General features: G+C 35.0%; 2 protein-coding genes across 4 annotated transcripts; one reads left to right on the top strand and one right to left on the bottom strand.

Moving 5' to 3' along the window:
* The first annotated feature begins 23,100 nt into the window (after window positions 1-23,100).
* LOC149797169 (bile acid-CoA:amino acid N-acyltransferase-like) lies at window positions 23,101-76,720 on the top strand. Of its 3 annotated transcripts, none has more exons than XM_089961854.1 (9): window positions 23,101-23,207; window positions 33,353-33,665; window positions 36,551-36,790; window positions 45,551-45,720; window positions 49,770-49,883; window positions 50,748-50,833; window positions 56,485-56,569; window positions 58,374-58,596; window positions 65,768-76,720. In XM_089961854.1, the coding sequence occupies exons 1-9, from the start codon at window positions 23,178-23,180 to the stop codon at window positions 65,869-65,871; spliced, it is 1,365 nt and encodes a 454-aa protein (XP_089817980.1). In that variant the 5' UTR covers window positions 23,101-23,177; the 3' UTR covers window positions 65,872-76,720. The 3 variants fall into 3 exon arrangements, with proteins under 3 accessions (XP_089817980.1, XP_089817981.1, XP_089817979.1); XM_089961855.1 differs by lacking the exon at window positions 23,101-23,207 and adding an exon at window positions 23,457-23,577; XM_089961853.1 differs by lacking the exon at window positions 23,101-23,207 and adding an exon at window positions 25,642-25,688.
* Window positions 76,721-76,848: 128 nt separating this feature from the next.
* Window positions 76,849-142,711, bottom strand: LOC149797168 (nucleolar protein 10-like). Its single transcript, XM_089961852.1, has 19 exons — window positions 142,547-142,711; window positions 138,650-138,695; window positions 133,463-133,561; window positions 131,761-131,876; window positions 130,005-130,141; window positions 124,265-124,330; window positions 123,642-123,702; window positions 112,886-112,971; window positions 112,092-112,170; window positions 111,128-111,277; window positions 101,729-101,848; window positions 100,274-100,352; window positions 97,615-97,742; window positions 96,777-96,875; window positions 94,202-94,294; window positions 92,127-92,306; window positions 85,624-85,847; window positions 81,965-82,067; window positions 76,849-77,800 (listed from the first exon to the last, which is right to left on the bottom strand). The coding sequence occupies exons 1-19, from the start codon at window positions 142,610-142,612 to the stop codon at window positions 77,663-77,665; spliced, it is 2,070 nt and encodes a 689-aa protein (XP_089817978.1). The 5' UTR covers window positions 142,613-142,711; the 3' UTR covers window positions 76,849-77,662.
* Window positions 142,712-144,179: the final 1,468 nt, after the last annotated feature.

Here is a 144,179-nt window from a genome sequence, read left to right as displayed (position 1 = left end):
TCATCTCTTTTCGACTAAACTACCTATGAATGTAAATAAATTCCATCTTCTTCCCATCCCCCTCTCAGTCTCCGTTGCCTCCTCAATGCGGCATTTTCCTTCTTTCTTTTGTTTACTTCTTCATTTACATTATCAAAAATATAAAACAATTCTTTACTTTGCTCCCAAATTTTGTCCTAGGTATAATTTATTATTTTATTTTCCTATTACAGAGTGATCCATCAACAGTCTATTCTCAAAAGTCTCTAATATATTTTGTATACCTAGGAAAATGCACACTTTGCATAGATTCCATAAACAATTGTTTTAAAAAAAATGGATACAGCTTCAAAAATGTCAAAATATGCATACATTTAATTAAATGAAACAAAGTAATCGTGCATAAATTGCGATTTGGATTTGAGTTAAATATGAAAAAAACAACTGAGTCTGAACCTATTATATTGATATTCACCGACTTATAATAGAGAAAGGAGCTAATGCACGCGCGCGCGCGCACACACACACACACACACACACACACACACACGAGCATATTTGTTTTCGGAAGGTGATTGTTTGTTTCTCCATTTGGCTACATCTGTCTTAGTCCATATTTATATTTTCTTATCACATATAGCATTTCTGTTTACCGCACATGCCAACACGTATTCACACAGACATTTAATCATTTTACTTCCTTTCGAGTTCGTAATTTAGAAGATGAGCTCTTTGTAAATCGAAATTTGTTGTACAAACATGAAGCAAACGAAATCAAACATATCATTTTTTATTTATTTACCTCTTAAATACAATTTATTGCTTTACTTTTATTTTGTTTTATTATCATCTTTTAAAGCTACTTATTACAGTCTCTGTCAGTTTTATTTTGCCTCATTAAATATTTACTACCTCTTTCCGTCTCTTTTCACCTCAGTGGGACATCATTTGACTTTTGCATGTATCTTTTAGGTTTAGTTTCTGCTACCTCTATGTCGTCGTTTTTTGATCTCATTCGTTTCTTTTTCGTCTCTTTTCGCGTTGTTTGATAGCTTTTAGCCTTTAAATGTATATAACACTATTTTTAACGTACATATCGCTTTTATTTTTCATATCATTTGGCCTCGTTCTGTTCTTTTGGTATCATTGGATCCCCCGTTGCCTTTATCTATTATGTCTTATGTGGCATTTTTCATTACTCCTGTGCTATCAAACGTTCCTTTAATTGTCTATAATTCCACTTTTCGGCTAAGTTCTTTGCGACTTTTTATATCCCTTTTCGCTTAAATGCATGTCTCTCTTATCCCTTTTTGACTCATATAATTATCGTAGTTCATTATCTTTAAGTCGCTTTTCGCCCATTTGCACCACTTTTAGATGTAAAGGTTCCAGAGAGGGCAAATGAAAACCATTTTAAACCTAGTTCACGCAGTTTCTCAGCGTGTTTCGTGTTATCACGATGTAGATACGCTGTTAGTCGAAAACTGCAGTGAGGATGTAATCGATAGGCCTATCGTTTATTCGTTTATTAGAGCAATACAATAAAAGATGGGCCTTCGGTTCTGATTACTTGGTCTTATCCATTACCATTTAGTTAGGCAGTACTTGCCCTCGTCGCACCCTGCTCTGATGTTCTGGCATAATTGTTGTTTGTGAAAAAGATGACTGTTCCGCACATGTCCACGTGAGGCGCAGGAATGGACCATGTCTTATTGACAATTCTCCGCTCTTTGGTGTAGAAGGATGTATTCACATTGAACAGATAAAGTTTTTCAAAATGAAAATAGTGAACGCTTTGCAATAGTGGATGGGTAAGTATTGCATAATTCAAATTAGTTTACCCCACCAAGGGGTTTCAAGGGTTGCCATCGCCGGAGGCGGTTGTGGGAGATAAGCACCCACTTCCCTTGGAAATCTCCCAATGGCTTGCGTCATTTAGAGCCTCTGACAACCAAATCCAGCTCCAGGCCTTCACGAGTAGCGGAACCTGTTTAAACTGACTGGAGAAGGGATGACAGGCGAGCTTCTGGCGCCTCAAAACCAGATGCTTCGGGCAGATGGGGCTCGTTAACCTTGGGTGGTCGCCCATCTAGAAGGTAAACTCCGATTTCAAACCTTCGCTGCCTTGCGACTATACCCTCTCATGGGAAAGGCTAAGGGAGTACCCCCAACAGAAAATCCGGAGACGGAGTCCCTAAGGCGACTTGGCATTGATTTCAGTGTCATCTCGGCAACTCCTGCGACGCAGCTGGTGCCATGACGTATCGGCTTGTCCTTTCCCTTGGATCCATCAACTGCGTGGAGAGGGGGGATCATCTGTATGGGCAACAGTTGATTCTGAATATCACCCTGCCCAGGCTTGCGCCCTGGAGAGGACACTCCAGCTACGCTCCATAGCGTCGACACAACACGGGAAACAGCAGTTTACCGGTTATAAGTCACCGCTCGATTGGCGTAGAGCCAGACGCCAGGGGTTGCTTCTGACGGTGGGAGAGACCAACATGTTTCACTGGACAGCTACCGCCCGCCTCAAACTGGGCAGCCCCCAGCCAGAAAGGTGCCGTCCCGCCTCAGTTCGCCTGCCTTGCTGGGTGCTTAAGGCTTAAGGTACGCGAGTACCTGACAAGCGGACTGCAACTACTGCACCAAGAAATAACAAAATAAAAATAAAAAAGAAGACTTCAATCCTCAAGCTAAGTACCTGGAATGTCCGGACCATGCTGACTGGGCTTTCACATGATCTCCAGACAATCAGTGATGTTCGTAAGACTTCAGTCATCAACGACGAACTTGCTAGGCTCCAGGTTGACATCGCCTCATTACAGGAGACACGACTACCAGATTATGGGTCCCTCAGAGAAAAGAACTACACATTCTTCTGGCAAGGAAAAAGTGCAGATGAAGCCAAAGAGTTTGGTGTTGGATTCGCTGTCAGGAACACTCTGCTGGGAATGTAGAACCCTGCCAACAAGGAAATGAAAGACTGCTATCTCTCCGCTTCCACACCACAAACGGGCCTGTCAACCTGATCAGTGTTTACACTCCCACACTAAGATCCGCCACAGATACCAAGGATGAGTTTTATGATGAGCTAAACTCGCTCATCGACAAAATTCCCAAGGAAGAGAACTTGATTTTGCTGGGCGACTTCAATGCTAGGGTGGGTGCCGATCATGACTCTTGGCCCTCCTGTCTTGGCAAGTTCGGCGTTGGGAAGATGAATGAGAATGGACAGCGCCATCTAGAGATGTGCTTGTACCACGAACTCAGCATCACCAATTCATTCTTTCAGACAAAGCCACAGCACAAAGTGTCTTGGAGGCATCCCCGGTCTAAACACTGGCACCAGCTGTACTTGATCATCACAAGACGGTCAGCCATGAAGGGTGTACTTCTTACCCGTACCTTCCACAGTGCTGACTGCGACACCGACCACTCGCTGGTGTGCTGCAGAATGAAGCTTCAGCCAAAGAAGATCCACCGCTCTAGGCAAGAGGGTCAACCACGCATTGATGTGAGCAAGACATCATATCCAGACAAGGTTGAGGAATTCACATATGCTCTTTCCAAGACGTTTGACTCAGAACCCCCCAACGGCAGTGCCAAAGAAAGATGGGATTACATCAGAGAGACTGTATACAGCACGGCCACACGGATCTTTGGTAAGAAGCAATCAAAGAACAATGACTGGTTTGAGGCTAACTCTGCCACACTCATGCCAGCCATAGAAGAGCGTCGCAGTGCTCACCTGCAATACAAGCGATCCCCCTGTCAGAAGACACTACAGGCATAGAGGTCTACCAGAAGCAAAGTGCAGAGATTAGCACGGCAGTGTGCAAATGAATACTGGCTTCAGCTCTCTCAGAGTATCCAGTCAGCAGCAGATATAGGAAACATCAGAGGCATCTACGATGGCATAAAGAAAGCAATGGGTCCTACGAAGAAACTGACAGCACCACTGAAGTCTGCCACAGATGATACCATCCACAACAAGGGCAAGCAGATGGAGCGTTGGGTGGAATACTACTCTGAACTGTACTCCAAAGAGAACCACGTGACCAATGAGGCCCTCAACGCCATTGAAAACCTCCCTCTCATGGCCGAACTGGATGAGAAACCTACTGTAGATGAACTAAAGAAGGCCTTAGAGAAACTGCCGCCAGGTAAAGCCCCAGGGAAGGATGGCATCACAGCAGAACTCATCAAGTGTGGATGTAGCGTGCTGCTCACACACCTGCACGACCTCCTCTGCTAGTGCTGGGACGAGGGTGCAGTGCCTTAGGACATGAGAGATACTAACATCATAACCCTGTACAAGAACAAGGGCGACAGAAGCGACTGCAACAACTACAGGGGCATATCACTTCTCAGCATCGTGGGCAAAGTTTTCGCACGCGTCATCCTGAACAGACTGCAGACGTATGCTAACAGAGTTTACCCAGAGTCGCAGTGCGGGTTCCGCACAGAGAGGTCCACAATTGACATGATCTTCTATGTCAGGCAACTGCAGGAAAAATGCAGAGAACAACACAGACCCCTCTTCCTGGCCTTTATAGACCTCACCAAGGCATTCGATCTGGTCAGCAGAGATGGACTCTTCACAATTCTGGCGAAAATTGGTTGCCCTCCAAAGCTGCTAAGCATGATCCAGTCCTTCCACGGTGACATGAAAGGCACAGTGCAGTACGATGGCTCAACATCCGCCCCCTTTGACATCCGCATTGGAGTTAAACAGGGCTGTGTCCTTGCCCCCACGCTCTTCGGCATCTTCTTCGCAGTCCTGCTCAAGCACGCCTTTGGGACGTCCACAGAAGGGATTTACCTGCACACACGATCAGACGGCAGACTGTTCAACCTGGCACGACTGAAGGCAAAGAGCAAAGTGCGTGAAGTAACCATCAGGGACATGCTCTTCGCAGACGATGCTGCTCTAGCCACCCACACAGAAGCTGGACTTCAGCGCCTGATGGCCCGCTTTGCTAAAGCATGTGATGAGTTTGGATTAACCATAAGCCTAAAGAAAACAAACGTGATGGTTCAGGACGCGGACCCCCCAAGCATCATCATCAATAACTACGAACTTGAGGTGGTGAGTCAGTTCATGTATCTTGGCTCTACCATCACCAACAACCTCTCGCTCGATGCTGAGCTCAACAAGCGGATCGGAAAGGCATCAACAACTCTCTCCAGGTTGTCGCAGAGAGTGTGGAACAACAGCATGCTGACCATGAACACTAAGATCACCGTGTACCGTGCATGCGTGCTAAGCACTCTCATGTATGCCAGTGAAACCCGGACTCTGTACGCCTCACAAGAGAAAAGACTGAGCGCCTTTCACATGCGATGCCTCCGACGCATACTCGGGATCACCTGGAGCGATCGAGTAACAAACAACGAGGTGCTTGAGCGTGCCAAGATTCCCAGCATGATTACACTCCTGCGCCAACGCTGCATCAGATGGCTGGGCCATGTACGTCGGATGGTTGACGGACGGATCCCCAATGTCATTCTTTATTCGGAACTCGCCTCTGGCAAAAGGTCGATCGGACGGCCTCATCTCAACTTCAAGGATGTCTGTAAGCATGACATGAAAGCCCTTGATATTGATGTCAACACCTGGGAAAAGCTCGCTCTAGACAGATCAGGCTGGCGACATGCTCTGATCACTGGTCTGAAAGCCGGAGAGGACAAGCAACGCTTGCTAGCTGATGAAAGACGATCGCAGAGGAAGAAGAAGCAGCTTCAACCAACACCTGACACAACCTTCAAGTGCGGCAAGTGCAGCAGGGACTGCCACTCCCGCATTGGACTACTTAGCCACAGCAGACGCTGCACAACCACTAACCGGGACATCTCTCATGGGCGCAGTTCCATCGTCTCTCGAGACTAACGGATGCCAACAACAACCCATTATGATAGTATTTTTCCAGCATAGTGTTGTGATGAGTTCAAACGCAAGACACATCAGGCATTTTCTATACTGGTGGATATATTTAGATATCGATATTTCAATTGATTAGATCTTAATCACCCCATTTAGAGATGAATCTTGTGTGAGGGAGTACTTTGCGTGTACATTGTGGAGACCGTAAACATGAAAACCATGCTAGTTTTATTTCATCAACAGTTAAATAATGTCCATGTGATCTTTATATAGTTCCGTAAATAATACGTTTTGATTGGATTGTTCTTTGATGAAACTTGTACTCTATATTCAAATAATGGTGAAACTACTGTACCAAAAATTGCAACCATGTTTCTTAGTTTCTTTAGTTTTATTCATCTTATATATATTTGTGACATGAAATTTACGTTTTTGCCTTTGCCTTTCCACAATGATATATTAAAACCATGATTAAATAGATACCGTTAATAACCTTGTTAATAAAATCACCATGACAACCACCAGCATTCTCCTTACTGACTGATTTACTGAATGACTTTCTAGCTCCTATTACAACTACTATTTCTAGCATTTATTATTCTGCAGCAGAAGTTAAAAAGTCATTCAGTAATTCAGTAAAGAACCTACGAGTGGTGGACCAGTCAACAAGACTAAAACAGACAGTTAATATCAAAAATTTTATTCACGTATTCCGTACGATCACTTATATGCTTTTAAACATAATATACACTCGGGTCACTCATTTATTGGTACTGCTTACACAGTTGTATACAGAAGCTGGACTATTCATATTTGCATGTATTATAAGGTTATCCGTTAACACAGAAGTTTTAGGAGCTTTTTAAATATAACGTTTTTGGGACCATTTTGGAGTGGTGATTGAGATACTGTCTTGTAGAACCTACCAGTCGTCACATTGCGTTGTGTTCAGGGTCGGTGCTACCATATAGGCAAACTAGGCAGCCGCCTAGAGCGCTGATTTCAGGGGGCGTATTTTTTAAAAAACTTTTTTTTTTGTTTTATAAATTTTGAGATTGATATTCCCCGGGGGGGGGGGGCAGAATCTAACCTTGCCTAGGGCGCCAGATAGTCTAGCCAAGTCTGGCGCCGGCCCTGGTTGCATTCATTATCCAACCTCATGCACAACTATTCATCACAGATGCAGTGTAATCTCCCCAACATAAATTGGCGTAACGACGTTAACTAAGAACACGTTGTCAGTTCGGCTGGAACCCACATTACTCTGATCGTCAACGGAATGATACAACATCTGCACGTATTTTTCACATGGGAAGTCCATTACTAAATCACTTTCAGCTGTAATGATATGCATTGTATCCCCATTTAGTGCTTGCAAAAGAGCATCTCAGATGTCAGCATATACATATTTAAATACAGACACTTGAATAAGTAGTCTTCTTTAGGATGTGCTTTGAATTTGAAATGTATTGCAAAAGAGATGGATTTATGATAACCAGTACACTGTGACGCTTTGACAGGATCTAAAATTTCAACAGGGCTTACAAACTTGAAAGCTTGAAATAGTCTGTTTCAAACACGTATAACCGAATAACGTTCTGCAAAATGGCTTGTTCGAATGTATGTGGAGTGATAGGTGGATAAATTGGATTATGTTTTCTGATTGAATTGAATTGAAAGTGATACTGTTTTGCTTTATTCCAATCTCACTACAGTTTTGGTACATACATCTGTACCAATAAAGATGTATGCTCTGGTGACATTTGGAATTCCCGGTTTACGTATTTTTAACGACCTATATGATAGGGTATTGGATGCATTGTTCGGAAGAGTTATCGTTACACATGTTATGATCTGAACGCCATTTTTCACTTTATATGTGAAAGCTGTAATCCGATTGGTCATTCAAAAGATCAATAGAACATAACCTCGCACCAGCCTCTGTCTGATTTCCTTTCTGTCGGAAATATTGATTTTTTCAATGAGATTAATCAGTTCTTCTAGATCTGCAGGTAATAGTGCTAAAGTTATCCTTGCACATGATGGGAGGCAGTCATAGATGCGCAAATAGAGACTCTACAGTCGTAAACAAAACCTCTAATCTGAGGCAAGTTCACCTGATATGTACGCCTAGGTCTCGCTTGCAATACAATTCATCTAACATATTGATGATATTAGCCAACCTAATAAGTTTGATTAAAATCAAGTCAGAAATACCTGATTTCAAACGTCTGTATAGATCTTGCTCATAATGATACTCATTTATCTTGATCATTTAAGCCTCTGACTTGAATTCGATAAAATCAAATCTTTTTCGAAATATATTCGCTAAAGTTTTTAACACGCTTTGACAACCAGATATACTGTCATTTCAATAACAAAACTGAGATATTATTTATAATTGTATTCACACAAGACCTTGATACTTTAGGCTTGATAGCTAAATTTGATCGAACTCGGATTAGAAATTGTCTCTAGAATAGTCAAATACCGTACAGAAATGTGGTCTTCAGAGTGGTAAAAAAATCTCAGATAAATAGATGGATGATCTCCTAATTAATATGTGCAGATATCGTTTGCTAATGAACTCGTCCAGAATATTGCTGATATAAACCCATATTCGAATGAAACATTAAATCGAATGAAACATATGGTCTCTAGAGAGGTACAAGTAATTGTTGACAGACTGACTGACGGATGGATAGACATAAAGTCATAATGTAATCTCACCTGGTCCTGCATCCAGGTGAGTTAAAAATGAAGACTATGAATTATTTTTTTATTTACATATATGTTTATCAAACATATTTGTTCATTCCATATCCGACGTGTTACTCTCCATACTAATAAACTGTTTCTTTGCTTTTTTTCTCTGTCCATTTTAACATTCCCCATCTTGGATGCATATTCAGTTGATAATATTATTTAATGATATTATTTATGACATAATGTTCAAAACGCCGACCCATCCAACGTTCTCTAAAAAAAAACCCCACGGAAAACAATCACAAAATCATAGGACATTATGACAGTTCAGAAGCAAAAGCTTCTCTAACGAAGCAGCATATAAAGAATATTTTGCGCCATTATTTGGTGGAAAAGGGTATTGTTGATAGAAGAGTTTTTGGTTTGATTAGTAAATCTGTATCTGGTTCAGATAGGAAACTAATACAAGTACAGTTCGAAAACCAGATCCAGATGGAATTAGAGTTAAGAAAGCTTCGGCTTCGGAATGAAATGACGCAAATGTGGACGGAATTGCTAGAAATCCAAAACCAGAAAGTAGAGAGGCAAATGCAAACAAGAAGAAAGAGAAATGCAACTTAAATTAAACCAATTGCAAATAACAGGGATAAGCCCCTCTTTCCCCTTTCAAACCGATTCTTAGGCGTCTTCTAAGTTCAGCTCTACACGGATCTTTTGCTCATTGTAACGTTCCTTTTTCAGATTTACTTTCTCTATGTTGCAAGTTGTAAGAAAAACATTTATGACGGAAGGTTAAGAGTCATTCAGGAATGGCGTTAGAAAAACAAAGTGTATTGTAGTTAAGTCTGGAGGAATAGTCGTGTTATAGCTAGAAAATAATTATTTAATGTTTAACGAAATAAATCGCGAACATTTAATATGATAGTTACTGAGTAAAGCACTTGGTTGCACGGTCGTAGAGGTTTAGCGTAAACCTGCCTATCTTACGTTGAAGCCTACTTACGTTAAAACCAAAGTGTCAGCTCAGTCTAGGAATGTTATTATATTTCATGATGAGATATTAGAATGTTTACGCGAGAGAAAATTGATAACGCCATGGGAGCATCACTACTTTTATCATTAACCTTATGTATGTTATTCAAACTTCTACTTCCATATTTATTCCTGCTTCATCTTTCTTTTTTCTTCTCCCTCTGTTTCTCTCTCTGTTTCTGTGTTACGTCTGTATTTCTCTCTCTCTCTTTCTCTTTCCATAAGGAAGAACAGATCCTAAATATGTAGAATGCATTTATTAAATCAACGAATAGTTGCCATAAAATATATAAAGACGAACTACAAACAACAAAAAGTAGTCTAGCATTATTAACTTCCTAAAAATTATTTTCCCGCATAAATTGTGCTTATTGTCAGTGACTCAGCTTACTTGACCCGTTGGTATTCGATATATAGTGTCATCCGAGCATTACATGTCACACCCTACGATAAATAATAAAATTATTTGTTGAAAATATCAGGCCCTACCCACCCAAACAACTAATCCCTATTAAAACCTCTTATTAAATATAGTAATGATTTTTATTAAGCAGGCATCTTAACTCTTATCGCAAACTTATACTTGCTTGAAAACGATGGAGAAATTAAGGTTAACTTAGTGCTGAATGCGAATAGGAATTTAAAAACTCTCGAGGTTTGGATTTAGCGTTTTGTTCAAAACTACACTACTAGAGATGTTACGCTCGTAAGTATGTATATACATCACTCTATGACTGTTCCACAGTACTTTCACCCCAACATGTTTACTATATCAACCCGTGTAACATGTTTGGGAAAAAAAATCTCTTCATTTTCGTATGAAAGCAAATATTAATTTTATAAAATGCACAATTCTCAGCACCTAAATATGTCGAAAGTCGCCGCACGAACATTATTAGTAGCAGGATTGGCAGAGTCTGGGAAGAGAAAAATTATGCAAATTGCCAGTTTGTGCCAGAATATAATATATAGTAGACAGAAAATCTACCTTTTGTATGTACATGTCAGGAAATATTCGTATTGTCATTAGTGGTTTGAAATATCTCCTTATATCAACTCATTCAATGTAAATATTCTGTACTGTCTAAATATGTTCTACTATTTAAAATCAAATTCATATCTGAGAAGGTAAATCTTCATTCCTTTTAATAGCACGAAACAGGATGGATTGGATCTAACGAAAAAGTCTAATGCAATCGGGCGGTTGAAATGTCTGTTTATAATGTAAAGGAATAATGATTGAATCTCACGCACTATTCATGCAAACAAAATTGAAGAAGGAATAAAATCCAATAAATATTAATTATCTAAATCACAATCATATATTTCCTAAATGGTCCGCTTCTTCCAGTCTGCAGACGGGTTCATCAAAACCCCCTTGGCCCCTTGTTCTGGGAACAACAGTCTTGTCCTTAGAATCAACGTTACTAATGACCCCAATAGCCTATTTACACCACACACAAAAAAAACCTAGAGTTCGATTGATCAGCGTAAGATCTCCATATTTGAAGATTTCTTGGATAGAGTGGACAGCTTTCTGACAAAATTCATCTGTAATGTGCAGATACGGATCTAAGTTAATTGGTACAGCTACTGCCCACTGCCGGCGCTTTCTGAACATGAATCAATATTTCTAAATCCCAAAGTCAAAAGCGATGTACAAACTGGTAACCGTGTCAGCATTTTCGTACAAACAATTCCCTGACGTCCCCCGTAAAAAAAATTAAACACTTTTAGAAAATCACGTAATATGGGCGAAAAATACAAACTAGAAACGAGTGTTTACATCACTAGGACACGATGGTAACCAGTAAATCTGCAAATTACTTTCTGCTCAAATAATCGACCCTTATATTTTCTGATCGGAGAGAGATGTCTCTGTAAATGTCATTGCTCAAGACACCAATCCTGCGTTGGCGGCTATCGCGTCATTTATATACGAAAGGAAAAGATCGTCGTTCCAGGGAAAAATTCTCTGAAGAAAATATTAGTGCGAAATGTTCCTATTCCCCACACTACTTCCAAGAACTCATTTTCGATTGATCACCGATACAGCTATTTCTTACTTGCATAAACATTATCATCATCATCTTCTTCTTCTTCTTCTTCTTCTTAGCCTAGTGATCAGAGCGTTCGCCTCGGGTGCGGGAGGTCGCGGGTTCGAGCCAAAGTCATACTGAAGACTAAACATTATGGAAGGCTTGCAATTAGGTTAGTTCAGCAACCAACAGATTCTGGGGCATAAATGTCAGAGTCCAGGATCATGGTCAACAAGCAATTGATCATTTAAGCACAACAACTTTAGTGCAAGTCCTCAGACCTTGACCAAAGGTCCGAAATGTTATCGTCCATCCAGTAAGTCAACTCATTACACATTGTTCACATCTCTCCTAATGACCTTGCCAACGATAATAAGATGTTCCTGGGAGATATAGAGGATATTGCTATACCCCATGTGTCATTGAGTAATCATGATGTTGACAGACTTCTTTACTCCCATTATTTGTGTTACAGTTATTGCCAATTGGTCTTCTAGTATTGAATGACACAGTCTCGTAACTGCAACGTGTCATGCAGTTGTTTTTTCATGGATTGCAATGGTCAGTAGTATTAGCATTGCCCGATGGTGCACGTACTGGCAAATATTTATGCTCCTTTGATGTTTGAAGAATTGTTGTCCTTTTTGACTTAGAGTTAGATACGGTGTATAGCAGAATTGTAACCTTATAGTTTTCAGTCGGCTCCTGTGAAACATTTTGCATGTATGAATACAATAACAAATCATTATACTAGCACTATTTTCCGAACGTTATATACTTTGTTTTTACAAAAAATATAAATTTCCACAATTCGATAATAGTGGGCTGTAGGAGAATCAGGAGTATATTTATCTGATTAAATTATTTACCACTGCTATACTTTAAAATCAAAATGTCTTCTTAAATAAATCAACTGTGAAGTTTGTTGCTCTTATCTCCAAAACCAATGCAACATATTTTGATCAGACGTTTCATGAATGTTTCTTTGGGTATGTTCTCATGTGACCTGTATTTGGTAACCTTGCTAGCAACCTTATAAACTGACTGGCTATAACGCATATTTAGCAATTTATTCAATACAATTGCTGGTATATGTTTGAAAATTCATAGATTTATATATTTATCAGCCAACTCTGCATGGTCTGCAAGTTTGTATGAGCACATGTATAGTGTACACACCGGAACTTCAGTCTGCTCATGCTTTATTAGTAATAAATGTTGCATTGGGCCAGGATGTTATTTTCTATATTCATTTTAGCGTTCATTCTATATAATTACACCAGCTGTTTTAAAGCATTTCATTTAGACAATGCAGACGACACATAACAAAATGAAAGTGTAATTGAAATTTTAAACATTTAAGAAGTGGCCATTTTAAACCACAATTTGCTGTAAATAAATGTTGACATATTTTGCAGGGTTCTGAGATGTGCATATATATATATATATATATATATATATATATATATATATATATATATATATATATATATATATATATATATATATATATATATATATATATATATATGGGTGGTTGGGTGTGGTGTGGGTGTATATTTTCTAATGTATAATATGCAATAACGGTAAAGTATAAATAGTCAGTTGATTTGAAAAATATTCGTTAAAAATCAATCTAAAGATCAATACGTTTAAAAAGCATATCACCACTGAATAGGGTAGTTTCTACATTGAACAAATTCAAGAACAACTTTACAATGTTGTAAGTCGTTGTCTGTTAGGATTAAATATACATTATTATATAAAGGTTTTGTGTTTCCTAATAATGACCTATCAGGAAGTGTTCTTGGTGAATATTACGTTAAAATGTTTTACATATTATTGACAGCACAATTGATTTAGTGTTCTTACTACATTCTTTGATAACTCCGCTCGTATTATGGTACTTTTCTTTTTTTAGTGAATGCATTATCTGTTTCATATCATCTTCGGTCATCTTCTTAATTATTAATGCATTCAAAGGATGTATTTGATTCATCATCGTTTCCTTGCTAAAGAGTAAACCGTTTTGATAAGGGAAATCTTTTTCTAAAACTTCTACACCATTTAGCAAGCCAAAACAATGTATGTACATTTATTGTTGCAAAATAAACGTGTACGTAAAGGATAAACCTGTAGTTGTAAGGACGATTTAGCTGATTTAACCAATGATATTATGTATACATTCATTTATACTTTGATTTGCAAATGAAATCAAAATTTTCACTCATTCATGTACTCTGTGAAAAAGGCATTATCAACATAACTATGAACATTTGACTTTTAACTGGGATCCACGTTCTAGATTATTTTGTTATTTTATTGTACCTAGACATTGATACATATTTACAATCAGTTGAAAACTACAATGCAATATGAGCATCTCACAGACAGAGACAAAAACATAATATGTTAAAACCATTCATCAAACAGAAACTAATAACTGGTGATAAGAGATAATATATAACACTTGTAGTACATTTATCAATGTCTTTGTTATAACCAAGATTTCCGTTACGTATATAAATATTGCTCTTCTGCACATTTGCAATAGTTCACTTGCATAATTATTTTTCGATTAGTCAGACACTAGCTTGTTAATTGGTACCCGTAAGCATTGCATACATTCAATATCGCTTACATATGAATAAATAGTACAATTGATCCCGGCATTATCAAGCAAGAGAGAATCAACATTAACAACAGAGAATCAACATTAACAACAAAGTTATCAAAACAACTCCTCCGAGTATAACCTTCACCATCCAAATATACACATTTGTTTCAATCAGTTTTGCATTTAGTGCAAAGAAGAACTCCTACTCAGAGAGACTATTTTTATGTGTACAATTTGAAGATACATGGGTATATACCTTGCAACAAATACTACAATGACATTTACCTCAGACATTTATTTCGTGATCCGAAAGCAAAATACATGGTCTGTGTCACTTTGTAATGTTTAATGATTTTTGATAATCTTTATCTTGTTAGTAGATCTACACCTTCAGATCGTTTGAGAAACTTAGACTTGATTCTGACTATAAGTCAATAGGCTGAGATTTTAAAACTATCCAAGCCAGTTTTATTGCAACAAGACAAATGATAGTATATACACTGACAAAAATATTTAAAGAATAAGCAAATAATATCAAAGCTGTTCTGGAATTTAGTATTTGTTATAATTTTGGTTACATTTGACGACTTGATAGATTTTAGCCCTGTCTGACCTACCTACTAACAAACATCCAATAATATCGTCTGAACTGAATATAGTATGTTAGTTCATAAAGCCTAAAATCCTCTACACCTTCCTTGATAAAATCAATCACGCAAATCACTCCCATGGTTGATATTCATAGTGTCAAAAATGTCTGTCATGGTGATGAAATTTCCTGTAAATAGTCCATACAAACAATTACAAACAGGTACCATAACAAGATTAAACACGTCCATGAAACAGGAATACAAAGTTATTTTCATGGCAAGCGTGTTGATTAGTTAGGTCTTCCACCTACAGCAAATTGGAAAAAATATCCATAGAGTTTGGATGTTCAAGACCAATTAAAATAGAGATTCCCTACTCTATTCAATCTTCTACAACTGTTTGAAGAAGACCCAGTGACAATAATCAACAACACTAGCATCATTCTAATCAATAACAGATGCAGTAATATCAATGTTAGGGAGTAATATGGGGGAAATAGAGAAGTCTTTCTAAAATTACTAATGTTTCTAATGCCAACTGAATCAGTCGCAAAAAAAAGAATTAAATCATGAGAAAGAAAAAAAAGATCAATACTAGAAACCGGCAGTTCGATACCTACGATGCTACTTGGAAAAAAGTGGAAGATAAATAAGATAACTCACCGATAGAATTTCACAATTATAAAATCAGAACGCTTTCACGGAGGCCTCTAGAAAAACAGAGAGCGGCACGATCAAGATCAATGTGAAAGAAATTATATGAACATGGACAGTAGACGTGTTTTTAATTATTGATATCAACGAGAAGATCAACACTGTTAAAAACCAAACCTAAGCAACTCATCGAGGATTCGATACATATGTAACCGCTGTGTATTAAGTGACTGTTTGCAAGTGAACGTGGATATATTCGAGTGTTGTTGTTTATTCACAACAAAACTCAAGATTTCCTTTCTTCAAAAACTAGGTACATCTAATTCTTGGGGGTAAAAACTGTTAACTATGAATATCGTTTGGTTGTAAAATATTGTTTGACTAGTAAAATACTCACGCCGCAATTTCATTGCAAGTAATAGTGAAATTTCTGCTTATCCTGGAGGAAACTTTTATGTGCCAATTCAGGATGTTTAAGTTCACTACAGCCTCTGGAACTCATTTCTCCATAATGAACTGTATCTGTGAAATAAACTATTCCTACACCAAGTATTCTTTTGCTCGTTTCTGCTATCATTGATAAAAATTGCGAATTAGTTGGATAAAATACCGATTAATGTTAAATACTTTAACTGTGTTATCTACATAATAACAGTTTCAGTAGTGTTCAACTGGTCAATTGGAATGTGTTGACCTGACACTATCCTCACTGCTAGCTGTTGCATGGATAGGAATGGCATGCCTTGTAACCTTAGTTTTAAATATTCCACTCCCTTTATTTGATTTGATACAAAAGACATTGACTGTAGCACTACATCAAATACGTTTGCAAATCAGAGACCAAAACATAGATGGCACTTAATTATGTTCTCAGAAATGCTAGCAGTCGTTGCTCTCATGGTAAAATTACACTTTTTACATTGAAATACAAGAGGGTACAAAAAATGTATAATGATTACACAAAGACTGAATTAAAGGAAAGAGCATAATAACTTCACTTTACAAAACTGATCCAGGGCAACCAGTGGCCGAGTGGTCTAAAGTGCTCACCGTTACAGATCACTGCCATCTCACCTCTGTCTGCATGGGTTCGAGTCTCGGGTTCGGCCAATGTGGGTATGTGAGAAAGCTTGCCAGTAGCTTCTCGTGGGTCGGTGGTTCTTTCCGGGGTTTTCCCTCCAACATTAATACTGGCCGCCATATATATTGCCTATCTTGTACTGAACAAAGGCATTAAACCCAATAACAACAACAAAACTGATTTAATCGTATTTGTTTCTTACCACCATTAGGAATAACTGACCTTTTCATTGATCAAGATTTCGTAGAATATAGTAATTTACAGTGTGCTGAGAATGTTTTAGTATACAAATTTTAACAAAGCATATTACTCCTTAATAAACGTTGTGTGAATTTCATGTTGTTTGATCAGATGTCAAGGCGATAAGATGTCGTTTTTTTACAACAAATTGTGCTATATATCAAAGGTTCAGCTACTAGTTTTGATTATGAATTATTTCACGTTAAACAAATTGGGGTCAGTTCTTTTATATATTATAGAGAAAAGAAATGGGACAGATGTCTGACCCATCTTATAAGCAGGTTCATGAGCTATCAAGTTGCGAGTTATCGAGAGAGCGGTGTCATCTTACCATATAACTGCATCTCAGCACAGGTACCCTGATACTTTAAAACTATCTTACAAGTATTTACTATTCTGAAACTTAATTGCATCACATAAAAACTATTGTGTATCGTGTTCTTAACATTTGTCCATATCTATGGTGTATGCTAAGCTTTTGTCCAGGATTGTAGATTATAAATAGGATAATGAAAACATGTTGATATGACCTTTGGACCTTATAAGGTTCTAGAAGGCGCACGTGCTTTCTGTCCTGTTTGTACGTTTGCAAGTTATAAATAAGTTCTTTATTGATATTTGAGTTGAAGTTCTAGCCTTAGAATGTTCTGGAAGAGATCTTATTCATGAATTTGATGAGACAATGACCCACATCCTGGTCGTCTTATTGTTTCTTAAATTGTTACATAAGGTTCTGATAAACTGAACTGATTCATTCCTAATTTAAGTTCATTTGTAATTTGAGAGGAATCATTTATTTAAGAATTATTCATTGAAATTGCAAAGTGCTCATTGACATTTTGGTCTAAACCACTATTTTGGGATTATTGTGAATTCACTGAACTGGAATTCGTGCGTTCAAATTTAAAACTGACTTAAGAACGAGTATATTATCGTAACACACACACACACACACACACACACACACACACATATATATATATATATATATATATATATATATATATATATATATATATATATATATATATATATATATATATATATATATATATATATATATATCAGACGCAATGAAGGTAGGTTCAATATTCCACAGATAATCTTTTCGATACTCTGAAAGTTTTAACATATTCGTTTATCTGTGGCAAAGTCGACTCGTTTAGGCTCTGGTGGTCCCTCATATACCTGCGGAGCTTCTGGCCATCCTAACACAGTTTTGATCGATGAAGAATATATATCTACGGCATAATCTTGAAAGTTTATTTCTATCGCGGCTGATAATATTGGTTCGTGAACACTGAGAGCTATTTTAGATTCTTTTTCCATCATATATTTAATTCTGCGCTGGAATTCATCATTGATCTGTTCGAGCTGATAACTGCCCGTGGGTATACTCACAACATTCCAATCGGGAGTTCCATCTTGTTTATTTTTATACGCAAATACCAGTGAATTACTGCTTGCAACCCACCGAATGAATTTGATCTAATATTTGGCCAACTATGATATACTCATAATTGTGCTATTTCCTTTGTTAAAATTGCAGTTGGAAAGTTGATGTTGAACTCAGGATTTGTTGAGCTTGCTGATATCATCGTATTTTTTGATGGAGTTGTATTAGCGACGATCTGTTGCAGTAATACATTTGATGTTGACATTATTATTATTATTATTATTATTATTATTTAAATCAGGCGTAGATTCTGATAGAGTCATGACCTCATTGTAAATCTTAATAATTTCTGTAAACTCAGTATCTGATATTATTCCATAACTAAGACCTGATGATATCAACGAATACAATTTGGGGTACGCTAGCGTCGCTGTATGCAACTTTATTGTATACTCAAGCAATTTTGTATTTGTACATGTAGATTTTTTTTGCGATAATATTAAAAACAGCAGCAATTGTTGTTGCAGCAGAAACACAAATTGGTATAATTACTGGTGATGTCATTGTCATTGTTGATAGCAATACACCGGTTTCAGCGATAACAGCGAACGCCGAATACACAATTATGTCAACGACATCTACACGTCTGCGATACTATGTTTGAGTTGACGTTCAGTCAGTGATAGTTTATTTTGACCACCTCTGATATTATCTTCTTTTAGTGTTATTTTTGTTCCAGAATTCCTTTTTGATACTGATTGTAGTCTTTTTTTAATCTGACCAGGAGTCAGACTGACACTAACATGATATGATATTATAATATCATGAACGATTTAATTACGCATTTTCTCATGCTGCATAAATGACTCCTATTCGTCTTCCAAAACCTTCAAGCAACCTTGTTTTCTCTGACAGTATAACAGCGACAGCTCTGTAACATCGCTTTATTTTAAAGCGTGACAGCGATTGCTCTATAATCAGCAATACCAGCTGGTAGTGCACTTATTCGAGCTCGAAAATGTACGTCAACGACTGACTATCTAGACAAATCTAGATGTTCCAGCGAGAAGTAGTGCATCGGATACAATATCGAGAAATCCCGCTGAGATATTTGCAAACCAGAATTCATATTCTGATCACGCCCCTTGAATGTCATCAAACGATGATAAGCACGTGCAACGTGATTATGTTCAAAATCCAGGAACACTTCTTCAGACGATTCTTGATGTCCATTTATTCTTAAAGAAACTTTACTAACTCCAAGTTTTTCAAACACCATATGATTTCGTATTTGAGAATTCTGTCGTCGGATATCTTGAAAAGCTATAAATGCATGTCGCGGTGCTGAAACTCCCTGTTGTGATGCGATCTGTCATGCAAATGCGCAAACACTTTTACTCGTGATCGAGTATGTAGTCATCGTCAACCATGATCGATATGATTTACCGCCGCTGTCATTAAAAGAGAGAAGGCGTTATTCTATAGCGAGTGATGGTGATATTACTGGCATCCACAACGATAGTTTTGTCAGTGTCACATTTCCATGTAGTGCCACGGTTCCAGCTGGATCAACTCCTACAGCGTACCAGATAGCATCATCGTCCATGGATTTTTGAACGAGAACAACTGTATGTTTTGCCCAGAAGATAACCTTTCTAACATTTCTGCAGAACCCAAAGATATGTGACAGTGGTATTGCACAACTAAATCTTCCCTGAGCATTAATTTGATTTTTACGTGCTGTGAATCCCATCAGCGCCATCAACTGTATCTTTTGCAAACATCATTGCCGGACCAGCAGATCGTGAATAATATTCGCTGTATCGGGATAACCCCAATATCGTCGTAGCAATGTAAACATCATTGTGACAAACCTCAATTTCCCGACCATCAATAATATATCGTGCACTGTTAAATAATGCCATAATTCCGTTCTTAACAAACTCACCCTGCGCATCACCAAAGGATTACTATCTGTTTGTACAAGTCTACCCTGAACTTCAATAATGCAGCGGGTAAGATATATCTGCTTGTATCCTGAACTTGTAGTTCGATTCATCAACGCTGATTTGGTTCTCGTACGTCATAAGAATAATATTGAAAATCGCGCACACATTCATCCTTGAAAACTTGCGCATCCATGACAATTGCTCGATAGATATACGTTTAAACATTTTATTATAATCGTTATCGTCTAACACGAAGACCACTTCCTGCTATTAGACTAGGAGTTATATTTTTTTTCTTTTTCTGACAGGGGTACACCAGCCAACTCTACTATTTTTTTTAATTTGCAGCTTGATTGATTATTTTACTAACGTTTGCATGTATCACTTCAGTGCCCGGTAATTTTACTACCTGTGATTTTCGTTGTATTAATCGTACTAGTCTATCCTTGATTGCTGAGAATGCCTTGCTGGCAACATCACCAACAGCACCAATACCTTTATCATGAACAATATCAATAGCTTTGATTGATAATTGTTTTGCAATCGGTATTGCTTTTGGGGCTATCCTTCTAAATAAACTCTGAACAACATCACCCAGTTCATCACCGTAGATCGCTTTGTATGTTGGTAATCGCGAATTTATCACCCTGACCATGATCGGTCCACGTTGAAAATTATGTATGATCAACTTATTTTAGTCATTTTATCTAATTCTATACCCTCAATTAATGTGATAATCATCAACGATTTCATCGATGAGAGACCGATAAATATTAAAGTCCACGATACCGCCTGTAAATAATCTTTGACAAATATCAGCTGCCTCGTTAATGCTTTCAGGGGAATTATTACCGGCTCGTTTTCCTCCAGTGAGGATTTCTAGTCGTTTAAAAATCGGCAAGGACATTATTGGGACATGAAGTATTAAGGCTGCTTCCTCGAGAAACAAGTCCACTTCAGTTTGTTTTTTCTGCTTCTTTCATACTTGGTGAAGCACGAAATTCCCTTCATAGTCTAATTTCTTCAAATTCCAAATCTTCTTCTTTTTGTTTCCTTGCTCGTTAAACCTCTTTAAGTTTCGACTTGATTTCTTTTTCTTTTCGTTTCCTTGATTGTTTAGCTTCTCCAAGCTGCAACTTCATTTCTTCTTTTTGTCTCCTTTGCAGCATTAATCGTCTAATATGCTTATCTACTGTCTGGTTAAAAATGTTAAAATTATTAATATCTTCCTCAGATCTGATTGGCGGAGTGTCAGTAGCGATACGATATACATCCCTAATCTGTTCGGGAGATCTCATCGTTTTAATATATTCGGGTTTTACATAGTTATCTCTATTATGATGGCCAGATACGGCAATATCAAGTATTTTGTCTGGGTCTTTGATAGCGGCAATACCTTCAGGCATGAATTTGTCCATGGTGTTAATTTTGGCTCTTGGCACAGGTGGTGGTTTAACTTCAGGTTGTGGTTGAGGAGGTTGCTGGGGTTGTAGAAGACGGCCAGCAGTATCAACAGGCAATGTCTCAGGGTTTTTTTGTGCTGCCTCAGTTGCTGTAATAATTTTCCTGGTTGGTTCGACTATTGGTTAAAATAAATGTTCTTCACCTTCTGTAAATTCCATCTGAGACTCCTGATGCGTTTATAAAAAAAATTCTAACAGAATCACGGACGGGAATATATTTTTTAATTGCCTCTAGTCGATCTCGAGCTAATCTAGCTTTGCGAGATTCCATTCTTGATATAATGGTGATTTAATTACTCACACACTACAGCAGCAGGGAGAGTGCAACCAAAAATGAGTGTCCGAAAGGTAAACAAAACACACATACAAATTTGAAAACACAAGTGATAAAGATAAAGCAACAAAATGAGTTAACCCAGTTGGAGAAACACTCGGTCGGTTAGAGTCTTAAGTTTGGAGTTATTGACCTTATATTTTCATTTTTTTATGAAGTTTTATTTTCACAAAAGACTTGCTCAAAAATTAGTCTGTTCACCCTCCCTAGTCCTACTGCTGCTTCCTGCTGCTTACACGCTGTAAATATTAAATTTATTTACTTTCAAAACTATCAGCTTTTGAAAATAGTAGTAATATAATACTGTAAATAACATTTTCATGATGCATTCATTATTCTGAGCAAATTCAACTAATCGATTGATTCCGCATCATTAAATTTCCCTAGTATTAAAAGAAAACAGATTCTGTGCCGTGTTCTGTACGATTATTAGACGCTAGCGCATATTTACTGCAGGGTAGAAATTAGTAGAATGGTTATTTCCGTCTGATGAATTCTTCTGGCGCTCTATAGTCTCGTATTTTGCATAGTTAGGATTTTAAAGAAAAAGAATTTCCCCAGCTTTCCTCACTGGTTATACTGGCTATTCAAAAAGGACCTTGTATATCTTAGGTATAATTAAAAGAACCTTTAATTCCCTTTATTTTGATATATGATTGATGGGGGTCCTGTGGGTTATAGAGTATCCAGCTTGGCCTTACTTCAAATGTGAATCTTTCAAAAAAGTGCTAGCTCTACTTGGTCGTTTTCACTTCCTGAACTTCAGAGGTAAATTGTATAAAAAAAGAGTCGATAACTTTTTTTTACATTTTACATATTTGGTAATTCATTCATTGCACTTTCAGAAACTGGTATTGTCTAGTCTGGCAAAATTCATTTTTCCTATTTTAATAGCTGCTATGTATAGTGTACTTTAGACTAATTTGACTGATTTTTTTAAGACAAGGGAGCAGTCATTTTAGATAGCAGTGTGCTTAAATCATGTAAAATTTCCAAAAGTACAATATCCAAAAGAAATATCATCCACATTACGTTAATGTTGCATAGAGGTATGCCAATATTCTCTCCATTGTGCATGTTTTAAATGCGAACTACTTCACCTTACATACATCACTCTCTCACAAGTACATATTATCTGGTGAGCGCCATCTCTGCAAGAAAGTGGTTGTGACCGTAATAATGAAAATAAAGGTTAATTCGCCGGATTGGATTCATGCGATTGTCGTCCAAGGGTTATGCGTTGGTTAGTTAATGTCTTTTGAATGGATATGTGTAGACTTTCAGTTTTCTTGCGGTTTTGAAGCAATAAAAGACTTGTGAGAAAAGTCGAATCAAGCGGATGGTTGGGGTCACGCTTGCACTCCTTGTTTCTGCTCACAGGCACTTGATTCCGGGGTAAACTAATCATGTGTACACTCAGCAATTAACACATGATTAGTTTACCCCGGAATCAAGTGCCTGTGATAGTACCGATACGGTGATTTCATGTTGTCAGATTTCGCCGTACTTTATCGATAAAACGTCAGACTCGTGACCAGACTGAAACAGATGTCAGATTTTCATCGTGTTGTAGTATAATTTTGTGCTGCAGCTGACGAACGTAGTCCTACAATGTAAGACACATTTCATGTTGTTTTTGTTTATACCGGATGATGTTTCTTACGTTGTAGGACTAATGATGAATGTAAACTATAGGTTCAAATTATAGTAGTCTGATAAATCAACCCCCCAAATCTGTGTTGATACTGATGGATATGAAAATCAACATCATCATGTGAGGAGCTGATTTGTCGGCCTAAAATTCTAGTAGCACCTGTGTAACGTCGAAGACTGAGGTACAGATTTTAAGAGACCAGTAGCTGATGTTTAAAAGCTTCCCAGGTTGTTATTGAATATGATAATAACCCAAGTATCTGTCAGATATCACTTATGATAGATTCATGGAGGAGATGGATCTTCTAAAAATAAGCCCCACCTATAACTGTCAGTACTCTATTGGTTTGGGAGGAAAGGGGTTCATATCATTACTTACAATTTACATATAAATTGCAGATGTACTGTGTATAAAATAATATTTATTATTATTGTCATTATGTATAAATTGAAATATAATTATTGTGTTGTTGTCAAGCTTAATGGATTAAACTTTGTAAAGGAAGAAAATTGCAGATAGGTCAGGAAGGTTAAAAGGTCGTTGGAGAAGGTACATTTATTCCTTGATATTAGCTTGTTCGTAATCTTGAGAGCTCTTTACAGTTGGGACTTTCCTGTATATGTATAAAGCAATGATAAACATTTACCTGATTTATATTAGTAATTATAACTGTTTTCAGGAACATAAGAGAAGGTACAAATTTGATTTTCAGCTTGTAAATTTACATTAGATAGTTAGACGTATTAGCAAACCACATGCTGAACAAAATTGATGTGCTATGGCATTTAAAATCTTTTAAGCAGGATAACTTTCCATGTTTAAAGTAAAGAAAATTTAAAATTATTTGAAATAATTTATTTGAAAAAACAATTTAAAACTTTCCATAAATCAGAGTAACAGGCCAGAATTTCCAGCTTTCAACACTATCAAGCAGTAATGTATTTAAACTTATCCATGTATTTTTATTGATTTCTTATGCAAATTGTGCTTTTTTCACAATGTATTTGCCCACAGATGTTTTCTGTAAAGAGTTATTGATGAGTAACAGAATAGTATAACATACTTTACTGTTATCATTGAATATTTATCTTTGGGTAAAATCTTAAACCAGTAAACCAACTTTGAAAAATGAAATGCATTAAATATTGATTTTTGAAATGATATTATATTGATCCATATACAATATAGTAGAGTATAATATAACGTAGGATAATGTAATAACACTTTCATGTAAGCAAAGATCACAGAGTTATTTCAAGTCAGCGTTGTAGTTTGTGTTCTAGAATGGTATTAACACATTCAAATGGCAAATGACATCAAACATGATTTAATTATAATGGCGTTGATCAAAGGGGTTTTGCCAATTCATATTCAAATGATCCCATTAATATTGTTTGCAGTTGATGATCATTTCTTTATTATTATCCCCGACACATAAGGTAGAGATGCCAGGGTTGGGGCCCAGGATTCACCTCTTTACAAAGTGTGGATACAAATATTACTATATATAAATACCTAAGAGACAACCATTGCAAAGATTTTGCTGCTTTGATTAAGAGAGAAGAAACTCAAATGATTTAGTATACATTATTTTCTGGAGCATGGTTATAGCAATCTGTCTTGGTCTTACTGATCATTACATTCTCAAGAGACAAATTGCTTTTCTGTTGTTCATTTATATAAGTCATCCCATTCTTCAGAAATGTTTTAACATCGCAATGCTAAAAGGCATTGTATTTTGGTACTACACCTCTCCCTCAATAACTTGCACACAACGTACACAATGTTGTCCGCAAACATAGACTGCACTATAAGAGTGGCGAGTTACCTAGGGATCCCAATTTTTTTTTCAAAATCGCTTTGACATCAAGAAAATTGTTGGTGGGGGGGTAGCATTAGGGAGCTGGGCTGTTTATTTTCTAAATCCTCATTTTACAATCATGGTGATAATAATTTTTAATAATGCGCTTTTGCAAATAAAATTGTTCATTATTCTGTTTAAATAACATTTATTTTCAGAATGTCCAACATATGAAAGATAGTTCCAACTGGTTTCAACAGCCATCTCATGTATGTAAAAAAATCTGTGTTTTACGTCACACTGCTTTTTGTTTTCTTGATGAGTCTGGTTCCCATAGTGGTGTTTAATATTATCCTGCCAAATTGTGAGTCCTGAGAACAGGGAACTAGACTAACTGTTGATATACCACAAAACAAGATTCCTTTTTTTAAAAACACGCGACATTTATTGAAACTCAATTTTTGTATTGCTCAGTTAGTACAATATTGATGACATGAATTAATTAATTGGAATTAATAATGAAACTTCTTATCATCCTTGGAAGAGTATCTGTGAAATCAAGCTCTTTATTTTCCGAAGTATTCATTTCGCTTGGCTGCCTTGTTACCTTTGATCAGTTATGAAAAAGTCTGTTAACTGAAGGTAGTTCATGTTGCATACACAGTAAGACCTATAAGTGTCCGATTGATCAAATGAAGTGAGTTCACCCGACATATGACGGGAGCCGCTAGATTTTAAGTTTATACGATTTTTATGCCTTTTAACTTTTTTTTTTATTCCACCTCCTTTATTTGATTCAAGAGACATAATTAACGTGATAATACAAAGGAAGCCAGCTATTAATTCAATGCAACAATACAACAAATACTTCCAGAAGTCAGTTATCAAAACATGGTCAGCACTTTATTATGTTCTTGGAGAAACGCTCGTGGACATAGCTGTTACGGTAGATTGATGCATTTTACGTTTAATTACAAGAGCACACATTGCAGTTATGATGATTACACTTAAAAGGAACTAAAAGATAGAACTAGAACATAGATTTCAATTGATATAAAAAAATGATTTTTTTTGTATTTTATAAAGTACTGCCTCCACTCTGAGTGACATTTTCATTGATCGAAAATTCTTTACATATTGTTAATTACAGTGTACTAAGAATGTCGTTTGGAAAGAAAATGTAAAAAATTGTTTGACCTATTTTTAAATTTGATATTTCATAGTGTTGATTAAAATTTCCAGGTCCTATCTACTATTTTCGACGATAAAACGAGCGATACATCAAAGTTTCCGTTACCAATTTTGATCACGATTTTCTTCAAGTTCAAGAAATAGGGATAAATTTTTGGGGTATTTTCTGGTTAAAAAAATGGGATCCAAGCCTGACACCGCGTTATAAGCAGGTTCGCGAGTTATCGAGGGAGTGGTGTAAATAAAAGTTTTTAAAGCTTGTTTCAAATGTGATATTTGGGGATGGGTATTACAATATTTGCAATTATAAATATAATTCTTTGCCTGTAATAGGATACAGTTGTAAATACATTCTGCCTCTTGCTCTTTCTATATACCAAAAATACCTTTTCTTTGAAAAAATTATAATTTTGTGCATCAGTACATTAGAAGTAGTCAGTGAAACAAAGTCTGCCCAAAACTTTTGTACTATATTACATTCCCAAAACAGATGGTGTATGGATTCATGAAGCTGCCATCTAAAAAAGCACAAATTACTATCTGTTATACCAATTTTAAATAAAAATATATTTACAGCAGTAATTCTATGTAGAATCTTTATCTGAAACCACCTTATCTGTAGACACTTTGTTAATCTGGATGTAAAATAGAAAATTTGCTGTTAATCATCATCTTCTATTTGACCAAATCTTCTATACCACTTGCCTCTTGAGGTAAGAATTTTTACCCAGTTTCTAGTAAATACTTTTTTGCATCCATTTTGTATGCTAAAACATACAGTAGTTTAGAGAAGATGAACAGAACTGTGAGTTTTTCAGTTTATCTAATTTTACCTTTTGTCTGATATTCAGCTATTTCTCTTATTAAGTCTTGGTATATTAGACTGTTGTTTGAATTGATGTGATGCGATGTGATTTTGATTTTTAACGTAGCTTTAACAATTTTTCAGTCATATCGCTACGACGTCTGCAATGTGGCAGTTTATAGTGATGTCAAGCACTGGGGCATCATGCCGCAGACATGTAGCATGATGTCCCACCCAGTCACATTATCCTGACAGCAGGCCGACCTGTCCTAACACTAACCTCTTAATGCTGAACGCCAAGCGAGGCAGCTGTTAGTACCATTTTTTAAGTCTCTGATATGACTCGGCTGGGGATCGAACCCACGACCTCCTGTTTGAATTCAAGAAAAAAAGCTGAAACTGATTCATGCTAAGCCACTGTCTACTACCATCCACTAATTCATAATTCTTCTAATTCCATCTTTAATCCAATTCTTCTTAAAAAATCAAATCAGATTCACCACATACTATAATACTGTGATTGTGCCATTTGGGGCTATCCAAAAAATCAACTGACAAAGCTCAGGGGCAGACTTCAAGGAATTACTATTCCCATCCAGAGTAAAATAAAGTATCATCTGCATATTGAGAGATCAAATATTCTCCGTTATTAATTTTGTATTCCTTTATATTTGGTGGATTTCCTCCTACCATTTGTGCCAGTATCTCTGCATCTCTGGATAAATATATTAGGAGATAAGGTATCTCCTTCCCTACATCCTCTTTGTATGTAAAACCCAGAAGAGATATAAGTTACATGTATTTACTGTAACATATGATTTAATATTATGAAAAGTTGATATCCAATTTATAATAGAATCTCCAAAGTTAAAGATAGGTAGGATGTTATTTATGTAGGACAAGGCAACCAAATCAGATACTTTCTTGAAGTATATTTTATAGTAATATACCCAAAGTTTTGTGGGTTTTTTTTCCTTCAGTTTAGGACATTAAATCTTACATGGTTCTGATGTTTTATGCAATATATCTGCCTTTAATAAAACCAATTTGATCCTAATGTATTAGGTCATGTAACATGAGTTTCACTGACTCGATTAACTATACATTCAAGCAATCTTATTGGAAAAATTCAGCAATGTTACTGGTCACCATTCTTAAACTGCTTTGGTTTTTTGTCTTTTGGTATACAAGTAATTATTCCCTTTTTCAGTGCTGATGAAATTTCCCCAGAACTTCAACCATAGTTTATGGGTCTGACAAGGAAATGTCTCCCAATAAACTTTAAGAAACTCAGTGGCAGAGCCATTAGAACCTGGACTTTTATTGTCAGTTTCAAACAACTTAATGCATCCTCACATGACATACAGTAATGTCCATCCAATGATAGTTTCTCCAAGTTATCTAGTTTTGGAATATCCACATTCCTAGTATTAAAATGTTCATTCAAATTTATGGAGTATGGTTTCCTGTATTTGTACAAATGCTCATCATAGTCATTAGTTTCTTCATGTTGAGTTATTGGTGATAATAGATGTATGTTTAATTATACTATTTATAGCAGCATTAATCAGATAGGTTTTGCACAATAATGTTCAGATGCTGTCATTATTATTGTTTGCAATTAACAAATATTTAATTAATAATATGCTGTTTTATCTTTGCTCTTATACAGTGTACATGTACACATAAATGATACATAAATTCTGCTAATGAAAATAACTAGCGATGCCCATTGTGTTAGTATATAATGTTTATTTAGTATAATTATATCAAAATGTATTTTAATAAAGGCACTAACATACTCAGACCAGTATATACATGAACAAAATTTACATTAAACATTAGCATACTGAGACTAATATATATATATATATATAGATACTGATGAAAACAAATTAACTGCATGAACGCTGTTTTGTTTTAAAATTTGTGTTGCTAATTTACTGAACATTAAGTGATACATTTTGAATTTAGAAAAAAAATGAATATATGTTGTTTTAAACAAAAGTTACTACAAGATATTTCATCTTACAATGTCCACAGACTTAGGAGAATGTAGATTTATGATATTGGCATATCATATTGCATGGAACTTTATCATAAATTATACACGGTACTGTATAAAAACAAATTCTACATAAATGTATCGAAGGCATTTACATACCCAGACCAATATGTGTAGACAAAAAACAATGTAACAAAACAGCCTTAACATACTCAGACCAGTTTATATAATTTGCATAATTGATTATCAGTTCACACAAAAAACACAAATAACATTGTTTTTTAGACAAAGATTTGTAAAATATATTTCATAGCTCAGCAGAGATAACACCACCATTTTCATTATATGATCATTTTCTGTTTTAATTATTATAAAGTCCTCAAGATTATGAGAATATATATGTATAATATTGATGTCTGATATTTTATCGATTTCAAACAGAAATTCAACAAGACTTAAGTTTATTATGTTAGTGTATATGTATTATTTAGCAATAATAGTATATAGTTCAATGTACAGGATAAAGATGAATTCTAAATAAATCTAACAGAACTAATAACCTATGTAGATCACTATTATATAATACCCGTTATAACATAATGCTCAGGGTCCAAAGAATAACATCGCGATATAAGCAGAATCACTTTAACAAATTTTTTGAAAAACTTCCCCATAGAAAATGTGCATTGAAATTTCATTGTCATCAGTTTTAACTAACCACTTGATCACATATCATTTGTTTCTTTGCCGGGTTTCATCAGAGATCAAATATACTTCAGTTTTGAATTGTAGGACAGAAACGATGTATGGTGAAGTTAAAGCAACATTAAATGCAGTGCTGGGATTAAATATCTCCTAGGGGTATGAATAATTGGCTTTTCTGAGAGCATGTATTTAGGATGTTAAAAAGAGAGGTCACCTTAAATGATAAATTGGGAGCCATGCTGCTATCACATTATAAGCAGGATCACGTTACAACAAATCACATTATAATGGGTTTTACCTGTGTATGTGTGTATATATATGAATATATATATATATATATATATATATATATATATATATATATATACCAGTATGTATAAATAGAGAGAAATTACTGCTTCAGCCATGTTTTCATGATTTCTTTTTCAGTGTAACTTGTTTTATTATTTCTCAATAAAATAAACTAAACTATCAATATTTTGCACAAAGGTGAAGGGGCTACTTGGAAAATCTTTAACTACTGAATTGCCATTATAAATAGTATTAATTTATTTTATTTATTTGGATATAAGAACTACATTTTCTTGCAGAAATTTGGGGTTTTGTTTCCATAAATGCAGATTTAATGAAACATTTTTTAAACAAATGCAATTGTCACATTTATATCCAATTCAAGATTTAATAATATTTCACATGGTCCATATCAACCTGGTATTTTTGGTCCAGTCCATAATCGTGGTCGAATCAGCCCATAATTTGGGGCAAATGGGCTTTATCCAAATCACCCTTTTACCTGGCCCCTTTGTTTGGAGGCAGATTTGTTGGACTAGATCTGAATCTCTCAACAAATTTAAGTGTATTTTTTTTTATCTGTGTGATTTGGATTTTTAATGTAGCTTTAAAGAAATTTTAGTCATATTGCTACAATGTCTACAGTGATAGTTTAAGGTGATGTCTAGCACTGGGGCATCATGTCGCAGACATGTAGCATCAAGTCCCACCCAGACACATTATCCTGACAGCAGCCAACCGGTCCTAACACTAACCTCTAAATGCTGAGTGCCAAGCAAGGCAGGTGCTAGTACCATTTTTATAAATCTTTAAACCTGCTGCATCCAAGGCAGATGCTCTAACCACTAGGCCACTGAAGTGATCAACAAATTTAAGCAAAAGGTGTTTCTTATTTTGCCCCAATTTACCATACTTCCTCTTAATGGGTGAAGGCAGATCTGGCCAGGCTTATTCAGACCAAATTATGGACCGATTCTGGCGATGTTAAATATTATTGAGTTGTGTCATAGATGTAAATGTGACATTTATGTTTGTTTCAAATATGATACTTCTCATTATTACCATGTAAGCTAAGCAGTTCAGAACTGCAATTTTATATGTGATAATGGTGTAGTTTAGTATACAGATGAAATGTAAGAACATATCAGTCAAGTCTCATGCATTAGGCGTGAGACACATTATGTACAGAAATCATGAACATCCTACATTTTCTCAGATACTCTTCAGCTTTCTCTGTCCAGTATTTTAGCCTAATGCTTTTTATGGTTTCCTGACTTTCTAAATTTTCACATTTACAAAGTGATTACTAAATATCGACCACCCATGATGTGACTGTCTCTATCTCCACCACGGGGCCCCGAGTGGCCGAGTGGTCTAAAGCGCTCTCTGTTACGGATCACTGCCTTCTCACCTCTGTCTGCGTAGGTTTGAGTCTCGGATTCAGCCAATGTGGGTATGTGAGAAAGCTTGCCAGTAGCTTCTCGAGGGTCGGTGGTTCTTTCTGGTGTTTTCCCGGGTTCTTCTTCCACCATTAATACTGGCCGCCATGTATAGCCTATCGAGTGCTGAAAAATGGCGTTAAACCCTACAACAACAACAACTATCTCCACCACCACCTGATCTCCAACCAGGGATCTGCTTCCCCCCCCGGAGATAATTTCTCTTCTGTCACACTTAAGGTCATTTGAAAGCTTTGTAAGACCTTATCTTCCATTGTCAGTTTAATTAAGAACTAATTGTCTTAGCTTTTTAATGATTCATCCCAGATATTTAGAAAATGATAAAGGGTTTTCATCTTTTAGCAAATATAAGCAACAACAACAAACATTTGAACTTTAACACACACAAAAATGTATGTGACTTTGACCTTAATTCCATGGTAAGCGTGTCGTTGAATGATTGAGGGATCATAGCCAGTTAAAGTCTCAATATGTGGAGCCACAGATAACCCCATTCCCAATATTTGGTTCCTACTTGTATTCTATCGTTTGCCAGAACAAATTCTAGGTCTTGTATTAACCCTAAGAATGCATGATTCATAATACATATATCAATGAAAACAAATATTGTCTTATTTTGTGTGTGTGTGTGATTTTAATTTTTAACATAGTTTTAAATATTTTTCCATCATATTGCTACAGTGTCTGCAGTGTGGCAGTTTATAGTGATGTCTAGCACTGGGGCATCATGATGCAAACATGTAGCATGATGTCCTACTGTCACCTTATTCTGACACGAGGCCAACCAGTCCTAACACTAACCTCTTAATGCATAGCACCAAGCGAGGCATTTGTTAGTACCATTTTTGGTATGACTCTGCCAGGGTTCGAACCTGCAACCTCTCGCATCTAAGGCGGATGCCCTAACCACTAAGCCACATGAGCGGTAGTCTTATTTTATTGAGATGAATCAAAACATACACTAAATTTGAACTAGAAGGCAATTGCCATTTAGTTAATATAAAAAGCATCTCTTACTAATTGTTTAATCTCCTCTGTAGCCTGAGTGTTGAAAATAGAACTTCGAAAGTGACAAAGATTTTAGCACAAGTGGGAAATATTTGGGGGATTTTATGCTCTTTGAGTAAGACTGATTGACATGTAAGGACCCATCTCAAATATATAGCTTAGCTACAATTTGGTATTAATTTGCTGTTTATCTATAACCGTAGCATAAGTGATTGATTTGTACATTTAGTCATCTTTCATTCTTTTGTAGTTCAGGTGTACTGTATTTAATCTTAACTTCACTAAATGTTGGAAACATTTAATGATTAAATAAAATTCATTAGAGTGGTGATCGGGATTATCATTTTTCATCTTTGTAACAATTTTTTACCTATATATATATATATATATATATATATATTATTTGGTGTCTCTGTATTTGACTAATTATGGTTCAGTGTCATTTGTGAATTTTCTTTCTTTTTATAGTGTGTCTATCACTTACATCCTTATGAAGTGACACCTTTCTTGAGTGCAATGACAGACCAAGCCATTGACAGGTTACAGGTCATTAATGGCCACCTGAAGAAACTACCTGAACTCTTTGTAGCCCCAGAGGTAGGGCTTATAGATGAAATTATCCAGATCCAAGTGACAGGACTTCAGCCCTACCAGACTGTCACCATTGAAGCCTCAGTGGAGGAGAACAGTGCCAGATTTGAGTCCTGGGCAACATATAATGCAGACAAGAAAGGAGAAGTTGATTTGAGCAGGGACCAAGCATTATCAGGAACTTACAGTGGTAAGAAGATCTCATGCTGTGAATATGCCTCTTTTGAATCTTATAATCAGTCTTGGAATAAAAATGTCTCAGCCTGATGAAATTTGCAATCTAAGGCAGTTAGTTTTAAGCTGATGTTGTTCAACTGTTATTGTGAAATCCTGGTACACATACACACACACACTCACAAATATATATATATATATATATATATATATATATATATATATATATATATATATATATATATATATATATATATAGAATGCTTAAAAATTAAAGTTCATTTTGGTTGCAAAAGATTTTGTGTGCAATTTTTATGTCAAAAAATAATCTGAATGATCTAACGATGGTTTCATAATTTTCAGCTTTGATATAGTATGCCTGTTTATTTTTCTGTTATAGGTTAATGTCAACTGTCATGTGCACTAATTATGAATCATTTTATGACATGCCTTCCAATATGAGAATGTTCATAAAAAGTTTTCCATACTGAAGAGTTGATGTAGTAACATTAGCATATCACTAGTCTTGATAGTAATTATTGCAGGACCCCAAATTGAAATGCAAGATCCTGTATGTCTGTCTTTCTCTCTGTCTGTCTACTTTTCACCACAGTTGTTTAGATACCAATTAACAATACGTTTCTCTGTCTCCATGTAAAATGAAGTAAGTTTTGATTGGAAAACTGAACTCCCTTACAGTGTCACAATTGAGGGAAGCAATAAAAGTGTACTGCATTATCAGTGAGGTTACTTTATATTGAAGTACCATATATACTCACTTCTAAGTCAAGTCCAAGTGCAAACTGTACCGACTTGGATCTGCCATTTCACAGTGCATTGACTTTTCTGAACCTGTGCAGATTGTTAGTAGTAATCAGTAGAACAGGCAGTGGCAGATCAGAGCAGAAGTTTCTGATGTGACTTCAAAAAAACAAGGCTGATAAGGTGAATAATAAGGTGAATGATAATCAGAAGTAAAAGAAAAGACAGTGGCAGTCAGATTGAGAAAAAAAATTCCCTTGGTTAAGGAAGAAAGGGAACTATGTTGGAGATATACGTGACGTTTGTTCCTGCTAATGTAGACTGCAGAAAGACAAACTCTTTCATTCTTGGAAGTATTAATTTGCACTTTTATGCATTTACCTGACATTTGACTATATGAATCCAGATGATGTGCTTATTGCGGCAGGTCGAGGAAAAGGCAACATTGCCAATTATGATTGATACAAAAGTTAATGAAGAGGCAGACATGTTGACGAGAGGGCTGTGTAACTCCAAAATGTCTTTGAAGGCTTCCTGCATGGATGATGCATAAAACAACAGTGATACATTTCCTGTCTTCACTTGCCTTGCAATACTAACTTTACTTAAGTAACATCTGTAGATTGCAAGAAAGGCTTTTCCTCATAGAAGTGTGTAAAGTTCAAACTCATGCCTGGCTTGGACATTAGACTGTCACCAAATTAAATTTTACTAATCAAGGAGCAACCAAAATTGGATCAATTTGACCAAAACTAGCAGTTTCAAAGTTCGTGAAATGAAACAACAGAAAATGTTTGATAGAACAATACTTTTACAGGTACTGGTGTGATAGAGAGAAAAATAACCTTAGATTATTTCATGTTATTAATAAATGCAATGAAATGTGTGTGTGATTTAGATTTTTAACGTAGCTTTAACAATTTTTCGGTCATATTGCTACGATGTCTGCAGTATGACAGTTTATAGTGATGTCTAGCACTGGGGCATCATGCTGCAGACATGTAGCATGATGTCCCACCAAGTCACATTATCCTGACACGAGGCCAACCAGTCCTAACACTAACCTTTTAATGCTGAGCACCTAGGCAGCTGTTAGTACCATTTTTTAAAGTCTTTAGTATGACTTGGCTGGGTTCAAATGCACGACCTGCCACATCCAAGACAGACACTTGCAATGAAGTTAAATAAATCAAAATTTAATGCATGTTGTCTTCAGAAAATGAAGAGATGATTTCAGATGTAACCAATATTTTTGCTACATGACAGTCTGTTTTGATCTAATAAATAGAATAAATTGTCATTTATGCATATAACAATTCTCCCATTTACACAACTAAAGTGCCCAGACAGTCTTGATTATTTCTGTGGAAAGCATACATTTCACATTTAATCAAGACTTCAATCTTTTCCATCAAAATGGTTATGTTCATAAACATCACAAATACAGATTCAGTTTTCTTTGATCCTTTCATAATCTGTCCAATGCAGATACAGAAAATCTCTCTCAGCAAGACGACATTAAAAAAATATATTTTTATTTTATACTGACAATGTAAAAAATTGTTTTAAATTGTTGTATTATGTAAAGTATAGCTCAGAATATATCTGATTCTTATACTAGTGCTTGGACTTCTTGACTTGCTTGAGGACTATCAGTTTTTTTTCTTGAAATTCCCCATTTTTCAAGCCAGAAGACATTGACTCTCTATTTTCAGAATCAAAGGAAATCACAGGGTAATAAATAGTCGATTACAATAAACTGAGAAAATTGGCTTTCCGGAAAAATGTGACTATGAAATATGATTCTCAGTAGTAATTTGTGTTATAACTTTAAGGATTATATGTGATTTAATTCTCAATTCTATAAGTTTCTTTTAAATTTTCACTTTTTATATTCTTTCAAAGTAAATTGTTTGTTGGATTTACAAAACATGTTGGCTTTGCTTCTTTTAGTTTAAGACCAAAGAGTTGTAACAAATGTGAAAAAAATTTTCTCACTTATATCCTGTTATATAAAATCTGATATCTGAGGCAGAATTATAAGAAAAAAAAATTTATTTTGAATTTTAAAAATAAGAAAACCTTTATGAATTCTAGCTAGGGACATTCATTTTATTATAAATTCTCATCCTTTGTCAGGTATAGAACCAATGGGGCTCTTTTGGAGCATGAAGAGTCAAACAGAAGGGAAAAGGATGATAAAGAAAAGGGCAGACACTGCTAGAATAGTGAAAATAAGAGCAAAACCTAATTCAGAGACTTCAGGAATAGAATGCCCTTGTTTAGAAAAAACTATAGAAAGATGGTATAAAAGTAAAAATGTTCAAAGGATACCAGTTAAAGAAGGAAAGCTGAGAGGAACAGTTTTTATTCCAGAAGGTAAAGAGAAAACAGTTTATTTAGAAAATGATCTCATGTCATGGAGAAATATTTTAATTCTTCCTTGGTTATATGCACCATGCACCCAACAGCCAATGTTTGTTGGCATTTCTCCATGATTATATGTTATTTATATCTGTATTTTGTAATTGGCCTAGGCCCAAAATCAAGTTAATGGCCTACCTGACCAGTTACATTTATTTTGTAAACTGCATAATACATAGCTAATATTTCTCTGTGATCATATATTAAGCATTCAGATCATGTTTAATGGAGGTAAACATGTTTACTTCTATCTGAATGTAAGAAGATATTAGTTTTCCCCTTTGAAATTCCTTAACTTGTTGACATCTTCGGATATTTTAGAGATGAGGCTGACCTACACCCAGGCTCTGTTACTGTGTCTTGGCTTTTTATATTAATGTTCTTTATTTGGAAAATTACAAATTCCTACCTAACATTAAAAGTTGAATCAGTCTTATTGTTGTGTTCAGTTTTAAATTTGGGTATATTTATCTATTTAAACTATTCACTGGAATTACAAACTGCTCATTAATACTTTTTGGACTAAATCGTTAATGTGGAATTATAGTGAATTCAGATGATGATATATTTGATTATATTATTGATACATCAAAAGTCTGTTAGTACATTGCCACATTTCAGGCCATTGTCACATTAGTACATTCAAGACTACAGGCACATAAGCACATTCAACATTGGTACCTGTTTGGAACTCCACTGGAATTCAGTTGGAAATCTTTATATTTGGACTTGTAGGACTTTTAGGACTGTTTCAAATTTAATTCACATTACTGTAAGTTCTTTTTTAATTTTCACTTTGTATTCTCAGGAAATAAATCATTTGTTGAATTTTACAAAATGTTTCAGGTTTTGCTCTTTCCTGTTACTTAGTTTAAGACCATGGAGTCAAAACTGGGGATAGAGTAAAAACTTGGATGTGTTTGGTTGAAATTACAAACAGAGGCTTGTGTAAGGGGTTGAAATTACAAGCACAGACATGTGTGGTAGGTCATAATTACAAACACATGTATGCATGGTAGGTTTAAATTACAAATGCAGGCATGTATGGTAAGTTGAAATTGCAAATGCAGTCCTGTGTGGTAGACTGAAATTACAAACACAGTCTTGTGTGGTAGGTTAAATTACCAACACATGCATGTGTGGTAGGTTAAAATATTGCAGTCATTTTCTTAAAATATGTGCATTTTGACTGATAAAGCTGAAAAATTTATTTAGACTGTTGCTGTTGTAGATTGTTTATATAAAGATAATTCCATCTACAGTCAGTTTAAAAAAAGATATGTTTAACTGAAGTTTTAATTGTAACTTTTTACCATTTTTGGTCAATTATGAAAATGGATTTCTCTTTTTTCCTTTTGTAGAACATTATTTGTATCTTGTTTCTCCAATGAAATACACTCCAATCAGATTCTCCAGATTTACTGCTAAAACTGATAAAAGTAATATTGTTGAAAAATTAACTCCCTTTATGAATGAGCCGGCAAACCCTAAATGTTAAAGTGTATGGCATGAACAGCAATTTCAGGAAAATTCACAGATTTGGTGCAGTATGTAGACACAAATTGTAATCAATAATAGATAAAGCTCCATCGATTTCATTTTTTAATTTAAAAAGAGAAAGCAGGGATGAGAATTTTCTGCATTCTTTTTCTTGTTTAATAGGTCATTTATTGTCTTAAATTTGAAAAGAAAATGGGATGCAGGAAACTTTTATATGAGAATCAAGAATCAATGCAATACACAATGCATCATGCAATAACATTTGAAAATACTTTAGCACAGGATAAATGGACATAAATTTACATGTACCGGAGCTCTTTACACTAGCTTTGTGCAGGTCAGTGCCAAATATAGTATATGATATTTTACTTCATTGAAATATGTGGCCTATATTTAGCATGAAACCAATTCATATGATTGGCCATATAATAGATTTTTAATTCTTGAGGCATGATAAGTTATTCCACAGTATCTCCATCATTATTAGCAAACATGTCAATAATATATGCCTGCCTATGGTAGATCTTTTAGACACATCAGTTTTGTGCAGAAACTCTTTGTGACCATTGGATTAAAGGTTCAGTTTGAGGTCACAAGTGTACTAGATAATTATCTAGGCAGGAACAAAAACACACATCAGTTTCAAGCGCCTGCTAATTTTGCTGAAAAATGATCTGTTTGTGGTCCATTTTATCTGTTGATGTTTTCACGTTTGGGTTTTGCTCAGTATGCCTTCACAGCGGTCATTTCCATTATTCCTTTTGTTTTGATTCTTAATGTTTGAAAACTGGAGTTTTATTAATTTTAACTCACTGTTGGAGGGTGGGTGGGTGTAAAAATAAAGTGTGCAAAATAATCTCAGGAAATGTTCATTATGCAAATATTTTTTTACACAGTTTCTCCATCCTTTCACAAGCATGAAAATATATTACATGTTGATAATTGCATTGTAATATATTGTAGGATGGTGGATTTTCATTTTGATATGGTGCATGCAGGAATGGGGACCTTGTATGATACTTAATAGTGCTACCCTTAGCTAGTCTAGCTATTACAGCTGCTGCATAATTGAAATTATTGTTTCCGAAATTTTTGATATTGTCATTAAAACACAATGCTACGTATTTAACAGGTGATGTAGTGGACTGTCACTTAAGACATGACATTGCCTTTTCTTTCTCAGATAGATGATAATATTATTTGCAATGTACACAGTGCTATCAAAACAAAGTTTATGTGGACATGGTTAGGACAAAAATGGGGAGATTGTGCTCATTGGTAAAATGAGAACATTTGCTATGCAGTTTTTTTTCCAAAAGTGGGCATTGCAGGGAAATAAAATGTTGCATATTGCACCTCAGTGGTACTTCATTTGTGGCATGATGTCTTCATTTAGAAACAATGAAAATCAAATATTTTCTATGGAACATTCTCATTTTTCTTCATACAAATATTTGTAGATTAACAGTCTTCTAAAACTCTATATTAAGCACTATAGCAGGCATGTGTGATTCCTCCATATTAAGCACTAGTCCAGGGGTGTCAAACTCAATCGGTCAGCGGGCCAAAACTCAAATCACACGTAAGGTTGCGGGCCGAACAGGATAAACATTCAATAAGCGGAAAATTAAACCTTTTTTAAACATTAATATAAATTAAAACAGAAAAAAGTTTTAATAATAAAAAATCATTGGCATACCCATTTTCGCTCTTATGCCAATTTGTCAGAGCTGGATGTTTGGCATCTTTTCTTGGCTACAAGTTCGTTTATGTTGGGAGTAATGTTCTGTGTCATTGAGATTCTCTTGATGGACTGCAAGTGTTCATCAGTGAGACGACTCCTGTGTGATGTTTTGTTAATCTTCATCACAGAAAACAGCTGCTCACACAGATATGTTCTACCAAACATGCTCAAGGTGCAAGCCACATGTAGACAAAGCTGGGGCATCTCTTCAGGAATGAAATGAGTGAACTGTGCAGGCCCCACAGTGTCGTACTTTGCCTTTAGTGTCCCATTACACTGCAGCTCTATTAGCTCCATCTGCAAATTTACAGGTGCAGTTTCCACGTCTATGGCAAATGGGTTACGAAACAGCTCGAAATTACTTTTCTGTGCTTCAAAGTCACTAAAGCGCTGTGAGAACTCGGCGCGAAGTAAGCTAAGTTTTTCAGCAAAGTGTGCATTGGGAAACACCATAGCGTTGACTTGGTTCAACATTGCTTGGCAACAAGAAAAGTGAGACAAGTTGCATTGGTGCATTTGTGTCTCCCATAAGCGCAGCTTCACTTGAAATGCCTTCACTGCATCATGCATATCAGTGATCAAGTGGTCCCGTCCCTGGAGCTGCAGGTTCAAGTCGTTGAGATGAGTGGTTATGTCAGACAGAAACGTCAACTCACATTTCCACTTTTTATCCCAAAAAACTGTGGAGTCTTTTCCTTTGCTGTCCATGAATTGACAGATTTCCTCAATCAGCTGGAAAAATCTACTAAGAACTTTTCCACGACTTAGCCACCGCACCTCTGTATGATAAGGCATGTCGCCGAACTCTGAGTCTATTTCCTGCAAAAAAGACTGAAATTGGCAGTGATTTAAACCTTTGGCTCTGATAAAGTTGACGGTTTGTGTTACAGTGCTCATTACACCTTCCATGTTGAGGACTTTACCACACAGCGATCCTTGGTGTATGATGTAGTGATATGCTATCAATTCACCAGTACAGTTCTCCTGCATCTTTAACCGCATCCTTCCAACTAGTCCACTTTTTTCGCCGCACATCGCCGGTGCTCCATCTGTTGTAAGTCCAACAAGTTTGTCCCAAGGCAGGTTCATGTTGGTTAAACTTTGACATACGTTGTCAAAAATGTCTTTTCCTGTCGTTGTCCCATGCATGGATTTCATGTCCAATATTTCTTCTGTAACATTCAAACTGGAGTCCACTCCACGGATGAAGATGGCGAGCTGTGCAGTGTCAGTCGTGTCATTACTTTCATGAACAGCAAAGGAGAATGCAACAAAGTCTTTGCCTTTTTTGATCAGCTGTGTTTTCACATCAGTGGCCATCTCACAAACCCGATCAGCAACCGTATTTCTGCTAAGGCTTACATTTGCAAACATCTGTTTTTTGTCTGAACACAAGACGTCGCATACTTTCATGATGCAGCGCTTCAGAAACTCTCCTTCTGTAAATGGTCGGCCTGATTTTGCAATCTCCTCTGCCACAATAAAACTTGCTTTCACAACAGCTTCAGTTTGTGATTTTGCTTTGGTGAAAAACGTCTGCTGTGATGTTAGATTCCTCTTCAATTCTTCTACCTTCTGTAGCTTCTGCTCTGCATTCAGGCTTTTTAACTTGTCTTGATGTTTAGTCTCGTAGTGCCGTCTCAGATTATATTCCTTGATCATAGCCACATTATCTCCACAAATTAGACACACAGGTTTACCGCCAATATCAGTAAACATATATTCAGCCTCCCAGCGGCTTTGAAAGGCTCTGTTTTCAGAATCAACTTTTCTCTTGGCCATTTTAAGGCTAGCTTTGATTTTAAAAAAAAATTGTGCATCTACCGACAGACGCTTGATTGATATCACGGGAAAAGGTGATGTAATATCCGGGCACTACACTACTTTCATTTCTTATGCGCCAATCCAAAACGAGCAACTGAACGTTGTTAGGTTACTGTAACGACGAACATCCACTCACTACACAACTTTTATTTTTGCTTATTCTGATCAAAGCGAGAACGCTCTCAGGTAGCCTATTGTTCGGCAAGGCTGCTAATTGGGGAATTTGATTTGCACTTTATATCGCAGGGCCATTAAAAAATATGTTTGCCTAAAATTCTCTCTCGGGCCAGATATAATTGTACGCCGGGCCTGATGTGGCCTGCAGGCCTTGAGTTTGACACATATGCACTAGACAGACGTGTGATTCCTCCATGTTAAGCACTAGACAGGCATGTGTGATTCCTCCATGTTAAGCACTAGACAGACATGTGTAATTCCTCCATGTTAAGCACTAGACAGATAGTGTAATTCCTCCATGTTAAGCACTAGACAGGCATGTGTGATTCCTCCATGTTAAGCACTAGACAGACATGTGTGATTCCTCCATGTTAAGCACTACACAGGCATGTGTGATTCCTCCATGTTAAGCACTAGACAGACATGTGTGATTCCTCCATGTTAAACCCTAGACAGACGTGTGATTCCTCCATATTAAGCACTAGACAGACATGTGTGATTCCTCCATGTTTAGCACTAGACAGACGTGTGATTCCTCCATAGTGGAGGCCAGATAAGTGATCTTTAATGCCACACCCTATGATGTAAATAAGTGGATAAAACAAGTCACAGGACAGATCCTGTTGGCTGACTGTAGGTTGCATATGCCTGCACTATAAATAAAATAAGTTGCAGAACTTTATTTAGATCACCAGAATCATTGTCATCAACTAGAAAAGGGTTAATTTAACTCTTCTGGGTTTCAGCTTGTCCAGCCAGGATTCCAAGTGAACTTAATGGTATTACCCTATATCCATATTCCATCCATCAGGATTTAGTTGTTACCATTCTAGAAATCCTGTTTTTGATACAATTTAGATAATTTCAGGTCTGATTGGCAGTGTTGGTTCCCACTCTGGAGACCATATTTCTGAGATGATTATGATAATGAGCCATGTCCACATACATTTTAATGAGCTGACCATTGCTTCTGATTGCCTGAGCTTGTTACCTCACAAAGCCATATATCTGGTCCAGTTTTGATTAAACTTGGAATATATGCTTAAAACATCAAGATCTAACATGATTTTACTAATAAGCAAGATACTCTAATACAATTAGTGAGATGATCTTGCATCTGACTGGCTGAGCTGGTTACAACCATGCAAGGCATATCTCTGATCTGATTTTTTGATTCAACATGGAATATGGGCTTATATCATCAAGCTCTCAGAAGAACTTGATAATCAACAAGATCTGTGCATATTAATACAGTGGTCTTGCAGCCAATTGACATAGCTTGTTTCCACTCTTGATCATATTTCTGATCTGTTTTGATCAAACTTAAAACTTATATCATTGAGTTCTTGGAGAAATTTGATAATGAGAAAGATTCATGCATATTAATCAAGTTATCTTGCACCTGATTCGATGAACTTGCTACCATTCTGGAGGCTATAATTCTGATCAAATGGTCAAACTTATAATTAGGCGAATATGATAAAAAAAATTATGTGAATTCAATGATGAGTGAACTCCTCATATGTTAATTAGGTGATTTTGAATCTGATAGGCTGAGCCTGTTACCGATCTTCAGAATGTAATTTTGAGTAAACTTGCTAACAGGACCTATATCAAGCTCTTCGATTGATACAGTTGTGAGCAAAATCTGTGCATATTAATTTATGTAATACTGCTTTTGATTGACTTTTTTCAACACTCAAAAACTGTATTTCTGATAAGATTTATGTCAGATTTGGTAAACAGACTCATAAAATCATGATATCCAGTACATTTTATAATAGGACCGCTCACATGGCTGAGTCGTACCAAAGACTTATAAAAATGGTACTAGCAGCTGCTTTGCTTGGTACTTAGCATACATGGTTAGTGTTAGCACTGGTTGAACTAGTGTCAGGATAATGTGACTGGGTTGGACTTGATGCTACACATCTGTGGCGTGATACCCCAGTGCTAGACATCACTATAAACTGCCACACTGCAGGCATCATAGCCAAAGAACTGAAAAATATTTAGAGCTATGTTAAAAATTCAAATCACACACATGATTTGAATGAAGCTGATGCATATTATTGAAATGGTCTTGCATTGGATTGGCAGGGCTTGTTAACACTATAGCAAAATGAGAATATAATAAAAAGATTACTACATTTGGATTGAAAAATATGAACTCATTTTTTAAAAAGTAATACTGCATTTTCATGCATGGAAACTGCTACTCTCACCTTGGACCTTGTAAAAATAATAGATGCTGCCATCTGGCGCAGATACATGATCCTGTGAGACTGACAGATGCCTACTCTACTCACTACATTCCTGAGGTCATGCAGTATAGCTCAGAAATACTCATTCATATTTTCCATACAAATGTAGTAACCTATATTTATTCTACATGGTGTTTAGTCATTTAGCCTAGACTCACTACCAAAGTTAATCAGTTTGAATCCTGTCCAAACTAACCTGTGTTGGCTGTTTAATTATGTCATATCTCAATGTAAGGCATTTAAATCCCATTGCCTGATCATGAATGCTCGATGCCAGTATTTATAGCCATGGCTATGTAAAATATGCTCAAGTTGGCAAGAAAATTTTGTTTATTATATATATATATATATATATATATATATATATATATATATATATATATATATATATATATATATATATATATATATATATATATATGTATGTTTAACTTTTGTCCATGATTGTAGATTGTATGGTTCATTTGTAAGCAACATATTACATAGGTAACTTTTGTCCATGAATGTAGATTATACTGTAAGATAATGAACATTTGTAAACACCATGTTTACTTGGATTTTAGTTCAGGACCTTGGTTTTTTCCTCGGACAATCATTGTCTACCTTATTTTTGACACATTTATAAATGATAAACAAGTTGTTTACTGATATTTGAGTTCAGGGTCTTGCCTTAGAATGTTCTAGAAGTGAATTTGTTTGCAAAATGATGAGGAGGGGGACCACATCCTCATCTTCTTGTTTCTTTTGTATTTTGCTAAAAATTAAGATATATTTATCCTTGGTCCTGTTACGGTATATATTTACCTAAAGATGATTTGGCATCATGATTAAGAGAGTCAACAAAAAAGATGAAGAAATTTACAGAGGGCAGTGTATTTTCTGTCAAACCTTGGCATATATGAGACTTCTGTATAAATTTCATTATGTTTAAGCATTTTTAAAAATATTTTGTTTAATGGAATCAAAACTGACAGACAAATCAGACCATTCTAAATCATTGTGACATAATAGAAAGTTTTGATGTTTTTATTGTAGATGCAGTGCAGGGAAATTGGATTTCTGTTCAGTGTAGAACACTGTTGGTTCTCAGTTGAAAGCATTTAGATTAATAAAAAATGAACATCATCTGCAAATATGTTCATATTTGGTGTTTAGTAGCTACATGTACCTGTATTACAATATCCCTCATTATCTTGGACTCTTTAGGAGAAGGCCCTTTTCCAGCAGTGATAGACATGTTTGGAGGACTTGTGGACCTGGTTGAGTCTCGTGCAGCTCTTTTGGCATCACGAGGTTTTGCTTCTTATGCACTGAGCTATCTGTTGATGGATGGCCTTCCAAAAGTGGATTCTGAAGTCAATCTGCAATACTTTCTGGTAAGTTTAATAAGATATATATTTTTGTCAGTATATAATTTCTTCTTCAAATACATTACCCAGTTGTAATACCATTAGGAGAACTACTATTACCTGGCAAATGCATCCCTCCAAGGCCAAAACATTTTAGCTAAAAAGCTACCTAGGTGGCAGTTAGATAGAGTCATATCTCCTTGATGCATGAATCAATGCCAAATTCCATGAATACTTCAGTTACTCATTCTACTCATGCTGAGTTAATTGTTGTTGTAGGGTTTAATGCCATTTTTCAGCACAAGATAGGCTATAAATGGCAGCCAGTATAAATGGTGGAGGAAGAACCTGAGAAAATCCGGGAAAGAACCACTGACCCACGAGAAACTACTGGCAAGCTTTCTCACATACCCACATTGGTTGAACCCACGCAGACTGAGGCAAGATGGCAGTGATCCAGAGCAGTAAGCGCTTTGGACCACTCAGCCACTCGGGGCCCCCTCATGCTGAGTAGAACACTCTTTACAAGACTGAGAGGACTCACAATCCACATAAAAGTATTTTGGAAGTTTCTAGCTTAGAGCAAGTTGGGCTAGTGTTATCTTTGAAAAGAAATATACTTTATAAATTTCCAATTTTTCTTTTCTGTCTTCAAAGGCAAAGTGTATGGCTTTTCAGTATTATCACTTTGCCATCTTCACACACTTAGATGTGCTTGGTACATACCTGTATGGGTCTCCAATCACATTGTTATAGCTGTATTTAAATAGGTGCAGGTCTTGTGATATTGAAAACTCATATGATACTGCTGTATAATTGCCAATACAATTGGATACATACAGGTAAGCTTTACATGTTAATCTAGTTTTAGCATCCACTTCATTGTTATATACATGATGCTTTACTAATTTTACCTGACTATAGTCCATCATTTCGCCTTCCTACAGTTTGCACACTTCATGGTTGTCTTGTAATTGATGTTATAGCTTTGTAAGTTGTTGTTGTTGTTGTTGTAGGGTTTAATGCCATTTTTCAGCACAAGATAGGCTATACATGGTGGCTAGTATAAATGGTGGAGGAAGAACCCAGGAAAACCCCAGAAAGAACCACCAATCCATGAGAAGCTACTGGCAGGCTTTCTCACATACCCACATTGGCTGAACCCAAGACTCAAACCCACACAGAAAATAGTGAGATGGCAATGATCCATAATGGTGAAGGTTTTAGAACACCCGGCCACTCGGGGACCCAGCTTTGTAAGTATTAACAGTGATGCTTCAGAACATTTTAATGAGAAACAGTTGGCACCAATCACAATAAAAAGATCCCACGTTTTACATGCCCTAGAGATAGCAGGCTGAATTAGTGAGACACATGCTTTATAGGTTGACCTGAAATAATTGCACTTCCGACAGGATGGGACATTATAACTCATGACAGACCATAGTTTCATTGCCAAGAACAGGCTTCCATTCATGGACAGTCACACTTTTGTAGTGAGGTACTTCTCTACTCTGGACACTTTATCTCAAGGTCATCTACAAGAACCTGTATGTGCTGTGACATAGCTAAAAAGGACAGAGACAGTGTGTAGAGAGAGATCATGCCTCATCTTACCCCTCAATGAGGGAAAGGACAACATATCAGCAAAGACACTTTTGTCCTAGATAAAATCATTTATTTATTCCATACATCAGGAAGTAATCCCAAATAAATTTGCCACACATTTTTTATTGTATGTGAACGAAACACTTACCTAACTGACATTATCTAAACTGTGCGATGGAGATTGAGTCCACTATCTCCAGCTTTTATCTCAGAGATCTTTTATCCCAAAAGTCTCAGCTCAACCTGGTGGGATCAATAGCTGTGGTGCGACAGGCTGCCTTCCCATGTCATTCAACAAATTCATAAAGGACGTGGCGTCATGACTTCCACTGGATGTGTGCAAAGGAAAAATTTTCCCGTTGAAGTCAGTCCCAGACTAGTCTGTATAGCAGTTGGGTTATCTAGATGCTGTCTCACATACTTTAGAAACTCTTGATGAACTCTCTAGGGTAAGAGGATTTAACTCCCTCCACTTCTTACATATTCTTCTAAAGTATTATGATTGGGCAATATGTTTGAAGAAGAAACCAACTTTTTCTAGTACCAGGTAAAATGTTCCTAAAGTAATACTTGCCTGATCATAATACACATACAGCCTCCTTATAGTTACACCCATATGGAGAGTGTGCCTCCTGCTGTAGTAGTAACTGAAGTATTCACAGGATTTGTTGCAAAACCCCGTATCAAAGGGAAATCACTCTAATTGCCACTTAGGTGGACAGATAACTTTCAGATTTTTTGTTAAAATCTTTTATCCTGGGATGGATGGATATGCAAGGTAGTAGTAGTTCTCCTAAAGTATTACAATTTGTTAAGTATTATTGAACAAACATATTTTACTAGATAAAATGTTTCCTTTTCCTCCACTACTCACATAAATATATATTTTGTACAGTCAGTGTTAGTTCCAGCAGAAATAATTTTGTTGTACATGAAACAGTTTGATACAGTCAGGAATAATAGTTGCAACCATTTGGATCAAATCAGTCAATATTAGCTGTAAAAGAGGAAGCAGAAAAACAATTACAAGAATTTTACAAATATTATAAATAAAATAAAATATTTTATCAAAAAGCAAGAGTTGCTGGGGTTATAATTGAATGGTTTTTAAGAGGTGGAAAAAACTGCAATATTTCTTATTCTCTAATATTAAAAAAACCTTTATTCTAAGAATAGTCACACAGATCTAATCCTCCTTGTGGTCCTCTGATCTATTGATATTTGTGTGCAGCGTATATAGTTGCACATTCAAAATCATTGAGAATAAGCCTCATTTATAGTGGGTTAATAGGGACAATTTTAAATAAGATATATTTCACTTAATGGCATTATTTGCCTGATGCAGTGGGAGTATAATTGAGCTAAGGGGAACAGTTTTGGATGACATATTTCACTTAATACTATTATTTGTGTGAGGCAAATCCTTCTGCCACCCACCTGTATGCTGTATTTATTCTCGTAAATATAAAAACAAGCGGTAATTTGATTGCAACCTACTTTTAGCAGTGATGTACTATCTGTACTCAAAATGAATTTAGCATTAGGTTTCCTGATCATTGTGCAGAAAAAAGCATAATGCAGAAAGTCATCATAATCACATTAGAATGAAAATTGGCTCACTATGACCTGCTTATGGCTGTGGTGGGTAATAGTCCACAAGATGAATACACATATAGAGTATTATGACTGGATATGTGCAGATATGACTGGATATGAAACTGACACCACAGGAATACATGCTATCAATTTTATCCCATCACTAGAGCATGAGCAGTATGTGGCTAATTTGGTAGCAGTGAGTAGTGTCTTTTGAGATTAATGCATGCATTTATTTTCATTACTTTGTATGTAATAACCTTCATGAAATGGACCAAGTTGCAAAGGAACATAAACATTGGAATATGAAAAACATGTCACTGGGATTTACTCATAGTGTTATTGAGCAGTACTCCGCAAGAAGGGCCGAAGCTGTGAAATAGTTTCCAAGTGCTGCAAACAAAGCACAAGGATGATATTGCTTCACAACTAAGATTTTTTTTACAAAGAACTTAATATTAATTGACATAGAACATTATTAAGTTTTAGAACTACTTAATGTGGTTCATGCAGTGCAATATGTTTGAATTTGAGGATCAAGTAAGAGATAGAAAATTAACACAATATTAGCAGACAATTGAGTTTCTTTATGTACTTGCCTATAAGTCGCATGCAACTGCAAACAACATAGATCTTGATCTGCCATAACCTAATGTGCCTGCAAATCAAGGTCTGTGTAAATTGTTCTACTTATTACTCCAAACAAACTGTGCAGACCCAGATCTCCTGGCACATTATGCAATAGCATATCTATGTCTGTGCAGTCTGCAGTTTGACTCATCTTATAAGCAAGTACTTATGGTAGTCTACATGTTTTCATCAGAAAGGGGATATCAGTTCAGAAATCTCAGAAAACTTTCTTTTGTTTTCAGGATGCTGTTGAATGGTTCAGACAGCAACCCTATGTTGATGCAGATAGACTGGGAATGTTGGGCCTCTGTTTTGGAGGTGGACTGTCTTTATGGACAGCAGCACATGAGCCAAAGGTGTTCTCTATTTCTCCATCTCATTCGACTGTCTGACAGGTTTACAACTTAAAGAGCACCAGACTAGCTTTCTGTGAAATTAATGGTCAGGATTTTTACATCCTTGAATATTTTGTAAATTGATAACCTTCACATATTTGCAAGAAATTCTGGTGATGAAAATATTTGTTGCTATCACTCTGTTATATTAGTTAGACGCTCATTGACATCTCCTTTGTAGGGTTGCCACACGACTTTTGTTGTAAAATGTTGAATTATTAATAGTTTACTCATTGTATATATACAAAAATAGATTTATGCCGATAAATAAGACTTCACAATACTGTTTAATACTGATAGCAGTGTAAATAGCAATCTGGAGTCTTACTTAGAGGACTAGAATAGTCAGTTATCCTTAGCTACATGAAAATTTGTTAAGTCCAATCCCATTTAAATTTTGTCATTGAATATATTCATTTACCCTGACTGTCAGAGAATCGGACAAAAGTTTGAATAAGCTGCAATAATTTTTGCCCAATTTTCATTGTGTGAAATATTAAAGAGATAATCCATAAACAGAAGTTTAGATTGGTGCCACTTTTTGCTGTTACACACAGTAGTAGTAATATGAATGCAACAGGGCCCTCCATCATAAAAGTATTCTGACCAATCAAAAGGGTGAACTTGACAATATTAACTACTTCTGACCAATCAAAAAGGGTGAACTTGACAAATTCAACTACATCTGACCAAAAAAGGAATGGAATAAGACATCATGTTTGAAATGTTAAGTAAAGTTTTATGCCAGAGAGGTCTGGTTTAACTAATATTTAAAAAAAACATACCTCTTGTCAGCAAGTTTTATACTTTGCTTTTCTTTTACAGATAAAAGCAGTAGTCAATATCAATGGGATGCCATTTTTCCATTATCCTCTACAGAAAAATGATGTTCCTACACCTTATCATGGCATGTGAGTGTACATGTAGAATAATTAACATTTGGAAACAGTTCACTTTTCAACAAACAAAAAAAAACAAGACAATGGCTGCACATGGAGCTCTGCACAACCAAAAATCTGGAGCCAGAAATGTAAGGAAACTGTCGACACAGTTCCCTCTGCCACTGCCAGAGTTACAAATATGTATCACATTCTTCTTAAAATACATTATCCATCTTATTACGTTATGGGTATTCTTCCCCAGCCTTCCCAAGTAGAAAAAGGTGTTAACATCTTCTGACTTGTTTTTACAATAAATGTGCTTATACATCATCTGCATTTCAAAATAGAAGATGAGAGTGGTCTCCCCGTAGAAAGAAGGCTAGGCATCAATCCCATCTTGCATCTGTTAATGCATCTGCACATGCAGTGTCAGCATGCTTGTTCTGAGGCCTTGGAAATATTTTTCAGCTGAAATCTTTGAACTGCATTGAAACCTCAACAACAACAAAATCGTTTAGATTCCCATTCCTTACTGAAAGCCTTTACATAACCTTATTTTTGTCAAGATGATTTGCTCATTTAATCTGGAAAAAGTTATTTGATATTGTTTGCTGCCTAATCACATTCTAACTAATAATATAAAAGGGACATAAAGCACTCAAAACTGCCTTGCATTCAGTCATTGGTGAATGGAAGATTCATTTTCAAACTTAAAAAGAAATCATTCTTGCATGAAAGGCCTTCAGTTTTATACAAATAACAATGATCCTTAATCAAATATGGTCACTGTCACTAACGTGGAAAAATTTAAAGAACAAGTTCTCACAATCTTCTCAACTGAATATAACCAAATTTGACAGAAAGCATACTTTCTTAGAGCTTTCAGGTTCATACAGATGATGTCAATCTGCCATCAAATATTGCAATCATTACTAGAGATTTTAACTTCTTGATTTCAGATAGCATTGAGCAGAATTGGACCACATTGGACAAAAAAAACATTCAGGCATTAAGAGTTTTCATTTTTTTGTAAATACTGCTAATCTATTTTCAAGTATGGTCACTAATAATAAAAATAGAAAAACCTTGATCTGACTCTTTCTAAAAACCACATAACAAAATGTGACAAAATTTGACAGAAAGCACTGTATCAAGAACACAGTTGTACAAGTGATGCTGATTCAACATCAAATATGGCCACCATTACTAAAAATAGACAAATGCTTTAATACCTCAAAAGAATGTATACTGACATAAAACATTTTTATATTTGACAAACGATGTAGATGTGCCTTCCAGTATGTTTGAAGGCAAGAAATAGTACAAAAGCCTTTAACAGTTGCATGCTTTCTTTTTTCATATTTGATCAACAGCATCTTAAGAAATTTGTACAGAAAGCAACCTCCACTATTAACTCAGATTCCTGGCCAACTGCTCTGACTTGGAAATGAAGCAGAGTCAAGAATTGTATAACTTCCTTCCTCCAATTCTTGTCAGAGTTGGTGTTGTTGGCATCAACAGATGTACACCTTTATGTTCAGTGTTGCTTGTAGTGTCATGAAACTCCATACAATCTAAGGATTTCTAGATCACCATGTCAAAATTAGAGTCCATTTTCAGTCCTGTGACTAGCCATAACCTTCAGTTTTCACCTCATTTTGAGCATCAAGACAGCTATTTTCAATTTTTAAGTTATTTTTTAACACACCCCAGTATTCACCATTTTTTCCAGAATTGTTTAATGTATTATATCAGTTTTTAGCTCACTTGATTGTAAGATCAGAAATATGGTCACTAGAGTGGTAACAAGCTCAGCCGATCATATGCAAGATAATCTTAATAATCTTTGCCTTCCAAAATATTGATAATATCAACATATATTGCAAGTTTGATCAAACTCCAATCAGAAATATGGCTTCCAGCACAAAAACATGGTCAGCCAGTTAGATACAAGAGCACCTCATTAATATGCATGGTGCTCATTGTTGAACTCCTCTGAGATTTTGATGATATAAACCCCATATTCTATGTTTCACTGAAATCAGATAAGAAATATGAACTCCAGAATGGTAACAGACAATTTATAATGACTTAATGCACAATGAACACAGGGTCATAACATTATTTATTATAGTGCTCTTAAAGTTTTATCCTTGATGGGTTTTACTAAAAGACATCAGTTACTTTAAAAAGTAAATATTTCTAGATGACCTTACAAGGCCTAATTGTGATGTCATTAGTACTAACGTAAACATTTCACATTGTGAATTTAATGGGCAGTCCAGGTGAATTTAACAGATGATAGGTTAATGTGGCCTACTTTCACTGTTTAGTGACTATGTACAGTTTTCTTTTTATATCCTTTTCTCTGTTATTGCTGTATTTAACATGATGAATCTTGAAATGAGCATTTGTCCTGTTGTGCTGAACTACATACCAAAAGCAAGTCACTATGACCTACTTATTTTAGTTTCACTGACACCTGGATATTGTCACTTGTACAGGTACATAATGTATCATCTGAATAAATGCTGAGAAGTATGTGCTCTACACCACTTTCAGAGGTAATAATGGTGACCAACTTTTGACACTTAAGTGTCCGAGTACATATCCAGTTTATGTTTAAGCCAGTTTATCAGATACCTTTACTTGCACCTATTCATTCAACTTAACGAAACGTGCTTCCTTGCCATAAAGCACCTTTGTATAACACTGCCCCACATAACAAATGTGTGATATCATTGATTCCATTTTGGGGATAAATGTAGTTTTCATATTAATCCAGTCTCAGTACAGTTGTCAACTTTACTTTTATTGTGGTGCACTTGTATGGCTCCTCTGTTTCAGTGAGAGACCTTTGCATTACACAAGTCTAGTAATAGGTCTAAACCACCATCACAAAGAATACTATAGGGATGTACTATATATACTTGTGTATAAAGTTGAGTCCACCTGCAAATGAGATAGACCCTGGTCTGTCATTGCATAGTGCAATTGCAATTCAGGGCCTATGTTGTTTGTTCTGCTAATTATTGCTAACAAACTGCAATGTTCCAGCTTTGCCTGCATTCTATGTGGTGGTGAATCTGGGTCTATGCAGTTTGCAGAAATTATACATGAATATACTGGTACACACCACTATTTGTCATTTCAGTCAACGTTGTTTCATTTTTATGTTGTCAAATAATTTAGACCCTTTTTGTTATAACTTCACTGTGATTCATTTTTTTTATCATCAGTGAGGCCTATGCCTGGTCAGCAACAAAATACGCTCATGGCTCTACTGAGCATCTCCAATGCTTCTAGCTGCTACAGAATGGCATCACTCTGATCATTGTTATGCATTCCTAGCATTGATTTAATGTCCTCAATTGTTATTTTCATAAAAGTATCTCTGGAATCAATAGCCATCATGTTTTACAAGCACTCTCCTAAGCATGGTAACTCTGCCAGTAACCATATTGCAAAGAAGACATGGAATTGTGTGAATTTAATGTTAAAATGGAGGTAATTAAACCGATGGAGGCAAAGGAGTGAGCTGTTGAAGTTTCACATATGTTGAATCTACCTCCTACATTATTGAGGACAGTCTTTAAAAATGTTTTAAACTGGGTGTATTTTGTTTATGTACTGTATATTTTCAGTTGCAATTAAATAAACTTAGCTAGGTTTTTGTTAAACCTTGTTGGTTTCTTTTAGCCTATGTGCATGCATTCCCCTATTAATACCTTAATTAATATGGGAATAATTCCTGCACAGTAATTATGTATTTTCAACATATGTTGTATTTTTGATGAATGCATCCCCAATGGTAAGCAGTGTGTACTGGTATATGAAGGCCACTGCTTGACATTTTGATCAGTTAACATTGATTACAATGGGTATTCATTTTTATATTTGGAAACCTTTTTCATATCTGTAAGCAGGTGAGCTTTGCTGCCATTGGACAACTATATTTCTTCTTAACTTCTGACCTCATGAAAGGTCGCTCTTCTTTTAGTTTTGTGCTTGGCCAAGATCATGGGTATCTCTAGTCTGACATCTAAGACCTCGATACTGATATTTATGTTTTGGACACCCAAAACATGAATATCGGTGTCAAGGTCCTACATGTAGGATCAAAACATGAATATCGGTGTCAAGGTCCTACATGTAGGATTAGGGTACCTCTGCTACTGACTGACTTCAGAGCGAAAAAATTCTGATAAAACTTTATCTTTGAGCAGCCAAATATATATATGATAAAAGTTTATCTTAGAGCAGCCAGATGTAGATATATAAATGCAGTAATAAATAAAATACCTCCAGCATGTACAATCAGCTATCATAATTTTCGCATCCATTGATGAAAGCAAAATCGATTAGAATATTTGGGGTATTTTTATACCACCATTTTGCTATATCATCATCGTCACTTTCCTTGAAGGAGCTCTATGTTATTTGAGCCAAGTTAAGAGCAACAAAATATATCATTATGAACTTATTAAAGACAAAATAACAGATAATCAAAGGCCAGAAAAAAATACATTTACAATTTTGCAAACATTAAGATCCGGAAATACACAGATACAGCTCATAATGAAGGTTCATATTTTGAAACTACAAGTCATGATTTCAATGTACTGAATTTCATGTCGGCAAGGTCATATGCGGAATCCATCAGTTCACATGGGAATTTTTTATTGTGGTACACAGATAGTTCTCTAAGCATCACATTTGGGGCACATGAAACAACCTTACATCATTAAAAATTGTGCAGATATTGCCATTTGACTACAAGCACTTGAATTATGCTTAACAAATGTAGTTTTTAAACAAAATATGGTTAAATAACATATATTATTGATTTTTCACATTTGTAAACCTGACCACTGAATACTGGCAAATAGCACAGATCAGATTAAAAATAATACCAATTTGTCAGAATTTTTAAATAGGAAAAAGTTAATCTTGTGTATGTTCCACAGATAACAGTGTCCAAATATATATGTTTGTTATACATCAAGTTACTCCTTTATGTCAAGTTTCAGTTAAAATGCTGTGAAATGAGATCTTCTATATTATTATGCTTATTTGTGCCTGTATCCACTTGTAATTTGTGCAACAAGAGGTCACCAAATGATATGTGCAACTTTTTCAGTGTGTTGTTTTTATTGTTGTGTTTAAGTCAAAATATGAATCTCTGAGGTCAGTTTTATAAATATTCATTAAAAGAAGCTCAAAGGTATTCAACCAGTGTTTATAAAATGTTGTTTACATATTTTAAATTTTTTAAATATATGTAACTTTTTTGGGACCCATGATCTTGGCCAAGGACATTTATGTTCACACTTTGGTCATTACAGAATTTGGTTTTGCCATGTGACTTAAAACTATCACAACAGAAAATATGCATTATAACTAATTTTAACTGCTAAAAGCATATTAGATTATTGTAATTGCTAATAGGTAAATTTATTTTAAAAACTACCACTAAAACAAGTATTGTTTTCTAAAGCTTCACTAAATAATGACAAGGTAATAAATTGAAATGTTTAGTTTTTGAATTTGAATTCATGCAGCCAAATTTGTGAACCACTAAAGTACAGCTTTAAATGGCAGAGGAGATGGCTTCATAAGATAGGGACCATTACATGTCTATTTTCACCATTTTATAATCACATATTTTTCATCATCTTTAGTGTACACGCAACAGGTGCAGAATTTTTGGAAGATGGACTTTCAGTAAAAGGAGTATTTTCTGTACCTGACAACAATTTTATTCCAGTAAGTAGCCATTTGTTTAGAACAAAACAAACACATCACCATAGGTGACCAGAATTACAACATGAATACATCGATGATGCATTCAAAGTACTTCATCTAACTGGTTGATCCAAATCTTGTATGCCTTATTTCTCACATTCAGTAACTTGCATTATTTTCTTTGTTTTACAAAGAACAGGTAGTAGCGTGTCACAATTAATTTCATGATCACTTATATACAATTGTGACATACTGCACAATGATGCAAGCACCTCATTGCTTTTCTACCACATTCCATCTTGGAAATAAATCACTGTAGTGATACAGCATATAAAAAAGAGGGAAGTTGCCAGAAAAGTAGTGAGTTCAGTCACATGCTGGAGTACATTTGGCAGAACATAATTATTATGGAATTATTTACACAAGTTCAAGAAAAAGAAAATTCTGTGTATCAGTGTTTGAAAAAAAGAAACTTGGGAAAGTTTTAGCAGAAAATAAAAATTCTTCGCAGTCAGGTCACCTGTAATGGACACTATGATGATTGTGTGATGTGCACATGCCATCATTTGGTAAAGAAACTACATGATGATTGTGTGATGTGCACATGACATCATTTGGTAAAAAAAACTACATGTATATGCATCTCATGTATTTTCTTTGTATTTTAATTAAACAGCAAGATTTAAACACAAATTAGATTCTGATGGCTATGTTACAGGGTACTGTCACTTTCCTCACATTTGTGCTACATACTCCCATACGTTATCTGACTTGCAAGGTCTTTGTTAATGCTAGTAAGGGTACTGTCACTTTCCTCACATTTGTGGTACATACTCCCATACGTTATCTGACTTGCAGGGTCTTTGTTAATGCTAGTAAGGGTACTATCACTTTCCTCACATTTGTGGTACATACTCCCACACTTTATCTGACTTGCAAGGTCTTTGTTATATTATTTTAAAACTGAATCTTGATGCTGCTGCTGTCTCCACCATAATAAAGTACCTATCGTATATATTCGTGTATAATTCAGATCCAACTCTAAGCATAAACCTGATCTGTTATCATATAATGCACTGACAGATCATGGTATGTGTTGTATGTTATCATATAATGCACTGACAGATCATGGTATGTGTTGTATGTTATCATATAACGCACTGACAGATCAGGGCCCCGAGTGGCTGAGTGGTCTAAAGCGTTCTATGTTACGGATCACTGCCATCTCACCGCTGTCTGCGTAGGTTCGAGTCTCGGATTCGGCTAATGTGGGTATGTGAGAAAGCTTGCCAATAGCTTCTCGTGGGTTGGTGGTTCTTTCCTGGGTTTTCCCGGGTTCTTCCTCTACCATTAATACTGGCCACCATGTATAGCCAATCGCGTGCTGAAAAATGGCGTTAAACCCAACAACAACAACAACAACTGACAGATCATGGTATGAGTTGTATGTTATATTACGCACAGACAGATCATGGTATGTGTTGTATGTTATCATATAATGCACTGACAGATCATGGTATGTGTTGTATGTTCTCCTAACGAATTGCTTAGAGCCTAATCTGCCAGCACATTATGTGATGTCAGGTCTAAGTCAATGATGTTTGCAGTTGGTCTAACTTGTACATGAATATATACTGTATCTCTCACCATTTTCATAACACAGGTGATACAAATGATCATTACACAGGTTATCTAAGCAAGAAATTAATTTATCATGAATAAAATAAAATGATATTTATTAAAGGTAATGCAGTATGCATTCTTTTGCACCTGAATTTTTATCCTAAAACCAATACATACTACAATGTTGATGTAATTTTCACAGGCCTGGCGCCATGGTAGCAAAATTCTGGTGCTGATTGGAGAGGATGATCTCATGTCCTCACCACACTGGCATGCTAAATATTTGGAAGCCTGTCCTGCAGAGTTCAGGTCCAACATTGAGATGGTTCGATATCCTGGTGCTGGACATCTGATTGAACCACCATACACCCCATTAAACAGGCTGATTCCAATGTCCTTTGGTGGGATTGAAAGATTTGATGCAGGTACATCTTGTACTTTTTTTCTCTACTACATTATTAACACTAGCTTTAACAGCAAAGGTTTTCCATCTGATTGAACCACCATATATCCCAAACTTGCTTATTCCTGTGTTGTCTTTAAAGGATGCCTATCCTGTACATTCTCATTAGGAACTTAACAGTGCTCGACTTTATAGTAACAGATGTTTTCCAAATTCAACTGCATTTATTGATCTTGAAGGGAAGAAGTATCATTGGGTGGTCTTGCATTTAATTGTCTAACCAGTCACTCTGGATGCCTTATTTTGGATTTTTATCAAACTTGAATATATGCTTTGATCATTAAGATCTTGTAGAAGTTTGATAATAATGAGTCAGATGCATATACAGTGGTACCCCGCTATAACACGGTAGTTGGGAGTCATAGAATCCGACCGTGTTAGGAACCAAACCATGTTATATACAACCAACTCAGTTAGCTGAAGAAAATTTACCCCCCCCCAAAAAAAAAATGGGGGGAATACATGCGGGCTGTAAAATATGTGCTTCGTCGGCACAGTTTCTATCTTGAATTAATGCATATTAAATGAGAAATACACCTATAGTGAAAAGAGAGAAGACATCATACTTTATTTAGAGAACCATGAATTGGTACATATACGTGAATACTGTTTACATATAAATATCTAATGTATAGCATGATTAGAGAATCAACGCAGTGTCCTCACCTGCGAACCTCATCATATACATTGAATCCACAATACAAGTGATTCCGTCGAAAATATGCATACACAGATTTAAAATATTCATTAATTTTGTAACAGGTCATATTGGTGGGAATTCAGTGGAAAAACATAGCACAATCACGTAACGAATGACGAAGCACATTTACTTTTAAGTATGTTCGAAGTCGGTAAAAGTTAGTTTGTGTTTTAAGCCGCCATTGGCATAAACTTTTTCCCTACAAAAAGGAAACTTTCACAGCACAGTTAAAGTGTTCCAGTCACATTGGAAAATGCAAAAATCCATCAGATTCCATCACTTTTATTTAAGTTTGGTACTGACTTCCTTTGAAGAAAACTTTGCTGTTATTGAAAGATTGTAGTCGGCTTTCTTTGATGAAGGCTGCATGCGCTTTTGAAGTTGCCACTAAAGAACAGCTTTGGAGAACCAAACGAATGCCCGTTTCTTATTGTGGCGGCAACATCAAATAACTGTATTGTATGATTGAGATGGAGATTTTTTCCATTTGCTGAGTATGTTTTCATAACAGTCGGTGCTTCAAAGGTAATCTCCCTTGAAATTTCAGCAAACTGTTTTATCTGGATACATTTTTAAAAGGAATTGGCCGTTGTTTAGACTATTCTAGTTACTGTCCCTCCATGCCTACTGAATAAGCCAATAAGAATTTTTTTAATTTCTTTTTTTACATTTGTGATAGCAGCGTTAGTAGTGTGATGCTGCCTTCTACGCATGCATCTGAAAATTAAGAAAGGGTCAACGGAAGATAGAGACACAGGTGTTCTGACGATATGGATTATTACAGAAAACGTGAGTGTTCTGAAGGATTTAATTCTGAGTGAAAAGAAGAGGAATTTTACTTACCATCCACACACAAATGCCTCTTTGTAAATATATTAATTACTAATGAGCGGCCAAAAATCCGATGAAAGACAGATTACAAGAGAATGCCTCATCCAGTTTATCTCCATTACCAGAAATGTCAACAACAAAAAAGCGGATATTTCACAACATACAGAACTCGTGCTAGATATCAGGATAAGCGGATTATGATATAACAATGCACTGTTTAGATGGTTTGTCAGTATAGACAAAGAATTTGTTTATGTAACAATAGATAAATTTCAGTGCATTTTATATCCAGTTTGCGGCTTCCTTTTATGGGCCTCTGAATTTCTGCACTCCAAACCAATGGTTGTATATAAAAGTTTAAACAGCCAACAAAGTCGCCAACAAATAAGAAAGCCACATGTTTACAACTTTGGCAAAGACCTACACGATCCCAGAATAAACTTTTTATGCATTTTTTTTCTTCTTCTTACTTTTAAGAAGAAAGAAAAAGTACCTCTTCTTGTACAAGAAAAATACTTTTTCATGTATGAGAAAAATACACATAAAATTTCAGGAGCCAGGCCACGATCGTCTTGCATTTTTTATTCATATGCGATCTCTATCCCAAAATGATAAGCAACTTTTTACGTTTTTTTTTTTGCACCTTCTAAGGTTTTTTTTTGCACAAGAAAAATACATGTTTATAAAATTTCAGGAGCCACGCCATGACCACGTTATATCCGAATTTGCGTTATAACGGAGCGCGTTATAGCGGGGTCCCACTGTATACTAATGAGGCAGTATTGGATTTGATTGGCTGAGCTTGTAACCCCTCTGAAAGCCATATTTGTGGTCTGATTTTGATCACACTTGCAATATGGGTTTATATCATCACAATCTTGGATGGATTAGCAATGAGCAAGATCTACACTTTTTAATCGCATAAATTTAAAACTGATTGACTGAGTTTGTTTCCATTCTGGAGGCCATATTTCTGATCCAGTTTTAATCAGACTTGGAATATAATTATGCTTACAATATTAAGATCTTGGACAATTTGGTAGTTGGATCCAAGGATAATAATGAGATGATCATGCAACAGATAGTATGAGGTTTTTACCTCTCTGGAAACAACATTTCTGATCCAGTATTGATCAGTCTTGAAATATAATAGCTTATGTCATCAAGATCGTGGATGTGTTTGATAATAAGCATGCAGCAGTTGTGAATATTAATGAAATAATCTTGCATCTGATTAGCTGACTGTGTTTTCACTATGGAGGTTACATTTCTGATCAAATTTTGATCAGACTTGGAATATATGCTGATATCATGAAGATCTCAGATGGACTGGATAATGAGATCAACACATTATAATGTAGATCTCAGATGGACTGTAATGAGATCCACACATTATAATATCATGAAGATCTCAGATGGGCTGGAAAATAAGAAAACTGATATTAGTGATCTTGCATCTGACTGACTGAGCTTTTGACAACTCTGGAAGCCATATTTCTGATTCAGATTTGATCATAATGGCTCATGTCATCAATATCTTGGATGGGTTTCACAAGTTAGATCCACAAATTTTAATGATTTAATCTTGCAACAGATACACTGAGCTTGTTACCACTCTGGAAGCCATATTGACGTCTAATTTTGATCAAACTTGGAACATATGCTTCTATCATCAAGATCATGGACTGTTTCAGTAATGAGCGAGTTTGCTACGTGTGTGTCTGCATTTTGGATTTTTAACATAGCATGCCGCAGACATGTAGCATGATGTCCCACACAGTCACATTATCCTGACACCAGGTTGACCAGTCCTAACACTAACCTCTTAATGCTGAGCACCTAGCAAGGCAGCTGTTAGTACCATTATTGTAAGTCTTTGGTATGACTAGGCCAGGGTTCGAACCCGTGACCTCCCACATCTGAGGCAGATGCTCTAATCATTTGGCCACTGGGGCAGTAGTTTGATACATGTTAATGAAGTAATCTTGCATCAGATTGACTGGGCTTCTTAATACTGTTGAAGCCCTAGTTTTGATATGTTGGGTTTATTATCATCAGGATCATGGATGACTGATTATGGAAGACACTCTGCATATTAATTATATGTTCATCTTTAGAAAGATTTTTTTATCAGGATACAGTAGTCAGATAAATAAAATATTGATGATGTAAAGTTTGGGAGATAGTTTACTTAGGATGTGAACTTTCACTACTATACAAGTCTGCTTAGTAAAATAGTCAGCTGATAAATTCTGTAAGCCAGGTGAATGTTATGAGACCCACTTGTTGATGAATTGCTTTCATATTTTCTTGGTGTATTACCTATCCCATGAAGATTGGCATATAACATTGAGATTTTGACCATAGGAGTGCATGTGATGACCTATTGTGTGTCATGCACCTATTAGCATTTCTTATTCTAAATTACTTGGAGGATTGCCATGAAATTACACATATTCATTCCAAGCTCTTGCTGGAAAAAAGAAAAGAAAAATATGTTTTGATGGACATTATAACGGCCAGTGGCCATCAAAAAATTCTTGTTATGACTAATGCTCTTAATAGTTTGGTGGTCATATTGACATTAGGTTTTTTCATTACATTTTTGGCTCCAGTTGTTTGCTTGTGCAGGGCTCCATGTGCAGCCATTGTTGAGTTGGTCATAAATGAAAATCATGCCTATCTGTTGTTCAATATGGCCACCATAGCAACCATCTTTAAAATCTAGCTTTTGCTGTTTATCTTGAAGTCATATTAGCATGAAGTTTTCACCAGACAACTTCCCATGTTTAGTTGGTTCTAAATAAAAATAGTGGAAATGTTACTGTCAGTATGGCCGCCATATTTTTGTAATTTTTTTGTCAAGGATGTTTATGTGTTTTCTGATATTGTAAAGCACTTTAAGCTTCTTACCAAGTTATTATTAATTTTATTGTCCCTTATGGCCATCATGATGGCCATATTGAAATCTTGTTATGACAACTCCTCCTAAATGGTTATATTAAAATGGAGCTTTCACTTAAAGATTTCTAATAATATCTAGTTAGTATTTATAGGTTACAGCATTTGTATGGGAAAATATGAATGAGTTTTTCGGATGGAATACTGCACGACCTTGGGAGTGCAGTATAATCCATTCAAGAAAATGAGTTCATATTTTCCCATATAAATGCAGTAACCCTTTTATTATATGCTCATTTTCTTATTCGACCTAAGGCTTGCTTATATAAACAAAATACACTACAAGAAATAAAGTAAATGAATGTATGCTGTATTCTAAACTAAATACACAAGCACAGATTCATCATTACACAACAACAACATTATTAATGCACACATAACTCCGCCCAGGTAAATGTGAACTTAGTCATGCTAGACATAGGTTTTGAAAGAAAATGCATTTTTGTCCACTTAAAATTGAAATTTGGAGTCATATTGTGAATGAAACGTTTCCATTTAATCTGGAATTAATAGATTTTGGTATTTTGTTGTTTCCACAAAATTTTCGTGATTATAGACTGGATTCATCTGTGTAAATTGTACATGAAATACATTGGATTGAAATAGCCAGGGAGAATCGTGTTGACATCTAGACGTGTGTTTGTTGTGTCATTGACTATTTGAAATCATAATGTGGGAAAAATATGAAGTCTTTCAATTGCAATTATCAAAAAGACGCTATCGAATTTAAGTTTATTTCATTTTGAGTGCAGTAAGGATGTAATTGCACTTGGAATATAGAAATTATAGTACAATTTCAAAATATGTATTCACACTTGAGAACTCATGACATGGCTCATGTAATTCGGATTTGCAGAACTAAGAAAGTACATTTTGAGAAAATCCGATGTAAAACTGTAAGTATATTTTTTGCCATTCTTATTACCAGCTAAAGGTGACAGTTTATGCCTTGTAACTTGCATGTTATTTGTAGGTACCCAGCAGTTTTATGAAATCTGGCATCTATCGCCAAAATCCAAAACATTCTAAGTTAACGGGGATGCAGCTGGTATGTGGCAGTCCACAAAACATCTGCTTTAAGTTCATTCAGAAATGTAATCAACCAAAATGTAAAGTGTCTGCTACATGAGTGTACATCATTTGCTTGCAAAGTAGTTCCTAATACACTACTGGCCACATGTGTCATGCACGTGAGTGCAGTATGAAGGTGTGCAATATCATAAAATACTGAATGATTCTGACGATGTAAAGTTAACGGAGAAAAGAATGAGCATATAATAATAAATGTAGATGGTATTGATATTACATACAGCATTGCTGCTGTGATGGACATTTTGAAAATCTTGTCACTATGCCTCACTGAATGGATGGCCATATCAACAGGGTTTTCACCAAGGGACTCATTATAATGTCTAGTTGGTCCTACTAAAATGAAAAATTGAGTTTTTTATCCAAAGGGACTCATTTGGCTTGAACAGTAATGAGCTGTTTGCATAACTGGCACATGCAACTAGTTATGCAATTCTGGATTGTTTTGATACCAAATAATAGACTTGCTACAAGTATAATGAAGATGTTGAAATTATTCCCAAGTGAAGTTCTAATGATTTATACACTTGTTAGGTCACATCTCATATTTATATTGGTATTCAATAGTGTGTATAACGTGTGTGCAACTAAACTCTGACCATGTTTTAATATTTTGGTGAGAACCTGTTTATTAGTAATTCATTTGACAAATAATCAACAGTCTTCAATGCAGTGGTAATGTTGTTTTTGTGTGTGCTATATACCAGAAATGTGTAACTCAGGCTATCATGTTTACAACTGCTTCCTCCACCTCAGAGACCCCTTGAGAACTGTATTCAGTTTGGGAACACAAGCGATGAGTTTAGCATGGTCACATGTCAGTGTGCATGAACAGTGAATGCAGTTAAAGAAGAAATATAATGAAGACCACAGCATGAAGATAACAGGATAGCTAAGTTGTAACTATGGCTTTGTTCTTTTTTTTGACTGCCATCTTAATTATGTTTTAGAGGTATATGTTGTTTCCCAAGTGATGCAGTCTGAGTGTTAAGTTGTTTAAAGTTCTGTTAGAAAACTCAAACCCTAGTCTTGCAACTCTATGTCAAATCAAATGTAGACCACACTGCCATCAGAACGTTGGAAGCCGTCAAACCTGCTCTAACAGCTGCCTCATTAAAACAGCCACCTGTACACAACGTTCACTTTTTTCCAAGATCAGTCTATTGTGTATATGTGCATACAAGTCAGGCCAATATGAATAGGTCCAGATCTGCTATAATTGCATAATGTGCTAGCCAGTCTTGGTCCATGCATATTGTTAAGACTGATCAATAGAACAAACAACATAGATCCATCTCTGCTGGTTCATTAAGTAATGACATGTCAGGATCTATCCTATTCACAGTTGGACCCGATTTGTAAATGAGAAAACACAATAATACAATTCATATTAAATTAATTTCCAGATAACAAAAACTTCTGTATGAAAACTAGTTTTAAGGTCATCCTAAAAGTGGCTCTATTATACAGGTTTTGCAGCACTTAAGTTGTAAGAACTTGTATATTCAAACACAATAGTTGAACAAGATTTTAAAAGTTTCCTGTTTTTCAGTGAAATCAATGTTCCTGCTTTGTGGAGGAGAGACCAAATTGCATGCCAAAGCACAGGAACAGGCATGGGAGAAAATTCTTAAATTCCTACAAACAAATCTGTGAGGAATAAGGAATGGTAGGACAGTTGATTCAGCGAGGTGTATACTTGTAATGGCTGGAAGAACACTGAAACAAACTTATACCAAGGGAAAATCTTAAGACATCTGTTTTCTGTAAAGTTATATACATATTGTTATATCTACAGTTTCTTTGAACATACTTTTTTTGTTTTATCTTGATGGGTTTTTAAAATAAATTGCAGTAGATTAACATCATATAAACAAGCATATACAATGAAATATATATACAGTAAATATTGATACAATTACTAAATATACAAAACCTTTAAATGACTTCTCGAACACAGCTAAGCAGAATTTGAACGAATTTTACAAGAAAGTGTTCCAGTATGAAGGCTTGTCAGTTTTGAACCATTGATGCTAATTAGCAATCAAATATGGCTGCCATTACTAGAGACAAAAAAAGCTTGTAAACTACTCGCAATTGATAGAAAATATATTGGCAGGAATCCTTGCCATGAAAGCCTTTTATTTTTGTACAGATAATGCCAATCTGCCATCAGGTGTGGCTGTTGATATGAAATTTTCTAAAACAATAAAAGGATTTCTCAAAAACTGCACAAAAAGATTTGACATGAGAACTTCATGGCATTTTGACCGTATATATATTTGCTATGTAGGTAATGCCCCAAAATGAATGACATAGTGGAAGGAGGGAAGGCGGGTGGTTCATTATGTAGATAATTGTTTTAATTAAATGCAGCATCGACACTGAAAAGTACACATCTCCACAGGCATCCCAGTTGCTGACTGAATGCCTCATACAACGTTTTTTCACGTGCTCCAGCTCGGTCGTCTGATTGGTTCTGCATGTACATAATTTCCTTTAATCTTATCTAGCACCACACCAGGAATGAGTCAGTCCTTCTTATTATTTTCTTTAGCATGACTCATTCTTGATTCTCTGATTACATGTGGCCTGAGGGAGGTCATTCTTGCACAATTTACATACATGTACTAAATTGCAGTTAGGTTTGCTACAAAAGGTCTCATTGAAATTGTTACATATTTGTTTCCCATGACTAGCTGAGTTGAAATTCAAAAATTGGTAGTTCTCTTATATTGTTGAGTATTCAAAAGCATTGTGAGGTTAGCCGGACCAAATCCACTTGAACGTAGAGTACTGTTGCAGTGAATGCAAACCTCAGTCTTTCTACCAGAGAAAAAAGCTAGAAACAACTCTGTATCCCTGGAAGACCAATCTACAACAACATTTTGTTGCACTAAATACTGGGCAGCCTTGCGTGAAAATGCATTATGATACTCATAAAAACCAGTTCCATTATATTTCTGATGCAGTTCATCAATAAAGTCAGCATAATAATCTAATTCAGGCCTCCTAAACGGGTAGACCTCACATAGAAAGTTTTTATATTTAGAGAAGGCCTTACAAAATTCAGAAACAGTTATTGTGCCTGCCAAACGTGGGTCATTCCCTTTCACTACAATTTGATTGCCTCCCTGGTCAATAATTTTAGTCTCTGAGAACGAGTCCATTCCCGGTATCAGCAGTAGTGCAAGATTAACGTGCTTACCATTGCGTATATTGGTGGGCACAATGTCCACCGGCGGGAGTTTGTCAACAGGCACATCATAATGCATTGTTTGGGAGAATCTTGGGTTGTCATCCCCGTGCCTAGCAAGGGTCGATTGGAAGTTAAAGTCACTATGTGATTGACTTGTATTTTCGGCAGCTGGACCCCATGAAGAATGTGAAGCTGTTGTACTTCGCGGTGATATGGTAGACGTGGAGAATTGTGTCATTGCGGCAACAAATGCTTGTAATGTGGCTAAATATTGCTTGACAGCTGCTATGTCCGACATGTTGTGATCACTTGGTGTATCAGCTGCTTGCAGGTCACATGACAATGCTGGTGAATACACATGAAACATCCATCTGGTCACATGATGATGCTCTTGAACACAAAGAAGATGCTTCTTTCCAATTGAAATGGAGACCTTGATGTTCTTCACAGCTAACTATTTAACCAATTTTGATGCAGTCCAATTTTCAGGAATGTCTTTCAAAGTTTAATTTGTTGCAGTGACGGTGCTCTGGTTAAGTTCTGTATTGCGAATGCTGATCAAATGATTAACAGTTCGTCTTGATCTATGAGAAGCTTTTTTGAGTTAAGTAAACATATGATCCCCAAAAGACAGAAAGTAACATGTAGTATACGTAAACAGAAGAAGGATTGTATCTTCTTTCCGCAGATAATGTTTTAAGTTAAATGCAGCGTCGACACTGAAAAGTACACATCTCCACAGACAACCCAGTTGCTGACTGAATGCCTCATACAACAATGTTTCTTCACGTGCTCTAGCTCGGTCATCTGATTGGTTCTACATGAAAATATCCAAATTAAGTTACTAGCTTATTAACATACTGGCTGCACTGACTTCATGTCCAGCAGAATAACCATAGTATACAAAGAGGGGCCCAACAAGGGGCCAGAGAATGATGCACTGTGTGTTACTGAAACTATATTTAATCAATTAAATTACAATTCAGAAAACTCAATGAACAAATTTGATTGATTATAACTCAAAGCATACAAGATTAAACTCGGTTAATAGTAAAATTTTTTCAGAAATTTCAAAGGTTTTTCAAGGTTCAAAATCATGGTTTTCATGGTGCATTATTAAAGGAGACAGAAATGAAAAATAAATAAGTTATTACTTACTATACTTCATATGAGAAATATTCTTGCAATTTTTTTTTTTTTAAAGACAGTCAAGTGTATGATCTGTGATATCATTCCCATTATACTACACATCCTACATCTGTAGACACTGAACAATGTTTATTTTACAATGTCTACAGTTCACTGTTTACAAAGTTCACAATACTTTATAGTGATTTTGTTATTTCTTGTAGCTTGTCATCAACCTGGTTTTCAAGTGCTCCAAGTTCAGTGATTTTGTCCTTCACACTTTTCCTCAAACTTTGATGATGTGATGAAGGAAATTTTCATGTGTCTCTTCTTTCAAGGCATAATCATCAGCAGCAGCTGTCATTGCCTGAATGTCTTTTTTCAGTACATACCTTTCTTCTCTTTAACTCTGCTAGTTCATTGTCCAGTGCTTTTCTTTTCTGTCCTCTTCTCTCTTGCTCAAGGATTTTTCTTTGCTCTTCTATGTACATGCCATACCTACTTTACGCACAGCCTGCATTTATAAGCATTTTTGGTGTTGTATCAATCTTGTGTATTCCACCAGCATTTCTTACACTGTCAAGTCACCTTGCAATCAGAGTCTTTTCTTTCATATTTACATCTTCACACTCTTTTTTTGATGGGAAAAAAAACTTTCAACAGTAGCCTGTCCATGAAACAAGAGAAGACATGTTTTAACAACTGGCCATAGATATGTTCTTTCTGACATGTAAGTCTGTCATAAAGGAATTTATCAGATCTATCTGTTTTCCTCAAAAATGAGCTCAGGGACCCACTACTGACAGATTGGGGGCCCTGAGTGGCCGAGTGGTCTAAAGCGCTCTCCATTATGGACCATTGCCATCTCACCTCTGTCTGCGTGGGTTTGAGTCTTGGATTCGGCTAATGTGGGTCTTTGAGAAAGCTTGCCAGTAGCTTCTCATGTGTCAATGCTTCCTCCACCATTAATACTGGCCGCCATGTATATCCTATCGTGTGCTGAAAAATGGCGTTAAACCTACAACTGACAGCTTGGTCAATAAATGAAGAAAATTCTCTGAGGACAGAATCACACTTTGTGATGTGATATCTTCTCTTGTTGATGAGCACAGTGAGTAGTCTTTTAAGTTTAGCCTCTGCTTCTGCTTTGCTCACAATAATTACTTCTGGATTGAGACATGCTATGTCTCTCACAAGGGAATATTGCAGTGATGACTTAGCAATAAACTTGTCTGTAAAACATATCAATGTTGCTTTACATTCATTGCAATACTTAAAGATTTGTAGCTCACTTGCTTCTTTTATCTTTTTCAATTCATTAATAATTGTTTCTGCCACAAAACTTATGTCTGTTTTATGATTGACGACATGGTTTGCGGAATCAGATGTGAACACATCCTTTGTTGACATGATAGATTCCACTTTTTCTGGCTTGCAGTATAGTTTGAAGAGGCTGAATTGCAATGCATTCAAATCTTTACGAGCAAAGAGAAGCAATGCATTCAAATCTTTACGAGCAAAGAGAAGCATTGGTTGGTCTGTTGGATACGCTGACAAGAAAGGTTTCACTTGCTTTAACAGTGAGAAAAAAAATGCAAGCTTGGCTGGGAGAAAGATATCTTTGATGGCTTCCTTTACAATTTGAAACAATTCTGTGCTTGAATCAGATACACACTCTCATCACACTATCTGCATATCTTTTAACAGGTTCAAGCAAATCTAGATTTCTCTGTACAACTTTCACATTTTCTAGCCGTCTGTGTTTACAAAACTCAAAAGGAAAAGTTGACATACCTGTCACTTTAACAGAATTATCTCTTCTTGCAGGAGTATCATGAAACAACATGTAAAATGCTTTCAGAATTGTATCCAGTTTCCAGTCTTTAGCATCCATTCAGCCTTACAAGCCCCATGGACTGTGAAGTCGACAGCTTCCTGCATTCAACAACTGGATACCATGATTGGTTTCACCGCTCCAGTGGCCTAGTGGTTAGAGCGTCTGCCTCGGATGCGGGAGGTCGTGGGTTCGATCTCTGGCCGAGTCATACCAGAGACTTACAAAATGGTACTAACAGCTGCCTCGCTTGGCATTCAGCATTAAGAGGTTAGTGTTAGGACTGGTCAGCCTGGTGTCAGGATAATGTGACTGGGTGGGACATCATGCTACATGTCTGCGGCATGATGACCCAGTGCTAGACATCACTATAAACTGCCACATTGCAGACATCGTAGCGATATGACTGAAAAATTGTTAAAGCTACATTAAAAAATCAAAATCACATCACATCACCATGACTGGTTTCCAATGAAAGGTTGACTTTTGGATGAAAAGACCATTTGACATTAGGCCCATCCATTGACATCTGAATCATGTGCCTTATTTTTAGCTTCTGTGTGGAATCATCAAATGCTTTCATCATATCAGATGCAGTGGCATGACCTAGGAATCTAGATGGAAAAAAATTGTGTTGTTACCATGTCCTGGTCCCAATGGCAAATATGAAGGTCCATTTGTTTCTTCTGAAGCGATTTATTCATACTTTCATCAAAAAGAATGACAAAATCATCTGGCTTCACCTTTTTTTCCAACAATGATGTGAACTAAGTGTCTAACCCATCTATCTTGTTTTCCTATCTGAAAGCCCAACATGGTTTGCAATCTTGCTGTCAGGAAACATACACTGGAATGTCTGATTGATTCCAGAGTTTGAGGAAAAACTGGTGTGCAGAGTCCATATTATTTCTGCCTTTAATGTTTCCTTCTTTGAAACAAAATCTGGCAAGACCATTGGAGAAGGGGCTGAAGATGTTATGGTGCTTTCCTCTGAAACAAGTTTTAAAATGTTAATATTAAAGCTCTTGCTAATATTGTTTTTTGTTGGGGAAGACTTTACAGAACCCTCTTTCAATAAATTCCAACAATGAAAATGTGATACTGATAATGGTTTTAGAAATTTAAAATGAAACCCTGCAATAAACCCGTCTGCAACCTACCTATAAATATTAAATTCATGAGAAAAAAAATTATTTTTAGTGTACCTGTGTAGTTGTATTGTTATTTAAATCTCCACCCACCCCCATAAAACAAAACAAAAACCCAAAGATATTTTTGTTTTTGATGTTAAACTGTGTATGGGTATATTAAACTATTTCATGCTAGCTATATTAATATTTTAGCTTAGCTAGTTTCTATAATTTTAGATTTATCTTGTACATTACAATTAATGTCTGTTTCCATTCAGTACCAAAATAGAAATTGTTCAACTACTTTCATAAATAAGATGATATGCAGTTTTCTGTTTTAAAACTCATACCTCTTTTGTCAACAACGATTTCATGCTGATGGTTTCTTGTTGTTCCATATTAGCAGCCGTTATATGAATTTGGTGTTTTTTCCCAGCTGCATGGGATCATAAAGCACTTGCTCCTACAGCACACAAATCAACATCTTTATGACATAATTTGCATTTCGCAAAGCTGTCAGAGAAAGATTGCATTATCCCAAATTTATATTTTTTTTTGTCTACCCACCAAAGTTGGAATCAGCAGCCAACCATTTCAAAGCATACAAATGATCCAAATTTAAATGCAGCTACATTCAGGCTTCAAACAATCGAAGTTCAAAACATATGACTGCACAGTGGCATGTAGTGGAAATTTCTGATCTCGAACAAACATAGTGAGAGATTGGGTTTGTTATTTTAAATTTTATATATATATTTTTTTTAAAAAATGAAATCTGTAAAACGAAAAATATTTATCAATTCCAGAAAATCAAGGTTTTTCAAGGTACCCAGACAATATTTTGAATTTTCAAGGTGTTTTCAAGGTCTTTAGGGGCAAATTCATTTTTCAAGGTTTTCAAGGCCAGCTAAGGACCCTCATTAAAGAGTTTTCAGATTTGTACAAAAGATGTTAATCTACCATCAAATACAACCAGTTACTAATATTAGGAAAATCTAGGGATAGTTTCTCAGAAATTGCTGTGCATAATTTGACCCAAGTTGACAGCATCTTTGGATGATTGCCTTTCAACTTTGTACAAATGATGATCCACTATTCAATAAGACCATTGTTACTAAACTAGAAGGGACCCCCGAGTGGCCGAGTGGTCTAAAGCGCTCACTGTTCCGGATCACTGCCATCTCACCTGTCTGCTTGGGTTCGAGTCCAAGGCTTGGCTAGCGTGGGTACATGGGAAAGCCTGCCAGTAGCTTCTCGTGGGTCGGTGGTTCTTCCCCCACCAGTTATACTGGCCGCCATGTATAGCCTATCTTGTGCTGAAAAATGGCGTTAAACCCTAGAACAACAACTAAATAGAAAACCTTCAAGGACTCCTCAAAAGCTGGTAAACAGAACTTGACCAGATTTGACAAAATCCATTCTTGCATAATGCCTTTGAGATCTGCATAAATAAAGTGTATCCACAGTATGGCACCATTACTAAACAAGAGACCCAGTAAGGCTGAGATCACTCACCTGCTGACACCTGCCTAACAGCTATATGTTATACTAGTTGGGTAAGAAATCTGGATTAGTAGGATGCTTTCTGCTGACATTGCTTCCAATGCTGTTGATTGCAACATAATTGTTTGAAGGTTTCTCTGGTTTTTTGTATCTTCATCAATATTTGATGATACATCTGCATCAGTTATCCAATATTGAAAGGCTTGTTTGCAAGGATACTTTCTGTTCATCTTGGTCAAATTCTGTTGAGTATTTTTTGGACATAATGTGTTTTTTTTTTTTTTTTAGTAATGGTGGACATCATTGATAGTGGATCATCATTTCTATAAATTTAATTGGCCTTCACGCTAGGACATTGGTCAAATTCACTTGAGCAGCTTTTCAAAGAGGCTACTAGTGGTTTCTCCATCTGTAGTAACAGTTGCCTATTTGAGGCAGGTTGGCATCATTTTAAAAGATTAAAGAACCCTTTATACTTTTCAGTCAAATTTGATTAATATTTTGCTGAGTAAATTTTGAGGTCGTTTAAAGGATTTTCTGTTTTTATTAATGGTGGCAGTATTTGACAGTGAATTGGCATGCATTATATAAAACCGAAATTCCTTTATATCAGATGCTTTGTTAACTTTAATCAAAATTCTGCTGAGAAGTCGTTTTAAGGTTTCTTAGTTCTACTGATCAAAGATTTGAAGAACTTTTGGGATGGTTTAATTTTCATCCATCGCCTATCATCCATCCATCACCTATCACTCCATTGTCTGTTGATTTTTTAGCACAAGCTTGTAATCACTGCTTCTCCTAAATTTCTCAGAGGGTTGCCTTGAAACTTTACACATTTTGCTAGAACTGTATTAAGCTCTAACTGAAAATTGTGCCTATCTGACATCCAATATGGTCACCATAGTGGCCATCATATCAGGGTTTTCACTCAAAGACTTTGGTGGTTTAGTTTGTGATGAATGAAAAGAGTGCCAATCTCACAGCCACCTAGAAAATCTTGTTATCCATGTTCAAGAATGAAAAGTCATATCAACATGCGTTTTTCACTAGAAGACTTCTTATGGTGTCTAGTTAGTTCTAAATGAAAATAAGCTACTCTGACATACAATCCAGTGACCTTTTTTTATCACTAATTCTTTTGGCAGGATAGTCATATTAACATGGGGTCCTAATAAAAAGGGTTCAGATCATGTATCTAGTACGGTCAGCATTGTGACAATTTTGAAAATCTTGTTATTGAGACTCCTCTTAAACAGACTGAAGTATTTTCACCAGAAGATATAGCATGGTGCATTCTGGGCCCTAAAAAGAATATGATGTGAATCTGATATCCAATATGGCTGATGTGCATCTTAAAATCTTGTTATCATTACAGTTATCACTACAACTCCTGAATGTTAGACCGTATCGACATACAGATTCCACCACAAGGCTTCATATATCTAGCCTGTCCTTAATGAAAAAGGTGCAGATCTAATATCCTATATGGTTGACACTGCAGCAAAGTTGAACATTTTTATCACTAGTTCTGAACAGAAAGGCCTATCAACTTTGGGGTTTCGACCAAAATAGTTCCTATGATGTCTAGTAGGTCTCAGATAAAAATGGTGCCAATCTTAGGTCCAGTATCTAAAACATCTAATTATTTTTCATCCCGCCTGAAGATTCATATCAACACGGGGTTTTCACCAAATGACTTCTTATGATTGGTCCTACATGAAAACATAATCATTTTCACATCAACTATGGACACCATGGTGGCCATCTTTGAAACATGTTATTGATGCTTCTCCTTAAGAGATGGTCATGTCATATGAATTTTTCACATAAAACCCATCATGGCCATCTTGAAAGATTTGTTTTTGATAATTCTTCATAATGGCTGGTCATAGCAACATATACTTAACTAAAGGATTTGTGATGTCTAGCTTGTCCTTGTGACATCCAATTTGTCCATGACTGACAACCATTTAGTATAATAAATACTTAAATTTCTTAGTAACTGTTCTTTTTTAAATTAAAAAATTAAGAATTAAATGACATATTGTACATTCACATAATTTAATCTTCTTTGCCATAAATGAGACTTTTTATCCTTGAAAATACATTTCATTAGCAGCCGTCAAAGACTTTATCTTGCAACTTTGCTGACATTCACAAACTTTGTTTTAGAATGGATATTCATTGCTATCTTCCAGTTTGTGTCACCTTTTGGCTATTGCTAGCATCAACACAGATATAAATGAATGTTAACTAAAGAAACGTTTTAGGCATATATTTTTTCATTTATTTCCTTTGCAAAATTATCCGGGGGTAGTGGGTGCACGGAGTCAAAATTTACAGGGACAGAAAAACAATTGATGCTATGCTCAAGATGTAACAAAGTGGAGAATGGAGTATTTGTTTTAATTTTTTTCTTTCTTTCTTTTCCAACCACTTGTTGTACATTGTTATTTTAAGAATACCTCAATTATCCAAGCCTCAAATATTGTATCATAATTATTATTGTGTTTTTTATGTGATAATTAGTCCTTTTTAATACCTCCTTTATCTAAGTCTCAAATATTTTATTATAATTATTATTGTTTTTTGTGTGATAATTAGTCATTTTATGACCTCCTTTACCCAAGCCTCAAATATTTTTTATCATGATTATTATTCTTTAATTATTGTGGTAGATTGTCATTTTAAGATTACTTCATTTATCCAAGCCTCAGATATTTTTTATCATGATTATATTTGTTTTATCCAAGTTAGATTTTGATTAACCCAGTGTCTGTTGTTCATCAAAACTTTCATTTATCAAAATCAGTTTTGGGGTTTCCCAGGATGGTTTTTGATAAACAGCTTGATACAAAAGGTCAAGATTTTGGGAAAATTGGGCAATACAGTATGGACTATTTAAAAAAAATTCATTTTCTTTCTCCACCACTTGTTATGACATTTTAACAATACTTCATTTATCTGTGCTTCAAATATTTTATCAAAATTATTGTTTATCAAAGTTAGAATCTGGCATAACCTTGTTTCTATTGTTCACAAAACTCCCATTTATCCAAATGTTTTGTGTGTTTCCCATGAAGGGTTTTGATAAATTCATTTTCTTTCTCCACCACTTGTTATGACATTTTAACAATACTTCATTTATCTGTGCTTCAAATATTTTATCAAAATTATTGTTTATCAAAGTTAGAATCTGGCATAACCTTGTTTCTATTGTTCACAAAAACTCCCATTTATCCAAATGTTTTGTGTGTTTCCCATGAAGGGTTTTGATAAATAGGGTTCCTGTATACAATATTGCCCTAGTACAATGCTGTTCTTGTGAGCCATACAAGCGGGTCATGTTATAGGTGAAGTCACCTTATATAGAGTTATTTGATACATAATATTACCATTAAATAATGTACTGGGATCCGTGACCCTATCTGCCGTATAAAAGAGGTCATCTTGTACCAAGATGCATTATAGTATTTTCAGTATCACAATTGTGATTCCAATTTTATAATGTATTTTACAGTGGTGATATACAGGAGTAATTATGCCACGATTATATATTTTAAGAGTTGTTCTTCTTATAAGTGGTATAAAATTTTTAAGTGATTATTTATGAGATTTAAAAAATAAAAAAATATACATCATAGAGATCATATTTTTCAATTCCTACCATTTTATGCAAATTGCAGTGAAGTACTTAGAAAAGTTCAGACTGTTGTGAAATTTTCTTACCAAGGGCAAGGAACACTAGAAGAAAATGTTAGAATACAGGAATACCTAAAGATTTTCACAATGTAGACTGAAGCCTTTGGGTATATGAAAATAAAGTTGTCTGAACACAGTTTCATGGAGTCTTTTTGTGAATTTTAATCATATATAAAAGTCAATAAAATAATTCACTGACTAGTCATATATTGTTAACAACTGACAGCACTATCCTTTTTAGGTCATTAAGAGAAATTTTTATTACCTTGCATCAATGAAAAGTTACAAAATAACTTGCATCATTTTCCATATTAATAGGACAAATGAACGTATTTCTCTTGCTTTCTCATTCCATTCTTTTTTTCATGCTTTCCTTCCACTGAAGAATGCCTGACTGATTCACAAATTACACAATCTTATAAAACCTTCAAAACTGACGTATGTTTTGGGTGGAAATGTTCTATAACCATAGTCTAAAACAAATGATTCAAATGTTGAACTTTAGAGACAAATGCTATAAAGATCAAATTTCGTGAACTGTGAACTTCTCCTTTGTCCTTATGTCATTCATAATTTTTGTCTGTTTTAAAAAGAAAACAAAAACAACCGTACATAAATTAACTCGAGTTCCAACATATCTTGTACAGGCTAATAACCGTTCCATTACGAATACTTTATGAGGAAATCATAAATGAATTTCTGCATTATTTTTTAAATAATAGTCTGTCAGTCATACAGACATGAACATGTTTCAATGGGGATACAAATGATAAATTCTAAATGCTGTAGTTGGTAGAAAACTTGTGTAGGCATTTCAATTCAAACATCTTTGAAAGTTTGATGGATATGTTCTGACTGCTCATTAGAGAGCTCCACAATACAAGGACAGGTTCAGAATAGTTGAGCTTTGTATTCCTTTCAGGCTAAATTTAGTTAATTTCTTATTTGATTTCATTTTCCTCTCTTTCCTCTCCAGAATTTTGTATTGCTTTTAAAAGTCTTTGTTATTTCACCAGCAGAACGCCTGATTTTCTTTCTCTCCATGTGATGCTCCCTTGTTTCTTGCTCAACCCGATCCTGCTTTGTACTCTGCCAAGAAGAAATGGTCATAAAGTACTGTATGGAAAGCTAAAAACAATAAATGTGTACAAGGAACACAAATGTCCCACCTGTATAATACCAACCCCAAAATCTCACCTGGGTCCAGATAGGAGTAAAACTATACCATATTTGTTATGGTATAGTAAAAGTTCATCAAAGCAGAACAAAGTAATAAAAATAAAGTATTATATCCCCCAATTTAATCAGCAGAGTGTTACAGTTTTAAGAAATTATAACTCCAAATGAAGAACTGTTAATTGTTACGATTTAACAATAATTTTATTCTGAAATATATAAAAAAAGTATGGACTATGTTTCAAATTGTCAATTTCATGGGCCACATCCTCCCCAATATACATGATGACCAACGTTCTATTTATTTTTTAGACTCTTCAATTTTATAACCCAAGTGCTTGAGAACACTGTACCTAACTAAACTGAAGCAATATGCAGGATTTTTTATGAAATGTAATGGTATTGCATAGCTGCCAACCCTCACGAATTTGGTGTGAATTTCACGACTTTTTCAGCGATTCACGGATTCACACCACAAGCCAAAAATTCATGAATTCTCCAATCCTCAATTATTTTAAATCTTTAATAAAATAACCGATTTCCCGTTAAGCGCTAGTCGTGATATTCGCAGTTGCCGAAACGGTCTGGCACTGCTGGTCGCTATATTAGTAGATCTACAGCCGATTAGTACAGTTGGCCCGGTAGCAAGCATTTTAGCCTATTTTAATCTGTATGTATAAGAGTAGTTTTACAAATGCTTTTGAGAGAAACTGGGGTCTAACCGGAATTTTGCTCCGCGCATGCGTCACCAACACTGATTTGAGTTACGGTTCAGCATCGCATGTACGATTTTGAAAACGTCTTCACCACTTAGAAAACTCTATTACTCAAAAAGTGAAGTTTAATTTGGAATATATAAAAAATTGGCCGTGCATTCTGACATTAAACATTGATATTCATCATGCTTTTTGCACTCAGTGCGCCATCGCAGAGACGATGTGAGGAAGCACGTCGGTTGCAGAAAACACGTAGAAGTTGGGAAAACTAAGAATTCGCAGATTTCAGCTCCGGAATATTTTAAACAATTGGCGGAAGAAATGCAGGCTACCAACGCTGAAGCATTATTTGTGAGTTTTCTTGTCAAATACAATCTACCTTTATCAGCTGGAGACCATGCTAAACATTTGTTCTGACAAATGTTGCCGGACTCGAAAATCGATTCCAAATTTTCCTGTGGAAGGACCAAAAGTGCTTCAGCTCCTGTGCATTCCTCACAGCAACAGTGCAAGCGAAAGTGTATTTTCTCTTGTGAGGAAGAATAAGACTTTAGGGCCTCTTCAGCTGCAGAAAATTTGTCAGTAATTTTAGTCACCAAGATCAACCAGCCAGCAAGAAGTCTGAACTGTTTAGAAAACAAATTTACGATCAAGCAGTTGAGGAAGTTCAAGTCTGCCACAGTATCATGTCTTGATAAATAAATATTTCTGCATATATGTAGTGTTTAAGTTTTATATTGTGAATTTGATATAATGTAGTATTTACGGTCAGAGTGGATGGACTTATTGTCATGGTATTTTTCACGAATTCTTGTCCAAATTCACGACTTTTTATCCCTATTTTCACTAACTGTGAGCCTGGAAGGTTGGCAGCTATGGTATTGTTACAATCACTAAGCTCTGAATAAGAGATGAAGATATGCACCAATGACTGTGACCCTGCTATAGTGGGGGTGGGGGCTGATTAAAGCAGTAATTCCCAACCCGAGTTGCAAGGATGTTTAGGAGGGTCACCAGGATTTTTTCCTAGGGCAGCAAAACTTATCGAAACTGTTCATGTTTGATGATACAGTGTCATTGTTTGATAATAGAAACGATTGCCAGGTGGCTAAAAGTATGGACAGACAAATTTGAGCAAACTAACATCAGGGTAAACAGATCTACAAATAGCAAATACAATCTGCTAACCAGTCTCTGCTGCTTTCAGTGTATAACACGTCAAAAATTTATTTTAAAAATAATAATAAATCATGTCTAATAATAATAACAATAGCAATAATGTTTAATCATAATCATAATATATAAATATAAAAAAAAAAGAAATCATCTATTCAGCCCTGGTATGGTTATATTTGAAAAAATGATTAACATAAATCATTTGAGATTTATTCTATATGAATGTCTATAAGCAGACGACATATTATTTGAATGAAGATTGAAGATTTTCTCTGCACAAGTGAAATGGCTTTAGTACTGATATATGGCATCCCAAAAGTTAATAAGTATCCCATCACCAGAGCAGACAAGACCATGACATACTTATCAGCACAGTAAATGGTATAAAATCAAATCTATTTTATGCTGAAATTTATTTTGTGTTAATTTTTTTTAGTACATATTGAAGATTCATGAAAAAAGGTTTGAATTTGAATTTGTATGAGATACATAGTGGCAGCAAGATGATGGATATAGGCCTTGGTGTTCAACAAGCAACCAGAGGGCCTGTAAGTCAGGTGATACGCCTTTACCAAAAGAGTTATTTGTCAGCACTCCCTATGAAATGGTATCTATTAGGTTTGTTTGATGTACAATGATGTCTGATGTACTCACTTCCAATGCACACTGTAAATAGTATACAAATATATCTTATGAATTATATGTCCAGCCTGCCTGCATTTCAGGAATTATATGTCTAGCCTGCTTGAATCTGAGGAATCTTATGTCAAACCTACTTACATACATGGAATTTTATGTCAAGCCTGCTTGCATGTCAGGAATCTTATGTCAAGCCTGCTTGCATATCAGGAATCTTACATCAAGCCTGCTTGCATGTCAGGAATTTTACATCAAGCCTGCTTGCATGTCAGGAATCTTATGTCAAGCCTGCTTGCATATCAGGAATCTTACATCAAGCCTGCTTGCATGTCAGGAATTTTATGTCAAGCCTGCTTGCATATCAGGAATCTTACATCAAGCCTGCTTGCATGTCAGGAATTTTATGTCAAGCCTGCTTGCATATCAGGAATCTTACATCAAGCCTGCTTGCATATCAGGAATTTTACGTCAAGCCTGCTTGCATATCAGGAATTTTACGTCAAGCCTGCTTGCATATCAGTTATTTTATGTCAAGTCTGCTTGCATATCAAGCCTGATCGCATACATGGACATTTCATGTCTAGCATACTTGCATATTTGTATTCTTATTTCTAGCCTGCTTGCATGTCAGGAATCTTAGATCTAGCCTGCATACATCCATGGCATTGTTAACCAAGATTTTTAAAAGTTTAAAGTTTTACAGCTAATGGGGCAATGTATGAACATTCAAGGTATGAAAATAATGCTTTCAAGAGTTTTGAATTCATAACAATACCTAAAACAAATCTGAACTTAAGCAAGACTTTCAAATGCCCTTTACTTTCTGGAGCAGAGAATGTGTAGGAATATTATTATATGCATATTAAAAAGTATTGCTTACCAAGTCTGTGATAGATGCATAACAGCAATCTCTGGAAAACAACTGGACTGAAGACTATACAAAAGAAAAAACGGGGCCCTGGGTGGCTGAGTGGTCAAAAGCAATCACCTTTACTGACCACTGCCATCTCACTTCTGTCCACATGGGTTCAAATCTCGGGCTCAACTAATGTGGATATGTGAGAAAGCTTACCACTAGCTTCCCATGGGTTGGTGGTTCTTACTAGGATTTTCCCAGACTCTTCATCCTCCAGTTATATTGGCTGCCATATATAGCCTATCTTGCGTCGAGAAATGGCATTAGACAAAAAACAATCAAACAGAACAAGCAACAACCTTAAACTGAAAACTTTAATTAAAATACCTTCACCTTGCCACAGGGACAGCCAATAGAAATAAGTATATGGATATGAAATGGTAATGCTTGCTGCTTCTACAGTCCAAGGTTGACATCACTCTCTCCAAATCTTAGAACTTACTACAATAAAGAGAACTTTTAACTAAAACCTTGGTTAATGATAATGACAACACTATCACTATCAAAAGTGAGTTATGCCTTCATCTTGATTTTGAGACAACAACTTGAACTTAAAGAATATGTTCCAACTCCTTCATTTGTAACGGGACTTTACATCAGTACTTCTTATTCATCATATAAGGACCTTACCTTTTTCAGTGAAAAAGTCATCGCCTTATTTCCTATGGAACCTGAATGGTCCCTTATCACAGTATCATCCTTCTGATCCTCAAGTCTTTCAGCCAAGGATTTCCTGAAAAAGGTTTTAAAATGTAATTTTATATTTCCAGTGACAAATAAATTATCATTAAATTGTTCCTCTGATTACCAACAGCAAGAGGAGTGTTTGATAATTGCTATTACTAAGAAGCCAAGCTAATTAACTTATGTCAGCTATTTATTATCTGATTAATTAATCACAAATCCATACTACCCTACCAACCTCATGGGGTTAACCCTTATAGAAACAAGACTGGCAAATGTTCCATTTGTCAACAGATCAACATCTTGTAGTAGTGTCTTTCATCTTTGGCATCCCACAATGAATGCCTCTAATTTTCTATAGCACTATTCATATTGGTCTGTTGAAGAAATGGGCATGGGTACTTGCTGTTGAGCACATGACATGTTTCTAGTGGCTAGTTTTAATTAAAGGAATATAGTATGTTTTATAAACCAAACCAATTACAATTTTGTTTGCAAACTGTATTGGCTTGTTCGGTAATGGCTCAACTAAAATCCCATTTGGAAAGCAGGGATCTTCAGTACAGCTCAAATACAGGATTAACAGTATGAGATTAATGACAGTAAAAATGTAGACTCAGATAAACATTAAATATGGATACATTTCTAGTCAAGGATGGCCAACAGTTGTAACAATGGTGATGAACAACAAGATGCCATTGAAATAAAAATATTGTTCAATTATCTTTCAAAGCTGATCTCAGTTTGAAAATGTTTTTAAACTTGCGTGACATTCCATTGGCAAGAATGACGGTGAATTAAGAATATTGTGTGTGATTACGACTATCTACAGGGAGGACAAAAGTTGATAAAAAAAATCATTCTGATTACAGGAGTCTTTGCAACAAATGCAGTACTTTACCAGATAGCCATATAAATGTAATGGGCATCCCAACTTTCAAAAGCTGATTGCCCGATGTCAGTAATGGATTTTCAAACTTTTTCTACGGTTGATAATGCCAATGTCAATACACTTTTAAAACTATGCCTTAGAAATCAAACTTCTAGTTGGAAATGTCCCTTTTTTAGTTTAATGAAAAGCTACTACTTTTAAAACATTTTTGCATGTGTTCTTAAAAACCTGAAAATTCAATACTTATTTCTAGAATTGACAAGTATACGAAACACCAGTGATGGTAAAACTATGAATTTTATTATCTCTGTATTTTATTTTATTCTGTGGTGTACAAACATTTTCAAGATGTTATATTATCTATTATTTACTACTGATGATCCAAGTCTCAAGTCAGTAGTCAGTGTAGTAAAGACAAAACACTGCAAATGAATGAAGCTAAAATTGTTACAGCTGTCGCCTCTATAAAATAGACACTTGTATATAATGTTCAAGTACATTTCATCTAATCACAACGTAAATTAGTACACATTTACCAGTATATAAAGGTGACCTGCTCATACAGACCAGCTTCAGCAAATCAACTTGGGTGACCTTTAAAGTGTAAGTTGACCAAATTTGGTTTTCACTTAAAACTTTTGCCAGTTGTAACTTTTCATTAGCAGGACCTGGTGACTCAAGTAAAAGGGAGTATACTTTTCATTAATTCACATAAAACTGCATGTTCTGGTTGAAAACAAACAATGCTTATAAAATGTTCACAACAAGTCAAATTCTTTTTTTGAACATTCTTAATAAAATCCAACAAAAAACCAGCTTTGACATCGTAGTTCATGTTATTTTTTGTACACGAAAAAATAATTATTAATTTCAGTGTACGAAAAATTATATGTAAAATAAATAATTATCATTTGGCGGTACTGACCATGTACAAAAAATAAAGGGGTCATATCTGAACAAAATCTACAGAACACATGCTACTCGACAACCTAACTATACAAACGTACAAAGTAAACATATATTTTCTGTCTCACTCTGCTCTCAACTCTTGAATTACAATAAAAACAAAAGTACTCCACGCTTTTTGCTGTTATTAGTGAACAAGAGAGAGGAGGGATTATGTATCAGTGTGCAACTCGTCTGCATTTAGAGCATATGTAGCTGTTGTGTAATGTTGGCAAAATGATTAAGACAGTTTGAATATGTATTAGTTATGGGTATTATTTATTGGTAAATTGTACACAATGATACGAGACTATGTTGTCAAGAAATTAAGTGCAACTTGTATTTTTACATTACAAATAAACTCATTATCAAATTGCAATAAAAAATAAAGAACTTGATATCACATTTTAGTTAATGTGCATGAGTGCGCACGCATGTGTGAGAGAGTGAGGAAACAAAATGTGTACCGGACCATATTTATTCAGGGTGGTTTTTATTTGTAGCGTTTGCAAAGAGAATAAAAGACTGTTACCTGACAATTGTGATAATCATGTATTAAGACCCTATTATATTCCATTATCAATAAACACCGCTAAATCAACAATTCATTCTTGTTTTAATTACTATGTACATTGTCACAACAACCACATGGCTATGCAGTGTTATTTACACAGTAATTAAACATGATTAACCTTTGGGTTATTCCAGTTAAAATCAGATCGAGTGCAAGAATCAACAAAAGAGGTCAAATCAGTGAGGCTGCCAGTAGGGAGTTGAGGCTCTCTTTAGGGAAATGAAAATCTGTCACTGTGCTAATGAAGCTGTTGTCCATACAGCAGATGTTACAAGGACAAGCGATCATACGCATTACTTGTTATTCGAGCGAACCAATAAATAGTGGAGTTTATTGTAGAATAGATTTGCCAAATATTGTTAATTATATCCAGGTCAAAACAGAACAAGTACTTCAATGATAGTATATGTATATATACGAATCAATTTAACGGAGTCCGTGACTTTCATATTTATGACAGAAAATGACTAGGTTTTTATATTTTATGTTTATATGACTATAATGAAACAATAAGACTAGCTGACCAATGGTCTGTGGTCTTCACTTTAGCGTGTACTGAGATGTAATTAAAATGCATGTGGTGTTTTGTTGCAGTGACGGACTTAATAAGGAGAACTAATTAACAATAATATTTAAAGGTATGGTCTGTGAAGTCCTTTGTCAATTTGTTAATAAACACAAGTAGATATTGTAATAACAGTAAGAGAGCTTATGCACATGAGCGCCTGCAGGATTTTTTTTGCAAGTGGGGTGGCAGCCAGTCACGGCCAGGAGAGTTAGTATAGTAAGCAGTCTGAAACTAAAGCTAATATTTACTAAGCGTTTTGAACAGAATCTTGTGACATATTTTCAGCTTCATTTGCATGCTGAAACTTGTGTGTGTGGGGGGGACATGTGACCCCCTTGTCTTCTGCTGCGGGCGCTCATGCTTATGAATCAATCATTGTATTTCTAACCAACAATTATTAAATTTTGTAAAAAAACAAAATGGCAGTACGCTATTTTTGATCTTTTTTGCAAACGTAAATCTTCTTGGTAGAAATTTTATGTCCGATAATTTAATATATTTTTTCAAAAAATACAAAGTGATATGTACGCAAAATTATGATACATTTAAATAATTATTATTTTGATAACTGGAATGTGTATGAAAAATTAAAGGGTATGAAAAAATACATGAAATATGGTACTCACTTTAGCTCACTCTTCTTATTATCCTGCTTATGCAGGGGTTTGAATTCCTGTCCTTCTTTCAGTTCAAAGAATCGAGGTATACTGGCCTCCTTCTCTTTTGCTTGCTGTCTTTTCAGTCTTTGCTCCATTTTAAGCTGCTTGTGTCGCTGTTTGAGCTCAACCGTCCATGTGTGCTCATCATCGGAACTGCTTTCATCATCACTATGACTTCCCTCCTCTTCCTCCTGAAAAAATGTACAGCATTTGCAAAATTATTTCAAGAAAATATACCCCTTCATAATAAGCATTTTGGACAAGTTGCATTTCCTGATATCAACTGCCAAAAATCAAAACGAGGCTATCACTGCTGGGTGAATGTTCTTTGTGTTGACTTTTGGAGATCAGGACTGGAAAGTCTGAATAATATCATGACATCATGTACATGTACTTATAGTGTTGATAAACAAATAAGAGCAGTTAGGATATATATCTATGATAATAATAATAATAATAATAGTAATAATCAACCCTATTACCAAATGTTTTTTGGGTTGTTTTTTTTTAAACAAATAACATAAACAAGCAACGAAAAATATCTAATTTAAGCAAGTTCTTTTTAAGTTTTAATAATATGTGTCCAATCATATTTAGATGTATATATAGTTAAGCAATAACAGCATGTTTTGTGGGTATGTAGTTTAAATAAACTGTAACTACAATCAGTGGAAAAACAATCACTATCCTTGCACATTCAGAAGACAGCGCCCCCCCTCCTTCTGTCAAAATGAAAACTAAATTTAATAAATTTCCTTAATAACCATTAGACTAATACCAATACGCAGATTTTAGTCTGTTGTGAAATCTACTAGTCTGATTTTAACTTAAAATAACATTATTCTATTGTTTTGGTATTGGAATTAAAATAACATTATTCTATTGTTTTGGTATTGGAATTAAAATAACATTATTCTATTGTTTTGGTATTGGAATTAAAATAACATCATTCTATTGTTTTGGTATTGGAATTAAAATAACATTATTCTATTGTTTTGGTATTGGAATTAAAATAACATTATTCTATTGTTTTGGTATTGGAATTAAAATAACATTATTCTATTGTTTTGGTATTGGAATTAAAATAACATTATTCTATTGTTTTGGTATTGGAATTAAAATAACATCATTCAATCATTTGGTACTGCTATTAAAATAACATACTATAGTTTGGTATTTTAATTAAAATAACATTATTCTATAGTTTGTTATCTTAAAGTAACATTATTCTATAGTTTTGGTATTTTAATTAAAATAACAGTATTCTATAGTTTGGTATCTTAATTAAAATAACATTATTCTACAGTTTTGGTATTTTAATTAAAATAACAGTATTCTATAGTTTGGTATCTTAATTAAAATAACATTATTCTACAGTTTTGGTATTTTAATTAAAATAACAGTATTCTATAGTTTGGTATCTTAATTAAAATAACATTATTCTACAGTTTTGGTATTTTAATTAAAATAACAGTATTCTATAGTTTGGTATCTTAATTAAAATAACATTATTCTACAGTTTTGGTATTTTAATTAAAATAACCTTATGCTGTAGTTTGGTATTTAATTAAAATAACAGTATTCTATAGTTTGGTATCTTAATTAAAATAACATTATTCTACAGTTTTGGTATTTTAATTAAAATAACCTTATGCTGTAGTTTGGTATTTAATTAAAATAACAGTATTCTATAGTTTGGTATCTTAATTAAAATAACATTATTCTACAGTTTTGGTATTTTAATTAAAATAACCTTATGCTGTAGTTTGGTATTTTAATTAAAATAACATTATTCTACAGTTTTGGTATCTTAATTAAAATAACAGTATTCTATAGTTTGGTATCTTAATTAAAATAACATTATTCTACAGTTTTGGTATTTTAATTAAAATAACAGTATTCTATAGTTTGGTATCTTAATTAAAATAACATTATTCTACAGTTTTGGTATTTTAATTAAAATAACCTTATGCTGTAGTTTGGTATTTAATTAAAATAACAGTATTCTATAGTTTGGTATCTTAATTAAAATAACATTATTCTACAGTTTTGGTATTTTAATTAAAATAACAGTATTCTATAGTTTGGTATCTTAATTAAAATAACATTATTCTACAGTTTTGGTATTTTAATTAAAATAACCTTATGCTGTAGTTTGGTATTTAATTAAAATAACAGTATTCTATAGTTTGGTATCTTAATTAAAATAACATTATTCTACAGTTTTGGTATTTTAATTAAAATAACAGTATTCTATAGTTTGGTATCTTAATTAAAATAACATTATTCTACAGTTTTGGTATTTTAATTAAAATAACCTTATGCTGTAGTTTGGTATTTAATTAAAATAACAGTATTCTATAGTTTGGTATCTTAATTAAAATAACATTATTCTACAGTTTTGGTATTTTAATTAAAATAACCTTATGCTGTAGTTTGGTATTTTAATTAAAATAACATTATTCTACAGTTTTGGTATCTTAATTAAAATAACAGTATTCTATAGTTTGGTATCTTAATTAAAATAACATTATTCTACAGTTTAGGTATTTTAATTAAAATAACAGTATTCTATAGTTTGGTATCTTAATTAAAATAACATTATTCTACAGTTTTGGTATTTTAATTAAAATAACCTTATGCTGTAGTTTGGTATTTAATTAAAATAACAGTATTCTATAGTTTGGTATCTTAATTAAAATAACATTATTCTACAGTTTTGGTATTTTAATTAAAATAACCTTATGCTGTAGTTTGGTATTTTAATTAAAATAACAGTATTCTATAGTTCGGTATCTTAATTAAAATAACATTATTCTACAGTTTTGGTATTTTAATTAAAATAACAGTATTCTATAGTTTGGTATCTTAATTAAAATAACATTATTCTACAGTTTTGGTATTTTAATTAAAATAACCTTATGCTGTAGTTTGGTATTTAATTAAAATAACATCATTCCAGCACTGAGGAGACCCAGAACATCAATAAAGTCTCAAATTCTCTGTGATTAGTAGATACTGCCAAGATGATTTTCAAGGCACATTCCTCAGGAAGACAGACTTGGTCCAGATATATAATGAACTCAAATTGTCTTGGGGTGGGATCAGAGAAGCAAAAGCACACTTGTGGATTTCATATCCAGATATAAAATATTCCTCACCTGGTGCTTTTGTAGAATGTTAACTGGGTAGTTTGAAGTCACAAGGAGGTGGAGGAAGAACCCTGAAAAACCCTGGGAAGAACCATAGACCCACAAGAAGCTAGTGGCAGGCTTTCTCATGTACCCAAATTAGCCGAGCCTGAGACTCAAACCCACGCAGACAGAGGTGAGATGGCAGTGATCCAGAACAGTGAGCACTTGAGAACACTCAGCCACTCGGGGCCCCAAAGAGATCTGACAATTGATTCCCAATTAGTTGTGGACTACCATGACTAACCCTTGTATCCAGAATATCTATTTGCAGACCATTCTCTGGCTTCTACTGACTGTAATGAAAGCAAGGTAAAAGGTGGACACCTCAACCTTATGTACTGGTCTCAATATTGACCACAATCTCTGGTTGACGTTAAGGTGATTCCAAAAGAACTCTGCTGACAACCAACAACAATTCAACTACTGATTTAGGAAATAACTGGTCTCACTCAAGATCTCAATACAATTATTCAAATGACTGGAAAAGGGCAATACTGAACTAAAATAGCCATTGTAAAGGACATATTAACAGCAGACCCAGATGAGGAAGGTTTGTGGCTGTACTGAAAAGCCAGAAACCAAAATCTTTTTGGAGATTAACTCAATTCAACAATCCACACAAAGTGACCCGAAGGAAGGTGCACTCACAATATAACAAGTAAAAAAACTTCCCTAACACTAAAAAAGATGGGAAGGAGACAACAATGCATCCCTCTGTAAAGAAAACTTTACCAACCAAGCTATCTGTATCTTGAACATGGGTGGGACTAAGAACTTGCTGAGCTCACTCAATTTAATCACTGGTCTAAGCATTCCATTGCTTCTGGTACCAGACATAGGTATGATAAGATGCCTGGAGGGTCCGGCTTGTTAAAGTTTCTACTGCCCACATTCCCATACTCCAATAATGGTGCTTTCTCTGGCACACAAGTCACAGAATGGATGTTGAAAAAGAGGAATTGCTGAATGTAATTCTCAATCCAACTGAACCAACATTTTCACACAATCATTGTCTAAGAACAGATCCTTCCAAGTCTGTCAAAAACGAAGGAGTCTGGTGCCTCCGAGAGTACTGTCAGGTACCGAGACAAACAGACATTGTCACTGATTGGAGCTTTGAAAGAGGAGACAGTGGCTTTTGTTTAAATAGGTAACTTTCTAATCTGGGAAGACAGTTGTCATTGATACTGCTGTTATGGTTTAAATGACAACTGTTTATTAGAGCCTGGTCACTTCTCCTGGTGATGGCCATGTGGATATTGTAAGTATGACTGATGGTAAGAAAAGGGAGATTAAACAGGCCAAGTTAGAGAGGGAATTCTGGTGCAGATTGCTTGTTCACATCTTCATCTGTGAATGGATATAGCTGCCATAGTTTATGAACTGAATAGTTAAAAATCAACACTGACTGGTTTCAGATAGCACACACATGCTAGTTGCACTCTGATTGGCTATGCTCAATTGTGTGCAATTCAGACTGGTTTTTTGTTGTTCTATTAATATGCAGAACATCCAAAGCAATTAATGAAAGACAAATCAAAATGATGGTCCATTTTACTGGTGTTCATCCATCATCCCATTTCCTCCCCATATTTACATCAAACTCAAAAATGGCCCAAACAACTTTAAAAGATCCAGAAATCTGTGTCTCATCCATGAGATGATAGAACATAATTCTAATGAAGTCAAAATCATGTAAAGCATAGAAGGCATTCTCCATAGTCTGGTGACCTATCCCATGCTTTGAGTTAGGAACTGTGGCATTTACATTTCAAAGACAAGTCCCATTTAAGTGACACATTGAGCTTTAATATAACCCAGTGAAGCTAAATACCACAAAGCTCAAGTAAAGCCATCCACAATGGAACATTACATAGGTTGTGCATACAATGATAAGGAAACAGCATGGTCTGACACTTAGTTCATGACAGTGACTAAATATAAAAAATTAATAATGAAGATTAAGCAAATAAGAGTGTCAAGTGGCCCATGTCATTTCAGAAAGTGGGGAATCTACTGGTTAGCATAGTAAAGACATATAAGTACTAGTATATAATGCAAATCAAAATGAATGTAAATAAATACTTGTCAACAATTATGACCATAAGGTACTCACCCATTTTACTTCGAAACATTTAGCCTTAAAACTGAGTTCAAAGTGTAACAGTCCAAAACATAGTAAACTTAAGAGCTGGTAACATAATTTTCAAGTCAGGTGATATATGTTAGAGAAAGATTTGGTAGCTCATTATTGGAATACCTTCCTCTTCTTTTAATTTTTAACTGCCTTTCAATAGCCAAAGGACCTTCTAACTTCATCAGCCAGCATCTGTCTGTTTAAAATTTCAGGATTAAGTCTTGCTGGTGACAAAAGATCATTTTTGGCAGCTCCAGTTCAATCTTCTGTTTGCTAAGGCATGCTCAGGACTATTGGGATACATGATCAGGACTATTGGGATATATGATCAGGACTATTGGGATTTATAATAAGGACTATTGGGATTTATGATCAGGACTATTGGGATTTATGATCAGGACTATTGGGATTTATGATAAGGACGATTGGGATATATGATTTTATGACATAAATGTTTCTGCAAGAGTTTGAAACTGTCTCTTGGATACATCTGATTCAGTGCAACTTTCTTTTTAAGGAATCACACCCTTACTATGGCCTCCCCATCACTGACTCTACTAACACATCCACTAGGTCCTCAGCAATCTTTACCATAGTGATCTGCAATCATCTCAATGACTAAGGCTAGGGACTATAAGTTGGCTGAGCAAAGCAAGTTTTTGCTTAGGAATTTCCAAAATCTCAGGCCTTCTCCAGGATAATATCAGTCAATACTAAAAAATGACTATGTTAGAAGTGAATCTTTGCAACAATTATGAGATTTTAATACAATAAATGACACAGGACCAATTGTGTTTGTGGCCATTTTCTAGAACATGCCAAACAGATTTCTGGAAGTGATAGATACAATGTTACCTAAACTGACAAACATCAAAAGGCAGGAAAAAATATTATAATGGTATCTTCATAAGGTATAAAATTTGAAATAGTATACAGATAGGAAAGGCACATTGTTTTTAATATTTGTGGGAGGGGTTGATTCAGGATGTACCTGAAATTAAATTCCAAACATAAATGTGACTGAGTAAAGCATCTGACAGATAAAAGGTTCGGATATTTTACAAAAATAACAACTTTCTATAGCATCAATAATCCCCAACATAGATATACATAATAATACATACTGCATTATTTATTACCTCAATTTCTTTAAACTGTGATTCTTCTTTGGCCAGTTTCTTTTTCTTAGCCTTGTCAAGTTTGGAAACAACTGGATTAAGAAGGCGATACTCCACACTCTCAGTGTCAATTTGGAAATCTGGATTTTGAAACATGGCAGAAAACCTGTCGTCCTTCAGTAAGTTGGTTGCGGCAACCTTCTGCAAAAATATCACAACAATATTTAGTAAATAGCACTCAATATCAAACAAGGAAATGTGCAAAACTGCGTAATGGCTACTAAAACGATTGGTAATTCAAAAGCCCACTAAACTAAAAATAAATGCAGAACATGAATGAGTTATAATCAAATATGGCATTCCTCTGCTATCATCGCTCTTCAACCAACTGAAATAGTAGTCCACAACAGCAACAATGTACAATAAACAAAACAGGCAATGTTTTACATTTCACAGGGGGCCCCGAGTGGCCGAGTGGTCAAAAGCGCTCTCCGTTACGGATCACTGCCATCTCACCTCTGTCTGCGTAGGTTCGTGTCTCAGATTCAGCCAATGTGGGTATGTGAGAAAGCTTGCCAGTAGTTTCTCATGGGTCGGTGGTTCTTTCCGGGGTTTTCCCGGGTTCTTCCTCCATCATTAATACTGGCCGCCATGTATAGCCTATCGTGTGCTGAAAAATGGCGTTAAACCCTACAACAACAACAACAACATTTCACAGACATGACTATTTTCACCAAATTTCTATTTTTAGCATAATTAGCATACACACAGATTCAATATTTTTGAATCAAAATTCAATTTTAGTGGGATTTTCACAGATGTAAAAATTGTAATTAAAGATAACTGACTAAACAAATGTCTCTTCAAAAATAATATATGTGGAATAGTACTTCATCTTTTGCTGATGAATATAAATGCCAAGGTAAAAATTATGACAATAAATTAGTACTAATATCCACAACAGAAACATAAATACTGATATTACAATCTTTTCAAAAACAAAAGGGATTAAAACTGTTGGAATGATTCAAATAATTACCCCTTCTTTCCTGGTTTAGCAATGTTTATTGTACATTTCTATTAAGATCTCATTTATTATTTTTAAAATATTTGCATTTGAAGAAAACAAGAAAAGTAATTTTCACATTCAGTTTTTCTCTAAAAAAAATACACCTGACTTAAGTAGTCTGTAAATAACATGAATTCTAATTTAAAACTTGTCTTAGGTAGGCTGTAAATAATGTGAATTCTTAAAATATGTCCAAGTTAGCTGTAAATACTGTGCATTTTAAAACTTTAAGCCCATCTTGGGTAGTCTGTAAACATAGTGATTTCAATAACATTAAATTTGACATGGGTTTCTGTAAACACTGTTTTCTAAAACATTAACCTTGACATGGGTAGTCTGTAAACACAGTGATTTCTATAACTTTAAACTTGATATGGGTTGTATGTAAACACAGTGATTTATATAACTTTCAACTTGACTTGGGTTGTCTATAAATACTGTAAATTTTAAGACTTCAAGCAATCTTGGGTTGGTTGTAAATAATGTGAATTCTAAAACGAAATGACTTTGTTAGGCTGTAAATGCTGCTGATTCTAAAACTTTAAACTTGACTTGGTTAGGCTCTATATATTGTGAATTCTAAAACAAGACTGGAGCATTCAAAAACTAACTTCAACTGGTTAGTCTGCAAATATTCACTTTTAATTTTAAACTTGTAAATACTTGTAATTCTAACATTACACATGACTGCAAATACTGTGAATTGATTAATTTTTGAGGATTTGACTGTGGTTTGGCAAATATTACATACCAATCAGTATTTACATCTGCAGATTGTTTTCATAGAATGGTAGCTGATAATGTGTATATTCCTATGCAGTTATTGTGCTGCAGATATTTTGAAAATAAACATGAATTTTATATGTCATCAACTTGGCCACTGCCAAATTTACAGTGTGGTCTTAATTATCCAAATCTCTGGATTTTCTTTTCTTTCTTTGTCTGTATATATTACATTTCACACGTAAGTGCACGCTGCATTCAATAAAATGCCTTTCTTGATGCAATGTTGAAAAGGTTTCATTACCTTCTTTTTCTTTTTGGCTGCTGGTTCTGTTTCCTGTTCCTCCTCTGCCTCAATCAACTTCTGGGCCAGCTCTCTGTTCACCTTTGGCAATTTCTGAAACATAAAATTGCCATGTGTTACACTAATAATAATGGGATGACACATTTTGCTAGGATAATATTAGGATAGTTATTGAATAAAGATGGTACTAGAATCAAACTGATTTCAACTACACATTGAATCACTTATCTTGGGGCCCTGGATGACCTAGTGGTCTAATGCATATGCCTTTATAAATCACTCACATATCTCATCTCTGTCCGCACTGACTTTTGAGTATCAGGCATGGTCCAACATAAGTATGTGAGAAAGCTTGCCAGTAGTTTCCTGTGGGTCAGTGGTTCTTCTTAAGGTTTTTCTGGGTTCTTCTTCCACAAAAATACACTGGCCAGCATGTATGACCTGTCATGTGCTGAAAATTGGCATTAAACTCACTAAAACAAAAACAAGTTACTTCCTCATCTGATGTGTCAAAGTTCAGGAAAACAAGAGATCTTTTTTTTCTAAAACAATATTTTATTTGGCTAGACGAGGCATACCTAAAAAGAAATTAACTTCAAAAGTGAGGTTAATCTAGGCTGTGGACAAACTAATGGTCATACAGACATAAACACATAGACACCATAGTGATTACTATGTTGAGTTTCCATCAAGCTGTGCTCATTAATTACTGACAAAACATGAACTTACTCATGTCACAAGTCAAAATTAGGAGAAAAACTAAAATAAATTAAACATTTTTTTGACAAACTACACTCATAAAATTCAGGAAAATAATATAGCTTTTGATCATTTATTCAGTCTATGAGAATTCCTCTTTTAGCCTAAAATTCACCAATGGCAAAGACACTAACCCTTGTGAAAGTACTATTACTGCACCAAATGCCAAATGCAGGAATGCATACTTCATAACCCTATAGGAAGAGAGAGCCCAAAACTTGTGAACATTTTATTCAAATTTGTCAGTCATGATCCATTACAAAAAATGAGACAAAATAAAATAAGATACAAAATTAAAAGCCCAACTAACCTTGCTCTCTAATTTACAATGAGACATTATGTCAACAGAAAAACATCAAGTGGTGACTTTATCATCTCTTAGAGAACCTTGCTATCACTACTTTATAAATATAAATGCCATACAGTCTGTGCTTAAAGGTCAAATATGGTTGGTTTCTATTTAAAACTATATCTGACTCTACAATACCTTAACACCCCCTATACAATTTCATTATAAAAGTTCCTATTGCTTTGTTTCTGAATGACTGCATTTAAACGTATGACCCAAATAAATTTTGACAGGGCTATTACCCGCCTGTGGTGCAAAATTTATGTATTATTATATGAAAGAACTTGCTAGTGTGGAGATTATAAACTGAAGTGAAATGTGGAAGGTTATGGCAAACTGTGGTCCTGAAGAAATGATAATAAAATGATACGACAAATGCAACTACTACAATCGGTATGCTCAATGATAAAATCCAGAAAATGGCATAAATTATTTAAAATTTTTTAAAGAAGTATGAAAATACCATCCATTTCACACAGACACATGATCCTTGCATATGTTCTAACTTTTCAATATATTTAGGTTTAAAGCGAAATTGAGAAAAAAAATCAGATCAACAATTTAGTCAATAATAACTCATCAAAACTAAATTGCACTTATTCAAAATGGTTCAATGGGGACAATGTCCTGTATAAAAATTTTTGATATTTGCAGCTCTTATTTCTCCATTTTATAACAACATAAATCAATGGTTTAATAAGGATGTGTGTATGCTGTTCAAATCTCTGTACCCTAAGAAAGGTAATGACTTATTTTTCAACATTCCTCTTTCTCTCATTTGCTGGTTCACCCCCAATGATGGCCTAAATGATACATCTAAGTCCTTTAGATGGATTTATGATGAAATGATAGTCCGTATCATAAAATAAACAGAATGAGTGGCATTCCTATACAGAAAGGTCTTCATATTACTTCCTTGTTTCACTCATTATAACGTGTAAATCCCATTTAATACATCTATCTTCATTTGAAAATGAAAGAAAACAATACCCCTTTTCTAATTTTGATCACGCTTGTGACCATATACTACACATGTATCATCAATTAACTTAAGTGTAATCAATACACTTTTACATTAATTAGTGCTACCCAGCTTGTTCTATAATGAAGTCATACATAACTGCAAGCCACATGTTTATCAAAGATGGTAATGCAGTCAGTAATTTTGGATAATCCAAGTTTTCATTAACTATCACTATGAATTTCAGCAATTTGGGTGGAGTTAAACTTACTGGAGAAATGGATTTTGAATCTACTCATAATGTTCTACCAAGAGCTTGACATTTTGAGTATATTCTCCATATATCACCTTTAACAAATGAATTAACAGAGGTAGAAAGAGATCAAATGTAGTATGATAGGTTTAGTAATTTCATGATCAGCATAAATTTATTTTCTATTTTTGTCTGCTCATACATCCATACTTATTAGTCATTATGTACGGCAATCAGGTAATATCCAACTTACCTTAACACTGACTCTATTCGCCCTCTCCTCTTCTATTTTCTCCCTGATCTTTTTCTTTCTATAATCTTCATATGCAAACGGCTCAGCCAGTGCCTTAGCCTGGGTAGAGAATAAAAACAGAAATGCCACTTACATCTCGAACAAGCAGAAAGAGATTTGATAAAATGTTTCTTTTCATTATGGTCATTGGGTAATAAATGAGAACTTAATTCTTTAAAAATTCATTAAAAAAAATATGTAAGCAACTTCATTATGTATGGCCAGCATGAAAGCTGTCAGTGTATTAAATGCTCTTTTAAATAAAACATGGCTGTAACTGATCAAATAAGATAAGAAGAGCTATTGATCAAATATATTTTTTGTTTACCAACATAAAACTTTAGCAATGATCGTGACTTCTTTTTTTTGGGGGGGGAGAGGGGAATTGATTTTAACAGCTTTGACAAATTCACAAAAAAAGATTAATAATTTATTGCAAATGGAATCTGAAATAGAAACCAAATAAGTTCCAATGTGTATCATATAAGAGCAATTTGCCACTTCCATACATCTGTGACATTTGGCATTGGAAGATCACTGTATACGCACCAAAGACAATATACGGTGTTATCAATACCAAACTAAATGCATTCTAAACAAAATAAATACTGAAACCAACTGTTAGCCTTCCAAAGTTATACCATTGTCCAATTTTGAATAATGATCAGACACGGGACCTGAGATCATTCGGATAAGCATCCATTTGACAAATCTGAAAAATCTATAAGACCAAGTTATCAGAATGTTTCTTGCAAATTCGTGCACAATGAGAAGCTTCTTTAAACTTTAGCTGTATTACCTTGTGATAGAGTCGCATATCAATAAAAAATCCATGCATGTATGCCCTGAGGAGACTCGAACCAATTAGATGTGTCAAGCCTAGCTCATCAAGCTCAGTGCGAGTGACGAACTTGTAGTCATCATACACTGAAACATAAATATTAAAAAGAATAATATTCACAGTATGCAGTGACTTTGATGTCCCGTGTGTGTGCATGCGTGTGTGTGTGGTTTGGTAAAAATTTTATTAACAGCTGTTGCAGTAAAAAAATAAAACAAACAAGTCCCATGAAGGGAATGATGCTTTAATGGGCAAAAAGAACTTCCAGAAATTCAAGATAAGACCATTGCTTCCTTTTAACTGCTGAATATTGAAACCATCTGCTGTGGTTGACATACTGAATGTCAGATTATCACCATTTTCATTAATGACAAAGTAGACAGTGTTAGATTTTATTGTGAAAACTCCATGTCAGAATGATCATCCATTCAGGGGGAGTGGCGACAATAAGATTTTCATGATAGCCTTCATGGCACCGTATTAAATTTGAAACTGATACCATTTTTATTTAGGACTATCATAATGAATCGACCAGTGAAAAGCCAATGTTGATATAGTCCTCAATTTGGAAGAAGCAAAGATAAAACAATCCTCAAGATAGCTACAATGGTGGCCATATAAAGGATTAGTCGTTTTCATTTACACCGAAGTATACCATAAGAACTATTCTCATGAAAACCCCATGTCAAAATGAATCTCCCTTTAAGAAGAGTAGCTAAAATAGTTTTTTAAGATGGCAAAAATACTGAGCATCAAATGAACACCATTTAAATTTAAGACATTGCAAGAAGTCTTTTAGTGAAAACACCATGATGATAAGATTATTCCTGCATTCAAGCTGGTCAATGTGGCAGCCATATGAGACCCCTGATCAGCACTATTTCATTTAGGACTGAGTAGACATCATTAGAAGACTTTTTGTGAAAACTCGTGTCAATATGACTTTCCATTCACAAGGAGAATCAATAAAATGATTTTCTGGATGACTGCAGTGGTGGCCATATTGGATTTCAGACAGGCACCATTTTCAATTAGGACTATGAAGACATCACACAAAGTCTTCCAGGGAAAATCTCATGTTGATACAAAATTCCGTTTAGAAGGAGCAGTGATAACAAGATTTGAAGATGGCCATGGGGTAGTGGCCTTATAGGATGTCACATTAGCATTATGTTCATTTTTTTACCAACTGGACATAATAAGACTTCTTTGGGCAAAAACCCAGTCAATATAATTTTCTGTTCAGGAAGAGTTGTGATAAGAAGATTTTCAAAAAGACTGCTGTGAAAGCATAAACTGGACTTATGATTGGCAGCATTTTTATTTAAGACCAACTAGACATCATAAGCAGTTTTTCAATAAAAAAAAACCTATACTGATATGACCATCCATTTAAAAGGAGTAGCAATAACAAGATTTTCAAGACAGCCACTGGTGGTCACATTGGACCCTGATCTGCACCAATCTGATTTAGACCAACTGGACATCATAATACATCTTGTAGTGAAAACCCCAAACTGACATGACCATCCATTCCTGTGGAGTAGGAATAACAAGACTTTCAAAATGGATGCCATATTGAACCTCAGAATAGCATCTTTTTCATTTTAGGACCAACCAGACATCATTAGCTGTCTATTAGTGAAAACCCCAAGTCAATATGACCATCCACTCCAAAGGAGTAGTGACAACAACATTTTCAAGGTTGCCACCTATGGTCTATGACCAGTATTGATAAAAAATGGGGGGGGGGGGTAGACAGAAAACAGTTGTATATTTCATCTATTTTAACCATATATAGCTACAGGTAGCTGAGAAGTAATCAGGACTATTCTTTCATGTTTTGTGTTGACCTGAGCAATTAAAATTGAATGGGTGTTGATGTCATTAAGAATGTTCTTCTGATCTTCCACACCTTTACAACACAGTCATTAAGAAAATTTAATCCCATTAAAATTATCTGGAAGTATTTACAACACAGTGACGAAGAAAATTAAATCCCAGTAAAATTATCTGGAAGTATTTACAACACAGTCATGAAGAAAATTAAATCCCAGTAAAATTATCTGGAAGTATTTACAACACAGTCACTAAGAAAATTAAATCCCAGTAAAATTATCTGGAAGTATTTACAACACAGTCACGAAGAAAATTAAATCCCATTAAAATTGTCTGTAGATGACAATGTCTTTACTATTGTGAGACAGAATCTTCAAGGTAACTAAATGGAAATGTTTGTCATTTTACTGTTAATGGGTATGGGATGACCTGGTAGGATTAACATTCAGACACAGCCCATACGACAAACAGTGCATCAGTCTTAAAAAAATTGTTTGGGTTAACAGCATTCATACAAGATTGTAAATTTAACTTCTGACTGTCTTCTTTTTACAATGGAATATTTATTCACTTAATTAAAAAAAATCATCAAGAAATTTTTAAAAAATATATTAAACATACACAAAAATAATTTCGACAGGTTTCATGTTTAACTGTCTTTGTTTTGCTTGATAATTTTGTTCTTGATTAAACTAGAAAAAATACAGTTAAAAATTAAAGAGATTTATTTCCATGGTAAAACATTTGCTAAAATATTCCTGATTCAAGAAAAATTTACCAGTTGGAAGTTCACTTTCCTCCAATTCTTCAGTCAAATTGTCAAGAAAGGAACACCATTTTGGAGCAGTACCCAACGCCTGAAAAGAGATGTAATTAAGGCAGGTATGGTCATGGATCGAATGTATGATGTAATACTAAATTTATCTGCATAAAATATTTCATTACAAGGCAGTATACTGTGACTCCCATGGACAGTATTATAATCAGGGAATGCTGTATTGTTAAGCGTTCGATTCAGCGACAAACATTTCTGATTTTAGCTTTAATCAATAATAATAATAATAATAATTATAATAATAGTAATGTGGACTTAGTACAGCCCTTAATCTTTAGAAGCAATAAGTGTTTACAATATTTGCAAAAACAGAGAAACATATACAATGACAAGATTACAAAAACAAACATTATGAAACTATAAAACAAAACCATGCTGACAATAATTAAGGAAGTAAACATTATTAAGTCTTTAAATCTCTTCCTGTAGTCAAAACAGGTGAGTTTTAAAAGTATTCTTGACTGAGGTCACAGTGTCCTTGTGTCTGAGATCAATGAGCAATTCGTTACATTTTGCTGGGCTGTGGTATGCAATAGAAAATTATCCATATGACTTTGTTTTAACAGTGGGAACAATGACAATACGAGAGTTGCAATGGACAACAGGCCATACCTTAAGCTCATCATGTACTTACAGTCAAGTGAGCTAAGAAGAGGGGATATTTCTAAACATGTACTTGCAGTCAAATGAGTTAACAAGAGGGGAGATTTCTAAACATGGACTCACAGTCAAGTAAGCTAAGAAAAGTGGATATTTCTAAACATGAACTTACAGTCAAGTAAGCTAACAAGAGTGGATCTTTCTAAACATGGACTTACAGTCAAGTGAGCTAACAAGAGTGGATATTTCTAAACATGGACTTACAGTCAAGTGAGCTAACAAGAGTGGATATTTCTAAACATGAACTTACAGTCAAGTGAGCTAACAAGAGGGAATATTTCAAAACATGGACTTACAGTCAAGTGAGCTAACAAAAAGGGATATTTCTAAACATGGACTTACAGTCAAGTGAGCTAACAAGTGAGGATATTTCTAAACATGGACTTAACAGTCAATTAGATAATAAGAGGGGATATTTCTAAATATGAAGATGAAATAAATGAAGGCTGGGATTGCAAATATAATGCATAATTTGTCCACATTCTGTGGGTTTTTACTGAGAATATGTATGCATATAATGTCTTATGGCACCTCATCACAAAGGTAGCTATGTATGCCAACTAAACATAAAATTTGAAAGTGTCATGATGAAAGGCACACAAATTTAGGAAGATAATACCTTCCAAATACATGTGAACGTAAAGTACAAAAGGATAAAATACATAATGTAAAGATGTTAAATTTAGCATGAATCCTGTCCTAGGAATAAAACCCTGAATATAATTAACATAGACTTACCGGTATGTAGTATGTAAGGACCTTTGGTGCCTCATTGGCCATAAATACCATTCCAGACCCTGTGATCATACACAAATCATTTAGGTTTGTCCCAGGTTCTACAGCTGTGAAGGGCTTCCCCTGTAAACACAAATAGCTCATAAACAACTTCATATGGGATATAAAGGATGGTTAAAACATGCAAATCTTGCCCTTTTTGGTTTATTCCTTTCAGGTACTGGCCACGTTAGAAGTAAGAAAATGCTGATTTCAAAAGTTGATGTTTCAACAAATTGAAAAGGATGAAAAATATCGTAACCCCTCTGTAACAAACCTACAAGACTGTTGGTGTTACCAGAAACAATTCTGACCAATGCCTCCAGTTCAATAAAGATTTCCAAGTTTGAAATAACATTTATACATGTTACTCATAATGCTGAGTCAAATTTATAACAGAGAATTGGGAATACATTAATATTGGAAGATTGATGATTGGTTCATCGAGTCTATCAGACTTTGATTATTAAACAGTTACAGATATTTCCTCTTAATGTTCACAGAAAATGCAACATTTCCGTTACTTAAAGAAATGCTGCTTTCATCACATGAAGTTAAACAGTTTACTGGTATACTTGCTGTCTGCTATGCACAGATGCTGCCAGGTTTTTATCTAAAGGGGGTGGGGGTGGGGCACCCAGCCATATATCAATATTTACAACACACTTCAATAGCCATCTTTCTTCCTGGTCCACTCTGTTATAAATCATATGAAACAAATATTTTTCAAATGTCACCTCTAGGTGTATATGCATTAATCTGATGATTGTTTCTGAGCTTAATCTATGTATGAATATTTTCCTATGCTGAGATCCCCCTTTCACAGTCTGCTGTCCAAAGGGGCATATACATAGCAAGCTTAGCCAGCTTGAACAATTATAGTTTTACCATCTGCTCTGAAATAAGATTTTTCACTAACATAAGCTCACTTTGTTAAATGTGTTTTGCTGATGATTATGCCAGATTTCTAATCTGCTCCATAATCCTATATTATGGTTTCAAGTCCATCAATACCACAGTGTCCTTTTCAGGACAGAGATATTTTGATCAAATAAATATCTTCACTTTTTAATTTCATTTTAGATTCTTATTTATTCAATTTATCTAAAATGTTATAGGTCTATATAGCTTTGTAGCACAAGATCCCGCAGCACACAAATGTTTTTGTTGTTGTTGTTGTTGTGGGGTTTAACGCCATTTTTCAGCACATGATAGGCTATACATGGTGGCCAGTATTAATGGTGGAGGAAGAACCCAGGAAAACCCCAGAAAGAACCACCGACCCACGGGAAGCTACTGGCCAAAACTGTTTGAGAAAAGAATTGAAAATTGCACTGGAGTCTCTAATTTTAAAGTTGTATTTTAATTAGGCTTGTTATTCTGCCTTTTCTACATTCACTTTTGAAATACCAATGAAATCGGGTTGACCTGCATGCTGTCTCATTTTGTCCATCCAGCATATAAACTGGTCTAAGTTTTGGGTTCAATATCATTCAGTGGTATCATCATTAACATTTTCCCTGCTCCAATAATCTGATATAGTTCATAACTTCAAAACTTATAATCATCATTACTATCATTAGCCAACAAAATCTTCATCAGAAGATGATCCAAGTCGGAAGAAGCCATTCGGGTGACCTAGGTAGCCATACTTTAAACACACATTTGTAAAGCCTCCTTGATGCAAGGTTCAAGCTATGATAAAATGCTTGTTCCAGGGCCCAATGTGCCAATGCAATTTACTTTAACAACCATTCATGTCAAGCCAAAGAATCCAGATGAGTATGCATTTTACAAACTGACGAGACAGATGTCATGGCAAGTACCACAAAACCTCTACTGACAGCATGACATGCTTAACATTTACACAATAATTGTATACAATGCAGAGTTGTTGTTCTTGTTGTTGTTCTTGGGTTTAACGCCATTTTTCAGCACAAGATAGGCTATACATGGCGGCCAGTATAACTGGTGGAGGAAGAACCCTGGAAAACCCAGGGAAGAACCACCGACCCATGAGAAGCTACTGGTAGGCTTTCCCATGTACCCACACTAGCCGAGCCTTGGACTCGAACCCACGCAGAGGTGAGATGGCAGTGATCCAGAACGGCAATACAGAGTACATTTATGCACAACATTAAACTAATTTTGGGAGTACTCATGCATCTATGTTATCCATGTGCACGAATTGATACAAATTCTGCATGATTCCCGTATTTGCATGTCCTGACAGCATCTCTGGCTATGTTACTGTGCTTGGGTTATATTTAAAATATGGTTATTCTGATTATAAAATTTGTGACTTTTTTATGTAAATGTATCCCTGAAACTTATGAGACTGTTATTTATGTAGTTTATTTCCAACGATGTCTAAAGTTAAATAAGAGTCCATCAAAGAAACTGATGTTTTCCTGTCCAAATATATTTTTCAGGAATTCAAGATAATACCATTTCTTCATTTTAACTACTGAGTGATAAAACCATCTGTCATATTTCTGTGCAATATAATTTTTTTTTAAATTAGCCACTGTGGCAGCCAAACTAAAAGTAAGATTCTTAATATTTCCTTTCTTGAAGACAAGTTAGACACCTTTAGATGACAAAACCCCATGTTGATATGATCATCTATTCAGGAGAACCAGTGTCAATATTTCCAATATGTTCATTGTTGCAGTTATATTCGGGGTCAAATTGGTATCAAATTTCATTGTTTATTGTTGCAGTTATATTTGGGGCCAGATTTGTATCAAATTTCATTGTTGCAGTTATATTTGGGGTCAGATTGGTATCAAATTTCATTGTTCATTGTTCCAGTTATATTTAGGGTCAGATTGGTATCAAATTCCATTGTTCATTGTTGCAGTTATATTTGGGGTCAGATTGGTATCAAATTTCATTGTTCATTGTTACATTCATATTTGGGGTTAAACTGGTATCAAGTTTCGTTGTTCATTGTTACAGTTATATTTAGGGTCAGACTGGTATCAAATTTCATTGTTCATTATTAACTATATTTGGGGTCAGATTGGTATCAAATTTCATTGTTCACTGTGGTAGTTATATTTGAGGTCAGTTTGGTATCAAATTTTATTCAGGAAAAGCTAGGTATCATAATGTGTCATCTAGTGAAAACCCTTTGTTAATACAACTTTCCATTTTGGAGTAACAATAACAAGATTTTCAATGATGACTGACATGGTGGCCATACTGAATTGTAAGATCTGCATAATTTTTATTTAGTAATGCCTAGACATCATAAGAAGTCTTCTGATAAAACCTCATATCAATATGACTTTACATCGAGGAGGAGTAACAATAACAAGTTCAAGATGGCGCTGTGTTTGCCACATTGGATGCTAAATCAGCACAATTTTAGGACCAAGTAGACCCCATGTTAATATGACTTTTTGCTCAGGAGTAGTGATAACAAGATTTTCAACATATCTACTCTTTGTGGTAATATTGGATGTTCAAGCAGAACCATTTCCATGTAGGACTAACCAGACATCATAAATAATCTATTGGTAAAACACTATATTGATATGACCATTCATTCAGAAGGAGTAGCAATAATACAATTTAAAAATGGTCACTGTGGGAGCCATATTGGATGTTCATGCTGAGTTAGTTTCATTTATGACAAAAATAACATCATAAGAAGTCTTCTGGTGAAAACAACACATTGATATGGCTTTCCATTCAGGAAGCAAAGTGAAAAGATTTTCATGATGGCTGACAAGGCAGCCATATAGTTATGCCAGGTCAGCACCATTTTCATCCAGAACCAACCAGATATCATAAAAAATGTTTTAGTGAAACCCCCATGTTGATATGACCATTCATTCAGGATGCAAAGCAATAATAAGATTTCAAGATGGCCACTGTGGCTGTGTTACAGGATGTTCACACAGAACTATTTTCATTTAGGACCTACTAGACATAATAACTCTTTTGGTAAAAACCCAGTGCTTATGCAACATTCCATTCATGAGAAATACCAAGAGGATTTTCAAGAAGGAAGTTGTGGCAGCCATCTTGGATGTTGGACCACAACCATTTTCATTTAGAACTAACCAGGCACCATAAAAAGAATTGTGTAGTGAAAACATTAATTCAGGAGGAGGCACAGCGATGATAATATTTCATGACAGCTGCTGTGGCGGCCATACAGTATGTTCAAGAGGAAACATTTGCATTTAGGACCAACTAGATATTAAAAGAATCCTATGAACATCCAAATTCGCTATGACTTTCCATTCAGGAATGGTGCCAAGGAGATTTTCAAGATGGCTACCATCATGGCCATGCTGGGCACCACTTTCATTTAAAACAAACCAAGCATCATTAAAATAAGTCCTTCAGTGACAACCCCATGTTGATCTGACCATCCATTCCAGGTGTAGTAGCAAGATTTTTCAAGATGGCTACTGTGGTGGCCATATTGGAAACTTCAGCAAAAACATTTTCATTTAAAACTAGACATCATAAAAAGTCATTTAGTGAAAACCCCATGCTGATGTGACCATCCATAAAGTAAAAGTAGCAATAACAAGATTTTAATATGGCTGCTATCCTGTTTATGATGGGCCATATTTTCATTTAGGAGCAACTAAATATCATAAAAAGTCTTTCAGTGAAAGCTCCATGTTTATTCAATCAGAAAAAGTAGCAATAAGAAGACTTCAGGATGGCCACTGTGGCTGCAATACTGGATCATTAAACAGCACCATTTTCATTTTAGACTGACAAAAGTTTGGGATAAATGTTTGTGTAACGTTTCCAGGCTATCCTCCAAGTAGTTTAGGAAAAGTAGTAGTCTATGACCAGTAGATCTAAAATCCTTTCAGACAAGTATATTGTTCCTTTTAAACATACATGATAACAATGGAAGGCAGGATGTTTTTAAAAAAAAATATCTATCAGTGTTCTCTGGTTACTCAGAGTACAAGTGAAAATGGCAAATGATAAATTGCAAATTGCATCTACAGGTGACTTATCCACATTGAAAGTTCTTTCCTGGGCCATAAATATGATTTAAGGGAACAGGCCTGAGGGACAATCTTGACACCATATTTTCTTAAAATCCCTGCTTTAATATATTGCCTGAATGTGACGTGATTAGCTTTGTGATTGTTCTATACACAACAAAGCAAATTCCATGAATTGATATTGTTACCAGATAACCAAATCTAATTAAAGTTCCATTTGGCTAGTAATGGTAATCAATAACCAAAAAAAGTGTCTTTAAATGATCAGTCGCCTAATTATCAAACAAACATTGTATCTGGTTGAAAATGTTCACAATTTAAGGCAGTTTAATCTCTAAAGATTATGAATTTATTGTTTTAAAATCATAAACACTTGCACAAAGCTATGCGACTTCAGTAACTATTCTTCAATTATTTTGATTAATCTTCATACCACTAAATGTTACCCACTGCAGCTATGTCTCTGCTTTTATAACTCATATAAAATGTTTGCTAAATGCTCCTGAATTCCATAATAGCATTTTTCCTAACATAATTATAACAAAAATTACATGATGAATTCCATAATAGCATTTTTCCTAACATAATTATAACAAAAATTACATGATCAATTCCATAATAGCATTTTTCCTAACATAATTATAACAAAAATTACATGATGAATTCCATAATAGCATTTTTCCTAACATAATTATAACAAAAATTACATGATGAATTCCATAAAAGCATTTTATCCTAACAAAATCTTAAGAAAAATTACACACCCTATGTCTGGCATATTAAAACATGTACTTTATATAAAGAAGAAGAAGAAATAAACAAACATGAAAATGAAGTTAGAAGGGTGTAATTCCTACGTAAAAATTGTTTCCTTACAATGCTTTGATTCAAGCTGATATCCATATTAAAATGCCTCACAGAGAAATACATGTACATGTGCTGCAAACAACTAGAAAACCAGCAATGGCAGTTTGGCCAGTTTGCAAACTGAATCATGTAATTACATTTTCATTCATCGTATACCAGTCTGATCAACAACAAAAATTATTCCTCTGAATGGACTCATGCATCTAAATACCAACTTGTATGTCTCAATGGTGTCTGAGAAACTAACATATAGAATCTGGGCTCAATGCAAAGCTAAGTAAAATCACTAAATCATGAAATATAAGTCACACTGACCTAGTTTTCACTAATGACTATAGTACACCTCAATTAACAATTACTTCACATGTTATATGACTCCATCGGCAATAGTTCCTGATAAAATAGACTATATCCATAAAGGTTAACAAAATCAGACTGTAAAGTATGTGTCACAGTGACATAACGTTTACTAAAAGGTGTACTGCTCAAACGATGCAACTAAATACTGCCTTTTGTTACTTGGTGAACAATAATGTCAGAGAATACGATGTAAATGAAAACCCCATACCAGACTGTGGATGCCAAATGTCCAAAGGATTGGTAGACAAATGTATGGCCAGATCAATCCATAAACTGGAATCACATTACAATCTATATGTACTGGCAGCCAAAATTTCAACTTAGGAATTCTGTGTGGATTTTATAACCAACAGATAGATCTTTATAAAACTAAAAGAACAAAAAAAAAGATTATATGTCTACCTTGTCTGATTCAAAAGTTATGGGTAAAAATATTCTTCATAAAATGGCGAGATTTTCTTCAAATTTGTCAAATTGCATAAATGGCCAAATTATGTAGTTGATATTATTGAAACTAATTGCAGTTTAAGTCTGGAACTTTCCAGATCTCTTGCATTCTATACAGAGACTTTGCTCAAGTTTTTGGGGAACTCAATTATCTGAAATAATAATGTATCAGACCCCCCAAATTAACGATCTTCACTAAACTGGTCAACGGCAAATACAGCCGCAAATATTAAAAAATTCAATATCTTGGCCATTTATTTATCAATTTTTAAAATTTAAGGTACATTGTGTTCTGATTTCTGCAATCTATCTAATGATTCTATATTCCGAGGATTTAAAACAATATTTTTAAAAAACATCTCCCTACCCCCTAGGCAGAACTCACATGACGTCAACATACAACCACACAAAAAAGTAAAATCTGCACAACCAATAATAAAATTTTATTGAAATAAAAAAATCATGTTATATAACAAATTCAATATCAAAAGGTCATGTCTGTTTGGAAAATCCCGTCAGCTTTGCATAATATCAAAATCTCAATAAAACAAATACAGCAGGAAAACTTTAAGAAATAACAAAACATCTGATTCAGAAATCGATTCTAAATTTGCTCCTGCAGCAGCTGTCAGCACATGATGCATCTCCTCCTGCAAATTTGTATGCCTAAAATCATCTTGACATGAGGCTGAGCGAATCTTTTCAAAAAGTTCTTTAATTTGATCAGAAGTGACAGGAAATTTACTTTTAAGCTGATGGAGCTGGATCAAAAAACTTGTAGATGATGACATCTTGCTCTTGATGCTCAAGGGCCATTTTTATCCCTTTGCCCTTTTTAATCAACCACCTAGACATACGGTGGAAGTCTTCATTCTCTGTTGAAGTACAAAACAGCACAGTTAATAATTTATAAGACCTGTATCAGTGTAAGATTTGGGAAACTTAATTTTTTTCTTCCACAGTTTGAAACTTTAACATTGTAAATAAATATTATCAAAATTTTAAGTTATTTTTTTTGTATATTCTAGATTGAGATCTTCAGGTGGTAGAATTTTAAATGTTTTAACTTTGTGAGCATATTTTGTTTTGTTTTGCCTTACCAAAAAACGTTTGGATATATTTATACATAATACCAAATCATGACACTGAATGATTGATTGGGAGGATGGAAATGTGTTTTTTATTTATGTTTATAGCAAAGAAACAGACAGACATACAGAGATTAATTACTATTGGTGTATGATAATAGTATAAAAGTGCTGATTTCCCAGAGAGACCAACTAAAAATAACAATGAAACTTCGACCAAGAAAAATATTTTGATGAAAACAACAGAACGAAGAAATACATCGTAACAGAATCCAACTTCCGGTTTATAAACGTCCAATAACTGTGAGGAAATGAGCAAAAATCCAAGCACTACACAAAATATTTATCAACAGAATGATTAATTACTCACTCATTTTACTAATTCATCGAATCAATATAGGTTAGTTACTATTTATTAAAATTAAATCACTCTCACAGTCTCGGAATGCAAGATAGGTTAACACACCGTAATTGTGAACTTCCTGTCGCAGTATACAAGCATTTTATCGAAGAGTATCTTATTTAATCCATTAAAATTAAAATAAAATAAATGCATAAAAATATTCATAAATGTTAGGAAAAGCAAGAAAAACAATACTTACCAATGTGCTTTGCAATTTCTCACAAATGAGACCAAAATCTGGACCACCTGTCGATGAGAGGTCAGCCATTTCATTCGGAATCACCTCACAGCCGAGACTCGAGACATTGCATGCTTGCGATTGGCTGACTTTAACAAGATTTCGAAGCCACGCATATCATTAAATTCAACGAAAAGTGGGCTTTCCAGTGCATATAGGTATCATATGTTAATTTTAAAAAATGGCCGAGATATTTAGCCAGAAAAATGAACCTATTTTTTAAATGCTTACCAAGAAAAGTTAATTTAAACATATATATTTCAAACTTATATGAAAATAAAGGCCGTTCACTGCTCCACAATATGGTGCTATTTTTAGGTGTTGACCCGGTGACTTTGGAGTTTAAATGGAATTTCCCTAGCGAATGCAATATTTCTTGCTTTCACTGCGAGGCTCAGCTGACCGAATCGTGCCCAACAGTGAAACGGTGTCTTTTTCTTTTAGATGAAATTACTGTTCATTCACTTATTTTTATCAACAAACCAAACGAACAGTTAACAAGAGCAAGAAATGAACTTTATTTCAGCATAAATTGTAATATTGGTGGTTCATCTAACAAGGACGATATAGCTGATAGAAGATGATCGTTTTTACGTTGCTCTGTCGAAAGTGATACACGTCATAAGGGAGGCTGCCAGTACATACAATCTAACTAAAAATCATACATGAAACAGTTGTACTAATTATTTTTAACTTCCAGCTATATTAGCAAGTGGTCCATCAAAAGCCACTGTATATGTGTCATATACTGTTAATTCATCATAATTTGTGAAACACTAGTTTTTGAGGATTTTGTGCTAGCTACATGCCCTGAAATTAAAAACTCAACCAAAAATTGGTCATAGCCTTGAATGCTATATTAGAACAGCCACATCCACAAATTTAATTAGCAACCTAACTATTTTGTTGGCAAAGCAATGATTAATAATACCCTAATAATAAATAAATTTCATAGTATTCAAAGCCACGTACGTCATTTCTATTCCAGATTTTCAGGATCTTTGAGTCTATGGAGAGCACAAGGTCTTGCGATTCGTGGAACACTATCCTCTTGATTGGTAGCTCATACTTGTGGTCCTTGATCAGCAAGGGTTTGTCTGACCTCAAGTCGTAGAGCAATACCTGGAAATAAAACATTTTAGGATTTATGTATAGTAAAACCTTGAGACCGGATTCTTAATGCACAGGTTTATTTTTATAGTGTTATAACCTGTCATGATATCACCTGTCTTGAGAGACCTTGATTTTTTGGCAAAGGGGTGGTCTTTCAAAACAAGTTCTACTACAGAAGCATTTTATGACACTTCCGCACAAATGTGGCTATACTGTGTCATCTCAAGGTAAAGTTTGACAAATGTCAACAACAAAAAACTGAACAAAAGTTTTAAAGATTATCCTTTGAAATAAATTGAAATAGGAAGTACAAGTTAAAATATAAAAGGTAAAGACAATAAAATTCTGTCCAACACATTGCCAAACCAGTCAATACGATCACAAGCTTTCTCACATACCCACGCTAGCCAAGCTTAAGACTCTAACAAACATGGACTGAGATGAGGTGACAGTGATTGGTAAAAGCCAGCACTTAAACTGCTCAGCCACCCTGGGCCCCTTTATGTAACCTATGCAACCATATGATACACATTTTGATACATGTAACCTATGCAACCATATGATACACATTTTGATATTTGTAACCTATGCAACCATATGATGCACATTTTGATACATATAACCTATGCAACCATGATACATATTTTGATATATGTAACCTATGCAACCATATGATACATATTTTCATACATGTAACCTATGTAACCGTATGATACACATTTTGATACACGTAACCTATGCAATCATACAATACACATTTTGATACATGAAAGGCGAAGTTAAAACATGAGAAAAAAATCCAAGGGTGAAGCAAAACACTCACATGACCAGTACTTGTACCAACACCCATATGAAGACCTCCCCTAAATTTCAGAGCTGTAACCGATGGAACAGAATCTATCCTGAAAAGTCATTAAAAGCAACATGTATCCATCACAAACATTTGTAAATTATTTCTACCAGAAATCACAATACTTGTATGAGTATAGTTTTCATGAAATTAGTGAGGAAAATGAAAATCTATGTACATAACATGATATATGTATACAAAAAGCTAGAGTGCATCCATTTATATTTAATATTCAAATTAATTTCAGTAAGCTTCACTTTAATTTCTGAAACCTTCAATTATTGTGAATTAATTCTTTATTGTGGGTTTGCGTTTTCATGTTTTGTGAAAAATTACATTTTGGTCAGTAACTTATTCTATGGACTGGGAAGGAGGTTAAAAGAGATTTCATTAAATGGTTATAGCACTGATATCCATAGTTTCTATACTGTGACCCACTTTTGTGAGTGGATTGGAAAGACCCTGAAGCATGATATGTAATGACACTTGGTCATTAACAGGGGACATGCCAGATAAGAGGGAAAAATGCCAAACCACAGGAGACATGCCAAATCTCAGGGGAATAGAGAAGAACAAAATATCAGGACTTTTGAAGATCTTATTAGTAAACCCGAACCAAACTGAAGATCCTAGTCAAAAAACATTATGCTATCAAGAGTTTTACATCTGAAAGTTACCAAGCTGAGAAAGCCAAACAACAGCTGTGGTAAACAGTCTATATCTGTCTACTAGTATTTTATAATTTTAACTCTATCAGCTACACTCACTTGAGATCTTCTATGTGCCCACTGAGAGCTGTGTCAAGAATTCCAACTCTGGACCTCACTCGTGGATCAAAACATTCAACATGACCCTGTAAGAGTAATACATTTAATTATCATAACTCTTCAGCCTATCGTAATTGAGAGTTGAAAACAAATACTAGCAGTCAAATTATAGACAATAAATGTTGAGAACTGTTCCATCTAATTGCACATAATAATGTCGTTAGAATAAGAATAAAATATACATGCATAGACTGCTACTGGGTCTTTTGTAAAAATCAAACTCAAAGTAATGCATTAGCATTACACCTTTTCTGCATCTTTAAATGAAAGAGCCTTAATTAAATTACACCAATATTTCATTTATCTAAAATCTAAACTGAAAATAAAGACTCTGAATAAATCTTGTCCATTTTTATGTCTACAGTGTACACACACAGTTGACTGACTGTTTTACCCATGCTTGTGATAGGAAAAGTAAAATATATTGAAAGATAGGTGACCACAAAGTGAGCATGAAGTTTCTCCCTACTGTGTCCCTTTCAATCAATTAGTCAGTAAGTCACTCAGTTTCCTCAGGTATTGATGACAAAAATGTACTGGTCTCCCAGCTATGGTTACATAACACATTATTGTGAAAGCTATAAACAAATAGGACACTGGGGGTGCAACTTACTGCTCTACAGTAAAAAATGTTCTTGTATGATCAACATGGGGGCCATTTAGCATCCAACTTACAAGCATTTTTTAATTTGCTAATTTGCGCCATAATTTTCACAATGCTAATTTCAACCACACTGATTTTTACCACACATATTTCTACAATGCTACTAACTGCTGTCTCAAAATTATGGTACTTTTTCATTAAATCCATTGAGAGGAAATTCTTGCTGGAAATAATTGCATACACGTACAACCAGTATATTATACCTGAACATATTCATAAAAATAAAAATGAAAAAAAACTATTTGGCAGTTTTGTTATCTTTGCTGGAGTTCTTATGTTCAGTGGGGTTGTTAATGCAGCAGTATCTACTAATACATCACTAAGTGTGCCTTTTTAATGTCCTCTAATTTAAGGTTTCAGAAATCAATATATTTAAATATTATAAATAAGATATACCTTTCTGTGTTTATTTTTCATGTCGTGTTTATTACATTTATACTACAGTCTGTTGTCCAGTCCTCTTCAGCAAAATACATTTTACTGCATATTTTTTTTCAACATTGTTTTACGACATCATGTTTTTGTTACTATTATTTATTTATTTTTGTTGTTATTGGTAATGTCTTCTTGTTCATTCCAAAGCACATCACAAAATTGGAAAAAGTTGTTTAGATTAACATGCAATCTTTTCATATCAATTATTGCTTAACTTTTTTGTTTGCAATTTTATTTAAAAATAAAAGTCAAGGACTATAAAAATGCAATCATAAACAGGTATCTTTTTCTAGTAATAGCTAAGGTAAGTATTAATTACATATTGATATTTTTTCCCCCATCATTCCAAAAAACATCAATCTAAAGAATGCATCATGAATCAAATATAATCATGAGGCAATTGTAGGAGTCAATCAATGTTCATATTATTTCTGTACCTGCATTAGTAGCAGACAGAATATAAACATGTGAAAATAAAGAATTTATAAATGCATCAATACAGACATGATTGTTATACACAGAAATTCACTGGTTTCAGTTCTGTGGCTGTTGGGCACGTGTGTGCTTGTGCATTTTTAGAGAGCATGATCCAAGCTGCCAGGCCTTTGAACATTCCACACCGAATGAGAAGCATCCTCACTTAATGTATCCTTAATGACACAGATTGTTCTTTAAGTCAGTGGCCCAACCCAACTCCCCATTTTTAATAATTTTCCCCATATAGGAAAATGAACATCAAGTTAGTGTAAAAAGGAGTGAAGAATGAGGCTGCTGTAGGGTCCATTTTTCACTTCACATACTTAGTTTGTCCAGAAAGTGCAGATGTCTGATCAATTATCACATCTTGTATTTATTTTTCTGGTGTATGTGTGTACATATTTGTTTACCTGTACCTGTACCTGTATGCTTCCCATACATTTTTAGAACCGTAATTGTATTGTAATATCTGAGATCTAAATATAAGAGAATTAAAAAAATTGCCAAAGAGAAAACAGATGGGTAAGGATTTCCAAGAAACAGAAATCAATTTAAACGGTCAAATCTTTTTCAAATTCATCCAAAAGAAACATTTCTCATGAAACCTGTACAGTTTAAGCCTTTTATAATACCGATAGTATAGTTGGAACAAATCAGGAATGTATAAGAAAACACAAACAAACAGATGGAAAGATACAATGCCTTATTAGGAATGAAATACAAATACACACAACCAAAAGGCTTCCATTTTTTTAAAACAAAAAATTATATTACTTCCAAAGAATAAATAAATTACTAGATTTTTCATTTACTAATACCTCATATCAATAAACCAAGGATGTTGGTGAACTATCATAGCTAAACAGAATAGCTGGATCTGTCATGTGAAATCACTTGTTCTACATTAAGACAGCACCTTCAAGCAAAAAAGTGAGAAATAAAATAATGCTGTTGTTGTTTTTGTAGTGGGGTTTAACACCATTTGTCAGCACATGATAGGCTATACATGGTGGCCAATATCAATGGTGGAGGAAGAACCCTGGAAAAACCCCGGGAAGAACTACTGACCCAAGAGAAACTACTTGCAAGCTTTCTCACGTAACCACGTTTGCCGAATCTGAGACAAAACCCAAACAGACTGAGGTGAGATGGCAGTGATGCGGAAGGGTAAGTGCTTTAAGACCACTTAGCCACCCAGGGCCCCTAAAATAAAGTAAAGGTAATAAAGGCCATACTAAAAATACATTGTAATAGATAGGTGTATACACTTAATCCCATCCCTGAGACAAACTGGATCAACTCAAGCAAGGGTGTCATGCATTACTAACATGAATGCACTACATGTGAATTTTATAAAGTAGATTACCTATTATGACATTTATCTGACAACCACGGTCAATAATTACATGATCATCATAAATCACATAACCAATCTAATTTTCATCAGCTATTTGTCTATTTAGAGGTGATGATGAAGGAATCCAATTTATAAAAACTTAACTCTCAAGCAATTAAATTTTTTTAATGGTATCTGCTATGAGACAGCAAACTTTTTAGCAAATTATGTTTCCCTGAAAATACTTATCTGATCACATTACATTATAATAACTCTCTCTCTCTCTCTCTCTCTCTCTCTCTCTCTCTCTCTCTCTCTCTCTCTATATATATATATATACACTGAGAAAGTTCTATACACAAAGGGAACCAACTCTTACAGGTTAACTCCCCTCTCTACCACTCTACATGGTACCACTATACCCAGATGTACTAGTTGAGCAAACCTTTAACAGATGCTTGCCGAGTGAAGAAAGGTTAGGAAGGTTTGTAATGTGATCAGTTACAAATTATAGGAGAAAAATAATTTTCTAAACAATTTTCTTTCTTCACCAAATACATTACCTGATCATATAACATTAGAACAGGTATGAGAAGGAAACAATGAGCATCCCAAGTCTAACTGTGTCACCCAATAGGAACATGACTGCTCTAATAATGGATGAAATTCTCTTATTGTAAATTTAGAACAACCAGATAAAAAAAATTGTTTATAAAAATGTGGGAGATCACCTGAATTTCACACTTGATTACTGTCTTACAATATAAAGTGTCCAGCGCAAATCCAGTGATGGTGGCAAATTCATGTCTTGGTTTGAGGTTGTGTTTTCAGCACTGAGGAATGGTCACTGTCAATGCAGATACCGCTAACCCAACAAGATTTTTTTCTCTCCTTGGTGAGGTCATGTCAAGCAAATGGAAGCTACAGAATCTGGGTGTGCCATTCGGCTAACTCTGCTATGTCCTGAACTGAAATATTATATTCAGACCATGCTTTGCTTCTCTAGACAGATCAACCAAGGAGAGAAAGCAAAAGGTTTTTTATTGGTTGACTAGGGACAACAACCTATTCTTTGGAAGGAAACCAGGATGTGTCATTAGAATGAATGTACTGTCAGAACAACTGTCTGTAATTAAGATCAACGGATGTCTTATGTAGCTCACTCACTCTTTAGTTTGAAGTTAGTGTCATCATAAATTGCAAGGTGGAAAAGTGGCTCAAACTTTGATTAGTTTGGTCATATTCAAAACTCAGGAGAGTTTCCATTTGGAAATAACCTGAGAGAGTATGGGCATGATATGTCAAAACTGGACAACAAGTCTGAGATTCAATTTCCTCTCTTCCATGAAGTCTGAACATGTCCGAGATCATCGAACAGTATCCACTGAATGTGACAGCAGCTAAGTTCAAAGAGAAAAAGAAAGAAGGTTGCAATTGGGGAATGGGTATTCAGAGTCTTGTCAAGTCAATGATGTGACACAAGACACTGACAACACATGATTTCCACTGGTATGTCATTAAACTGGAGGATCTTCAGCTTTTAAGATCCTCACCATGACCAAAGTTCTAAACTCCTTTTCAATCCATAAATCCAAGGAGCCAGGAATGAAGGAGGAGCTTCTTTGGACAAGAATGGAATAGTGGTGATTTCGACAGCTTGTGTATGTAAGGTTTCTATGACTATTCTGGGCATGTCTGTCGCTAAATCAAGCAGATCATTGACCAAAGATGGTCTTTGTAGGCAATCAGAACTATTGCAGTCTGTGCCCATCATTTCTTAATTATCTTCATAATCAAAACTGATGGAGAGAATGTGTATACCCACACTACCTCCAAGCTCATCGAAAACCATTTACAACCCATACATATGGTGTCAGGAAGAAAATGAAGAATAACCCATGCATCAGTTGGCCCCAGTGGGCATTGACGAAATGTTCCTGAAGGGACAATTCTGAATGAAGGAGTTGTCCTCCGTATGTAATGAGTGAGAAAGCCAAGAAATTGAGCCATCCAGAATTATTGGACTTGAATATTACCTAATTGGGAGTACCCATGAAGGTATTACCCTACTGCGAGGCAAAGGTTTCAAGATTATTCCCTTTTGCAGAGGTATGTCACCACAACTGAATTGTCTGATATTATCAGGACTATATTTCCATGGATTATCCACCCACAAGTGGAAGGCACTAGGAAAGGCTTTCATTTCCAATGGATATTTCACCCACAAGTGGAAGGCACTAGAAATGGCTTTCATTTCCACAAGGCTGAAATGAAGAGCCTTCTCTTGAAGCATGCATTTGACACTGACCATCACAGGTCCAACGCTCCTAAACCTGAAAAACTGGCATGGTAACTGGTCAATCCTCACACTGAAGAGCTGTAAGAAACTTTCTTGCCTAATCTGCATCATTAGATGCTTTTTCTCAGACATCAGCTAAGCTTTCAAAGTGTTTGGGAAAAAGAAACCCAGTTTAATATGAGTTAAGAGTTCTATATGTGGATTAAGAAAATGAGAAGGATAAGGTCCAATAACTCTATAATCTGATTATCTACCCTGAAACATGAATGGGGAAATCAGGCTGTTCATGACATGAACCCAAAAACCAGACTTATCACTGACGATTGATGGAAGAACTATATCTACCCCTTCCAGCATTTGACCACATATAATTAGGTCAGAGATAAAAGACTCCTGATCACTGTAATCATACAAAGCTCATTTGTACAGCTGAATCAGTAGGTCAGCAGTCAAGCCAGCTGGTGCAGTATGGTCATTGCAGCCAACTAGCCATGTTGGTCAAATAGAAAACCTTCAGTTCTGGTTTGTTTTCTTCATATTTTTATAGAGGTATGGGGTAAATAATACTTGTATACACTAATGTCTCATTGGCAGGGATGAAGTTTGACAGTTTGACTCTAATGCCTCATAGGCAGGGTGGTACTGAAAGCAAGCCCTCATGTCTCATGGGTGTGGTCCTATTTGTTGTTGTTGTGGGGTTTAATGCCATTTTCTAGCACAAGATAGGCCATCCATGGCGGCCAGTATCAATGGTGGAGGAAGAACCTGGGTAAACCCCGGAAAGAACCACCGACCCACGAGAAGCTACTGGCAAGCTTTCTCACATACCCACATTGGCCGAATCCTAGACTCGTACCAACGCAGACAGAGGTGAGATGGTAGTGATCCTTAATCGAAAGCGCTTTAAACCACTCGACCACCCTCATGTCTTATGGGTGTGGTCCTATTTGTGAGCCCTCACAGCTCACTGGTGGGGTCCTAGGCTTATCTGCTTTTGGATTATAATACATAAATGACATTTCTACTCTTCAACATAATAACAACAAAGCCTAATGAGTTATAATGATCACATGTGATTCTAATGCTTGACTGAAATCATGTGCTTTCTACTGTATTCATGGAAACTGTATGTTCTGGCACTACTTCTGCATCTGCAGTGGGGTGGGTAAGGTGGAGAAGGCATCTCAACATCAGCAATGAGAATGATCAACAATTCCACTGTATTTGTGGATGCAGTATATTCTGGCACTGATTTGCATCTGCACTGGTGGGGGGGGAAAGAGGTAGAGAGGACATCTCATCACTCCCACCATGAGACTAATCAATGTGATTTGGATATGAGGTGCATGTTTGAAGCCTTTACCAAATCCCAGGCATGAAAGCTTCTGGCCTTCTCATCAAGGAGACAAATTGCCAAGGATGTTAAGTCAAGTAGTGTGGAAGTTGATATAATAATCTCACTAGCTGGAGGTGGCACTTCAGACTTGCCAATACAGTGTATAATAAAGTGGCATTATTATGCCAAAGTGAAAACATCCTTGTTAAAATTCAGTTTTTACGAACAGTATGCAATAGAGTTATGTCTTACATGACATAGATGAGAAGCTAGCTGGCAAATGACTCACAGAAAAGAAAGTTTTTGCATAACCAGGGTCACTAATTTTTTCTGAGAAATGTTCAACACCTTCTGCAACATTTGCTAAGTCAATGTCCTAAATGATAGACTATCATCGTTATCATCTAAATTAACAGAGGCTTTGGCCTTGTAGGTAGAGATGGACATTCAGACAGACTATATATACAGATTTCTTCGATGGCTGCCTTAAAGCTGAATTCCAATGTCAGATCTGATGACTCAGACATTTCCTTTTCATCCAAGCCATCTAGATGGGATTTTTCCACATCTTGTACATCTTGGTTTCACGTGTAGACTATTCCATATGACAATGATGATGCCATATTGCCAACATGTATTGCTGTTTCCATAGGATATATCATTAAAAGCAGTTGTATTTGAATGCCAGTTTGGCAAGTCAGGTTTGGCTTGACTAGACAATTCTATGAATAAAGCCAATTTGCTCTGAAAAAGCCTATTAATGTTTGGGCTGGCTGATAGGTTTCACTGTGTGATATATTCAGCATAAGATGCTGTAGCTGTTGGAATATGTGGATGACCAGACAGTTCATCAGTCTGAGATAAGTGAATCACGACTACTGTAGTTATATATTGCATGTTCATACAGTCAGAATTGTATATGGCATATGATAAATGCCACACTGGTCAGATGGTATGGTTGGATGGCTGTCCATCTGTTCATCCATCCTTACAACAGATTGCAGCTCGTTCATCAAGCTGGCTGGCGATACATCCATATGAGTCAAACAATACACCCTCACATCAAGAAAGAACACTGTTGTACACAGACTATGAGGCATTGTATATTCATGCCTAACAGTTGGAGAAAGATAAAACTTTGCACCATCAGTTCCCATAGGCAGGGTGATATTTGACTTGCTTCGTGGGTGGAGTTGAAGGCGTATCCCCAAATGGATTCCTGTTCTGTCATTAACAATCTTGACAATAAAGATTTATTAGAGACAACATGCATGATTCCAACTATTGATTGGAACTGTATCTTATTCCAGCTGCATTAAGATCTGGCATTATCTTCTAAATCTTCAGGGGATGGAGGGGACATCTCAGCATCCCCCACGAGACTTGTCAGAGATTCTGATGTGTAGTAGGTTCAGTACCTCATGCTGAGAAGAAATAGATATTGATCTTTTTTGCAGCCCTTTAACTATTTTCTAAGGACATCAGAACATATATATATATATATATTGTTGTATGAAACTGTTTCTTTATATATATATATATATATATATATATATATATATATATATATATATATATATATATATATATAATTAAAATAAATGGCAACTGTATTCTAAATGAATTATAACAAGAGTAAATGCCTAAAGACCGTGCCTGGTAAATTCCACCAGTGAAAATATGTTGCCACTCAAAGTCAAATGTGATAAAAATGATGGGTATGATAATTAAAAAATATATCAATTCACCAGATTTTTTATAAAAATATAGTACGCACCATATGAAACAACATTTTTACTTAGGTTACCACTGATATAGAAATGTGGATGATTACATTTAACCAATATAATTTCATAGAATTAACTGGTGGATACCCAAACAGGTGGAGTGAAAGTGAAAAAATGGTTTAAAATGGACATACTGGTAGCCAACTAGGAAGTAAAAAGGGGACATAACCTGTAAGAGTTGCTTCCATTTGTCTATATAATTTATGGAACGACATTCATCCCTCTTAATGAGAGGGGTTCAGCAAAGAAAGGTATCAAAATGTAATATGATCAGGTAATGTATTTGTAGGAGAAAGAAGGTAGATCCCTGTCCCAATGTTAAACATTTGAAATGCATGCAGATTTCCTAATTTTAGTTACTGACTCCTAAAACACTCTCCTTGTGGTCAAACATGATCAACAGGATGGGCTCCCAATCCACCTGTCATTATCAACAACATGCATTAATCACAAAATATTATCTGCAAATAGTGAATAGTCATGGGCAAAAAAAATGCATGGTCAGAATACTCAGTGCATACTGAAGTGAATTTTTAATTCTCTGACTTCATATCAAGCTAATAATATTCAACACAAATTTTAATAACCGTATGAAAAATAAAACATTTATCATTTGCTTGCTTTCTACAATAACTGCATGCCATATCCACCTGGTATGTGCAAATCAGTTTCTGACAATCATTCATTTACACATAATCATGACCGAAAGTTTCTGATCACTCACTGGCAAAATTTTGCGAAAATTGTATCTGAAATATATTGTTTATGGGATACATGTTTCTTATTAAGGGAGTGGGATTTTTACACAATTAGCGATGCTAAAATCCTCTGTCATCTTAACTAGACCAATTTAAAATCATTCTCATTCAACACTCTCTTTAATTTCTTTGTTTTTTTCCCTCCACTTTCTAATTTTTTTCAAACCTTCTTTGTGTAGCACTCTCTGAATAAGCTGAATATAAAATACATCAACCAATCTGTTAGCTGACAGCCAATGTAAACATCATTAATGTTGTTTAACCCTTTACCTCATACAACCGTCTTTGGACGCCTCTACAAAAGTCGCATGAAAGCGACTTTTGACGCTTCTACAAAAGTCCCATAGAAGCGCCTTTTGACGTCTGCTGTAAACATCAGCCATTTTAAGCCGGTTTTTGTAGCGCCACCTTCGGGGAAAACCCCTTATTAGATACTGCATTCATTTCTGTGAATGACAATTACGTCAGATCACGTGGTCACTGTTTATGTACTGGTCGATATCTGCTATTTAAAGTAACTGGGTCGTAATCTCCACTCTCCAAAATGGCGGTCGCGGATTTCATTCAGTACTTACGAAGTTTTCATGATTAGAATCACAACTATGAAAAATTCAATAACCTAGGTAAAGGCTCTGATATTGATATAGGCTGCAATTAGTTTTTATAAATTATCAAATTTAGATGACTTAGTGATGTAGACACAGATGAAAAACTTGTAAATTTCGAGTATGAGAAATGGCAGCACTACGGTTGGTCACACGGCCTCACTGACATGACGGTGAACGAATTCTCTCCAGATTTTAAAGCACATAACAAATTCTTCCGTGATAAATAATTACACAGCTATAACAATCGGACTTTACTCTTAAATTGTTCCACATGTAATAGATGTGTACCAAAAATGTAAAATGGTTAAAGTTGCTGTTAAACGTAACATACACTACATTGCTTATTAGTTCACAGGCAAGCTATGCGTATGCGGTCGACTAGGTAACCTGTGTTCTATGTATAGCGAGCTGCACTTTGTCACTATGCTCTATGAGGTAAAGGGTTAAGAATAATATCCCATAATCAAAAACCAAGAAGTTGTATTTATTCAGTCTGATGATGCCACAGGAGTTCCATGTTCTGTCCATTAAAACAAATTTTGTTTTGTTGATGGGGAGATAAGAAATTGCACATTCCCATGATGATAACCGAGACAATATGATTTGAGTATCCATGTCAAATTTCTTTTTCAAATATCAACATTTTGATCTAAACTGTTTGCACTTCACAAGCCTTCTATCTGTTACAGATCACCATCTAAATTCAGTTAAGTTGCTCTACTGTAATACAGTTATTATCATAAATAAAGCTGTGTCATTTCTTTTAACAATGCCGGTTTCTGAAATTAATAGAGGAATTACATCACTATACAGTAATACCAGCAGAATTTACTTCCCTGATTTAGCCAAGAAGAGTAATTTTATCATTGCCCATAACAATAAAACAGGGCCAAGCTTGACAGTTCAAATCTAAGTTATGCCCCACTTTATCCAGTCACATGAGCCATGACAAGTAATTTGTTTTACATGCAAACATCAATCCACATTTTAACTTACCTCACTAGTTCCACATGCAAAGAGATTATGGACTGGATTGAATTCACAACAATTCACTGCTCTGGAAATAGTAAATAAATTTAACATAAAGCATATGACATACACAAACCACTAAAACTATGCATTACTACAATGACTAAAAGTTGCACAAAAGCTTTATGTAGACGATATGAAAGGTGTCAACACTTCAAAAATAAAATTTAATGTTATTTTTTTGCCAAAGGATCTGCACTAATTGAGCCCTCAAAATTGTTATTGCGTGATGGTTACTTATCCTTGATTCTGTCCAATTACTTATGATGCAACAGGGATAACATATTCCAAGCAATTTAGTGTTTCTGTTTCTCAACTAACCATTTATACACAAAACAGATTCATGAATAAATAAAAGTTGTACAACAGCTGGATTCATGCTGTATTTCATTTCTATATCAAAAAAAGATTTTTTGGGGTTAAAAAACAAACACAAATACACTTAATAAAACATGATTTAAAAGTACAATTTTGTCCCTAAAATTAGAATGAAAAGAAACTTAAAATCATTCAATCATTTGCTCAATGTTCTTTCATTTATAATGTTCATAAATCTACACAAAAAAAGAAAATAATGAAACCAAACTTACATAGCCTTTGTTGAAATAGGATTTAGAAACCTCCCTTGTTCCAAATTTAGCCTGTAAATTTCTGACCTGTAAAGTTATTTAAAAAAAGACAGAAATATGAACTTGGACGTAAAAAACAAATGAAATTACTATTCTTAAACTGACCAACATTATATTTAAAAATGTTCATGTCTGCACTTAAAGTAAAGTAATTTAATAAGTATAGGGAAAGAATATTTTAAAAAAAGACAACAAGGACTACAATTAAAAAACTGGAACAAAAATGTTTCAGAAAATGAGTTCATTTTAAATAATCTTTTCCATTAGCAGTGTTTTCTCATCTTCAGCAAGGGTCTTAGGTGACTAATTGGTCACTGCCTTTATATATAGCTCCCATTCCAGCTTGGTTCATATGAGTTTAAGTCTCAGCTTGGCCAGTGTTGGTATGTGAGTAGCTTCCCATCAGTCCTTGGTTTTCCTGGGGTATTCTTCCAACAAAACTACTGACCACTGTGTATAGCCTATCATGCACTGAAAAATGGTAATAAACCCACAAAACCAAACCAATCATCAATCTCACTATGACTGTGGTTTGAAGACACAAAAAATGAGCTTATTATTCTGTATAAATCTGGAAGAGAATTTATTACAGTGCAATATGTGCCACTAATTTCTGGATTAACTTCAGAATAAGAACTGCTGGAGAGAAGACATAGGTCCTCACAGTTGATTGAAGTGATATAGACAGTCCATGCATTCAGATGAGAATGAATGTGAATAGCTTATTGTTCCACCTGGTCAAAAACAGGTCTACCATCAGCTGACCCCACAAATTGCACACTCAATGGAAGATAGATGGGTTAAGGGACAACTATGTGCAGTAACCATCCTCTCCTTCATAAAGAATTAGCCAAAATGATAAGCCCATTCAGAATATGTCACATCTAAAAGCTTATTTGATGTTTGGAACACCAATTCAGATAACAAGTAATTGACCACCACAAAATAGTTCAACATTATTAGAACTGTTTTTGAATGAACACTGTCCTGCCAAAGAGAGGCTTTGAGGACTGCCTTCATTTCTAAAGTCGTTAATAAGGGTTCTCTGGTTGTGTAAAGTTGCACAGTCCATCTCAAACTTCAGTAGTAAGCGGGCCCCCCAATTTGAAGAGCTTGTGTCTCAGTAGGTTGTGACCCATGGTTGTGGACTTGAAATGGAATTTCCAACGCTAGCCATTCTCTATACTGCCATTGAATCAGGAAGTGCCTGATTTCTGATGAGATCTTTACCTACTAATCAAACAGGTAATACAATGGATGCCACTGAGAGAGGAGAGCCATCTACAAATGGCACAATTGTAGGTGGCCAAGAATCATGTGTTGTGCTTCTGAACTGAAGAGGCAGTTGAGTTGATGGCACTCTCTTGCCTTGATAAAATTTTTGAATAAGCTCTGTCCAATGCTAGGACAATGCAGTCGATGCATTTGGGAGGAAGATGGACAAGATTCATATTGCCGAGTAAATCCAAACCCAAATTAACAAAATTATTTGAAGGAACCAGCATTGACCTGTCCACATTTACTATCCACCATAAACTTCCAATGAGACAGAGAAGAAAGAGCACATCATGAATCAAAATATACTTACCAAGTGTTTCTGTAGGATACTGTCTAGGTATGCTGACTTCAGGATGAGAATGTCTTACAGAAAGGGTGATGACATAGTTCAATTTTCAGGTAAAAGTCAAAGACCTGAGGAACAAGCCAAAACGTAGTGCATGAAACTCATCCACTGCCCTCTACTAGGTGAAACACAGGAATTTTCTTGATGGTACATGAATAGGAATGTGGAAGTATGTGTCAAACAAGTCTGTGCTTATTGTGTATTCACTGGACCACACAAAAAAATGGAATACCTTGTTGTTTTCATTTTGAATGTTTGAGCTTAGATGAAATGATTGAGATTGCTTAAATCTATAATGGGGTGCAATTTTCCATCGGATTTCGTGGCGAAGAACAGCCTGAAATAGAAGCCTGTGATGCTGTTTTCCAAATAATCTCTAATGACCTTTTGTCTAATAATGTCTTTCTCCTTTTGCAATATGTTGGCCTTCACGGGGTATCTGCCATGAAAGCGATGGACGAGCGAGGAGGGGGCAAATTAAAGGTGATGCAAAGCCCCTCCAAAACCAATTGTATCTTGTGGGAATAAATTGGTTTATGAGTTTTGGAACAGAAGGAGCCAAGCAACCACCTCTGGGTTGCCAGTGGGTGGGGTCAGATGGACTCTTACTATTCGTCATGCCTCTATAATTTTGGCATGCATGAATACACCCTTTATATTTCCAACACTGTCCCTGAAGCTGCCCATGATGATGGCTAACAAATGTAGAGGCAACTCCTGTGCTGCCTATTTTCTGATTTCCTCTATATGTCCCCCCCAAACACGAGGGGAACCTGAAAAGAAGGGAGCACAAAGTTGCTACATGGTTTGGCTTGAATGATGCAGAGTGCAATACAGTATCCCTTCAAATGTTGGGTAAGGCTGTGAGGTCATTTGCCATAGTGTAATGGGCTGCCCTATTGCTGACTTTGGAGATGATACTGAGTGTATCCCAAGTGTGACTGTTCTCTTCGTTCTCTGTCAAATGGCAAACAACAACAGAGGCCAAATCCAACAGACAGGAAACACAAAGCACACCCTGCTTCTGAAGTGGCATTGAACTTGTCTGTCCACCTTGTAATAAAAAGGGGACAACAAATTTATGGCAGCGAAGTCATTGTCATGGCTCTGCACATTTATATGATAGGTGTTACTGTGCAAACTGTACCAATATAGAGAAAAGGTCTTATTAACAGGATTGCAGGTTTCTCTGATAAGTGACCAGCTATTTCCACAATCATCATAGATTGGGCTAAACTACCGAAGGAAGGATGTGTGTTAACCTCATACTTTTCAAGGCTATGAGAGGTGGATTTGGAATAGTGAATCGCTAATATTATGACCTGGCACAGTTGGCTGGGTCATCTTTGCTGGTTGGGTTGGCAATGAAAGCTTGGGCGGGATGGATGGCTTGGTCAGTATGGTCAGCCAGCTTGACTGGTTAACCCCAGAAGGAGAGCTGGACAGGCTGGTGGACCAGTCTGTGCAGCAAAGTCAGTATAAGACACTGTCAATGATGATATGGAAGAGTGATGTTTGATGACTGAACCCATAATATATCTACTGTATCTGATTGGCTGGACAGTTTTGTCAGCAGCCTGGACTGCAAATATATTATTGTGGTCAGTTTGTAGGTCAGATGGACAGTTGAGTTGATGAACAGCTGGACCGGTTAACAATTCACCATATGATTGAAGTTGGCAAGGCTGGTCAGCAAAATCATAAAACAACCCCATATTCTCAGTTTAGGAGCCTAACCATATCCAGGTATGGAGCTGGTTGTTGTTGTTGTTGTTGTGGGGTTTAACGCCATTTTTCAGCACAATAGGCTATACATGGCGGCCAGTATTAATGGTGGAGGAAGAACCCGGAAAACCCCGGAAAGAACCACCGACCCATGAGAAGCTACTGGCAAGCTTTCTCACATGCCCACATTGGCTGAATCTTGGCATGGAGCTGGACATATACCTAGTGGGTTGCATTGATTTGTACAACGCAACTTCATCATATTCGCTTGTCAACATTCTTGCTGAGAAATCTTTATGGATCATATTGATTCAAGAGCTCCATCTGCAATATATCCTCTGTACAATACAATTTAACAGATGAAGAGGAAGGCAAACTTGCTAACTGGATAATGAGTCGGAGAGAGGCTCTATACCTTAAGTTATCTTGATCACTAATTTTTGATCAAACACTTCTTTTATTTGAGCTGACAATGTATCTTCTGTCAACAGCAAGCACACCTCACAGGTATTGGATGGCAAATGTTTAGTGCAGGCAAGGCAAGATTCATGACTGAATTCTGCAACCTAAAAATACCTGCATTTTTTGTTCTTTAATAGCCATGTTGTCACAGACTATCGATAAATATAAAGAGCAAAGCACACCAGGCGTAAAGACAGTGTGAGACAATGGCCATCAAATATTGAAAAATGAGCAAGTAAGTCATTAGATATTTTAAATTAAACATAGTCTACATATGGAAAAGAAAAACAGTTACTGATAAATAAAGATTGAACGAAACCATAATGAAAAATATACTGACAATATTATAAATATGTTACAGATATTTCAGAATAAAGTGATATGTGGGAACAGGCAAACCTATGAACCAGAACATTTGTACTGTGGTACTATATAGTTGCAATAATGCACTACCATTGCAAACATGTCACATGAAGTTCTAACAAATTTGCACAAAATATCCAAAACCTCCTGAGAATACACAAAAATGTAGTATACACTAAATAGAATGATTGTTTTACTTACTGTGTATCACCAAAATCTACTGTTCAGTAGCCAAAAGAAAAGGCTAAAAATTCAACAATTCAAGAAGGCCTGATGACAGTTTGCAACATATATCTACATCATGTATGAGGAGTGCCATCTAGTGGAGTAAAGAGGGGTAATCTATAATACTTACTTCCCTTTGTCAAAACAAGTATAGACAGACTTTTTCAAGTCTATGGGAGGACTGGATTCTGAAGGTAGCAGAAGTAATTCCTAACATTAATGTGACTGGGTAATGTATTTGATAGAAAAATTAGTTCTCTATTCATCTTTCGCAATAAATACATTTAGTATAGTTATCTGCGCAAGCCCCTTTTGTGTTAAGGGGCTGAAAAAATGATGATTTAACTAGAGCATTTACAATGACAACGATCAAATAAAATAATAATTGAATTAACTGACTGAAAGTTATAATGAGATTAACTTGAGCTTGAGTGTGGTACATATAGGCAAGATATGGTATGTTGATACACCAATTCCTAAACAATATCTTTCTTAACACATTAACCCCTGATGACAAGTTTAAGTGGTAGAAGGTAGTAGCCTACTGCTGAACTCTGTAGCATCAAGGTCATGTATGATATAATAAAGTGGGTGGTATTATAGAAAGGTAGACAGATGAAGTTCTACAATGATACCAAATAATCTGGAATTTCTATTAGCACTACAAAATACAGAGGGTAAAACCGCATTTTTTGGACCCGATTAAGTTCTTCCCTGAATTTGCCCATGGTCATAATCCTATTTTGTGTTTGGATTTAAGGCTTTTTGGTCTCAGATCTAAGGCAAACCAGTATAAACTGCAAACAGACAGATGAACAAACAAAAAAACTCAACAAAAAGAACTATTACCCTTCTGCTCATGCGAGCCAAATAGCCAATGAAAAATTATGTTTCTAATACAACTAAGCAGTTTATTATTGGAAGATCACCTGGAAATTGGCATTTTCGGACGTATTCAGAAATAGCTTTCAAAATGTGTTTCCTACTTGAATTTCAGATGAAAAAGACAAAAACCTACACCGGGGTAATGTGTTAAGGGGAAAAAACACTCTTTTACTGCAAGCTCAATACACTCAAGTAACTTCTTTAAGCAATAAGAACCACTACTTATAACCAGTGACCAAAGAAAGTAGGTGATTTCTCAATATATGACCATCGAGTTTAGGTCAATGCTAGCAATAGGTTACTGTCAGGCAAGTCTGACTGTAATTTCATTGATAAACACATAAAAGATTAAATAATTACCATCTGAGTTCAAAGCTTTTGCAATTTGCAAAAGTATAAGACCTCATTGTTACTTACGATACTCCCACTAGGTACAGATCACAGCTTGAGGAATGATATGCCATGTCACGTCCATATTTTGGTATTCTTGTTCGGTAATATCTACCAAATTGGGTATGAAACTCTAAAAATCTATCACACTGAAGAAATGCAATCTGAAAAAAGAATTACTTTCATTTGAAATCTCTGCAGTGGTCATCTAAGCTATCAAAAATGGAAATTTAAAGATAGCAGTTGAATAATAACCTAGTTGAAAAGTTAGTCAAATAAAAAAATTCATATCAGTCTCTAAGAATGCACCTAAAACAAGCAAAATAAATCTGAAACATTCTGTTTATTTTTGTAAGATACTGAAACTGTAGTTAACTAGTTTTAAATTTTTTAATTTACAATATCTGATGTTGAAAAATATACATTAATACCTCAAACAGGCAAAGAATCATGAATGTAAGATTTTGCCTTTTTTGGCCCCAATACAGATATGCTTCTTCCTTACCCAATGTGTAATCTATCCACAAAGCTTGGTCTAGGTCTGTGATGAACAACAGATGTTACTGTATGAAAACCATATTTTTTTCTTCCCGCCACAGTGACCCAGACTTTTAACCTTTTATGCCCAAAATGGACATGCTTCTTCTTTCTCCTTTATGTAAGGCAACCACAAGGTTTGGTTCTGGCACATGATGTAGAACTAATGTTATTGTGAATAAACCATTCCTCTTCCTTCAATCCCAAGAGCAAACTAGCTACAAAGTTTGATAACTGTTGATAACAGTGAACTTGAGTTACTGTGTGAGAATGGGTTTTTTTTATAACGACCTTGACATTTCACCTTCTAATCCAAATTAAATAAACTTCAAACTTATGACAAGCACATGCATTCTACAAAGTCAGATCCAGGTCTGAGATGTAGAACTCGTGTTATTATGTGGAAACCATTTTTCTTTTTTCACTAAATTAAAATAATAATCCTGACATTTGACCTTTTGACCTCAAAATGGATAGGCTTCTTCCTGACCCCATGTGCAAGGTTTGGTTCAAATACTTGATGTAGTAATAATATTGTTCTGTAGAAACCGTTCTTATTTTATCAGTCCCAAGTGCAAGCTATGCACAAAGTTTGACAACTGTTGATAATGGAGAACTCAAGTTACTATGCAGAAACTATTTTGCTTCATCACCCACAGCAACCTTTACCTATGACCTTTTGACCCAAAATCAAATGGGATGTTTCTTATTCCATGTGCAAACCTTTCATAAAGTTTAGTATCTATTGATTGAGGATAACTGGAGCTACTGTGTAAAAAGAAACACAACTGGTAACAGAATAATGTCCAGATAGACAAACATAACAAAATATGTTCCACCTTAAGGTAGGCATATAGCAAGGCTAAGTTTTATTCAGTTCTCAAAATGTACCTTTAAATTGTCAAGCACTTTTCAATCCAGTTTATCAATGTGAAATTTCACCAAATGAAGTACTAACCATATGGCAAAATTGTTTTCTGCATTGCATACAGATCCCTTAAACAAGACAGCAAAATTGTGATTCTGACTTGGTATTCTGATCCCTTGATTTTGATGTCCCTATCCCATACTGAGGAATATGACTGGTGTAATTGTCATTCACTTTTTTGGTAGCAAACATGAGAGAAAGCGTGATTATAACAAGCACATGATAAGCATTTTTACTAAAATATTAATAAGTTTTGATAATAAATTTCAAATGGTGTCTTGTGGTGTGTCTTTTAATTTATTAATACTATTTCATTACCTTTGTGTAGTCATCTGAGAGAAACTGGAAGCTAACCACATCTGAATCCAGACCCCTTTCAAATTTTAGGGACATCTGGTGGACATCATAGCATCGAATCCTAGGCTTGTATGTACCTATCCCAAAATATATAATTTCCAGATCAGTGCTACACTACTGTTAAAAAATAATAATGAAAAAGATGATTCAACAGTACAGCGCAAAAGTAATAAGCTGAAAAATATCAAGTTCCTATTTACATATGAAAATGTACTTGTCATATGTTATTGAGTTATGATTCTATGTCTTAAATTATGTCGCAAAAGGACAGTGAAACCAACAATTTTAAGTAAAAACAACAAACAATTTATTTCCCAAGAGACACAGTATTGTGAACTAAATCCAAAATAATCTTACATGCCCTACCATAAGTAAAAAATATAGAATGTTCTGAAGAATTCCAAGAGTCTTGAATGTCCTGAAACAGCACAAGGATGAAATGCAGAATGTCTCTGAATGAGTTCACAATAATTTAAAGTAGTACAAATCCAAAAGTGAATGGACACTTTACTAATTCCAATGAATATTTTAAATAATTTCTCTCGAATTATATCTGAACACAACCATATACTCTGATCAAAATGGATTCCCAAAGACTGACTTAAAACAGGAACGAATTATTTGTTATTCAAATCCCTATTTATACACATCTTCACTTGATTGAGATTTCAATCATTCCAAAAGAAAATTCCCTTCTAATTGTACACAAGACTGTGAAAGGAATGTTCTGAATAAACATGCTATGCAAACATTCTAATTATGACTTACAATCATGGACAAAAGTTAAACACACAATATAAAGTAAATATACATAATAATGGGAACAAATGAGTGAATAAATGCAATTTTTCTTCTTTGACCCTAAAATAAACAACACACTAGTCAACTCTTCAACTGCCATTAGAACCATGTCTGTTTTCTAAACAAATAAGAGTATCAAAGGTTAGAGGTCATGCAGGGTAAAATAGTCTACACTGACCAGAGAATTTACACTGAAATAATAAATACATTGTAGGTATTTTATGAAACAGTGTTTCATTACACTAAAATGAGACTGAATGCTTGCTTCTTTTGTGCATTTATAATTTCTTACATGTCGGAAAAAAGTCCCCATTAAGTGTAGTTAATGTTTACGTAATAGCGCTTCTATGCTATTACATAAGAATTCAAAGGACATGTCTACTCGGTGAATGTTTAAATTGGTTTATACAAATAGGATCATAAATAAAAAAATTCTCAAATCTGTATGGATTCAGCCTCATTTGATGTTCATCCAAACAACCACTGCAAGAAGCTTGCTAGTACGATTCTACAAAAACATTCAATTTAGACAAATGAAATTTGGCAGATATTTGTATGCAAATGTAGATCACCAGATTAGATATGTACATCATGACATAAATTGTTTCCATTTCATTTAAATAATTATCCTTTTTTAAACATTATCTTTTGTGGACAAAAACCTTGCTAGCATGGTTAAGCAAAACCAACTTCAAATAGACAAATGACATTTGGCAGATATGTTTGTATTCATATGCAGATTGCCTCATTAGCATTTCATGCCATTACATCAATTGTACTAAATGTTTTGAACTTTTACATTTGAATTTTTTTAAACACTTTTTGGTCTGCAAATATGGTTTCATAAGAAAATGAAAATTACCTGCCACATATATGTATTGGTTGTCTGGTGAGACCCGAACACAGTGGCTGACAGTTGGCATCTCAAAGTCCTGAATAAGTTCAATTCTTCTTCTGATATCTACCAAATATAAATAAGGAAGTTCAATACAAATTATTCATCATAGTAAAAAACATACTATACCGTCTTACAAAATGACAGTCCATCAATACCAGGACTTACATCAGGGAAACAAATAAATAATGATTTAATTATCTCGCATTTTATCAGGTAACTATTGAAGAAGGAAGTCAATATATATGCTAGAGGTCTATTCTAGAACCAGCAGTGTGTTTGAACAGGGAGTCATTTTCATAGGGTCACTAAATCGAAGAAAAGAGACACAAAAATCAGACAAGGGAGCTACAATGAATATTTTAATTATGGAGAGGGACTCCAAATGTCTGTTTTACATAGGATGCCATATCACCTGAAACAGACCCTGTCAGGAACTGAAATGTATGGGAAAAGGGTGACAGGTTTCCAACTTGATTTAAAAACAAGGATTTTTCTGATTACAGAAGGGGTGTAATGAATCATAAATGTAAGGCTTGTAAAATTTAAATGCAATTTTTGGTTCATTTTTGTACAAAATGTTTGTTTTTGTACTTAAAGTCAATCCCTCAATTAGGTGTTCTTGATACTCATTACGTTTGAATGCTCTTGGTGAAAGCTAAAAGAAGATCAACATTATTGTCTCAAGGAAAGTAAATATGTATGTATGTAACTGACTGTATTCAAAGCCATCCTCTTAAAGAAAAATCAGCAAATTATAATTCAACTTTAATTTTTTCAACTTCTGCGAGATTGTTGTTGTTGTTGTAGGGTTTAACGCCATTTTTCAGCACACAATGGGCTATACATGGCAGCCAGTATTAATGGTGAAGGAAGAACCCGGGAAAACCCCGGGAAAGAACCACCAACCCACGAGAAGCTACTAGCAAGCTTTCTCACATACCCACATTGGCTGAATCCGAGACTCAAACCCACGCAAAGGTGAGACAGCAGTGATCCGTAACGGAGAGCGCTTTAGACCACTCGGGGCCCCCTTCTGAGAGATAATAACATTAATAGCCATGAGACTATATCTGGTCCAGAAAATAAAATAAATGGAGAAACAACAGTAAAATAATTAAATAAAATGTTTTTTTCTGACTGTACTGTGACTTTGCCTTATATACTCACATACTGTAAAAGTTAGGTCCAATTGCAAACATATACCCTGATATGTCATCACATAATGTACCACAAGATCAGATCTATCTTGTTTGTGACAGTGGGCTTGTTATGTGACAGCAGATCTGGCTTTGTGCACGTTGCAGATGGAACTGATGCAAGAATATTCAGCATTTATCATGACAGTCAGACATCAATTTTCATTGGTTTGCAAAAAAAACATTGGTTTAAAACAAATGACCATTATAATTTGTACTTAAATTCAAGAATTAGGGAAGCATTCTTCCTGTAACCATTTGTTCACTGGATATTATTAGTGTTACCACAAAAAGACCATTGTTAATTGGTCATTTTTACGGTTACCACAAAAAGACCATTGTACACCAGGGATCAAGCAAGACTTGAATGTTAGGGAGAAGTGTCTTCTTCTTTTGGACAGAACAGGAAAAAGAGCTGAATAGGGAGAAGTGGAAGCAAAGAGAGACACGCAATGTGTGTGTGTTGTTTTCCTTCTCTTATCTGAATTATGCATTCTATTTCCCAGCGTGCATATTTGTATTTAACGTTGGTTTTAAGCAATACTTTATTTTCAAGTAGAAAATTATCTCTGTTATATCTATATTATAAGAAAATTTGGTGTATCTTTAAAAACTATCATAATCATATTCATTGAATTTGGCAATCCAACTTAAAAAGAGAACAACATTGTAATGAACGTTAACTGAGTAATTAGGTTACAGTATTGTACTGCAAGTTAGTACAAGTGCTAATCAGCAACCCTTAATCAAGATTATTTTCTTAAGTTCATTACAAAATGGCATTTGAAAAGATTTCTAAACTTGTTGGAAACAATCCCTGTACCATGTCCAATAGAGCAATTGCACACGTCTTTCAGCTCATACTGTCTGTCCTAATTTCTTTGTTGTAGATAAAACTTTACTGTACCTGTTCAGAGAAAATGTACTGCAGAACTGAATTCAGTATATGAATGAACTAAACCCTTTTTCAACTGACTCGACATAGCCAACATGCATCTATTATTAGAAAGAGGAGTTTTCTTAATGTAACCACTCACTTTATAGCTTTGATATGACAGTCCATTGGTAGGATTGCAAATATGAGGTTTTATTATTTGTCCAAGTACTTGGTGTAATGTTAGGCATTTGTTACATAGCATTTGCTTTGTTGTTGTTTTTTTCTTTTTCTTTGTATTTTCACAAAATAGAGTAAACTCAGAATACAACCTTGACCTTACAACATAGCATTGTCCAGTACGTCTGTGACCTACATAATTGAATTTTAAAGCTAAATCTTTAATAATGTAATATTTAGTCTCTGCTTTCTATGAATTATATATTTTCTCAAATATATCTGCCCAATGGTTTAAGACAATCTAATAAAACAATACTTCCAAGAACAGCAATGTCTGCCATCAGCCTATTTCCCCATGACAGGTTCACTTACAGCTCCAAACTGATTTTTAACAAGAAAATAATGTACATGCAGCAGTCCAAATATTCATGTTACTGATTTTATTCTTAGAACGCAAACTGCTATTTACATAAGTTTAAGTTTCAAAACACAAGTTTTTGTTTTTATCATCCAAAGATAACTTGCCAAAATCTGATAGTAGTAGTTGCTAAGGGTCAAACAACTATCAAAACACATGCCTGTGAATGTGTAAGAGTTTGTCAGCATAACTGATATCAACACCAACTATTTGATGGCATGAAGCCAACATTTTGCCTTGAGAATTATATACATGTAGCAGGACTTGAATTTAACACAAAATTTCTTTGTAGCCAGAAGGACTAGTATATTGAGAAATTTACTAGTCCTGCCAAATCTTTACTAGTCCTGTTCACAAAACAATGTCACACAGCTTTCATGTACATTTACTGATTCAATTTTAAAGTTCGAACAACCCGCAACAAAACTGGATGTTTTCTGTGTGTTTGTTTTTGCGAACTGCGTACACCAGTTACACCACATAATGTTCCTTTCCTCATCATAATTCAGCCATTCCCTGTCTTTTATCCATTTCTTCTTAAATTTTCCATTACGCTTTTCCGTTTCATAAGAATTTTTCCTCATCACTCTCATTCAACTTTTGCTTCTTTTCCGATGGCTGAACACCTCCTATCAAAAGCCACATTTTGCCTGTCCTTATAGAAGGAGGGAATTGTGCCTTGTTTTGAAATACGAGATGTTATATTATAGCTGACGCGAAATATTTAAAGCAAGAAAAGGAAAGGTGCAGTGTCCTTTATATAAGAAAGTCAGAGCAAGAAACACGTTTCAAAATTCGTGTCTTTGCCCCCTCCCACATTTAAATGGCCTCTCCCTAACAAAGACTTAACTTCAGCAGATGTTCTGCATGATCAAAGCAGTGGCTATTGTAAACACTGTTATAAAATATTAGCATCAGATGATAGTGTTAGTTTCAGCTTGGAAAAGGTGTTCCCATCAAATGAAGCCATCTGACACTCGGCGCGTTGTATTTAACAGCTCCAATTACGGTATCATAAGTCGTAAGTTTGGTAATTGTTCCTAATTAATTGAACCTCAATGTATTGTTGAAATTAATAATAAGGCGGAAAATTTTCAAATCTTAGATGCCCATGCTCAGAGATTTTAATTCCCAACAAATGTACGGCATTCTGCTTGGATATATCCACGTGTATTCGATTATTTTGTAGGGGAAAAATATAAAAACTATTCTTATCATCATAGAAATAACATAATCATAATAACTTGATCTAATTCTTATAATTATTTTGATGGAAATGTAAAATATGTAGTTTCCTGTTTGTGACTGTTGGAGCATTTGGGTAGCTAGCACAAAAAAAAGAATCTTAGGCAAGAAAAACATGCAAAGTAATTTCTTTAAATAGTTTTTGCCATGTTCTTTTGTGTCGTATACCGCTTTGTAGTTTGTTACTGTGGTCGAGTGAATAAAGTGTGATACCATGTCATTTTTTCATTTAATTCGTTATCAGATTAATTAGGCTCAATTACCAAACTTCCGTTGTTAATGATGGGACCATAATTTGTGCTGTTAAGTGAAAAGCACAAAATCGGATGGATTCTTGTTATAGAAATGCACCTTTCCAAGGCAGAAATTGACTTCATCTTCTCATGCTAATATTTTATGACTGTGTTTACAAGGGCCACTGCTTTGATTCTACAGAACATCTGCTAAGTCAAGTCTTTATTAGGGAATGGCGTAAACAAACGCTGACTATTGATAACCGAAACTTACTAGCCCATCGGACTATTAATAGTATGAAAGTTACTAGTCTGACAGAAAATCTGCTAGCCTCAGGCTAGCGGACTACTACTAACTTCAAGCCCTGTATAATATAACACTGAAACTAACCTGGCCAAGGTGAGGGAGCATCTCACAAAGGACGTTCATTCAATGTTCCTCTAAAAAAAATCACGGGTGAAATCACTTTTGCTTTCCTAACAGAAGAAGATGAAGTTTACATTTTTTAGGTGACTTAGTCTCCCACTTAACCTGGTAGCGTGACCCCTGGTACATTGGAAATTCTTACTGTTACCATAGAAAGACCTTTGTTCATAGGACATTCCTAATGTTACCACAGAAAGACCAATGTTAAATGGATTTTTAAATTATTGATTTGAAGCAAAGATGAAACCCACAAAAATTAGTATCCCACAAAAATACCTAATTCATTATAGGATAACGAATTAGAAATAAAAACTCTTCATAAACTCTTCTCCATCAGATAAACAGAACAAAGCAAAGCCCTCTTCAATTTTCTTTTGTTCTTTCTCCTTGTTCTTTATCAATGTATAAGACTGTATGCAGTTACTAGTGTATGTATTCAAGCATAAATGCACTGAAGCTGGTGACACAGGTATAAATTTTTCCAATGTGAGCTGCTTCAGGTTTACTTGTAATTGAGTTTTTTGTCTGGCAATTGTATACATTTTACAAAAAAAAATTATTTGCCTATTAAAACTCACCAACATCTTGTTTCTGAAGGACCCTTTTCTTTCGATCCGACAACCACTGAAGTTATAAAAGATGGAAAATATGATAGCAGCAAAATTAATTTCATGGGGGGAAAAAAATGGTTAACGAAAGTATTTATGAAATCACACTCAGCCATAATATCTAAAAATTACTGAGACTGAATTAAATATTCCTATTCCATATTAATAATAATGCAAATCAAAATATTTAAGCATCAATCACATTTAGAATATAATTAAATTTATCACACCAGTCACATCATAATTTTGTTGTTATTGTTGTATGGTTTAACGCCATTTTTCAGCACATGATAGGCTATACATGTTGGCCAGTATTAATGGTGGAGGAAGAACCCGGGAAAACCCTGGAAAGAACCACCGACCCACAAGAAGCTACTGGCAAGCTTTCTCACATACCCACATTAGCCGAATCTGAGACTCGATCCCACGTAGACAGAGGTGAGATGGCAGTGATCCATAACGGAAAGCGCTTTAGACCACTCGGCCACTTGGGGCCCCTTCATAATTTTGAGATCAAAGGGCAACAAAAAACAATTCTAAAGACTTCATGATCTACTTGGGTGCTTAAGCTATGCCAACAATTATTAAAAGAAGCATGATCATTTCATTCTAAATATATTCTAACAATGAGGGTGTTAAAAGGAATTTATTTTAAAAAAGTCAAACAGAATATTTTTGAAGAGTAATATAAAAAAAATCCATCTGTTTACTTGCTGGTACATTAGTGGTACAGAAAAATTATTCCCTGGGAGAGAATAAAAAAGAAATGTTAGACAACCATTTATCCCAATGTGAAAACCCAGGTAGGCAAGCCAAATACATCAAAAATTAAAACATTAAAAAATCCATAGTAATCTATCCACAAGCAAAGTGGTGATAACTCTAATATGCTTTTGAAAATTAACTTTAGGCACAGAGACCAAAACAGGTCCTTTCTTGCACAATACTTTGGGTTAAAGTGGTAATGTCTTGCATGGAATTATTGGCTTTTATGTCAAGTAAATAAAAAAACAAATCTTGCATATCTGGCATTCTTTTAATTTATGCATGCATTTCAAGGTGAGTAAATGCACAACGAAATATTTAAATTGCACCCTTTCTTCTTATTTGGCCAAATGCACGCTTGACACATATATTTTTAGACTGAGCAATGATTTTACCATTTTTTAAGATATTTCTGAAAATTGTAGCTAATGCATATTGCCTTAAATTGAGTTTTGAATTTCATGGATCACACATGTAATCCAAATTGGAAGATGCATTGCCAGCATGATGGAAGTAGTATACTTACAAACAGAAGATACATAATTTTAATAGGAATGATCACCTGCTTACAAGGTATAAACTTCTGAACAACTACTTTTTCAGCTCAATCTTGATGAAGTATCTGTCGTTAAGTACAGTCTCAATTTTTAATTTGCTGCTCTGTGTTCAGGAACAAATATCCATAAAATTGAAACAATGGATAGTAACACACATTTTGAATTTTTGACTCACCTGGATTGTGCTTATATTTTGGAATAAATCAAAGCAATGTGAATCCTAATGAGCAATCTGAGAAATTTCACTCCAAAATTACCATGAGTAGGAAATAAAATTAATATATGTTTTAAATACCATTTTTATTTACTTGTATTATTATTACCTTAACATTTGTTTTGTTTAAGGCAGGGATCATGCTCGGCTTCACCAATGTTGCATACTGCAATTTATTTCTTTATTGACCACAACATTTTTAGCTGTTAAAAATTGTGTAGACAGTCTTGGGTTTGGAGTGAAGACATTCAAAGGCACCATGACAGGAAGCCGCAAACTTGGATATGAAATTGCACAGGAATCTATTGTTAGATAAACAAATCCTTTGTTCATATTGACAAACCACCCTAACACGGTGTTGCTATATCATAATCCACTTATGCTGATGTCTGGCCTTTAGTAATGTATGTCGTAATATAACCAAAACATTTGTGCTACCTGACTAGCTACAATCAACCTCCTCTGAAAACGGGAAATGGGAATGACTACAATTGACCAGACGATGACAATATTATTTTTTGGTTAAAAATGTACTAGAAAAAAGTAGTTTTGCTGAAACGTCTGAGAAAACTGATTACCTTTTGAAGCACCAAACATTCTGTATATATACTGAGCAAATGGAAAAAAATTATATCCCAATCTTCTACAATTATTTGAAGTTGCCACAGCATAAATAATCGGGCATTTGTTTGGTCCTTTAAAAAGGGCCTTATGTTATGTGGCATCTTCAATAACACATGTACCTTCATCAAAGCAAGACAAAGATCTTTCATCAAAGGAAGTCAACAACAAACTTAAATAAAAGCATTTTTTTTTTCATTTTTCAATGTGATTGGAACATATTTATTGTGCCATGAAAGTTTCCTGTGTGCAACTAAAAAGTTCATGCATACGATCACTACCAATGGCGGTTTAAAACCCAATTCAGAGAACCAATATTTTGAAACAATAGATACATCCCGCAAGAATGTTTGTTCAACTTTTAAATGTGTTAATGTTTTCACTCCCCTATGAATAGCCTCACCCCCTTGGTAGCCTCAGCATCATGGTATATGTCTCTGGCTAATGAATATCAGTGTGAATTGTTTTGTAATCATGTTTGTTGACAATGGGATATAGATGAAACGAGGACTGCCATGTTTTTCTATATTTACGTGTTAGTTTTATTTTCTAATGGGATTTGACTAATAAATGAATTTCTAACATATGATCATGGAATTTTCATATACATGTACATCATTTAACACATTGTGGAGTGTACTATACAAATGTAAGTTGTCAATATACAAGTGTATTTCAGCCTAGTTGTCTTCATGTAATCAAAATTTCCATTTTGGGGTGTGGTGTTGGTGTATCTGTGTAAATCCTAGTCACTGATGACAGGTCACCTAAAAAATTACACCTGCATGTGAAATTTCAATTATTTTCACACACACCTCATCTAAACATCCACCTATGTCAACAATATTACCTTGCTCCCAAGGATGTTGATATAAATGGTTAGTACTGTATTATAAAAATGGCAACAGTTTTTGAAAACTGGCGACAAAATATTGAGGTCAGCTATTTTTGGGTGACAACTTTTTTAAAGCCAGTTAAGGTATTATAAAAGTGTTTCCATTGTTTAAATTTTGGCAGATTCCCCTTTGTTGAGAAAGGCTGGAAAGTCTGACCACCAGTTCCATTTAGATTTCAATTTCTGGATAGCTGGGATAACATCTTAGAGTTTATCGGGGAAAATATGAACATGTAATAATGAGACCATGATAAATAAAATAAAGTAAATATTACACTTTGAAAATGTTTTTTTTCTTCAAAATAATTGTGCATAGCCACCATAGCTGTGTTGGGTGATTGTTAAAATGAGTTCTCATTCTCTCATGTAACCTGCTTTTGTAATGCTATTCTCCACACAATGTAGGTGTTTCATGAACCGGAGATAAATGAATCATGCAGAAATCCTGATATCTGCATATCTATTGTTTTATAGGCTGTTGGTTTTGTGTTTTACCAATTTTTAAGACAAAAAAAATGTTTCCAGCTTCTTTAATTTATATTGCTAACTAAAAACAAGTATTGTGCAATTCCTTTGCATATGTCAGAATTTTGTGTTTGCTGAGTTTATCAAATGTTCAAAGTCTGCTTTCCAACAAAGGTTTAGGTTGTTGTCGAGATCTAGTCCTACATGTAAGACCTTGACGCTGACATTTATGCTGTCGGCGTCACTAAAACAAAAACAATATGTGCTATGTCTTACACTGTAGGACTAGTCGAGATCTAGAAGAAGTTCCAAGGTATGGGTTTCACCAGTCAATTTTAGCTTAGACCTACCTCTGGCAGTGATTTTCCAGCACTCAAGTTATATATCTTTACATTATTTGGATTAGAGACTTGCATCTTGCGTACTCTTTATCTCAATTTCAAAATTATTAAAATAAATCATGTAAACATATCAAGCCACATGCAGTTTCCTGTGCCAAAGCGGCCATTTTGTGTATAACTAATTCACACCACAATGCATTCAAAATATTAGTCGCGGACAACGTTTCGGTGTAAGAATTAATTTTTTTGCATAGGTATGTAACTACTGTAAAATGATAACAATATATTATTTTTTTTTTAAAAAACGAAATTAATTGTCCAGTAGTTTTACAAGATTTGATTAAAAACTATAATTTATCTTAGTAGTTTTATAGCTATTTAGTTTTAATTCTTTTTTTTCTTCTTCGTGGTTTTGTTTTTCCTTTCCTTTCCCTTCCCGGTAAAATGTCAAGCGTCTGTGCAATACTGTACAATTATATAAAAAGAAAGACAATTATTTCACAACAATTGGTTTTAAATATAATGCAAAGATTACTTTTTATGATGGTATACAGCATAAAGAAAGATTTATATTATTATACAATCGTACGCATTACAAAAAAATGTAATATACATTTACAAAGAGGACTATAAGGACTGTTTTCGATGTGGATGATTTTATTTCAACTTGTACAAAACTAGAAGAATTGGAGTTTCAGTGTTGTGGAAGAAAGTTATGCTGTTCATAAACATAGTTTTCGTAACGAATGTTTTGTATTTCATGGACTAAAAGTAATATTAAATGAAGTCCTGGTACAGGCAAAGATACGGGGGAAGGGGTTCAGCTTAGAACAGTCACGTAATGCTGTCCAGAATCAAATTTATATTTGAATATGATGTGTGTTTACCTCAAATACATCCCAAAATATGTTTAGTTATCGAATGACGTATTTATCATCATAAACCAAAATTATATATTTTTTATATTAGGTCAGTATGATACACATGGAATAACTAAGAAAATCGCAAATATTCTACGTGAGAATGATTTTTTTGCCCAAACGTTATTAAGACTGTGTAAAGCTACCTTATTAATATTCGGTTATAACAAAATCCGATAGTGGTAAGAAAGTTCATGTTTTCACTTTTACATTTTGGCTCTGATTTTAATGACATTCATTCTCGCATATTATTGCGCCCGACGCATATATTTTCCTAAAGAAGAGGAACGGATTTGCGCAGTTTGCTGTTTGTTTAGTAGCGGATTATTAAAAGTGCATTTTAGTGTTACAAATCCTACGTAGTCTACTGATCACTGCAATCTCACTTGTGTCGGTTTGGGTTCGAGTATCGGGCTCGGCCAATGTTGATACGCGAGAAACCTTGCCAGCAGATAACCGTGGGTCGGTGATTCTTACCAGAGTTTTCCCGAACTTCTTCATCCATCAGGTATACTGGTCGCCATATACAGCCTATCATGTGCTGAAACATTATGTTAAACTCACAACAACAAGCCCCGATACGAATGAAACATTAAAGGCGGTTTTGTTAATCGTCCATAAGATGACATGTATAATTTTCTGAACATAGAATGTAATCAATGATCGCCAATATTAACCATGAAAGAGAAAATGTTTTAATATATATGTTGTATATAATGCTA

Source organism: Sinohyriopsis cumingii, chromosome 6 (assembly GCF_028554795.1).
Source record: "Sinohyriopsis cumingii isolate HCF-2022 chromosome 6, ASM2855479v2, whole genome shotgun sequence".
Lineage (NCBI taxonomy): Eukaryota > Metazoa > Mollusca > Bivalvia > Unionida > Unionidae > Sinohyriopsis > Sinohyriopsis cumingii.
This window is presented reverse-complemented; position numbering and strand designations above follow the sequence as displayed.

Bases quoted from the DNA above. Each gene is read 5' to 3' on its own strand.
- LOC149797169 (XM_089961853.1), top strand. From the start codon at position 25,650: ATGAAAGATAGTTCCAACTGGTTTCAACAGCCATCTCAT. The intron at 25,689-33,352 runs GTATGTAAAAAA...TTCTTTTTATAG, and splicing joins GGTTTCAACAGCCATCTCAT to TGTGTCTATCACTTACATCC. The intron at 50,834-56,484 runs GTGAGTGTACAT...CATCATCTTTAG, and splicing joins CCTACACCTTATCATGGCAT to TGTACACGCAACAGGTGCAG.
- LOC149797168 (XM_089961852.1), bottom strand. From the start codon at position 142,612: ATGCAAGTCTCTAATCCAAATAATGTAAAGATATATAACTTGAGTGCT. The intron at 112,972-123,641 runs GTAAGTTAAAAT...TTACTCTTACAG, and splicing joins TTGCATGTGGAACTAGTGAG to GGTCATGTTGAATGTTTTGA. The intron at 100,353-101,728 runs GTAAGTCTATGT...ATCTCTTTTCAG, and splicing joins TCCTTACATACTACATACCG to GCGTTGGGTACTGCTCCAAA.